Genomic DNA, 144,179 nt, shown 5'->3' with positions numbered 1-144,179 from the left:
ATCCAGGAGCCAACTAGGTACTTGATTTCCTTGATGCTTTGTGCTTCATATGTGCTTAAACATCTTGCTAAAGAGGACTTGCATGCATATTGGGATTCCTGCTTCTCAAAAAGTCATTGGTTTGATGACTTCCACTGCTAGGATCAGGCCCTGAAGAACAAACACTGTATTTCTGTTGTCAGAATTGAGAGCATTCTTATCCATTTTTCTTAATTCTTACAATAGAAATAGAAACACAGGTGTTTAGTGGCAGCAGAGCTGTGAGATATGGTTTTTCAGTTCTTAATGTGGTGTAACTTCTTTATTTATGTGAGAAGCCGAAGTAGTATCTCTTCCCAGCGATTGCTGAGCCACCTGATGGAAGTATAAAACTTCCTCCTGCTCTGCTGCAAAGCCAAAGTGTAGATTTCTGTAGAAACTTGGGTTTGTCTTCATAGTCGAAGATCTATTTTTTTTGAAGACACTAGTTAACATGATTTTTCCTTTGTTGCAAATGGGTTCCTGCTACTATTACGTCGACTTCTAAATATGTACTAAAACAAAATACAGGGGTTTATAACTAGATCTACTTGCTACCCGCATAGTTAGGATTACACATAGGCTGAGATGCTCTGCTGGATCATGGTGGCTGATAATAAATTAAAAATTATATTATTCTGCCCTTTTCCCCAAGTTTCAAGGATATTTGGTCTAGTGTGACACCAAAAGAACTTTCCTGCATGTTTGTGGATGCTTTCCCCATCCCTTCTTTAATAGGTTTGATATGAAACTCATCAGAAAAGTTGTTGGCTTTGGAATACGGTTGCAGCAAGGTGGAAGAGCCTAGTTGTTTGCATACGTTAAGACAATGCAGACTTCTTAGATGTTTTAATCCCAGTGGCACTGACAGCTTGTTTCCTCATTTAATTGGAACATGGTGGTGGGTACTTTTTGTTCCAGACAACTGATAGAGAAGTCTACAGAGACCAAAAAGTCACAGTTGTCATGTTTAAAGATGTACTTGTGTCAACAGTTATCCTCCACTTGGTTCTTGCCTGAAGAAGTCGTGATGTGTTTGGGTTTCTTTCCTCTTCGGCCCCTGTCACTCCTTGATCTACTTCTTATCTTTGTTGTAGCAGGAAAAAATCCCTCAGGAGGTTTGGGTTGCTATGTGATTTCTCCAAAATGACTTGGTGAACCTGATTTTACATGGAGCAGTTCCATGTACACCAGTGCATTTACAGTTAATAAAAAAGCCACTGTTGGGCTTTTTTTAACTCTTATTTTAGCTACTGCTGCAATGGATCAATTGGAACCGAAAGCATCATGTGTGCTTAGGGTAAGAATTTTAGTGTTGACAACTGTCAGAGGATAAGAGGTAAATTTTTAGGCTCAGTTTGAATAGTGTCTCTCTTTTTTAAGGAAGTCTTGTTTTTCAGGAAAAAAAAAAAGGAATTTGCAATATGAGCAGACTTACTGTGCTTAAGTTTGCATGTCAATGTTAATATTTCCATTACTCTGCTTTTAGGGAGAGACACAGAATAGTTGTGCCTTCAGCAGCTGTGATAGAGCTCAGAACGAATGACTTTTGGTATGCACTGTCTGAATGCTGGAAAAGGTTCAGAAAGACCAATTCTTCCTTTCTTTGTCTTTCACAGATAATTTTCTAAGGCACAGTAGCCTACCAAACATGTAAACGTCCATCCAGTGACATACTGAGTACTAAAGGAAGGTAGAGAATCGAATTTGGTTAGTTTTCTGCACATGTACACCAATTTAGTGAATATGAGCAGATATTCTAATTCCAGCATAATTTGTTTCCACTTAAAAATGTGGTTATGTGTTTGTGCACATTGCAAACGTGTCTTTGTAGTTGTATTACAAGTCTAAGCAAAAAAAGAAACCTGACTGAAAAAATCAGCTCTCTCAATAATGTAGATGAAGTGGTAGCAAGGAAGAACAACACTGACTTTTCAAACTACTGTTTGTATATGTTGTTTTGTTTTCATTTCAGCTTGTGCTGAATGGGGAGAAATTTACATTTAAGAAATGAAACAATAACAGAACTAAACCCAGTTGTTTGTTTTCTTGTTGTGCAGAGCCCCCTATCTCCATGTGATACAGCTTTCTCTGTTCTCTCCTAGGTGTAAGAATCACTGTAACTGTCAAACTTAAGTGTGTTCCCTTTTATATCTTCTATGAAGTATAATGACAAGTGAGATAAAGTACTCGTATTTTTGATTATTTTTTTTAACTTGTGGCATTCATGCTGAATGCCCATGCAGTGTAAAGTGTGGGTCGATTAGGAGCTTTATTGCTAGGTATTTTGGTGTAGAATACAACTTAAGGAAAGAACTACCATCTCTTCCTACATGTGAATATTCACATAAACATACAGGATTTCTGTATGGTATTAAAAAGAGCCTAAATATTTGAAGGAGTTGTGTTTGAGTCTGCAAATCAGTATATATGTTGAAAAATATATCTTCACTCACTTAGATTGCTGGAAACTTTTGTATGATTTCCTGCTAGAAAGCTTTTTGTGATTGACCATTCTTAATTTTTTTTTTCCATTCACCAGGCTAATCTGCATACACAGAGCACGCTCTTCTTTTACAGTTAAAGCAGTGAAACTGCAAAATAACAGGCTAAGCACTATCTACTTGTGTCTGGATTATTCTTATCCAAAATGTTCTGGGTGGCTCCAACAGGAAATGGAATGATCCCATGGGAAGTGTTCTTGCAGAAATTGCTACAAGTCAATCTCAATTTTTACAAGTCTTCAGGAAATGAAGTCTGCTATTCTTGCATTAAATAAGGATTTTGAGGGTATGAAGTAATCTGTAGGCTGAAAGTCTTCCAGATAAATGGACTTCTGTGTGATGTTGCATAGAAGTTATCCTAATTCCGCAAAGAAGTTTGGAAGGGAGTGATGAGACTTAAAGGATTTCCTGTGTAGATTTTTATTTTGGAAGACAACACTTTATTTTGATGCCTGTCTGTTATTGAGCCCTTACTGAGGTGTATGTATTGTCAAGTTATTTGATTGCTGCTTTGATAGAATTTTTTCAGCTTTTATGTTATAACTAGAAATCGAAAGCACAGGTTAGGTTGTAATTACTTTGCTCTCCAAAATGGATTTACTGATGCTTCTTTTTGAACTCTGAACAGGCATATAGAACCTTCCTACAGTATTGTCTTTGTCTCATACCCAGCCTTTTTTCTTTAGCATCCAAGTTCTTCTGCAAAGACAACAACATATATGTATATACATGTCTTTTATATGTCTATATTGAGATTGAAGGGATTTGTTAAATTTGCAGGGGAGGCTTTTAAACGGGAAGAAATTTGTCATAACTGTGTGCTTTCTCTCTGTGGCACTGTAGGGAGCTCAGCAGGGGAGTCTGCTGTCACCAAAGCCGAGTCCAACCAGAGTGGGGAGTCCTTGCTACCGGAAACAGCGCAGCTGTTGTCTTCACTCTCTTCGCTTCAGCCCAAGATATTTGCACAACTTCAGGTACGGTCAAGTCATTTACAGAATGTCAGATGTTCTGTGCTGGGAATGCTGAAGGCAAGCTGAGAACAGCAGATTCCCTCCCAGCTAATGATCCCAAACACTGGCTAGGTAACACGGACTTTGAACTAGCTGTCAACTTTTACTTTGGCCTCTCTTACATGCCACGTTTAGCATATAGCTGTGGTGCAGGAGATCCCACTACTATCTTTTGACACTTTGAAGTTAGGGTATTTTGTGAAGGCGAAAACCAAGAAGTTGAAGGTAGCGGGCTTCTTCCTCAAACCAAGCACCTATTCATTTTCCAAGTGGTCCAGGAATTTAATAACGAAAATGTTGCAAAACTGAGGGGAGATAAGTCAGTCTTACTTAATCCTTTTAAATCCTCCTCCAGCCTCTTCAGAAAATATGTTAAAATCCTAAAACTGTTCCCAGCTCAGATCTGTAAATTTCCAGGTTGAAAGGCTGAAGAGTGGGGATGAGAGTGCTATGCTAAAAGAGCTTCTTCTAAAGCTCATCTCCCTTCAGAGCTGGCTCTCTTAGCCTTCTTACCTAGCTACTTATTTGAAAAGCTGCCTTCATACTTCCTGAACCGAAATAAAAATCATGATCCCTTCCCTAGAAATACAGAAATTAGACCTTTATGGTCATTAAGTAGTCTTCTAAATGCTGCTGGATACCATTGTCCTAATTGTTTTCTATACAACTTTAGCCTAGTGTTGCTGGGATTGACTGTTCAAAAGAGATGATGTATAGGAAGTCAGAAGCTATCCAGTTTCCATCATTGCAAAATACGTGCCATTAAATGCAAATTCCTCCTGCTGCAAATACTGGTATGTTAGTACTTGTGCCTTCTCTTTCACAGGGATTACAGCTGCAGTCAACTTTTACCTCCACAAATGGATCAACAGCCCTGATAGCTGTAAATAATCATTCCCCTTCCAGCCCTGCAAGTCTCCTGGATTCCATAGGGAGTGCAATAACCAACCATTCTCTAGCACTCAGTCAGGGGCACAGTCTGCAAGCAGGTGCTGGCCTAACACAGCATAGTGCTGCTGCCTCTGCTTCTGGGACTCCGCCTGGCTCTGATCAGAGTCTGGTCACCATGGGCCAGTTGGTAGCAGTTGGAGGGGTAGATGACTCCAGAAGCCTGGAAGGAGGAGTCCATCAGATTCTCTTGGGAGATGTGCAGGCTATTCCAGTACGGATTGTGGACAACCATCCAGCACTTAGTAAGTTGCAGTCTTCCCAATAATATGTAAATATAGAAAATACAGTGGATTTTGTTCTGTGTCTCTTGAAGAAAGGAGAGAAATGTGTTAATAATGGGGAACTCCAGCATAGGCTTCTTTCACCTGATCCTAATTAGTTTATTAGTTTTTCTGTGAAAACATGCAGACTGTAAAAAACAACGCCCCCAACTTTTTGCTGGAAAAAGATGACTTCTGAGTTAAACTGCTTATCACTTTCTTTGTCTAAATACCAACTTATTTGATGAAAACAACATTTTTGCCAAAAATCCTCATATTTAGCTAAAACTATGATCTTCAAAATAATGTTTTAAAACGAAAAATAAGAATATAAAACAACTGTTATTGAATCTAGTTGGGACTCTTTGGAAAGAAATGTGAGGATTTTTATGACTTCTTTCTTTGCACCATCCCAGCAGATTTTTGGTATTTTTTAATAAACTTCTACTAGGATCGTGTAGTCATCAATGTACTTTAGCAGTGATCAGTTGGAGTTGTATGTAATTGCTTGGAATTTCAAACTTCTGTTTGAAAATACTTTTTAAAAAAATATGCAATAAACACTGTAAATAAATTTATCAAAATAAAAGGCTCCTTAAAACCATTGTTATCAAATACAGATAGAGCCTTTGAATTCTCAACCATGGAACCTGATTGATAATGAAAGCTTGCATTCTCAAAGAATGCTTTCTAATTCTTGGTGAAGAAAACCTGTTAGATATGCGTTGCACTGATTTATACAGGCTCCATCCTTTTGCCTTTCCAGGGAGTCTGAAATGTTACCTGTGCAATACTTTATTACTTCTATATTATCTTCTCTTGTCATCTATGACTTCTAAAAAGATGACTCTTGAGTAGTTTTGCAGGAATGTCCAGGTAAAGATGTGCTAGACCATAACCTACACCTTTGTATTGCCATAGTGATAATTATCTCCAGATATCCTGATGACCTGATGCAGGTCAGCAAAATGTAACTTGTACTAAATTCTATAATATTTTGAAAATGGAATTTAAGACTACACAAAGAAATAAAAAGAAAATAAAGGGTACATGAGGAAATATACTGAAATTCATACATGTTAAAGTAGTATTGGTATATTTTACTGTGGCAGTATTGAAAAGTTAAATTTAAGGGGGTTTCCGCCTGCTGTACTCAAATGTTTGTGTAACTGGTTGTTTTCCCTTTTATAATTGAATTTGACTTATCTCCTGAGAAATTCTGTTTTCATTCAGGGTAAAAGAATTTCAGAGAGGTTATCAAATGCACCTCCTCCATTCAGTTGTTTAACCCATTTTTTCAATCTAGATGTTGATGCCTCTTAAAAAAATTTTTGTAAGTGACAAGTGTTCTAAGTGAATTTTTAAAGAAATACTGTTTTACACAAAAAAAAGAAATGTAGTCAAATGTAAAATTCTGAAATTGCAAGGACTAAATGCACTGTTCCTTTGGGATCTCCTTTTTTTTTTCTGATCAAGGTCTCAGTCTATTATCACCAGCTTCAACTTGAAAATTGTGAGAATGTTGTGGAGGAGTTACCTATAAAACGCACAGATACTTTTTCTTTTTTCAGAGGCAAGTTCTTTATCTGGAAAGGAGGACAAAAACTAATCTAGACTGAAGAGACAATGTTAGAGAGCTTATTGGGAGGAAACACAATATACTTGAACGTAGCAGTTTAGTCAATGTGTATTTCAAGGTATTTTTTTCTCCTGTGTGTGTGTGCATATACTTATTGCACGTGCGTGCTTGGTTAAAATTATCCTGTATGTTCTGGATTTTCTCTTGCCCAAGTGCTAACTTAAGAATAAGCTGTTCCCTGCTGAAAATGTATGTGCAGTCATTGAGAAGTGGCCAGTCATGGCTGAAGTGCAAGTCATTCTCTAAATCAACATGCTTTAGAGATTTTTTTTTTTTTCTCAGCAATAGCACCTCCATTCCTCCTTTTCCCTGGAAAGAAAAAAAAAAAAAAAAAAAGATGGTAGCTTTATTTTTCCATGGGAAAGAGGAAAGACATTTTGTGAGAGTAGTTTTATATCTCCAAACATATTGGGTTTTTTATAAAATATTTTAAATATTCTTACTCAAGAGGGCCCTTACTGCAGTAAATTCATGTCAACTTGCAATGTCTTATAGCACAGTAGATGACAACTGACTGTCAAACTAAACAGCAGTTAACTTCACAAATGCCTTACCTATTAGCTTTAGTTCCTGAAATATTTTTCTTTTAAATGCATACAGTTATTGGGGTGAAGCATTATCAGTGGAGTGTGAATGTCAATGATTGATTTTTGTTTTGTTTTTAAGCTGAAGAAAATACAGAGGGTGTTATCTGTGTGAGCCAGGTTAAACAAGAGCCAAGAGAAAAAGCATTGTCTGTGGAGCCAGATAAAATCAGAGACTGCCACAGTTCCTCACCAATTTAAATCTGTGAAGCCTGGAAAGATTTTACAATCGGCGAACTCTAAATGTCTTGGAAGGAAAGGCAGGTGCTCTCAAAGTTATGCCACTCTTCTGAAGTCGTATTGTGACATTCAGACTAGGCATATTTTATGCTAGTTCTGACAGAGAGCTGTTTTGATATATGACTGATGTGGCTCACTGCCAATTCCAGGTCATTCAGTTGCCCTGTGGAACACCACCTCTCTCTACTGTTTCAAGTTTTGAATAATTTGGATGCTATCCAAATGGCCCATTTTGGTCGACATTTCTGAAGGTCTTCCGCAATTTAATTCCTTAGCTTTAGAATATGGATCACAGTGCTGGGTTTGCTTTTCTCCTTGAGACTCTCGACTGTTACGGCACTACAGAGACCATAGTATCTGCCAGCTCCAAGACCACAGAATCCAAAAGCAAAGTGTATGAATACAGCAGTGGTTTTGTGACTAAACGAAGGTCCAAGATGCTAAATTTCGAAGTGATGAAGGACACGGATGCTTAAGAAAATGCAACTTTGACCTGATCATAATGTTAATGGTGTGAAGATCAAGGAGAGGAGAAAGGTGAGGTTGCCAGGTGAACGTAAGGTTGTATGATGAAGAAAAGTTTGAATTGTAACAGTGAATGTTTTCAACTTTGACATCTTTAAGCTTATGTTCTGGCTTTATAACAAGGTTCACTGCTGCATGCAGCCTTTCCGGTGGTACTGTATTAGCAGTTGGTCATAACAACTAAAAGCAGGAGTCTTGTCTCATGGGAAATGAGTGATGCTGCCATTTCAGCTTATCTACCTTTTGCTTTATGCACTTACGCTATCAGCTCAGATAAATATGATTTAACCTGCTGCTGTTTGTGATGTAGGGCCTTTACATTACGAGCAAAGAGAGGCCCAAGAAAACAAAGCAAGTAATATAAATCCAAGCAATATCTGCAAGTGTGCTGTCACTATAACATTCAGAAAACAAACTCATCTCTCAGTGGTGGCAGCTTCGAGACTGAAGTGGTCCACACTACTTAAAATAGTTAACCAGGAATCTTTAAAAAACTGATAAAATATATGAAAATCTTTTAACAGTATTTAAGCCAAAGCCATAATAAGTGACAAACACTGAGTTGCGTATCTGTGACAGACATGTTTAAGAAAAAAAATACACCTACAAATAATTTGGAATCCCTTGAAAGCAGTAAATGAAATCAAACTGATGCCAATGTAGATATCAAGTTAAACAATGACATTGTTTGCTTCAGATGTTGAATTCTTAGAGCAACATGCAGAGTATTTTGTATAGAGCAATATCTGCAGTTCTGTTATTAGTTGCTACTAAGTGTTTGAGAACTTGCTCATAAAATTAGATATTTTTTCTGCATGCTGTACGAGAATGCAATCTGAGGACTTTCTCTTTTTCAGACTTAAAAAAAAAAAAAAACAAAAAAAAAACCCCCCACAAAAAAAAAACCCAATACCAAAAAGCAAAACAAACAAAAACCCCAAAAAAACCAAAACTGGAAAAAAGATTGGTTCATTTATGTAAAGGAGGAAGTGTTAGGAATATTTATATGAACATAAAGATTAACATTATTAAATTTGTTAGCATGTAATCAAGACATTCACAAACATAATCTAAATAAAAAATCAATTTTTCATTTTCTTTTGAATATTTAAAGCTAAAACTTTCACAAGTCTCACATTGAACTTGGGTTCCTAATACCTTTATATGCAGCATCTTTTAGGTAGGTGCGGTAACTTAGTCTTACCTTAAAATATATTAACTGAGGTTAACTAACACTGTTAATGCTGTTCATTTAAAGCTAATGTTTATGGTTTAGTTTAAATTAGAATTTTCCAACAGGGTCATGCTCTTGTTAAGTAAGAGTCAGTATTTTATCATGCAAGTGCATAGAGAATCTCCGGTTCTTTGGAGTCTCTCATACTTAGTTTTTACACTGACTTGCTTTGTGTTACGGCTTACTCATTTCTGGGTAGATAAAAATCCCACAAGGTTTACCCTTTTGGTTTTTTTTTGTTGTTGTTGTTGTTAATTGTTAAATGGATGTTCTCTGCTGTAGTCCGTTCTGGAGCACAGAGGCAGCAGTCACCTTCTCTTTTCCAATTCAGTAACTGTATACCAGAATGGGTGCCTCCTTCCACTCTGCTGTATTCAGTGATTCCATCATCTTTGGTTTTTCTTGGAGTTTAAACTAATGCATTCCAAATTACATTGCCTTTCTCAATATTACTCATTTTTGAGAGTTGTTCTTAATTTTTGAGAATGCTTATTCTCAAAAGAGTAAGTTACAGCTAAAGATTACTAGCAAGAGGTTATTTCAGTTTTAGTTCTCTTCAAAGCAGACAATATGTTTGTGATTGGAGTAAAAGAGAAGTTACATTTCCACCAGTTTTTGCTTAGTTCCCTCATTAACAGATCTGTTCCTTAACAGTCACTGTTCCCACCATGAGCTACATTCTCATCCTGTGCTGAACAACATTTCTGACGGTACTCTATTTTTGATTTAGTGCTCACAGCTGGAAGAAATACTTTTTTTAGTCTGTCTTGAATTGCAGGCTGTGAAATGAGTTCTATAATCGACCCTGAAAACAATAGAACGAAAAGTTGGGAGAAATTTAAAGAACCAGTAAATATTTAGTTGTTTTTAAAAGCTGGGGATGAGAGTTGCAAGTCTGTTCATTGAAAAAATTTATTTTAAATGCTCCGTCAGCCAATACTCACATTTTTGTTTTCAGGTTCCTTCTTTTTCACAGAATTTCAGCTCTTTGTCTTTCAAATGCATATTCCAGTCTACTACTGTGTTGTGTTTTAATTTAGTGTAACCTTTCCTCTTTAAAGAGTATGTTTACATTTGTTCTGTATATGTTGCTAATGGGGGAACACAAACTCATCACCTATATCCGGTCTCTGTATTCAGCTTAACACCTTAGTTCACTAATTTCCACCTGAATTTTACAAAAAAGGCTCTTTTATGTATATGAAAAAATCACAAGTAAGCAATACCACTTTCAGTGCACTTAAATTTGTTTGCATAGAATCTTCGAGGCTGATTTTTCGGAGAAAGCTATGGTGCAAAGTAGTTGGTTGTTACTTTGTGTTGGAATTGTAGATGTTTTTCTGATGTTTACTTTGTTTTCTTGTAGTTGTTATGTTCAAGCATTTATTTTGCAAGCTAGAAATCCTGAGCTTCCACACAGTACTGTAAATGAACAAATTACTCAACAAATTACTCTCTGATTTATCCTCATTGTTGGTTACCCATAACAGTGATTGCTTGGCTTGACAAGAAGGGCTGTGCTTATGTATGTGCATGCAAAAATAATTTTTTGCTAAAATGCAGAGAAGATATAAAAGGGCACACATCCAAAGCTCTCATTCAAGGCTGGCAACCTCTTGGATGGAAACCAGTAGCGGTAATGAGTCCTTTACATGCTGTTCAAAAATCCAGGTTTGGTCATGTGGTATGAAGATTGTTGCAGTTTGTACAAAATTTAAGAGACAAATGTCTGTATATGTATGTATGTATATATTTATATAGTAACTTAATGTATAATATTACTATTCAAATGTAAACTACTTTTTAAGTAATGGTCTATGTTGTGGTTATGGGGGCTCATGGAAAGAAACACAAAAGCTACTTGAGGGCAGTGGTTTCTGGGGATGAAGGAGAACAAGTAGGACAGCTCCAGGGAGACCAGGAGGAAGAAAGTTCTGAAGGTGTGTGAAAGGCAAGGGTCCTGCAGGGAGGGCTGGAGGGGGCTGCACTGGGGGAAAGTCCTGGGGCCTGGAAATGGATTGTGAGCCCATTGCAAAGGCTCTGTACAGCTCCTGAAACTATGTTAGTAGTGCATAGGGTGAGTTCATGGTAGGAATTTTAAAGTATGGAATAAAAGGAAAGTCTGTCCTGACCTCAAAACCAACAGAGCTGCTTGAGTTTTGGTGAATACCAGAGGAAGCTAAATGATGTCCTGTAGTCCAAGACACCCGTTCATTTCTTCTAAGAGGAGACTCCTCTTAGACCTTCAACCCAGGAGCACAGATGCCTTTCCTTTAAGTGTTACTAAGGAAAATATACCTTTTCTTCCCAACTGAATTAACTTGCTGCTCTCCTCATCCCTCTGACTGCAGCTCTGTCTCCCTCAAGCATGCTCAGTATCTACCCAGGTCTCTCTTCCTTCACACTTATTAGGGCTTCCACTCAAGTTCCATGCTCTCAGGTCCTCCAGTTCTCAATGTTTCACTGTTACACTGTTGAAGCAGCGGTGAGTTCACTGCACAACTAAACACTGATGAGATGTGCTCCTGTCAGTTTTTCTTACTGTCTCCCCAGGATCCTAGTCCGTATGTCCCTTTTAAGTTCATTTTTTTCCATGCTTGCTTTGGGGCTTATCATCCTTACCTGGATGAATATTAGGCAGCTACATTTCACAGGACATTTGTTACATTCACAGCAGCTGAAAGAGTTGAGAAAACAAAGAGAAAAGGATAATTTATACCAGCTGTTAGGGCTTTATGTTGAGAAACTGGCCTCTTTCCTTTCATGCTGCCTGAGTTCCTGATTCTGGTTGTGGAAAGTAGCTGGCTGGTGAATCATCTGTCTGTTGGCAAACTTACAATTTGCTCCCTTAAACCTTATTCAAACAGGTGTATTCTCAAAAGGTTAGGCAGGAAGAATCTGTTCCATGAGGGATAGAAGGTGTGATATAGCTGAAGGATGATACTGTGAGAAGTTACTACTCATCGTGGATCTCTGCTGAGAAAATTCTCCTTGATCCGCCCTTCCCTTCTGAACAAAGCTTTTGTAGAAACTTCAGAGCCTATCCCATCAGTAATGATCATCATCTCCCAGCAACAGTGCACCTCATTAATGAATGAAAAAAGCATTGTGTAAAATGGGCTGTGTTGATTTTTTTAGGTCAGAAGCTATCCAGCAGGTCTATCCAACAAGCATCAACTAAGGTATTTGGGGTCAGAAGGAGGGGAAGGCAAAAATCTTGTCACATGACAGGAGTGTATGTGCATTTGTTTGTTTTTTTTTTTCCAATGTAAACTGTTATGCCTTAGTATCTCACTCTAACGCAAGTGACAAATGTTGTGTTTATTTTCTGAAGCGATTTGATGTGTTTTCTGGAGAGTCTTCAAAGGAGTGATCGTAAACAGTGCTGGTGTATCATAGAAAGTATTATTGGGTGTTTGTCATCTAGGGCCTCATCCTACTCCAGTACAGAAGGGATTTTAAAATCATGGAATGCTTTCTGAGGACAAGTACTGAGTGTCTTTGCCCTAAGGAGTCTTCCCTGAACAGAAAATTAGGAGCATTGGGTGCTGTGAGAGTAATTCTCATCAGTAATCTGTTAGCCTCTGCTAGATAGAAGAAAACTTGCAAAAGGCATGCATATGATAACCTCTTTATGGAAAAAGTTACCTTTGGATGCTTAATAGTTTTAAGTGATACATGCATAAGGAATTGTATGAATTGTATGTATTTTGAAAAAAAAAAAAAGGGGGGGGGAGAAAATGGAGACATGAATATAGGTACAGTTTTAATTACACTTAACTGTGGTTAAATGATGCAGATATTTTAGGGCACACATAATCAGATCTTTTAATGTGGATAATGGGAATTCATGTTTTTACTGCCATCCTTACCTCTTTGCAGTGCAGCTCAGTTGGTCGTTTAGCATGTACTGGGCATCTGCTAATGACAGTCTGCCTGTTTAAACAAGAGCATGCTGTTCTAAGCAAATTAAATTTCATGCTCTTCCTGATCTTTTTCTAATAGGGATTGATAAGGCTCATAGGAGGATGAAAATCTGTTTGTAATATAGTGATTTCATAAGATTTGATTTCTGGGTCCTCGCCATGAAGGAACTAGAGAGCAAAAACTCACATAATATTGGATCAGCCATTTGGCCATTTTTCTAATGTACTTGGGTTTCTACAGCAGGACAATGTCAATACAGCATAAGCTACCACTAAAATATTGTTAAAATTTTAGCTCTATCTTTTGTTAAAACTATCTTAAGTGTTGATAGTTCAGTGGTTCCAGGAAAGATCAGATACTTCCTCTTTGTAGAATAGTCTTTGTCTCTAGATACTATTTAAAATGTAATTAGGTATGGCAATCAAATGGCATGAGAGCCAGAAACAGAGAGGTGCGTGTTGGCAGATCAGTGGGAGAGGGAGGAGTTCAGTCCCAGTGTGCTCAATTCCAGACTAACGTTCTCTGTCTAGTCCTGAATGTACCTCTTGAGAAACAGTGATGATTTGTCTTTGTGTTCTGACATAGCTGTTCTTCCCGCTTGGCCCATTCAAGAAGTTGTACGAGCCTGCAAACGACATGGAGGTCATGAAGAAAGTGTGTAAGATATTATGGGAGGACCTGCAGGAATGGAACGGAGGAGCTTAAAGATTGATGACTTCTACAAAGCCCACATTCTTTGGTGGGAGAAAGAGGATTTTTTTTTTTTTTTTTCAATAGAGAACAACAGTAAATCTTTCTTTTCCAAAGTATTAGAATTACTGTGTCTCCCTGATCTGCTTGACAAAATGCCTAGTATTTGGACAGATCTCAATGTTTTTATGAGTATGTGCCAAAATGTTAGTGAATACTTATCGATGCATTGCTGTCTTTGCATGTCATACCGAAACTGTAGGCCAATGGTGCCCCCCATCTTTATATTGTCTGTGTATGTTTTCTTAAAGTAAATGAAAACTTGTTTTATAAAGAAATAGCAGAGAACTTTTGTCTGAAGTCCTTTTGGATGCATGTTTTTACAGAATAAGCTTTAACTTAAAAGTGGTTAATGTTGTATTTCTACAGAAATTTCTGATGAGGAGATAGTGGATACTTCTAACCCTGTGATTACCTAAAAACAAACAAAGCCTTTCCCAATTTTTTTCTTTTTATCCAGGACAGGAAGCATTCCAAACTGTCCTTCAAAACCACCATGTTCAGTGCCTCAAACGTTTGGCACTTCTGTTCCTGTTTGTAGGTGATCTTCCATCTATACTGCAAGTCACTGCGGTCAGGGTCTTCCACAAAAAAAGAACAGCAATTATAGTACCAAACTCGCACAGATGGGGTGGAGTGGGATGGGAAACAGGAGTGACATCAGAATCCTTACTTACCACCTCTCCCATCACACAAGGGTACTTCCTTTTTGTTTGCATAATCTGACCTGGTCAGTTGACGGCATATAAATAACAATATCTGAAAACCACAGTTTGTAAACATCTGTGTCACATAAGTCTGGATGTGACAAATTTTCTTTGTACTTGGAATTTGTATTGGTTTAGTGAAAACAATGGTGTCATAAACAGTCAAGTCTTAAGAACTGACAGAACCTTTAGATGTGAATTTGGCCTTAATCTGAACTTTAATTGAGCGAGGGAGAAATTCTGAGGCTGCGCCCCTGTGTTCTGCAGTATTTGTTGAACAGAAGAAAAGCCTTCAGTTTCTCCCAAGAGCTGCATTTGTGTTTCTATCTGATGCAGAGCTGCTTTTATTCATCTCCTTGAGGATGGCTCATGGAATTCTGCTTTCCAGTTTAAGGGAAGATAGAGGTCTCCCTGTATGAAAAGTTGATGATCAGTGCACATAGCCCAAGTGAGTTGGGAGCACCTAAAACAGTCACCCTCAAGCATGCTGTAATTTAAGCTGTGTTAGGAATGGGAGCTGGTAGAAGGAATAAGCAACTGAAGAATGAAATGGTAAAATTAGGCATTCTTGCTCTTCACATAGTAGCCTACTCACACAGTACCTTTTCTTAAACATCTTGACAGAAACACTGGTCAGCAGTGGGAGGAAAACAAATCTCAATTTTTCCTCCCCTTTCCCCCCAAACCTACAGTTTAACAGTGGTTTTGATAATAAGCTACAAATTTGGCCTAAGAAAAAGATCTTCTATCCTAGATCTGGGTGTACGGTGTTTAATTCCTAAAGGACCTGGCTAAAAATTCAATTGTCAGGTCACTGTTCTTTTAGACTTAAATGCAACTTTTTTCTCACAGATGTTTCTCTTAAAGCTAAAATTAAATGGGAGAGAGAATTAGAAATTAATTATTTATGTTTCTTACAGATGATACTTCAGCTTTCTGAAGTGTGCAGGTGTTTCCTCTTTGGCTTCTACTTATAGCTCTTCATTCACTATGCGTTGGATGTTTTCTCAGGATCACTTGCCTCTGAGAGTCCTCCAGAAAACCAGCAAGAAACCAGAATGAAGAACAGAAGAGGAAGTGAAGTTTGTAAAACGCTGCTTGCAGGAGATAGAAAGCTCTCAAAGTTACAGCTCAAGATTGCAGTTTCTTCTGGCTGAAGTGGTTCACTTTAAATGGTAAATGTTTTTTAATATACAACTCTTTTTGTTGTTGACTTTGGTGCTATTTATGCTCTGAGCTCATATCTAATAAAAGCTAGAATGGTAATCATGTACATTTGCTTTTATCTTCAGTGCACTAGTTATCTTCTGAATGCAAACTGGTGTAACAGCATGTTCTTCGTGGCTGTTGACAAAGCTGTTACCACATCTGAGGTGTGTTGTACGTGGAAGGAGATGGAGAAAGTGGGAACCTTCTACTGAGAACAGATGATCTGGAAAAGAGATCTGGAAAGAGAGCTTTACCAGTTTTAAATCAGTGTCTTCACAATAATTTGGTGGGTGCATGGGTTTTTCATGTCAGGTTCTAGTGCATGTCTAACTTTGAACACAATACAAGCCATAAAATTACCTCTCCCTGGCTTCCCCAGCTGTTTTTGTTTGGGTTTTTTGGGGGTTTTTTTTGTTTGTTTGTTTGTTTTGGGTTTTTTTTTTGTTTGTTTGTTTGTTTGGGGGTTTTTTTTTGTTTGTTTTGGGTTTTTTTTTTTTGGTTTTGTTTTTGTCTCCTACCACTGTACTCATACTTAGCACTTTTGGGGAGTGAGAGGATTGTTTTAACGCATTCTCATCTACCACTTGTCTGCCTTTCTCCCATTGCCTTTTTCTCCCATCCAGAGGAACACAGAAACAAAAATATCGGTCTGTAGAAAACTCTGTCATCAGTTTCCTGTGCTTGCAGATGAATTTCCACTCTGCCAGCACAACCACAGAACCATGCTGATGAGAGCAGCATCTTGTACTACATGTACCAGATAATTATCAGCACAAATAACTGACCTTCTCCCCCTTATATTGTTTGAATCCAGATCAGTCTTTGGGTCTGGACCATAGTGCACCCCACAAGTGACTCTTTTTGTACAACTTGAAGGGGAGCACAGGACAGGGTCAGGAAGTTCGTAATCTCCAGCTTTTAGGTTATGCTTCTGTATTGGGTGCTGGTGCCCAGTTATGCAGGACACAGCTGGTTGTGGCCAGCTCTGCGATGGACCTGCTACTAGACACAGCTGAGCTCATCGGTGAAGCTGGTGGCACTTCTGTGAAAGCATATTTAAAAAAGGGTGACAGGAGTGAGGAAGAAAGTGAGAGAAACAGTCCCTGAACGCCAAGGTCAGAGAAGGAGAAGGAGGAATTGCTTCAAGTGCTGGAGCAGGTATGTCCCTGCAGCCTATGGAGGACACCATGCTGGAGCAGGTGGAGATTTCCTGAAGGCACTGCAGTCCATGGAGAGGAGCCATGGAGGAGCAGGCTTATGCTGAAGGACTGCAGCCTGTGGAGAGGACGCATGGTGGAAAAGCGTGAGGAAGATGGAGCAATAGAAAGGATTGTTACAGACTGACTGCAGCCTCCCACTCCCCTTTGCCCTGCGCTGCATCGGGTGAGGGGGAGGTAGAGGAATTGCGGTGAAGGTGTGAAGTTGAGCCTGGGGAATGAGGGGAAAGTGACATTTTAATTTGTATATTCTCAGTATTTTAATCTAATTGGCAATAAATTAATTTAATTTTCCTCACGTAGAATCAAGTACTTGAAATTTCTATCTAGACTGAAATCACAGTGGAAAATACTGTTTTCTCTCTGATCACTGCCAGCCATTATTGCCTTTAATTTTTTAAGTAGGACACCTAATGGATCAAATTTTAATTTTGAACAAGTCATTCTTGTTTGAGTCAGTAGTTGCATTTTTGGATGCATTCTGTTTTGGCCTTTCAAGTTCTGCTTATTAACCTTTTCACTACAGTCAATCTTAGCTGCAGAGTCAACTCAGGGACAGGTCTAATCCATTTCATTTCTGCTGGAGAAGAATACCAGTCGTATTTTTACAGATATGAGTATGGGAGCATCCATTGTGGTGGAAGGATGCTGCAGCAGTAGATCCTACTTTGGTAGTGTTGTTCTTACAGATGTTAAGGATACACCATCTTCACGTGCTTCAGAAGGGGGCAAAGTTTGGGGTGAGTGGCATCTTTGGCGAAAGTACTATTAATCTTGGGAAAAGAAATAAGCAGAGTTTGGGAATGAGATTTATATTCCTGTGCTTTCCAGAGATTATTTTCCTGAATGAGAAGGGAGCTTCCTTAAAAGGTAAGTTTTGTATGTGAGTTCTTACACAACCTACCAGAAGTATCTGACACTGGCCACCCAGGGTATCTAGACAAGATACTAGGTGACATTACACACTTAAGGGTTTCTAGTAGGGGCACTGTTTGGAATACAGAATTGGTGGATAGCTTCCTAGCATTAGCTAAATTAATCTTTAATTTCTTCCCCTCTCAGCACATCTCTCTATGAAAGGAAGATCCTCTGTTAGAAGGAATATGGTGAATTGTTAGTTGTCTGTGTGGAGGACACAAAGCTATTTGTGGTGACTAAAGATGACTACTTTGATAACAGATGAGCTTAAGAAAGGATTGCACCATTGTTATAATTTCATCAAGTAATTTCTTCTAATGATATCCCTCACTTTTGGTTATTGTCTTACTGTTTACTTACTGTATAATCTATTCCATAAGCTTCCCTGGCTATGTCAAGGCCATAGAAGAAATGCATATAACAATTCTCTTTTCTCTTGAAGTTCTATGATGTCATGGTTTCGGCTGAATTTACCAAAACCGGACCGACAGATGGCCCTTTTCCCCCCTTCTCCCCCCCCAAAAAGAGGAGAGAGGAGGAGAAAGAGATAAAGGAGATTCAGAAGGGAAAGAATTGCCCATTTTGCAGCTCTCGGGGACAGCCATGCTTGCTTAGCTACCAGCTGCTCTGGAAGAATACATGAGTATCCATGTTCCCTAGCTACCAAAAAATCTTGAATCAGGCAAAGTGAATTTGGCATCTAAAAAGTCAGGCAAACTATTCTGGAACCAAATTTTGCATCTTCAGGAGCTGCGGCCTAGGGTTTATCAGTTGCAATTTTAAAAAGATCAGTGTTTTCATAGTGAAACATATTTTTATTCAGCCAGTTCAAGCTATGAAAAAATGTCTCCATTCCTTTTATTTCAGATTTGTGGACTTCTTTGCAAAATGATCTGAGAGATCACTAGTGAGATTAGCTAATAACTGCAAAATGGAAAAGTTTCACTGTGGACAGGTGGTAACAAAAGGTCCCATAAAGTGAGCCAGCATAATTATCATTAGTAAGGTAAGATCTTTCAGACATTGGTAAGGTAAGACATTTCAGACACAGGTTTGGTGGTATGCTGACATTTATTCTGATCTTGCAAACAAAAATAGTGATTGTGAGCCATTGCAGAAAGAACTGGGAAATAAAGCACTTTGTAAAAGACCAGTCTGTGGTGGTTTTGGTTTCTGTTGGCTTTGTCATGCTTTTACTTAGTGTTCAGCTCCTTTGCGTACTCTGTGTAGGATCTGTTTTATCAGATCTCTTATGTAGAGGAAGTTAAGTTAATAGTTAACACAGAGCTTAATACAAATACACAAGTTCTTCATGGCAAGATACATGATATTTCATATATTTTCTAACAGAAATAGTTTAAGTGTTTGAGTATTATTGGTAATTATCAGAAGACATTTGAGAGAAACTTCACGTGCTCTATATTCACTGTTTTATCTGTATTTTGATTTTGGAACTGATGAATTCCCATTTCTTTGAGAGCAGTTATTAGCAATGAAGTGACTATTTTCAAATGAGCTATAGGTTCCAGCAGAAATGGCTTCAGGTAGGGAAACTGGAACCATATTTAGTTTTGAGTGGCCAAATTTTCTGAAGAGTCCTGTACCGCTGCTACCTCTGCACTTAGAAAAACATTACCTTTTGGGCATAATATTGTAAAGATCAATAAGGCTTCCAGAGAGGTTTGACTGGCATCATACACAGATACAGTATGCTGTGAGGCAGCAATGCTTCCTTTTTTGTTATAAGATGCCTAAAATACCTTGTGTCTGTTATTTTGTGTCTTGCTGCTGACATACCAGCAGAATGATACAGAGAAGAGAGTCCACAATAAATGTTTTGTTTAAACTCAGAGGCAACAGCTGGCATATTTTAATTTTTTCCATGGAATATTTGAGATATTTGAAGGAGTAAAAAACTGGAGTGTCTTTTTTTGTTTCGTTTTCTCTATACCATTGTCTGGTGACAAAAGATAGTATGTTAAGTTTATTTGGAGGGTTTTTTAGGATCCAGGATCAGGTAGTGCTGATAATATTACAGATTGTTAATACTGCCATTTGGGTTTGTTTTTTTTTTTTTCAGATTTGCAGTTGCCATAACTTAATTTCTTCAGGGGAGTTTCGTCCATACATTCCAGTGGTCATGCTGCCTCTGGGATGTGAAGTATTGTAGCTTTGTTTACTAATTTAGTCAGAAAATATTTGTATACCCTTGCTTAAATGATTTACAGAAAGGTTAGTACAGTTGGTTGTCTAGATAAAAACTAGTTTTCCAGAGATGGAACTATTTTAAGGCTGCTGAAAAGGCAACGCTGGCTTAAGATGGTGAGTGAGTACTGACATGTTGAGGAATCACAGGGGAACAATTTTTTGATGTTGTTATTGTTGAATTGTAGCATTCACTATTCAACTTACTTTGCACAGGTCAACAAGTGTTTATCATCTTTGCCCACAGAATAATAAGTGAACTAGCATTATTGGCTACTTGACCAGCACTTACTTGGATTCCTTCTTGCTTTTTTAGAATGAATTGTTTAACTTTTGGCTACATGAGAAGTGAAATTTCCCAACCAAATATTTTGGCGGTTGTCTTGGTGATGATAATGAGCTGTGTCAGAGATCTGTAGAAGAGCAGCAGTGGAAAATATTGAAGACAACCTAACAAAGTCTGTACCACAAAGAAAATTTGCACCAAAAGTAACTCTTGCTTTTGAAAAGCCCATAGAACATGTTCTTAAATCCTAGAGCAAGATCCAAGCTGGCAGTGTGGAGCTGGGTACACTATCACAAATTTCCAAAACCATCTCAGCAACATTCACAGAAGTTTATTCCCCTGCTCACCCTGAGCAAGGAAAGGAGCCTCTAGTTAAGCTGCATACTGAGTTAAAAGTTAATTTGTAGTGTTATTTTAACGTATCCAAGTTCAAATGAGTTGCTTGAGAAAGCAGTTTAAAAGCACTGATGCAGTCAAAAATTGAAACTCCATTTAAAAAAGTATAAGTTGGAGAAATAAATCTGTGTTCAAATTTGTAGTTCACCCTGTTTTGCATCAGAAGAGAGACAGAGGGGAAGTAATATTTTCTTGACTATTGCTACTTTCTTATGCCTGTCATCCATCCAGGACTGCTGCTGTGAACTTGGGCGTAAATACTGGGTTTTTTCCAGTGGTAATGTATTTTTCATTATGATGAGGAAATGTGTCTATGTCCTCACCAATTTTTACCTGTGTTTTCTTCTGTGGAATACACCTTTCAGATGAAATATTGAGAGTCTTTTTAAGATTCCAAGGTACTTTCATGTTTGTATATCCGCTGAATACAACTAGGAGTAAAACTGAATAAAACTCTTGTCCCTCTTTCAGTTCAGGTAATAAGTTGTATGATGTAATTACTATGGTATTTAAAGTATGTTGATTGATTACAGCTGTAATAAATGTTGTAATCTTTATACAACTTACACTTCTGTGTATTTGGGAGATTGATACTACTGAAATGCGGTAATCGGAATCATAGCACTGTGTTCTGAACATTGCCGGGGTAAGCTGATTAAAGTTTTCGGTGAAACATGAAATAGGGAGTAGGCATTTCTGGCAAGGTCTTGATTGGTCTCAAGGGTTATTTTTGTAGCATTGAACTTAAAGGTGAGTAGTCAAACCATAAATACATGCTCTTCCACAACATGAAATCTCTTGAGAAATTTTGAGACCTACTTACACTTGCAAGTTTACTTTACACAGTTTATGCTAGAGAAATGTCTGTCTAGTACCTTAGTGGTGTTCCAGAAGCATAATGATCCTCTAAAAGTGGTCATATGAAAAGGAAGATAGCTTGAAAGAGATGATTAGTGGAGATTTTCCTGGACTACATGTCTGTGTAAACTACTTGTGGAGAAGTCTTATGCATGAAGAATACAGGGCTGGAATTTTCCAATGCTTAGATGGGAGTCTGTTCATGGCCTTAGCTGAGATTGGACCACTTGACCTGTGAAGGCCCCATCCAGTGTAAGTGACTCTATTCAGTCAGTCTGTGTTAGCAAGAGCTTATAGACAATCATCTGTATGTGTATAGAGTGCACTGGCAAGATGGACTCAGTAACTATACCTTCTGATAATTCCACATCTTTATCTTCCCGTTAATGCAAAATTCATTTATTGCAGAGTATAAATTGCAAGGAGTGTGCTGTATTGTGCAGGATACCTTGATGCAGGCTTTAGGGTTTTCCATTTTATTTGACCCAATTCTGTGCTTGAGCAATTAACACACTTCTAATATGCTGCTGTTTGAGGAGAAAAAACATATCCTGAGAGATGTCTATTTAAATGTACCCAGAGAGATGCTGAAGTCTCTTACCTAGTATCTTGAAAGAAAAATGAGGTGATGCACTTTAAGTGTCTGGAACGTATAAATTGATATGAGATTCAGCAAGAAATTGGGGACCTAATTATTCACAAATGCTAGGCATTTGTAATGTAGGTGCTTAAAGCAGCAAAAGCACTAATCTGACCTGTTTTCATCTCTTGTGAATTTAAGTTCTGCTGTAATAGGTGAATTTGACAATTTCCATTCTACAATACTTCTCCTTTGACAGAAGAATATTCTATTAATTTCTCAATAGATGCTTAGCATGTCTAGATGTAGGCCAGGTTATTGCTTCAAATGTAAACCAAACTGGTAATGATCTAGCGATTTGTTTACCCCTGTGATGACAGAACCTAGTTGTAGGTTGGTGCCCTGAAGTAGTAATGCCTGAGAGCAAAACCTAGCGTTAACTGATACATCCTTCTTGAAAGTTTCACTTCTAAAGAAAACTTCCTGAATTGCTTTAAAGCATGCTAATAGGAAATGTGAGGAAGTTTTTCTTGCTGCATTCATTCTCAGGATGATAAACGTACACACAACAGTGTGTGTGCTACAAAGAAGACAAATTAATAGTTCCTCTGTTCCTTTTGAAAAAGGGACTTTCAATAAAAAAATTAAAACAATGATTTAAAGTGGAGAAAAAAAAGTGATTCTTTCCAAATACATTGTTAATCTTCAAAGGATGTGTCCACAAAGTATTATTGAGGTCAAACATTATTTAGAATGATAATTTAGAATATCCATAGTTAGGTTACTGGTTTTATGTTGAAGCTATCTAAACCTTTAGCATAGAAAGTACAAGCTAACCATGAACTGATGAGGATAAAGAATAACAGGATATTCTTTGGGGATCTAGGGAGGGCAACATCCCTTGCACTTCATGCTGAAATAATCCTGTACTGGCAACTTTCAGTGACAGTTTATTTGACTAAATGGGCCAGCAGTCTGATTCATTTGTGCCAGAAAGGGGTGTTAACATTGACTTAAAGCACTGGGACAAAATGTACCATTGTTTTTGGTTTTTATAATTTTCTATCTGTATCTATATTTACTTGACTTGGTGATTTAATATATTGTATGAGGAAAGCAGGCAGTGTTTTGATTTTTGGATGGTGGGTTCTCATTGCTAATTGCTAATCTTGAAGTTCTAATCCTCATTTATGATATTATCACTTATACAGGGACAAGCACTGTCAGACAGGATTAGGGAATTAGTACAGAGTGAGGCATCCAAAACCATTTCTGCTATCTTTTATTAGATTTTTGTTTGTTTTGAGTGGCAGTAGATAAGTGACTTAATAATAATTACAGGGTCTTTAAGACCCCACTCTTTCCTTGGAAGGTCTGTGCCCTACTGAAAATTTTTTGTCATTTACAGGGTCAAGCAGTAGAGACAGGCTGAAGGTGCTGCTGTTTGGAAAACAACAGCTACAGAGATACTGAGTGTTGTCAGGGGATGCAGCCATCATCCCTATATACAGCAAATAAGAGAACAAGGAAGGAAATAGAAGATGGATGCGAGCCCTGTTTTTCTTCTGGCTGTACCCATAATAGATCAAAAGACTTCTAGAAGAATTAGTGAGCAATGCTGCAAGAGAAAGCAGAGGTGGGAGCTCGATGATGGCAGCTGGTTGAAGTCCTTTAACTCCTCCAGCTTTTTCTCTGTCATTTGGAGTGAGAAGGTACTTTCCCAGTTACTTCTTCAGGCTGTTTGGAAGGGACTATATTTTATCCCAGACTATCCATTCTCTAGTTCTTGGCTTCAGACAGGGGAGAAGAGAGCCTCTTAGGCCAACAGGTTAATAAAGGAGGTGGCTGTTGGACAAGTGCTCTCTGCTCAGACAACATTAGTAGCGGTTCTTCTAAGTGTTTTTGTTTTTTTTTGCAGCAGGTTGTTCTGTATGCATCGAGACACAGCAAATTTAGGAAGTAGATCTACTTCTGGAGGCTACAAAAACCCTGAAAATTGTGTGTGTATATATAGCCTCAAACAACACACACACACACATATAATGATAATTTTTTTTATCAGATTCAGTCATTTGTTGATAGTAACTTGCTATAAACAACTGTTGGCATGAAGCCATTTTCAGTCATCCTATAAAAAGCAAATAGCTTGTTTTCATGTGACAGCTCAATGAGACAAGAACCTTAGAAACTGTTTATAGTAGATACAGCTGTTTTACAAAGGCAGTCATTTAAGATACATATTTCCTGAAGTGTTAGCTAACTTGTGTGTTGAAAGAACTTTTAGCATGGCTGTTACCTTGTGTTGCTGCTTCTGTGCTGAGCAGTCAGGCATTGAAATCTACATTGTAAATTGGTCACATACTCAGCAATTTTTTTGAGTAGAGAATATAGAATCCAAGCTGGTTTCAATGTGACATGCGTTATAGAATAAATAGAGGTTTTGTTCTAGTTAAATATTTAAATTTAAGAAACGTTAATAAAATCAGTAACGGCTGTGGTCAGTGACAGTCTTATTTTTACTTCGGTGAACATAAAGTCAGACCCAGGAAAGGGTCTGAATGGTATTTGAACCATTAGTGACTCTGCTACTTTCTCCAGCAAACATCAAAAGGACTTTTTCAGCTTGTATCGGCTGGTATCCAGGCATTGTAATTTTGCCTTATAATTCTTAAGGTGACAGTGCTTAGCTGTGTGCACACAACTAATTCCAATGATTTTATTTATTTATTTATTTATTTATCAAAAATTAAGAAAAGGGGTGGAATTTCCTCATCTTACTGATATTTCCTTACAACATTTTCTCTCTGTTCCTTTAGGATGGCAAGGTACCAAGTGCATTAATTCTTTTTGATACTAGAGGGAGCTCGTGGCTTGAGCAGCCAGAGTGAAATATGATATCTTGGACAATTCTTGAAGAAACACAGATGGAAGTAAAGTGGCATTGATGACTATAATGCATCTTTTTCCATCACTGGCAAAACTAGAAGGGCTGAATTTATCTGCTTAGGAAATTACACATGGCTTTCAGAGACACTCAGATAATGAAATGCTGTAGCTGCAATTTCTTTTATATCTGAGCACCTCTCTGCCATGGCTGGATTTATCTTCACAACTTCCTCTGAGGAAATAAGCCCTCTTGTATCCCTGTTAATACATGGGGGACTGTAACACAGGGAGCACTCATGGTAGTGCAGCTTTCAGACTGTACCTGCCATGGCGACTTCAGTCAGGCATCAGTCCTGTACATAGGCAGGAAAGCACTACATAAACGTTCTTGAGAAGTCCTGATGTGCTGCATTTCTGTGCTCAGCCAGTTCATTAGGCATACATGCAGACCTGTCACAATACCTTCTTGCCCATCCTAGCGAGACTTCAGTTGGGAGAGGCTGCTGGGTGGACAAAGCTAAGAGACGTGCTGCTTAAGCCTCTCTGTGCTGTACTCTCTCCCCAGCTCTGGCTCAGCCAGCAAGAGTCATGGGGCTGGAGAAGAGGCCACAGGGCTGAGCTGTGAGTGCACATTGTCTCAGGGGAGGCAGGAGCTGACAGAAGGCATCTCATGTGCATTCTCATGAGATACCGTTCAGCAAACAACTGTGTGGTGGATTTGAGGCAGTGAAAGGCAAATACATCTTGAACTTGTTAAGGTCTTCTCTGAGACAATGAAGGTTGTGTCAACCTGGTGGACCTAAGGGCATCCCAGAAGCATGTAAAGAAGGCTGTTTCTCACTGGCTGGAGGTGAGGAACAGCTCATCAGGTGTCCACAGAGTGCATTAGCCAGAGCAAAAGATTGGGAAAGGAAGCTGGCAGGATTTGTACCTTGGAGGAGCCCTACTATGAGAAGGAAGTGTAGAAAGAGCATAAGCAGCATGACAGTATTTCTGTGTGCAGGGCTGGATGATCAGAGAAGAGACTACATGCACATGTGAACAGGTGTATGCAAACACACTGTGTGTATATATGCATATATGCACAAAGAAGTATTCCAAGGGGAATTTTCCAAAGCACTCAGGAGGAGACTTGAAAGCACAAGATAACATCCTGAGATGTGTTTGCTGACTCTTTCCACCTCCCTGTTCTTCTGCAAGGTAACAGGGCAGTTGTGAGCAGATTAGTCACCAGAAGCTGGATTCTTTGGATACTGAAACGCAGCCAAACTTGAAATGGGCTAGCTTAAATATCGAAGTTAAGATAAGTTTGCATAATCAGAGCAAATTTAATTTACATTACAGCCATTTAATCACTCGGAGTTCTCAACATGTGGACTTCTAATTGTAGGGAGCACTACCTCTATCCTGTCCAATTATATTTCAACAAATCCTTATTCCTTTAGAAGTAGCTCAGCTGTCACTGTGATACTCAGTGAAGTTGCTGAAAGTGTCAGGGCAACAGTAAGTGGACAATCATGTTCCTTCAATGCCTGAGGCAAAGCAAAATTAATTGCTCTGCTGAGCTTTGGCAACCAGGGCGCTGTGTTTGTGCAAGGGGCAGATCTGCCCGGGAGAGGGCAGTGATGCACAGACGCACACTCTGGTAAGGGGTGCGGGTGGCTTGCATAAACACAGATCTTTAATAGCCATCTCCTGCACAAACAGCTGAACTGTTCTTCTTCTACCTTAGTTTATTCTACATGTGAAGTGTTTAGTGCTAGATAAACAAGTGCAATACCAGTGGATGGAAGTGTGAGGCTTCTTTGGCCCTTTCCAGTTCAGGGGTGAGAAGTGTTCAGTGTCATGATTTTTCTATTCTACATCAGGAAGGAGGGCGCAGTGCCCTTCTGAGGGGCTTTTGGGTGCTGTCAGGCCAGCATCAACGTAATTGGGAGCCTTCAGCCTGCTCTTCACCATAATAGCCATGGTGATACATAGTATATCAGATAGGAAGGACCACACAGACAAGTAGCTATTAGATATGACACAGAATAATCACTCAAATGCAAGTCACAGAAGGGAGAGTTCAGTGGAATGTTGCAGCCAGAAACGTGCTCTTCTGCTGGAAGAGATGCTGTTCAAGAAGCCATGCAAGTGGGCTCTTGCAAAGGGCTGAAGATGGGAGGGCATTACAACATCTTAACTTCAAAGATACCTGGGCTTAAGTACTATGCTTTTCCCAACATTAAGTGCTGATGATTACTATGATTAATAGCTCAGTCTAGTTTGTGGAATAGAAGATTCCACCCAAGATATACCTGGGTGCCGAGGGCTAAAGTTTTTCTCCTATCTTGTAACACGATTGCATAAAGCTAGATTGCTTGGGCTTCTACCCAAAAGAACCAAAAAGTACCAAAAGATGCTGTTACTTGCTCTCTTATAGCTGACACTAGAGAATCCTCTGGCCAAGGCAGCCATGTTCTTTTATCACATAAGCCTGTCATCTCCATGAACACCAATGGCATCATTTTTATTTAGCTTGATTCCATGTAAATTCTGTCAGCTTTTTTTTTTCTTCTTTCTATTTGTGCCCTAACAATAGAAGTTGAAATGAAAAAGGCTGAGACTATTATAGCATATATTATTCAAGATTTACAAAATGGTCGATCATGTTCTTGGATGTACTCTGAACATAAGTACAATGATGGATATATGGACTAAAGAGGATTTTAGCTCTTGGGACAGTATTTGTATAGGAGTTGCAAGTTATGGGGAAAGTATACCTGTGGGTCACATTTATGCCCTTGCTCCTCATACTGTAGAGAAAAAGCCTTGAGGCTGCTCTAACTTGTATCTGCAGCTGCATCTGAATGACTAAAACATCAGCCAGAGATCTCAGGAATGCAGCAGCAACTCAATCATGCATCTTTCCCCCCTATGCTACTTGCTAATTAAATAGGCATTAAGATGAACAATCACTGTAGAGGAGTGCAGAAGCAGACAGTTCTCTTCTGAGGAGAAAACGAGCAATTTTCTAGCAGCAACTACTAGCAATAGCCATTTGTTAGAGACCTTTTTTAAAGTAGAGCTAGCAGATTGCATTTTTGAAAGCTCTGGTATCTCAGACAACTTCTAGATAGGGTCAGTTTCAGATCTCTCTATCCAAACCTTTCCAGGGGAGTTGGGGCTGGAAGTCATTGCTGTATAGTATCTGTTCACTGATCTCACTCCAGCTTCAGTGTTTTCTTCCTGCAGTATTTGCTGCCCAGCAAGGAGCTCACATAGGCTGTATCTACACTGCATGCAAGCTGTGCCTTGTGAGAGATCCCTGAATTGGCTGGAGGCTCCACGCAGTTGTGCTGCTATGCAGAGGGACTGGCCTAGGCTGTGGGTGCAGGATGGCCTGTAGCACCATGCCACGGGTAGGTGACTTCAGTCCTGCAGAGCAGAGGTGTCAGTAATACTCCCCATCCCAAAGCTGGCAGGATTGGCACTGGTTAGGGGATCTCTGCACTGAGCTGCCTCTCCGACTGTCGATATTGCTCTTGTCTGCTGTATTAAAGGCTTCACAAGGAGAGTGAGCAGTGTCCTGGGACCAGAATCAGGTCAATGCCTGTGACTGATAAGCTGTAGAAACCATGGACTGCACTAAAACAGGCCACAAAATGCTAAGAAACCAGGAGAAGGAGAAGGATGGGCCTGGAGCAAAGGCAGGTAGGGAGAGTTTGTAGACAGGGAGAGCAGAGCAAAGACATGTCAGGAAATGACAGTACTGAACATTCAGCTGCATCTCTTAAGTCTGCCTATACCCCCATAACATGGGGAGGCTAAACAGAGTGCCCTGATGATCCCAGTCCTTGGATTGTTGGATACAGATGCCACATCAGACTGGTCAGGAGGCGAGTTCATGAACAATTTCATTTCTCAGTCCCTATCAGTGTAGAGTTTAAATGTTCTCAAACATACCCGCATAGCAGCATTCCCCTTTCTGAAGAGGGAGATGGAGATGTAGAGACGAGCAGCTTGCCTAAACTCGCACAGGAAGCCCATGGCATGCCCAAGGAGTAAAGGCAGAGAGTCACCACCCTAATCTGGCATTGCTGCCTTTAAATCTTTCCAAATAGGGCTGCGTGAACAGGCAGAAAATGTCACACAATTGCTGCTGTCCTCCCTGTTCCTTTGGGGCCTTGGTCTACTTGGCTGCTCAGCGGGGGAGTTCTCCTTCTATGACAAAGTGACTCACTTGCTGGATGAAGGAAAGGCTGTGGATGTTGTTTACCTGGACTTTAGCAAGGCCTTTGATACAGTCTCCCACAGTATCCTCCTGGAGAAACTGGCTGCCCATGGCTTAGATGGGTATACTCTCCGCTGGGTTAAAAACTGGCTGGAGGGCCGGGCCCAGAGAGTTGTGGTGAATGGGGTGAAGTCCAGTTGGCGACCAGTCACGAGTGGTGTCCCACAGGGCTCGGTACTGGGGCCGGTTCTCTTCAACATCTTTATCAATGATCTGGATGAGGGGATTGAATGCACCCTCAGCAAATTTGCAGATGACACTAAGTTGGGTGGCAGTGTTGATCTGCTGGAGGGTAGAGAGGCTTTGCAGAGGGATCTGGGCAGGCTGGATGGATGGGCTGAGACCAACGGGATGAGGTTCAACAAGGCCAAGTGCCGGGTCCTGCACTTGGGTCACAACAACCCCAGGCAGCGCTACAGGCTTGGGGCAGAGTGGCCGGAGAGCTGCCTGGCAGAAAAGGACCTGGGGGTGTTGGTCGACTGTCGGCTGAACATGAGCCAGCAGTGTGCCCAGGTGGCCAAAAAGGCCAACAGCATCCTGGCCTGTATCAGGAATAGCGTGGTGAGTAGGACCCGAGAAGTGATTGTCCCCCTGTACTCGGCACTGGTGAGACCCCACCTCGAGTACTGTGTCCAGTTTTGGGCCCCCTACCACAAGAAGGACATTGAGGTGCTGGAGCAGGTCCAGAGAAGGGCAACGAAGCTGGTGAGGGGTCTGGAGAATAAGTCTTACGAGGAGAGGCTGAGGGAGCTGGGGTTGTTCAGTCTGGGGAAGAGGAGACTGAGGGGAGACCTTATCGCTCTCTACAAGTACCTGAAAGGAGGCTGTAGAGAGGCGGGGGTCGGTCTCTTCTCCCAAGTTACAGATGATAGGACAAGGGGCAATGGCTTCAAGTTACGCCAGGGGAGGTTCAGGTTAGATATTAGGAAATATTTCTTTACTGAAAGGGTTGTCAGACATTGGAATGGGCTGCCCAGGAAAGTGGTTGAGGCACCATCCCTGGAGGTATTCAAGAGAGGAGTTGACATGGTGCTCAGGGATATGGATTAGTGTTGGGTGGTGTTTTGTGTGTGTTTTTTTGTTTGGTTTTTTTTGTTGGGTTTGGTGGTTAGTGTTTTTTTTTTTGTGTGTGTGTTTTTTTTGTTTTTGTTTTTGGTTTTTTTTGTTTGTTTAATCGGTTGGACTAGATGATCTTAAAAGGTCCCTTCCAACCTAGGTGATTCTGTGATTCTTCCCTGTACCGCTCTCGGCAGGAGAATGGCCAGCAGGAATGAAGAGCAGAGGGCAGGTGCAGCAAGCGCCAGCTGAGGGCATTAGAGGAAAAGGGTTTTGCAAAGCTGGCAAAGCAAGACCTGTTTTGTAGAGAAAGAAGAGCTGAAAGGATATGAAGACAAAGCAGGGAAGTTACATTGAACTAAACCGGAATGTGCTTGCAAAGATTAATAGCTGCTTCCTGTCCCACTGTTCAATATGTCTTCTGCTTGCAGTAGTTCGCAAACATACACAAATGATTTTCTGGAAAGGCATCTTTTGCTCCTCATTACTTCTGTTCATTTTCCCTTGGGTTTCAAGGCACAGGGGCAATTCTAAAAATGGCTCTAATCTACCTTAATGAGCTCAAACACAGTTCAGGGCACAATCCAAAACTGCACAGCCAATGAAGACCTTGTTCATTGTTTAAGTGGGATTCAGATCAGATCTTGGTTAGGTAGTTTAATTAAAGTGTGACAGGCTAACAGCAGTAAAGCGAAGTAGAGCAACCTGGAAGGAATCCACTTACATTCATTGTCTGGTTGTCTCAAATGCTAGCAGAATTAATGCAAAAAAAAAGAAGGGAAAACTGGGGAGAAAATTTCCCAGTACTAGACTATAGGTGTTCAGAGCCAATATAAATAGAACTGGCTTGACAAGGCCCAATGTAGTTATTCCCTGTGCCCTGCAGAAACTGTACCTGAAGGAGAATAAATTGGACTTGTCCACAAGATGATGGCTCTCAGACTGAAGCTTTTGTTTCAAAACCTTACTCATTGTGTTCCCATCTCTTTCATACTAGATGCCTCACCTTCAACTGTACTATTCTGGCTGATGCTCCAGGAAACAGACCCACCAGCCTCTCATCGCCCATCCTATCTCTGTCACTGCTGTGAACTCTCCCCCCTTCTACTACAGGACCATCTCATTTCAGCCTGCCATGCATAAGCTACTCACTGAGTTTTTCTTCACACAGGGTCTCAAAACTCCCATTTCTTATGACAAATCTCTTTGTCTACCTTGGGCGTCCCTCCTTTCCCAAGCTGCAGTTGCTTTTTCTGTGGTAAGAAAAGTCATAAGCCAACTTCGTTGGGTTTTTTTGGGTTGTTTTTGGCATTGTTGGTTTTTTACCTCTCCATTCAAGTCCCCTTGCAATGAGATCTCAATTACTCCTTGAGTTGCTATTTTGTTTTTTATCAAATATTGTCTTTGTTTGCAACAAGACTGACTGTATTATCTACTAGTGGCAAAGAAGGGTAACATTTAATGACACTTATAAAGTAAAACCCACCCACACCAATCAAAGGCCAAGTAGTGTGCTCCTAGTAACCCACTGGTTTATATATCTGTTTTAGCTACATCATTTAGATTGCTAAATCCGTAGGCAAAGAACTGTGTATGTTTAATGATTATTCTTCTAAAAATGAAAAGAGAATATGAACAGAAACTGTGATTAACATGAAGAATGGAGTGCTGAAAATAGGGCTTTCTGTTTCAGGAATGTGATCCTCTAGTCATTTCAAAAGAGGGAGAAGGAATATCACTGATCTTAGAACACTTCAGTAAGACTCTGGAGAAAGAACTGTATCCACTTCCTAGCTCTTCCATGGCAAGAATGACCTCAGGTATTGTTATTTAATTTCACTGTAACTTAGCTCTCTGTGTAAAGGATGATGGCTCTCTCTTGACTTGCAAGGTTGTTCTGAGATGTTTTGATCCTATAGAGATGAGTCAGAGGAGCACCTGTGAAAAATTTCTTTTGTTACAAGAGATGCAGTTACTGGTGAAATATTTAAAGGAAAAGGCCAAAATCATGAAAATTTCTAAACGACCAAGCCCTCAGGAAACAAGGGTGAAATCCTGTGTGGTGTCTTGTTTCTTCAAACCAGAGTCTTGTGGTTTAAGCAGTGAGGAGTTCCCACATATCTTTCTTCTGCTTGTGATAAACCTTTAGCGCTGGAACATTTGCCCAAGTGGAGAGGACTGGGTGCGTGTCTCTACAGATAAGTTTGTCGTTCCATACTTCAGCTGAATAAAACCATTTCTCATAACAAAAGAGGCAGCACTGATATTGCGTGGCCCTCAAGTGCAGTTCCTGAGAATGTTGACATGCACATGTACAGGTACAAAGAAGGCTCTGCTTTGTCTTTGCAGTCCATGGGCCGGTTGTACAGTGCAACCATCCATTAGGGGCGCATCACTGGAAAGTGAGATAGAATAGCATGATGTTCAGGGCCTGGCTTCAGTAAAAGACCTGCACAAACTTGGGAGAATCGTTCCCTTTTATTGTTCCTTAGTTTCCTCATGGCTAAAAATGGATCTAGCAGTTCTCAACCTTGTATGCACAACATGTAGTTGAGAAAGGCTGTATCGTTCGTTATTCATATATACGTGTATCATTACAGTTCACTGTTTGAATGCTGTCTTTTGCAGAGACCTCCTGACACCTCTCATCCACATTTCACTGTTCAAGTAACCAGCGTGTATCTGAACCTGTAATACTGCAAACTGCCTCAGAAGTTGGCCCCTTACAACTGGTGTTTGAAGATGGGGACAGTCTGGGAGCCCTCAGAAGAATTTTAGCTGCATGCTCCTGAGAGTGGCTCTGAAGGATCTCAGGATGGAGGTTCATGCCAGCTTTTGCCTCAGTTCATTTCTCCATCACCAGAAAAGCACCCGCAGATAGAAGGTAGGAGCCATTGGGCTGTGCTAGATCCCAGCCTGCCCCCTCCAGCGGTGTGGGGAGGGGAAGCTGCTCCGGTCCTGCCTTCCCAGCAGCATCTCCCAGTCACAGCTGCTGGATAACGGACAGCAGCCCCAGGTTTTGCTGCGAGAACTTAATCTGCACTGTCGTCCCTCATTACTGCCACTCAGTGCCGTCGTGTCCAGCCATGAAGGGTCACAAGATGACATGAGAGAGGTCGGGCAGGGGGTGTATAAAAGGGCCTGGCAAGCACCGGGAAATATGGAAAGGCTAAAAAGAGAACAGCTACCCAAACGATGCTCCCAGCGGCTCGGTGGGGATGGGGCTGAAAGCGGCTGGGTTCACACTAAGTTTTCCCGAAGGTCACTCTGCAATATGGTAACTCCCAGCTCGGCTGTCAGTGCCCATAAAGGCAGCTCTCCTCACAGCGCGGGGGTGGGGAAGGGAAGGAGGTTTGTTTAGAAGCATTAGCGTGCCCCTCCCCCGGCCCCATTAGTGGCCCTTATTAAACCAACACAGACAAAGAGCAAAGATGCCCTCGTTAATGGAGAGTCTCCGATAATTACTCTGCTCTGCCGCTTCTTTTGGGGCCTGAATGGCCTTTGAATAATGTTTCTCTTGCTGTGGTTGCAGACAATACCCTCGCAGACTGCTTTAAGCGGTGCCAATCCCATTAGCAGAAGAATAGCAGAGCTTTCTGGTTGTGTGGGTGTGTGTGCTCACGGGGAGGACAAGCGGGCTCGCAGTGGGAACCGGGCTACGCTGCCCACTGCTGCTTCGCTCGCCTCTCTTGCCCTCCACGGCCCAAGAAAGCAAAGCAGGGAAGTGCTGGGTGAAACTCCATCTCGGAAACAATCTCCCTGTTCAAGCAGCGCCCGAACCAGGGGGCTTGTGAGAGTCCTCGCTGCAGGAGCGCAGGGACGGGACGGGCATGTCTGCTCACCAAAAGGGAAGAGCTGGGAGGCAGAAGCCCTGTAGGACCTAAGAAGAGGAGTGCCTCCAGCCTTCCCTCATGTTCCCCTGGCACAGCTGTCCTCTCACTCACACAAGACACGAAGGGGAACAGAGGCCCAAAGAGTCTCTGAAATCAGAATCAGGCTGTGCTGCTGAGACTTAGAGTACGTTACTGCCGCTTTACCGTACAGAGAAAATGAGGTGGTAGTCATCCCTCTGCATCCAGTTGTTTGCAGAGCATGAAAATGGCTATACCACCCAATTTCGGGAGGGTTAATTTTGTGCTGCACACCCCAAGCAGGGAGCTAATTAGTGTGTTCAATAGGTAGCTATCAACCAAACTTGGAGGACTTGGAACAACTCTACCTGGGCCTTTCTCTTTGATCTCCTCTTCTGCATGATAAGTGAAAATAGTGTATAGCTGGGCTGGCTGCGGTGTTTAATTTAATCATCTGATGATATTTATTTTCACAAACATGAACTCAGGGAACAATTATCAGAAAGGTTTCATCTTGTGCTGAACGTGCCAGTTAACGGCCTTTCTGTGAGGTAATAGCTTCTATGTAGGGAGTCAGTAATTAAAATGTGTGAAAAAAAGGCCCCTTCTTCAGAGGCAGCGGGGAAAGACAGTGGGTCTAATGCTCAGCCGGTGTGAACTGGCAAGTCTGTCAGTGGCCACAATAAATGAGCCCTGCTCCTTCTACATTATGCCAATGAAGGACATGGCCAAAGGGTTCTTGAGAATTTCCCAGTTTGAGAAAGATGTTTGGATTCTTATCAACAGAAGCCAAACTCGGTAATACATGGTGCAATGGTCTGGTCTTTGGAAGATGATTCTGCAGTGCTTATGGGAGATGTTCAGATCTAAAGAAGAGCACTCAGTCCTGCGAACTCTCCCACAAGGAAAGCAGCTAAGTTTCTGGTGTTAACAGATAGAGCCATTTTCTCCCGCTTTCAGTGTTAACTCCCAAGACTTCCAGAACCTCAATCAAAAAGCTAAGAAAAAGCTGACATTTGGGACATTCCAAGCAGAAGGGAGATGAGTTTATTTATGTCCTCATCGTGTGGACATATAGGACACAATTTGTTTGCTCGTACAGTTAACCACCAGGTGGCTCTGTGCACTCTGTTCGGTTTTGGGCTGTATGTTGATGGTTGACGAGCAAGGGGGACAAGGCTGGAAGTCAAGCTGTGTGTAAGGTTCTGTTGGATAGCCACCACCATCTCTTTAACCAGTATATTCTGCTTGAAACCACTCGTGATATTGTGTTGGAGGATGGTGATATGCTTAAACAGTAAGTTGCAAACTCTGGAACTTATATTCTTAAATAGATATAAAACAACATATAAAACAACAACAAAAAAATCCAAGGTTCATACTTCTTCAGAATTAGAGTGTGTTTTCCTGCAGCTTTGAAGGGTAAGATTGGTCATTTATTCTTTTCCATTGGCACACAGACTGCAGGAAGAGAAATCTCTATCAGACTAAAGGAAGAAAACATGGAGTCATCTGATCTCAGAAAGGTTCAGTTGTTTCAGGCTGTAGTAGAGGGACATGTGATAGATCATAGATATAAAAATGACACTTGGAAAGGGGATGGAATCTCCTCCTCCTTGGTGACAATTGTTTATAAAGTGCTTCTTAGACAGAATGGAAAATTAAAAACTTGAACCCAAACAGTTCCTTAACAGTCAGTGTAGGACAGGTACGCATTAATTGCATTTTGCCTAGGAAGTGGAAATCGCGTTACCCATCCCAGTCCTTGCAAAGGGTTTCCAGCAGATAAGAATAGAGATAGGAATATCTAGAGCTGGGAAAATTGCTCTTTAGAGAGCTGAGAAGAATGAAATTAAGAGAGCAGTATCAGCCTATTTTACCATGTGTTTCCCCTCTTTCTTGGGGGAACACGGTGTTTCTTACAGACCCCCGCTGTGCAGAAGGCAATGCTGCAAGAATGGGTGGGGGGAGGCACTGGGAACTGTCTGGCAGGGCATGGAACCCTGCAGGAGGTGTTCCCATCTCCTGCCCGTCTGGGGATTGCACAATGCAAATCAATGTAATGCCTGGATGTATGTGGCAAATGGGGTCCCAAAGAGCCCCGTGGGACATGCTTGGGCTGTAGGAAAGAGAGGGGGGCAGGAATAGTGCCTGACTGCACTGAATGTGTGGCACTTGGCTGCTAAGACAGCTGGGATTGTTTTGTGTTCATGGCATGTGGTTACTGTCCTTCCACATTTGTGTCCTCCAAGTGTCTCTGGGAGTCTGTTTTTGAGTAGAAGGGTGACTCTTCTTGAACAAGGCCTCTTTGCTGTCCTACCATAAAAAGAAATTACATCTATGCCCTTCTGCAGCCTGAAATCACTTTTCCACTACAGGTGGAAAATGATACACGGGCCACTTCCCAGAAAACTTATCTAAGCATGAGTGTAATGTTGAACACAGGCAATTTATTTTCAACACAGCAGTGAAATCAGAACCGGGGGAGGGATGGATTTTTGCACTTCTTTTTGAAATGCCTACCTGCTCTCCTCCCCTGACATTCGTGTCCCCACACGCGATGGACCAGTGTGCCCTGTGCTTCCCATGCAAGTATGCTGGGCCTGGAAGGGGAGCTCATAGTTCATAGTCAGCAGAGAGGTGAAGTCCTGAAGCATCGTCAGACCCAGGAGTCCTAGAAAGCCTCTTTCCTTCTGAGGAGCCCAAGAGATAAATGTCTCAGCACCATCTGAGAAAAGGCTGGATGGCGATAAATCACATGGCAAGTGGGGATGCTGCCTCGTCCTTTGAGGGATCACGGTGCATACAGTGGAATCAGAATAAAAAGATCAGTCTTTGTAACCCGGTGAAAAAGCCATCCATCTCTAGGAGCTGGACTTGAAGTGCATAGTGCTCTAGTAATATATTATATGTAAAGGCCAAGATTAATTAATCAGTCAGATAAACTGTTATTTTGTTGTGCCAAAGGTGCTCATTCCTCGTTGCTGTCACTGAAATGAGATAACCCATACGAACACAACTTTGTTAATTGTGCCAGTAGCGTTTTGCAGTATATACTAAATGGTGTGAGAAGAAAATACTAAATGGGAAGACTAAATACCGAATGAGAAGAAAAACTTCTGATGGAAGCTAACCTAACACCTGCCTTTTGTTGTGGATCGTGAATCCTCTTTATGGACTCGGTTCAGCGCTGCATTTTTGTGCCGTTGCGACTCAGGACCGACCTCATCTCTGCTGCTCAGCGCAGCACCGCTGACTCCCCTGGGACCCAGTCTGTGGAGCAGCACAGCGCCCGGGATTTTGAATGCGTACGCGGTGCTGCTCAGAACTGGTCTGCATGCACCGGACATCAAAATTGAGGTACACTCCTAATCTGCACATGGGCATTTCTCGCCATGAGGGTATTTTTACAGGACATGTGTCGTTGGGTGGGGTGCCACGCTACGTACCAATGAAATAAGCCATTTGTAATTGTCTGCTAACTTTTTGTTTTCTTTGGGTAACAGGTTGTGCCAGAGAGCTCTTTGCTGCCCTGGGGCGATATGAGGTCACACAGGGTGCTGCTCCCTGCAGCCTTTGTGCCTCGGTAAGTGTGCAGTGTGCTTGCACTTGGGATTTTTAAAAACCCGTGCAGTATTTTGCCTTTTCCTTCTCTCCTGAAGTCAAGTAGCAGCTCCCTGAGAACCTCAGCAGCTTTATGGGTAGGAAGGTGCGACTTTACCCTTTTATACAGCAAAACGTAAGGGTTTTTCTGGTTGGTGTTTTTTGTTTTTTTGTTTTTTTTTTTAAGGGGAAAATGAGAAGCCGTTGAGTTCCTGGGACACTCGGTGACCGCCGAGCCGCTCCCCCGCCCTTACCATCGCCGGCGCAAGGCCGGCGGGACACCCGCGGCTGCCGCGCCGCCCGGGCACAGCTGCCGGCGCCTCCCCGAGCCCCGGGGCTGCCGGCTTGGGCGGGCGGCGGCGGCGGCAGGAACCTTGGTGCCGCGGAGCCGTTTCCCGCGGCGGCCGGGACGGCTTTGCGGCAGGACGCGTCCCCGCCGCCCGGCAGCAGCGCGGCGGCGAGGAGGGGCCGGGCCGTGCCGTGCCTGCGCGCCGGCGGCTCCGCTCCGGGCCGGGCCGGGCCCTGGGGAAGCCCTCCTCGGAGCACAGGCAGAGCGCGGCCTCCGGGCGGCAGGTAAATACTCCCTTTGGTCGGTGCGGGTCTGCGAGCTTCCCCGTCCCCGCCGGGGCGGGCAGGCTGGGCGGGTTTCCCCGCAGGCTTCGCCGTGCTGCCCGCCGGGCGCGGATGCGGGCTGTGTGCGAGGAGCGGGCGCGGCTGTGTTTGCATTTATAGCACACACACACGCGTCTGGAGTCATGTGCCCATCCGGAGAGACACGTTCCCGTGTGCCTGGAAAGGCCCTGTCCTTTAGTTTTTCCCCACCCATCTCCGCTGACGGTCTCAGCAGGAATTCGGGCTGCTCCCCCTCGGTAGAGTCAAATTCCGGTGCGTGTAGGCACAGCGGGAAGTCATCGCTCTCGATTTTAGTAGCCCAGGGTATGACATAACGCCTTGGTCTTCTTACATTGCAGTAAAATTGCTTCTTTGACGGAGCAAGCACCCAAACACAGCCGGTGGAATTACACCTTCTGGGATCAAATAGGCCCAACAGGAGGGTATCTGTTTGGTGGGAATGTGTGCTAGCTGGAGTATCAGCAGAAGTGCTAGGGTCACTGGTGTTGCAAGGTAAGATAAGGGAAGAAAATCAAGATTAGGTTTCTCTAAGGAGTCATGACTTGCTCATGAACTGTTTTTGTTCTGCAAATATGTACTTATGGCCCTGATCCTGCAAAAATTTACAGGCAAATCTAATTTTAGGCACTGCATAATCCCACTAAGTGGCTACAAAAAGTCACAGTACGTAAGAATAAGAAAGCATCTGAATCTTAGTAGGACCAATGCCCATATACTTTAAGCAACAGCAGTTTTCATCTTCCCACTTTCAAGGCTTGTTTATCCAAAATTAGTGAATTAAATTTGGGATTTAAAAAAAATCAGAAATCTAAAAGGTGAAACAGGGCACTACATAGACTGGTGAGATCCTTCATTCCGCTATAGTAACTAGATATACCATTCCTGCAGAACCTTATCAGACTGAAGTCACATTATGTGTTAACATTTCAGGTTCCTCAGATGTTTTGAGGTTTCTGTTGGGCTTCTGCTAAGATCTTCAGTAGTAAAGTTGTGTTTCAGTTTAGAAAGCAGCAAACGTTTGTGCTGAGTAGTCACACAACTCTGTAGTGGTCCCTGTGGTTACAGCCAGCCTGCAGGGTTAGCTGTTGTGGCAGAGCTGCCAGGACCTGAGGGTTGGGGTTGCTGTGGTAGTTAGCCGAACTTCAGCAGTATTTGGATCGTTGCTTCCTTTCCTTCTTCCCCTGCCACTCTTCCCCTGATAATTAATGTGCCAAACCACGGTCGTCCTGGCTGTTTGAAAGAGGAGGGCTTAGTCTGAGGTTTGAAATGAGTTTGTTATTAAACACTGCATTTCCATCAGTGTCAGCATTTGACCACAAATGGTTATGGGAAGTCCAGGTCTCTGTACAAAGGCTTGTACTGTCCCAGCTGAGCTCCTTGGGTACCACGGTTAGAGAAAGGAGTTGGCTACAGTTGCAGATCAGGGCTACTCAGAAATCTGTATGCTGGACAGACTGGGATGTCAAGTATATTTTCTTACGTCCGTGCCAGGATTTCAGGGAAGAAATGTCTCCTGTGTTCTTGTGGAAGATGCTGTGTTTCTTACCCTCCTTTTGGCCTCTGAGTCAATGGTAGCTGTGGGGTTATACTGGGCTGTGCTGGATCCTGATGATTGCTTCCTGCTTGGTGTGTCTCAAAGAAACTACCCTGAAGAGCTAAGTAAAAATTAGTTGTGTAGTCTGGCATAGATGGTAAAGGATTCAGTTATTATATTGCTATTTATACTAGCTAGTTCTTCATCTAGAAAGGTCCCAAAGCATCTTACGTAGTCTCTGAGTCCTACTTATAAGGAGATCAATGTCTTCATCTGGCAGTCCCCCTCTGTATGTCCTTCATTGCTTAAATGCAGCCACCTCTGGGTGCAGCAGGACATTGCTGCACACACCAGCTGAAAGCTCAGCAGCCTGATTTCCAGCAGTCTCTATAAATGTGTCCTTGAGGAGCAACATCCCCAAGAACGAAATGTGGCTTTTATTTCTGTTCAGAACTCTGAGGGACAAACTGAAAATGTCTTAATTTCTGATCTCTTAAAAAAAAAAAAAAAAAAAAGGCAAGCTTTTAAGGACTGTCTGTCTTTTCCCTTCAGTGTAGCTCTAGAAAGTGTGGAGTGGGAAGGTACTTGTAAAATTTCAGTTTGCATCGACCAGAAGTGTTTATTAAAAAAAAAAAAGTTTTTTTTTTCTCACCTGGCATGTACAAAGTTCCCCTGCATCCTAGCAGGAGATGAGCTGGTGTGTTGTGGCAGATACAATTAGAAACATTAGACTGAGTCATGTTGTTTGTTGTTTCTTGAATGTCCAGTTCAATCATGTTTCCTCTTGTACTGGAGGAGGTTTGTATTGCCCCTCTTGGATACCCTGTTCTCTGACTCTCTTCTCTTTGTGCTGAGCTCAGGAGGTATCAGGCTGTTTTGTGGTGTCTCTGCCTGGCAGAACAGGCCAGAGTTCTTGTAGTCAAGGGCAGCATGTAACATTCAAGTTGTACAACTTTAGACAAACCTGTAAACACAAAGCAAATGAACCCAAACATAGAAATCATTCACCCTCCCTTGGATTGGTATTTGGGACTACAGGTATGTTTAAGACCACACATCCATGCCTCAGACCAAATCATGGCACTGCTTCATTGTTTGTCCATGTGGATTTTGTGCCTGTAGTGTGGGTTTTGCAGTGTTTGCATCCAGATCCACAGGGGCAGTGCTAGGACTCAGGAGAGCCTCTGTTGCCCTACACCTCACATCCTTCCCTGCGAGGTCAGCCAGCCAACAGGCCGCATGCACAAGAGGGTAGTCTGGATTTTAGTCTGATGTAACCTAGAAAGATGCCCACATGTTGATGGGTTTGGCTGGGCTAGAGCCTGGGTTGTGGGTCGCCATCAGCTAACTCTCCTCCGGTCAGTCTGCTTTGCTTTCTGTTTCTTTCCTTGCCAAGGGTTGTTCATTCTTTCCAGATTCCCAGTCCATCTACTGGGATTTCAAGCAGTTGCTCATCCACAGGAAGTGATACAGCCCCTCATTACAGTAGGGCTCCCCAGCCAGAAGGGATGTGTGTCAGATGGCTGCAAGGCAAAGGAGTCAGTGATGAAGATCTCAGGACAGCTGTACAGCAGTTCTCCTGAAAAGAAAACCTTTCTGTGGTCCGTCTTCCTCCGCTGCTGAGTCCTCCTCAGCCTCTGGAGCCACTTCGACCTGGTGCAGCAGGCTGTTGTGTGCTTTTCAGCTTGGATTTTCTTGTGTTTTAATTACTACTTCTAAAGTGCAGTTAAAATTAAAGCTAATGTATACTATAAGCACTGTTTATTATTCATTACTATGTGCTCATCACTGGATGCGCTGTTCTGTAGCAGCGATGTGTTAGCTTCCCATGCAGGGAGGCTGCCTGGGGAGCTTCCTTGTTGAAGGCACTGGGTCACATCAGCAGCTGGGGAATATCTGTGCTTTCACAGAGTGAGACTCATGTATCCTCGCTAAGGGTCTGCTTTCCCTCACAGAATATGGCATTCTGCTGCCTCCCTGGTTTCAACCCTTTCTTCATTTCATCTTTTCTCAATTGTTTTTTGTTTTGTTTTGTTTTCTGTAGTGTGGAAGAGATCACTGCTGTCTTTTAGCTTGACTGAGATTAGGCACAGAGTTAATTGCAGCTGTTCCTGCTCTTTGCCTATCCTTGCTAGGAGCGTAAGTGTTTTGAACCAGGACTGCTCTTTGGTTACATACGGATGACACACAGTACAGTGGATCTGACTGGGGCTGTTGTATGCTGAGGCTTCAAGCACAGCAGCTGTAATACTATGCTTCCCGTGCAGCTAAGGGAGAGAGGGCTTCTGGCTGGGAGAGAGACCTAGATGCCGTCATGCTTTGAAAGAACTTCTTTCAGAAGTCAGGACGAGATGGACAATGTTTGCTGAGTAGGCCTTGCTATACTGTAAATAAATAAAGGATCATCTGCCATCTAGTTACAGCAGGGGGATGCTGGAAAGCGGGCACTCCACAATACCTTGCACTGTGCTGCCACTGTCAGTTCTTCAATCTTTTCTGCAAGCATTCTGTGCCAGCGATGTATAGAAGTGCACAGACAGTGGTAAACACTTTGTGTGTGACAGTCAGCCATCTGTGCATCCTCCTCCTCTCTTGAACCCATTTGGGTGTGCCCACCGGACAAAACCAGCTCAGCTTCCTAACTAAGAGGTAGCACCTAAGTCTTCATAGCTTTTTTTCAGGGATTCCGCACAGCAGTGCCTAATTTTCAGGGACAGTCATTGACCGAAGTGTGTCCCATTTAGATTCTGGACAATACTTGGCTAGTGGGACCCACAGATCTAGTCAGAAATCCTTGAAGCAGCAAAACCCACATGCTGTGATTGTTCAAGGTGCCACCCCAAAGACATTCAGGTCACAGGCTGAGGTTGCTCAGACCTGCAGGCAGAAAAGCTCATTAGGTACTAGCTGCTCCAGCCCCAGTGGATTGTATTCAAAGAGGCTGTACATCCATCTTCAGATGATCTGTTATTCAGCCCAGACTTGTCACAGCTCATAAACTGGACTGTAGTGGTCAAGGCCTGCAACATACCAGAAATAAATGTACCTGAGGCTGCTTGAATTTGCTCTGCTACCAAATTGTGACCGGATCGAAAGAACATCTCTTTCTGTTTTCCTTGTTTGCGTTGGAGTTTCAGCCCACAGTTGCAGTGCAGGGTCACATAAGCAGAGCTGGTTCCCACAGCAGGTTTCAGGGTGCTGAGAAGGGGATGGAGCAAGCTCTCTAGTGGCTGAGGCACTCATGCTCTCTGTTTGCATACAGGTAACTTGTAAAACTCCTCTTGTACTCTTGAGATAAAATTCTCGGAAAAACCCAAGTCTTTGCCAGGAAATTTAGCCTAAGAGTCATTAGGAGTCAATGAGACTTGGGGGACTTATAAAAGATAGCCTTTTGCTATCTTTTGCTGGCTGAGAGCAACTCTCATTTATGGATTTCCTCCTGAACACATTGCTTGTGAACATCATTGATTATTCCTTTCTAATTCTCTCTCCCAATACAAGAGAAAAGGGGAAGTCCGTATTTATCCATTGTGTATCATTCAATGTTTTATACATCTCTGTTACCTCTTCACTGAAGAGGAGGTCCTGTGAGCACCAAAACTGACAAGACTACTTTTCAAGTTGTATGATACCTCCTTCCTGCTTTCCCCTCTGCTTCCTGGTGTTTTCAGATCCATGTGACACTAACTGCTTGTGCTGTGGCTAGTTTGAAGAGATCCAGGTGGTGACACTGGCCTTCTGGAACAGATACGGTACAGAGTTTTGCCTGCTTCTCCCTTAGCAGGAGGGTGAGTTTGGACCTGTTTCCTGTCCAGTGTTGAACAACAGTTCAAGAACTGCATCTTTAAGGACAGTACTGCTCTGTCACACCTAGTTGAAATTACCTGTACAGTTCAAAAGAAAGGGCGAGAAGAATAACTAGCACGTAGGTGGGATGGTGGTGCAAACCCTGTTTCCTTAGGAAACTAAACTGAAAGGTGCTTCTTTTATATATACTTTCTGTATGGATTGGTGAGCTAAATTAATCCTTTCAGTCACTGGTTCCTAAACACATGCTGGCTCTGGCTTTCTCTCCTGCCTGAGCTAGAATGAACCATCCTGTACATAATGTATAAGCTGGGGGTACACAGCAAGTGTCTGTTGTGGTGGCCTGTGTCACCCGCAAGATTGCTTTCTACCCTTTCCTTTTCCATGCTTTTTAATTTTTGCCATGTGATGCCTGGGTATTTTCCCTGGCCCATGGGCATCCAGAAGAGAAGATTGTGAAGTTAAATGATCTGTTCCAGTGTATGTTCCTTGGCATTTATTGTCCATGATTTTTGTCTGCTGTCAGACTGTGCTGTCACCTAGGTTAAGTCCTTGTGGCTTCTCTAAGGGAAGTAATCTTGATTAAACAGAGCTGTGTCTCACACGGCGTGACCAGCAATCCTTCCTGTTTACCTCAGCCATATGAGTAATGTAGCCACTATAAACTTGTGGTAGTAAAGACTTTGCTGATGTTCTAAGTACATGTTAAGTATATGACTGTTACACATTCATGGATGAAAGCTGTATCTGCACTAGACAGACATACAGAAAAGCATGTTTTTCAGCTGCTGCAATCCCTGTGTCCATCATTCCTTCATTTTTTATTTTTTTTGTCCATGTTCCTTCATTTTTATTTTTTTTTTTTTTTCAGTAAGACTAGTTCCCAGGGGCCTGGATGAACTGTTAAGTTTCTGCTTCCCGTAACAAATCCCTGCTTACAGTTGCCTATAGCTTTGGCAGTCTTTAATCGTTTGGGATGATGCTTCTCTTCCTGACCTTTCTACTCCCTTAGTCTGAATGTCTTTGGAAAAATTAAGGTGTTTCTAAGGAACAATACATAAGGTAATATATTTTATAGTCATTTAAAAAGAGTTCATCTTATCCTATTCTTTGCCTTTTTTTTCCCTTCATGTGAAGGAAGAGATTTTCCCTGTTTTCCCTCCTGGAGGAGATTCTGATGGAGCTGTTTACTGCCATATCAAATTTTGCTTTCATTTGGCAGCACCAAATGCAGGCAGAAGTCTGAATTAAAATTTTGTTGAGTGCCACTGTCAGAAGATGCCAAATTGTGTTTAGGGAGGAGATGTGATTGCAGAATCCCAGTGCTAGTGGGAATTACTGTCACAACTCTTTCTTTGATCTAAGGAGGTTCTTGGTGGTGTAGGGAAGGGGTGAGCCTGCCACCATTGAGGTCACCTTTCACATCTTTATTGAGCAGGGCAAACAGACTAGTTTGCAAGGTATGAGTGCTGCAATTTGTGAACCGTGTGATGCAGAAGCCTGTGATCTTCTCATCACCTTGTGATTTAGCATCTTACTGGATATGAGGTCAGTTTGTAGTTCAGCATCACCACGCTTGGCTGCATGACACTGACTCCAGTCTCACAGGATCCAGAGAAATGTGCAGCCACATGAAGCCTCCAGTATTTAAAAATGAACCTGTTAAACGTAAGTGTCAATTTTTTCCCCTTGCTTTCCACCTTTCCTAATGATTTAAAATAAAGAGCAGAGTAGCATTGCAGCTGCTACCACTGAAATGCTTCAGTGGCCTGTCGCAAGCCTTTCTGGAGTGATTGCTGCTTTAGTTCCTTGAGTGAGAGCAAGGCTGTATTCTCTGCTATATTCACCCCTGTGATGCAGCATCTTTGTATGGGCCAGCTTGTAGTTTTCACTGTAGGTGTAGGATTATTTTAGGGCTGATTTTGTTCAAGTGAATGCCTGTTGCAGTTTTGCAACTTCAAAGTATTATATTTGTTTTAAAGACATACCATAGGAGGATGTAGAATAAGTGGACAGGTTGCACGACATCATGTCCCTTAGCCTATTCCTGGAGCTCCCAAGCTCTAAGGTGCCGGGGAGCAGAACCCTGTTCTGGGCTTGCCGGCAGGAATGAACTTCAAGAGTGAACTCTGTTCTGCGTTAAGCTGACAGTGCAGTTGTGCCCAGGATGACTTTTTTTTTCCCATTGCCATCAACTGGTGGGAAAGAGTCTGTTCCCATACTGTTCTGATTTGAAACCACTCCAGATGTGTTTTCTTCAGCCTTCTGGTTGCAGTTCAGGCTCTACCTTCAGTGTCTTACTGTGCATTTACTTGTCGAAGCTGATCCTAGTCCTGGTTCACTATGAGGCTAGCGAAGTGAATCCTTGCAAAGAGGTAAGAGGAGAAAGATACCAATGTAAAGGCTTGAAGTTTCCAGAATTATGTATGTGATTGTTTATTGCTTTTGAAAATTATTTACTTGGAGTGTGTTTGCAGAGATCTGGGCCTGAACTGCTGATCTGTTAGGAGGGAGGGTGAGCTGCTGCTTTCAAACACAACTGGCTTGTCACAACTGAAGCAGGGATGGGAGGAAGCCAGTGGGTGATCGTGGAGGGAGTTGGTTTGTGCTATAGGATTCTGTGCCCCCTTCTGGGGGGGCAGCTTGCTTTCCTCCCTCTGGCTTACTGTAGGAGAGGGTGCCTATTTAAACAACTTTGCTAATAGAAGCTAGGCAAATAGACTGTTCTGGATTAAAAAAAGAACCTTAAATAGAAGTATTATCTGTGTTTGATGCTGTTTAATAGATGTTTTTTCCTGCTAGGTGTAAATCTTCATGGGTCCTGGTAGCACTTCAGCATTCACAAGCTAATGAGCTGCTAATTATCAGCCCTGCCCAGGCTAATTAGTTCTGTTAAGAGTGTATTAATCTAGGCAGAGCTCTGAGCTAATGCAGCTTTGCTGCTTCTAGGACTTGAGCTGGTGCGGTCAAAACTGGGATGTAGATCTCTGACTTCGGGCTGTTCTTCATGTAGAGGCTCTAGGTACTGTGATTTCTCATAGCAGCCATGAGAGCTGTTCTCCCGCTAGCACAAATGCCAGTCTCCAGGTCCCAAGAACTCACACACATTTGACTAATTTCCCCAATTTAAACATACCTACCGTGCACTTCCCTCGAGCATGGCAGCACTGTGGGTGGTACTTCAAGAGGGAGAGGTTAGAAGGCAGCAGGCTTGGTGTGGCAGAAGGCAGCAATGGGACACCCCGTTATTGCACTAGAGGGAATAGAAACCCCCCTTCCTTTGAGCTCACAGGCTTGAGCTCATGTGGGTCAATACAGCTTGTCAGTAGTTCTACACTTAAAGCCCTTCTCTATTCTTATGTTTTGCCCAGTGAGTCAGCTGCTTGGAAATAAAGATCTGCAGATTTGTGATGGTGCAGGATATGGTATATTTTGTTTTGCTGGTAGGTTGCTTTGTCTTTCTGGAGCTTAGGTTGCCACATGGTTTCACTTAGATTCCCAGTTATATTCCAGAGAGAAACTCTACGTGCGGTACTCTGCAGCAGCCTAATAGCATTGATTTATTAGGCAAATATCATAGTTCTGTTTATGCAGACAAGTAGGCAAAGCAGCTACTGTAAAACTCATGTTGATTGCCTAAAATTGGGAGTGCAAGCCATCTGGGAGAAAAGGGAGAAAAAGGCAAACTATTTGAGGCTGCTTGGCCTATTTTAATAACCCTTCATTTCTCAACTTTTTCTTCCAGCCCCATGGGAACCTGTACTAAGCATTCCCGAGGTAGCTGCATTTGTGATGTTAGTCAGTACCGCCTCTCAGTGCAGCTTTCTAAAGCTTGGTTAATAGATGGCATCACTTTGGTTCCCCTTTATCTGGTGCTTCATCCTGCTCTCCGCAGGTTCCAGTTCAAGAAGTGATAATACACAGAGTTCACACACAGTGAACAACAGAAACCCCAAAGGGATAGTTCATACACAATAATGTTGGTGCTAAATGAAGGAGAAAGCATAATCAAGGGGACTGTGACTGTGAAAGGAGTGATGTGATTAAAATCTGTGAAAAGGCTCTTCCTGACATGGTGTTTTGCTTTGCTTTACAGGTACTCTCCATCACTATGAGCTTATTCCATAGAGGGACTGTAGCCCACTTGACCAGTGGATGTTAAGTCTCCCATCTGAAGGCAGGTTGACTTGGTTCCTTTCTACCACTAAGGATTGTTGTTGATGAATGTATTTGACCCACCATCTCTAAGTTAATGGTGTGCCAAGGACAGATGTGAAGCAGCTCTTTCCCTGGATATTGATGTGGTGTCTTCTTAAAGTGTCATGACACCTTGAGCCCACTGGCAGCAGAGGATATGGAGGCTCTTGAAGTTGATGACATTAGCCCTGCCTTGGAAGTGACTGAAGACTTTTTCAATAGTTTTGATACTAAGCTTGAAAAGATTGTGCAGCCCTCTGAGGTGTACGGTGTACAGGAGGTGCCCGAACTGGTTGGGCATGAGGTATTTGATCAGATAACAGAGAGCAGGAATCTGAGGAACGTCGCCTCCTTAGCCAAAAGTAGCCTCATCTGGGATCACTGCAAAAATGGCCTCTTGGAAACCAAAGCTCAGACAGCATTCCCTGCCAAAGACCAGCGCATGGTGCAGAGGGGAACAGCTGCTGACAACCTTGCTTGGGCAGGGGAAGGGGAGACCACAGCTTTTAACATCTTCAATATCTGCCAGCGGAGGAGAGACAGGCCTCGCTCGGTGAACGACATCCTGGTGCAGAATGAGGAAGCCTCCACATTCAAGCCAGGACACAACAGGTCACGCTCCGATATCAGCCATGTAAACTGGGGAGTGGTCTTCACGGGCACCTCCTTGCAGCAGCCACCTGCGCCTGGTCAGGACAATAACTGTGCTTTGCTCTCTTACCTGGCATTAACCAAGGGAGAGGACATCCAAGGAAACACAGGTTTGTGCTGATGCTTTATTGTTTCTGTTGATATGAGGACTTTCCTATTTGTTCTTAATATTTGTCTTGAAAAAGGAGCTGTGTGTTTAAAAAAAAACAACAACAAAGCCTCCTAAAAACAACTGTGAGGTCGCTCTTAAGATGGTAGAAATCAGCATGGCTCTGTTATCTTTGATATAGCTCTGTTTGCCTGCCTAAGGATGAGTTTTTAAACCAATCTTGACTTCTCTTCCTTTCATCATTTGAAAAACTAAGCTTGCTTTACTTTTTGCTTTATTTTGTTCAGTTTGACTCAGGAAAAAGTAACTTATTTGTTACATATTTCTGATCATTTCCTTACCTGATTTTCCCGAACTAAAAAACCTTCAAATGCTAAAGCTATTGGGAGAATGGCAAATCCAAACAAAGGCAGTTTTCATAAAAGTTAAAGAGCAGCCGTTAAAAAGAGGGCATACAAAGCTTTACTGTAAGGCCTGAGATCTCTGCTCTATTTCCTTAAGAAATGCTGGCTATTCAGTCCATAAACAATTAACAAAAACTCAAGCATGCAGTTTGTGTTTGTCAATATTAAGGCATCTCTGCCAGCTTTGTATGGGGTACAGCAAGCCTTGTTATCAGATTGAGGTAGGCATCTCCAGTGAGCCATATGGAGCGATATTTCAGCAAGTGATCCTTTTTCCTTTTTCTTTCTTGAGCAATGCACTGGAAGAAGTTGTGCTCAGGGCTTCGGAAACACTGAACCAGTGTCTGCATCTCCATGATTTATTTTGTAGATGCCAGAAGTGGACTGGGCACTTACGGAGAAGAAAAGCAGTTAGTGCCACGAAGGTTTTATAATCAAAATAAAGACAGGACTTAACAAAGGAATTTAAAAATTCAAGGGTTGTGAAAGCATGCGTGTATATGTATGGTGGGATGGCTCCAGTTATGAATAGGTCGCCTATTTAGGAGTAAAACAAGCCTTCTGGCTTAGGTTTTCCAGATAATTCAGCTATTTCGGAGCATGAAAAGCAGGTGCCCAAATGGTTGTGGTTTGTGGATGTGTGCACATATAAATATATATAATATGTAGGTAGGTATGTGTGTGTGTGTGTGTATATATATATACATACACCAACCTGGAGGTTATTGTGTTATATTGTGGTACAGTTGCTGTATCCCAAAGAAGGGTGCTCTTGGTTTACAAAGGCTGTTATTTATTTGTGCTGTTATTTTCCTTTAGGGAGATACATTGTTTCCTGCAGAGTGGGGTCTCTGGTCTGTGTCCTTCCTGTGGAAGGGATGTGGAACAGGAACGCACCCAGAAGCCTGGAGACAGAGCTCTCAGTTTCTGTTAGCTGTATCCTGGTCATGTCATGGGTTTGACTTAGCACGTAACATCTTTATATGCCCACAGAATCACCATTAAAATCTAGCCATTATAGGTCAATACATGTCCCTGATAGTGTTTTAAGCTTAATCTCTTCAGTGCAATTTCCCCATGCAGCCCTCAGAAAAAGAAAGGGGTTCTGCTACATATACTGTTTATAATAAGAAATACCTAAGTCATTCTGCGTTTAAAGACTTGTTCGTGTACTTATTCAGTGAGAGAGATTTCAAGCTGCCACTGGATCCCTGAGCTGCAAGAAGCAAGCCACCAATCCAGCAGGTGCTGAGCAGCAGAGTCCGAGGCAGGTCTCCTTTCTGTCAGTCCAGGGCTTAGGCAACTGCAGGGTTGAGGTACACCCTAATTCATTGCACCTCTGTCTGGGGTGAAGCAAACTACATTCCCTTACACACAAATGGAAGACAGTGTGATGCAGCTTTTCATAAAGGGAAGCAAATTTGAAACAATGATATAGGTTTTTCTTCCCCTTCTGGCAAACAAATCTTATAGGAAAGTGCGATGCTGGGACACCATTGCTTCCGAAGTCAGGAACCGCATATTGCAGTCTCTCACCCCTCCCTGGGGTCTATCACCTCTAAGCAAAGTAGACTGGAACAGGTGAAGCTTCTGAAAGTGCTGAGAGTCTCATGCAGGAGGGTGAGATAACCGTGACATAACCATGAGAGGAGAGAAAAGACAAGAGACACACTCAGTGTACAGCTGGATCTAACAGTGGGATGGATTCCTTAAGCTAGGTTGTGTCCAGGATTCCGTCATGCTGTCACAGTGTGTACCCACAGCGTGCCACTTCAGTAGTAGCAGTGGAGTTCAGTGGTACTTTTTCCAGCCCCTCAACAGGCACTTGTACTGTTTAAATGCAGTTAATGCAATGAAGTTTTTCTCTATACAGAAAAAATGAACAAACCATGTTAGTGTGATATACTCTTTATCATTACGATTTCCTGTTAAACAGTTTGTAGTTATGAGTTATAACTGTGAAGACTTCGCATCTGTAAAGTAGTTTTGTGAAGTGTAGCAATATTTGCACTCTTAAGAAGAACAGACATTGACAGATTTCCATTAAGAAAACCCTTGGTTTTATATTATCTGCAATAGCGCCAGGTATCTTATCACCCATCCATTCCTCGCTTGCTCCATCGCACCAGGAACAAGTCCCATTGCTATGCTCAGTGCTGCCAGAAATGTAAAGCTCTTCAAAATGGCTTTTTACAGAAGAGACTCAGCATGGTCAAGTTCTCGGATTTTGGAGGTGAACCGAGCAAGGGAAGGAAATGGATTAGTAAGAGTGGCCGAAGAACTTCTCCCAGTACTCACCTGCAACCCAGCAGCACCTCTGAGGTGCTCAGCCCACGCTTTTCCTATTGCTTTTTTGCAAAGGTGCAAGGCATTTGTCAGTGCTTGCTGTGTGCCCTCCAAGAGCCTTTCTGCATGGGATGTTTGAAGGCAGTGGTACCTGCTTTGAGGAAGGAGAACTTCTGTGCTCTGAAAATGCACTCTTTTTAACCTGTTCCCTTAACCTGTTCTGTTCAGCTGCTGTTCAGGTTTTAGAAGGTAACCATGGTATTTCTTCCCTCTGTGTTCACAAGAGAGGCTGCCATAGAGTTTGCTGCTGCTGTGAGGTGAGGTGAGCTGAAAAGAGAGAAGCAAAGCAAGAAAGTAGATGTTGCAGGTATATGTATCTGGGACTGGTAATTATTCTCCATAAGAGACCAAAAAATGTAATTTAAGGTTGGATAAAAGCTGCTGCAGTGGTTGAAGGAGTCATAGTGGCCACAGCCTGTGGAGACGTCCCTTCCCAAGGCTTGAATACAGATTAAATGAATGCATATGAGATACCAAGAGCAACTTCAACTACTCCTATCAGTCCTCATGGCGGTAAAGGACTTCCCTCTGGAGCCTGCAGAGGTCTCCCAGTCCTCTGAGGCTGGCCGAGTTGCTGCATAGATCAACGCTTCACAATTTTTTTTTCCTTATCTTCATAGTATATTTATTACTATGAGCTTATCTGTTCCTGCTGCTTGCTTTTTTATAATACAAATAAAATGAAACTGGATCCTTTCCATGTGTTGTGAAAGAAAAGGATCTGAGAAGAAGCTGTGCCTTTTGGGGCAGTATCTCCTTAAGCCTGCTGGCAAAACAGGTAGTGTACTAGAAGTGAGCACTGTTTGAGCAGTGTCAAGCTATAAACGGAGCTAGCAAAGAAGGAAGTTGTAAGCAAATTCAAGGCAGGCTTTTGTATTTCTGGGCATGTGGCCTGGCGAACAAAGGGAGAATGCTGCTTCTGTAGTATTCAGCGAAAGCTTGCTTAGATCATTAAAACACAGTGTGTGAGCAGTTATCTTTGATAGTCATGTGGATGTTTTCATTCAAACACAGGCACTCCCAAGAGCGTGGGTGCTATAGTACTTTTCCTGGGTAGCTGTTTTGTTTCCCTGCCATACCTGTGGGCTTGGGGAACTCCAGAGCTGTCAGTGCACTGCACACCTGCATGCTGACAAACCGTCCTTACTGCAGAAGGCTGACTCCTTGAGCCCGTCTCCAACAAGCAGCAATGGAGGTGCTCAGCCAGCCCCATTCATTTTGGTAGTATGCTCTGTCAGGAAGCTGAGCCTATGGGGTGTTTGCAGCACTGTGGCATGGCAAAATACCAGAGAAAGGTGACTGTCTTAAAACTGGCCAGCAGGCCCAAATTCTGCTGTGTCTGATCGAGGCCAGGATTTCACCTCATTCCTTCAAAAAAGGTGATTTTAAATAATAGCTTTTTTTTTCTCTCACCCCCACCCCTTCACAACTTTTTATCTGGCTGGCAGCCTAGCCCCCCAAAGTTTGGGACACTTTGAAGGTATGATCTTGTACTCAGAGTTTGTGCAGGGGATATTTCAAGAGAGCTTTGGGTCCCTCTTCGTATAACTCTTGCACATATTACATACTTTTCTAGTGTGTTTTTGTGGAGGTGAGACATCTAAATCTGTATTCATGAGCAACACACCTCTGATTCACAGGTTGGGCAGTAGGGGTGATCCTTGAGTTCTGAGTAATCATTTTACAGTGCAACTTTCTCTTATTCTGGCGACCACACAGACTTTATGTTAGGGTGTTGTCTTTGTTTGCCAGATATCCTCACCTTTGGCAGCAGTAGTGGTGGCGGATGTTAGCTCTGTCCCTGTGACACTGACTCATGCAGCATTTAGTGGTACGTATCAGTGTGTTGAGCCGCTTTGTGGCGGTGGGTCACAGCAGCAGACAGCGGTGCCATCAATTGCCGCTGTTGTTCTGCTCGGGGAGGGGCTACAAAGACAGCTAGCTGAAAAAAGGCAATGTGGCAGGTGAAGGAGCTGCTGCAGATGTGGAGGTGGCTAGAGCTCCTGAGAGGTGTGAAACACTGAAGGCGTGACATGCAGCCTTTCTGCTTCCCCTCCAATGATGGCCAGGTACAGCCTAGCTCTTGACCCATCTTCCAGGGAGGTTTCTGAAGCCCAATTGCCATTTGTGATTTTGCAAAAATACCCCTGTAGCACTGTCTCTTGTCTGTGTTATGTAGATAGAAGCTACACAGCCAGGGCAGACCAACAGGCTGTTAAGTGCCAGTGGGATGGCAGAACATTATAGATCTGTGGTGTTGTGCAGAAGATGGTGCTGCCATCCAAGAGGCAGATGTGCGGAAACAACACTTGTGCACCTTCCTCTCTGGAGAGCAGGAAGCCTCAAACCACTTGGAAATAATCCCAGAGGTATTAAGCCAGTTGGAGAACCAATGCCCCTCCCGTGGCCAATTTATTTTCAACTTTAAAAGGTAGTCAAGGAAAAGGTAGCTGTACTGCAGAGATTTGAGGCCTTTCAAGACTTAACGAGGCAAAAATGTTATTTAAAACCCAATGTGAGTTGGATACCCTCCACTGCAGGGGTCCTTAAGTGCCAGGGACTATCTGTGCATCTGGCAAGAAATAGCCCCTTCTCCTAGGAGGTTACTGCTGAAGTACACCACATAGTGAGAATAGGGAGGGTGAGTAGGGACAGAGGAGAGGCGCTTTGCCCAAGATCAAATGGGAGTATAATTTGGATCACCTGGCTTCAACTCATCTGCTGGATGATACTTCCCCTCTGTATCCCCTGGCTAATTTGAGGACTGCTGCAGCCTCATTCCTGATTGCCCCTTGGACCTGGGCACCCTCTGAGCTGGAAGGGCCGTGGGGGGCTGGCAGAGAGCAGCAGCAGCGGAGGGTGCAAGGTTAGGCAGCTGCCTCGGGTGGAGGGAAACGTGACCTACTCCACTCCTTTCCCTGGGAGGGTACAGAGTGATGGAGAGGGGAGTGCAGTGGGGGGCAATGGGAGGGTCTCACATACAGGGGATAAATTCATGGTCCAGGAGGATTACAGTAAGCAGCACTGATGAGTTTGGTTGTGAAGCTGTTCTGGTTGGGAGGGTTATTCTTTATGGAGATTCTTGCTCTGGAGTAACAACACTCCATAAAGCTAATGAACAGAGTTTTCATCTCCTGGGGCAGTGTGCTCATTGCTTCCAGTGATGTTGTGATGACTTTCATAACTGAATTTTCAGGTTAGTTGCTATTATTCCCTTAGTGGTGTCAGCTAACTCTCCTAACGTGAACTGACCCTGTTTACCTAGCTTCAACAGTCACCTCATACCCTTTCTTCCTTCTTTTTCAAGTCTGAATTGAGTGAATTTATTAAAAAAAATCAACAAATCCGTCTTTATTTGATATTCTCGCTTCTTTTGCAAGTGCTGCTGTTTTATGCATCTCCTGGCCATCTCTTTCAACTCGTTACACTTCTGTCTCTTCCTGAGTTGAGTCCTGTTCTGGGTTGGTCTTGCACTTTGACTGAATCCAGCTTCCTCCACTGCCCCCTTGGCACAGACACTGTGTCGGTATGCACAGGATGCTGGTGGTGGTCTGCTCAGCAAACACTAGACAAGTGTTCGACTTGCTGCAGAGGAGCAAAAAGGATTGGATGGAGTGACTGGGCAGCCAGGATCCTGTAGACTTAAGCAGAGTTTCTCATACGTTTCTCATACAATGCCACACCAGCATTGAAAGGAAAGACATAAAGAATAATTTGTTCAGGTTTTTTATCCATTGGTTTAGGCAGCTCATTCAGTGAGGAGCTTACTTTTGGTGAATGGCTAAGCCAGCCTCACTAGCAATGCATAAATTTAAAATTAAGAGTTTGCAAGTTCAACATCTTCAGATCAGGTTTCGCTTTGCCTAAGCCTAAGGAGGATGAAAAAGAGCGAATGCCCTTCTGGTAGGAAGAGATGCTGTTTCTTTATATAAATTACTGCAAACTGCTACCTAGTTAGAAATCCCATTGCTGTAGTGGTCCTTTGAAAAGAGGTGGCACTGGGAGAAGAGACCAGATTTGGCTCCAGGACAGCCATCTGCTGGGAGTTTGTGGCTAAATATCAATGCCATTATTTCAGTACCAAGTGGAATCAGATATACTTACCCGAAAGAGATATACCTGCAAACCCAGATGGGAAAACAGCTGGCAAAAAAAAAGACTGTATATTTAAGTAGGAGGGAAGTGGACATTGTGGATCTGAGTCACACTGGCTGAGGCACTATTCATCCGTGATCCAGCAAACCCCATCAAGCAGGGGACTGGCCCAACCCAATTTGAGAGCATCTTAAGTCCTAAAGGTGTCTGCTAAGTTCGGTGGAAATCAGAGAGGAGCGCTATTGGCAAAAACTCTATAAGTTACACTCATCTCTTACTAAGCAGTAGAGAACCCAGAGAGGAGTGCCACCCCTCAGAAGCTAGGCATCTCTGCTTCTGCTCTTTTCCAAGTTACTTGGTATTACTGTCATCAGAAATGCTTCAGTGGTGGAAAACAGGGCAAGTTTTTCTGCCATACCAACAGGGACAGTCAGTTGTTCAGGAGCATATATCTTCTGGACATGCTGAGACGACACTGGGGCTCCCGCTCCCACGGTGTTCGTTGCACGAATTGCCCCCAAGCATGTAGAGGGGTAGGTGTGTGCTTGGTGCAGGGTTCCTGTCAGGGACAAGTGGATAATTCCCAAAGGAGGGGAGAGATGCTGAGGAAGATGTTGCCCTGTCCCCAGCTGCTGAGTCTCTCTTTGTTTTCCTCTGCCTCCTTCCCTCTCTTCCCTTGAAATTGTAACTCCAAATGGGTCAGGCATGGGCCATTTACTGTGATTATTTCCCCTCTTTCACTCTTCCTCAATTTACTCTCCCTGTCTCTGTAGGAAGCAAAGAAGGTGTGGTTTCTGTTTGGAAGGTGGATGGAGAGATGGTAGCATTTGCTCTCTGAGTGGAAAGGTATTATCTGGCACACTGCACATTGAGGAGATAAAGGAGCAGCGGGTTGTAAAGCGTGTGTGTGTAGCATATGGATTCAGCCTGTCTCTGCCAGCATCTACTGCCCTGACCTAAACAATCCGAGGCGTTTGCATTTTAATTCAGTTGGCTGCTGGTTCTGTCCCAGTTAGAGTGAGAGTCAGTGGAGCCGATTCATGGGAGCTTGAAGGGAAGGAGTGGGGTGAAGCAGGGAGAGGGGGTGCCTCTATGAAAGCCAGGCAGAGATAGCCTTTCTCTAACTCAACAAAAGACAAGCAAACCTGTGTGCAGATGAAGGGGGGGTGGCTGGGGGAAGGTTATGAGTTGTCTTATTATGGAGAAGCTTGAACTGTCATCTGTACTTGATGGAAGTGAGAGAGATTGCAGTTGGAGCTGCAGAAGCGCTGCCTCCCTGATTGGATTAATAGAAAGGGAAGATGACTCTAGAATGCCTGCCCATTATCTGCACTACAAAGGGATTAGTGTGGGTTTCAGAGAAATTAATGGCTTTTGAGTTAGCGCAGAAATACTAATGAATGTCAGGGCCAGAGATGTACGGTGAGCAAAATTGGTTCTCTTTTAGTGTGTATGTGTGTGTGCATGTATCTATCCATTTGGGATACGAAAATGTGCTTTTTCTCTACCATTTTGAGCTTTAGATTAGGCTTTCAGTGTTCATATTTAGCTGAACTACTCTCGAGTAGCTTATTTGTTGGCAAAGTATAGTTATATTGATTTCTTTTCCACCTTTTAAGACCTAGTGCCAAAGTAGCAATTTTTTAATTGTTGTTTTCATTTTAGACATATATGCGGGAAATCTTTGTAGGTAAAGCGTAGAGCACTTTGAACATGGTGTTGAATGCAAGCTCTGTTCTGAGTAAGTGGGTGATGTGGGGAGGCTGAGGCTGAGCTGGCAAGGCAAAACTGAAACACATCCTTTTTTGTTAGTGTAGATAAGAGGTAGAATCCTTTTCCCACTTTTTAACCCCCATGAGGTTTGCATACTCACATTAAGTATAGCAAACAATTAATTTTCATGTATGTTTAACGTGAAAGTTTAACTGAAACTTGTCTACTTATTCCTTATAAATCCTTAAAGTTGGTCTTTGCTGAAGAGCTAGCCAAAGCTTTTACACTTCTGCTGTCCTGAATTCTTCACCTGCCCACATGTAACTCTCACAACCAACTACAGCAGTGCTTTCAGCCAAGGACAGGAGCGTCTCCTTAGACTGTAGGTTCCAGTCCAAGTTCTGCTTTATTACCAGTTGGTGTCAGAAGCCTCTTGGACTGTGACGAAGTCCAAGTACTCATAGTAACGACCTTCCTTGTGCCCCTGGGAGGATAGACAGACTCACTCATTAGCCAGCAGTGGTGAGAGCAGCTTGGCCAGCAGTCCTGGTCATATTAGCTGGGAAGCGCAGTGCAGATGGAGATGTGGCAAATTCTATACAGGCTCATCTTTGGCTTTTTGTTTCCAAGCTTCATCAAGCCCAGATGCTTCTGTCTCTTAGCTCTGTGTTAAAGACTTCCTATGTATACTTGGAGGTGATCATGTCTAAAACTTGTTAGAGCATGGCCTGTTAATGTGAGTGGTAACTGGTTGAGCTGAGACGGTGAAAATATTTCGCACCTTCATCTGTCTACCCTATCCTTCTTTCAAAGGCTGTCAGCCTGAGGGCAGAAATCACAGCTTCTGTATTGCTGCAGTTTGTAACACTGTGTGTTAACGGTCAATAGATGCTGATTGTATTTTGACCTAATTGTGCCGGACAGTGGATGAGGCGCTGATCCCAGGTGGCTGCCTTGTTCCTGCATCGGGAACAGCAGTCCCCAAAGGAGATGGACAGCCACAGGCAGAAACCTCTTCACTTGTGTCTGTTAATTCTGCTACTGTTTGTAAGTCAAGACCCATCACAGGTACCCTTATGTTATGCGACAGGCATGAAGAAAATTCCCCTCAACTTTGTGTTGGGCCAAGGTTTATGAAGGGGTCTGCTCCGAAGCACCTGAAGTGCTAAGGCACTTATATAATGTGTTCGAGTCTGGGCAGGCTCTTACTTTTCAATTTTGGTTGTGTCTGCTGGTCCTGAGCCTGATTCTCATAAATCAGCAAAGCTCTTCTCTAGTAAATGGAGCTGTGCAAAATGTTCTGGTCCTGGGCTGTGCTGAAATGTGGTAAGAAACTGCTGTTGCTGGGCAGAATTCTCCATTCCCTGTGTCCTGGGTAAGTCTGGGTGCCAGGTGCGGTGCCTGGCTGCTGGCAGTGGGGCTGTTCTGGCCTGTTTCAGCACTGTGCCCCTCAGCCACAGGTGGGACCTCTCCATCAGAGCATGTTTCACAAGGGACAAAGCACTGCATGGCAGTTTGAGGAGTGAGGAGCAGCCCAGGGTCAGAGGAGGAGAAGGTGCTGCAGGCACCTGGGCACGGAATTCACCTGCAGACCCTGGGGAAGACCAAGTATCTCCCTGCAGCCCCATGCAGAGCCTCGTGCTGGAGAAGCTGGAGGTTTCCTGAAGGAACTGTAGCCATGGAGAGCTCACACAGGAGCAGGTTCATCCTGAATGACTACAGCCCCTGGAGAGGAGCCACACTGGAGCAGGAGAAAAGTGTGAGGAGGAAGGAGCAGCAGAGAGGAACAGATCACAATCCCTTGTTCCTCATCCCCCTGTGCTGCTCAGGACAGGGGGAAGGTAGAGAGGTCGTCTGCGAAAGCATGAAGTTAAGCTTGGGAAAGAGGGGGGCAGGAGGGGAAGATGGTGTTTAAATTTCTATTTGTATATCTGTCAAAATCTATTTTAATTGGCAGTAGGCTGCTTGATAGTATTGTACTCTTCTGGACTAGGTTCTGGGAGACTTGCAGTGTTCTGTTGCTCTGTCGCTATTCTCCTGGATAATGTCAGGAAAATTGCTTTGTTTATCTGTCCCTCTATTTCCCTGTCCCTTTTTTGTAAAGTATTTTGGTACCTCTTGGTGAAGTAGTGCTATATTCTCGTTGGCTCAGATGTAGAGTCAGTGCTTGTGTTTGATAATTGTACCCTTTGGGGTGAAGGCTATTTCTATGACCCTATCCTCCAGATATATCATGTGTGGGTGGGAGAGATGTATAAGGCAGAATGATGTAGCAACTTGAGATGACTATTTAAAAATAATTAATGGTAACATTCTCATTTTGTTTCCTCCAGAACACAAGCCAATGTTCCCAAATATTCTGAAGAAGGGATACTTAGAAATTAGAAGAGACAATGACAGCTACTGGCAAACCTGTTACGCTGAGCTCTCCCCGTACAAACTATACCTGTATTGCTTGGACAGCAGTGGCAACCAGACTCTTCCCACCGTGTATCCCCTCATGCATTTTCAAAGGGTCACTGTTACTGGTTGCATTGAAACCAAGGTGGTGGACACTGTACTGTCAGACAACTCGCAGCTACAGCTGAAGGCGGAGTCCTCATGGGAGGCTTTGGACTGGGGACAGAAACTCTGGGAAGCGGTGCGTGCTTCTGTGCCTGCTTTCACAAGACAGCAGGAGAAACTGGAGAATGTGCCAAAGCCTGAAAATAACAGTGACCTTTCTCAAACCAATGGATTGTTAGAGAAGCCTGTGGAGCTCTTGCTATCCATGAATTTGACTGGAAACACTAAAGAGTACCAAAATATTATCAAATCAGGGACTCTTTATAGGTTAACTGTCCAGAATAACTGGAAGGCATTTACTTTTGTCTTGAACAGGTCTTATCTCATGGCATTCCAACCGGGTAGGCTTGATGAAGATCCTCTACTGAGCTACAATGTCGATGTCTGCTTGTCAGTCCAAACAGATACTCAGGATGGCTGTGACTCTTGCTTTCAGGTAATTTTTCCTCAAGATGTCCTCCGCCTGCGTGCAGAGACCCGTCAGAGGGCCCAGGAGTGGATGGAGGCGCTGAGAGCAGCAGCCAATGCTACTAGAAGTTTAACTCAGAACCCACAGGTCACACTAAGGAACAAACCTGGACATCAGCCCTTTGGAAATGATCTTAGAAAGAGCAAGCGCCAGTCTGTGACGACCAGCTTCCTGAGCATCCTGACCACGCTGTCCCTAGAGAGAGGGCTCACAGTTCAGAGTTTCAAGTGTGCAGGTAAGCAACCAGACTGTGCCATCTGCACCCACTCCTCTTCTGCAGGAAAAAAAAAAAAATCACATGGAAGAGCATGTATGTGTTTTAGCAGCACAAAGCTGTTCCCTGCCTCCCACTATGGCCATAGACACTTCGGTGTGTTAGCCTTTCTTTGCTCTCTGTAAAATGTGGAGAAAAGCCTATGGGATATTTAGGGATTCACCTGCATTTCATAAGCAATACTGAAACACGAGATCGTGCATGTGTAACATACAGCACTACATGGGCTAGGGCTGCCTTAACAAGATGGCTAAGCTATTTTCTTGCTTCAGGAGAGTGGAAAAAGGTGGTCCAGAATCAAAGGGATATGAATTCTGGATATGATGCAACTTTCTGACTTCTAGCAATTTTGTTTCCTTTTATTACTATGTCTCATTTTTGGAGCTCAGTTTTAGCTCTGTGTCTTCTAGGGAGACTCCTCAAAGCATATGCTTTCCTGAAACACCGTTTTTCAGCGATGTGCGTTCTAGTACTGAAGTTCAGGCATGAGCTTATTTGTTCGGTTCTTAAGGTGGGGGTGAAAACATGACCTTAAGTCTCTGCATCTAATTGTAAATCTTAGCTCATTTGACTGCTGACTCTACTCTGAGGCAAGAGCATAATTTTATCCGTTTTGGGAATGAAGTGGAAATAGAACCCGTGTGAATGCAGTTCTTTGTCTTTTACTTCAGCAGAGGCACCTTTCTGGAACAGATTTGGAAACTTTGTGCTTAAATTGTATTCTGTGGCTGGCTTTAGTTATGTTCACTTAGAGTTTGTCAGCTGTATCAGAAACAGCTTTTCTGGAGAGTTTTCCTCTCATTATGGGAGCTATGAGGGTCCTGCCTCCTCCCCACTCTGCTCTGGGATAGAGGAGCTGTCTGATGTGGGGGCCTCCTGTTGCTCTGGAACTAAACGTGGCTTGGGGGGGGTGCTCTGTGCAGGCCCAGGACCTGCTGGCTAGCCTGAATCCCTTCCAGGGAAGCCCTGAGACCAAGAAGTACTGGATTGCCCTGAGAACTGGCTGTGGGTGCAGCTGGGTTTGTCCCATTCTATAGTCACCTGCAGGTGGTGTTCCTGCTCACCTCTCCACAGTGCATTACACCCACCTTGTAGCTGGAGCATCTTGAAGGTTGGCCTCACTGCAGTTGGTGATGTGGTCACAATATGGGGGCTTCAGTTCTGTTCTTGGACACAAACTCTGTGTGACTTCATATCCATTTTTCCTGGGGGTAGTTATGTGCCAAACTACTGCTAAACTGAAGGTGCCTGGGTCTGTGATAACTCTGATTGCCTGAAGACTACTGGGCAATGGTCATGTCTTACCTTTAAGGGTAATTGTGAGAGTGAAAGCTGCAGGGAGACTCTGGGAACGGGTCAAATAAGTATCTCCAAGATGGATCCAGCCCATTGTGTTACCCAGTAGACAGCCTTGTGAAACTCAAGACAGCAGAACTGACAGTCTCATTTTAAGATAATGTCCCAGATGACATTAAAACTTTATTCCTTTCTCCTCATTTCTTTTAATTCAAAGATCAGTAGAGGAAGATTTTGTAATTTTGCTTCATCTTCTGACTGAGGTCCAGGAGAGTTTCAAGTGAGCATTTCCAGTGACCTCGTCAAAAATAGGATCAGGCCCTTGGATGGCAACAGAAAGCATGTCTCCAATGTGAAATAGATTTTAGTCTTGCATTATATAGTATGGGAGCAGATTTTTCTGTGGGAAAGGATGGATTTCCTCTCCCGAACATGGTGCAATTCATCTGCACTCACTTACGTGTTCCCAATAGAAATAAGGTGCTCTGACCATGTCAGGGTTGCATGGGGTCTTTTCCTAATATACAGACATTCTTAGTGCTCTTCTGATCTCCTTTCAGTCTGCAAAACTGAACAAACACTCTTGTGCAGAGAAATGTGGGTTGTGGAGAGTCTGTGAGAAGCCAGCCACTGGGATTCCCGGTCCCTGAGGATGGGGGTACATGGCACTTATGGCAGAAGAGGACCCTTTGCCTTCTGCCTGAGACCCTTGGAGTTGGTCTTTGAGAGTCGGCTGGAACTTCTAGCTGTTACTGTGGTGCAAAGAAGTGTATAATTGTAATTATAACTGGGAGAAACTGGGGAAACTTGTCTGGCTCAGAAGAGTTTGTGCTGAGGAGGCTTTAGAGGCACACCAGCAAGCTGAGGCTCACTCCTGGTACCTTGCTCCCTGCAGGCAGTTTGTGCTGTTCCCTGGCATGGGCTGCTGTTTAACCTAAGGGGCCTGCTGTTGGTAATTACAACTTGCAGGCATTGAGAGCAGTTTTCCCCAGGGCTGGTGGGAGGGGTAAGCTTGGAAAAGGGTGAGGAGGGGGGAGGAAGAAAAAGTTTTGCTGTGAATTCTTCAGCCATTTAGTGCAAATTCCTGTAATTACCGTCTTTGTGTCCTGTCCCAATGGCACATAATACAGCAGAAGCCTTTCCTAATTGAGACCTTACAGGAGGTACAAATCCCTCCTTTGTTCGGCCTGACAAATTAGTGCCAGAAAGTGGCAAGGTCCGAGTGGGAATCAAAGGCAAGCAACACAAAGATGGAACTTAAGGCTACAGTAATAACCCTCTCTAGTCCTGCAGGGGTGGGAGGGAAGGAAAAGTAATGACCAATGGAAAATGAAGGGTTTTTTTGTTATAAATTCCCTTGACATGACAGCACCTCAGGGCTGCTTTATTTATTTAGGAAAAGTGATTAAATAGTAATACAACAGGACAGACCATTGTCTCTCAAGCTGCCCCCCTTCCTACAAACCCCTGCTGTCTTGGTTAATTGATTGACAATGAACCTCTGATAAAGAAGGTTGTTGGGAGGACCTGATGGGACAGGGTTTTGGTTTTGTTTTTTTATTCATTTTCTCTTTGCAGTCTTTGTGGGGTTCCCCTCCCCAATGTTTTTTTTCTGTTTGAAATGCCCTCTGCATCCCCCTTTCCTTTTCTCCCTTAGTAAAAGCTTTTCAAGGGACTGCTCCCAGACAAACAGCTGACACAAACAGGTAGGGAAGAATACGAGTGTCTGTGCCTTGCTATTGACAAGTTTATCTTGGAGTCTGACTAGCACTTTTCAACGCCTGATATAAGCCAGGGCAGTGGTGTCAGATGTAGTCATGGGGCAGGGGGGACAAACTGTTGATACACTGGAGTCAGAAGGGCAGCTCAAAAAAAGTTTTCTTTTGCTTGATGAGCAGATACAAAAGCTTTTCCCCACATTTCGAACTCTTTGTCTTACTGCAGAGAACAGGTCATTATTTCTCATAATTTCTGAAAATGAACGAATAGGCCACTGATTAACACTTGGAGAGGCATGTTTTTTATAAACGCTTTTACCTTTGCTGCCATTATTTATATTTTTGGCTTGGAACTGCAATACATTTTGGAACGTGGGGTTAACTAGAAACTGCTGGCACTGGAATGGCAGCCTCTTCTGTCTTTTGCATGTTCATATAACTGCAGGCTTGATCTTGCCCTCTTGCTGGGGTACAGCAATGTTCCCGTGGGAAGTGTTTGGGGCTCTGAGCAAGAGTGGCATTTGTGAGTGTCGATCGGCTCAGGTGAGACTTTGGAGGGACCTATCCCTTGTCTTTAAACAGGTATGAAATGAAAGTTGCTTTTAAGTCCAAGCTGGTAAATATCAGGTTTTATGATTTGTTCTTTAATATGTAGGAAATGAGAGATATGCATTGTGTTAGGATGATCTCTTGGCGGGGGGATATGTTGTTATTTTTTATGTCTTTACTTCACCTAGATTCAAGAGAAATCCCCAAACTGTTCACGTTACAAAATTGGGATGAGGTGGCTTCTATCAAAACATGTGCTTAGCAAGTGCAGCATCTTGCAAACATGGTAGCTGGATGTGAATACTCCAATGGCTGTCCTTTCTCCCTGTTGGGCCGTCTGTGGGCTCCTGGGGAAAGGCAGGTGTTTCTCCTGGAGCAACTCTCCTGGAGGTCTGTAAGAAGCAAATGTCCTCAGCTGCCCTTCGCTATTGCTATTCCCCTTGGCACATGCCTTCACGTTTCCATAGATGGGGAAGACAAACAGCTTCTGCCCTTGCCTCCTGTTTTTGCATTGCTCCTGTTCTTTTGATGTCTCTCTTCCTTTTCACCTTTTATTTTTTCTCTCCCTGTCCTCTGTTAAATCAAGCATTTTTCCAGAGAAGGCAGTTGTGTCTGCCAGGAACTCTTGTTGCTTAGACAGCAAGTCCTAATGGATGTGGGAGTTTCTGCCTTCTGCAAAATGTGCTCTACACCCTTTTATTTCTCTGTGTGGCTTTCCTTGCTCCTCTTCTGGGGTGCCTTCTGTCTTCTCCTCCCTGCTTTCTCCATGTCTTGCCAAAAGGATAAATAATGCTATTAGGGCTCCACTGACTTGGCTGGCTGAACTGAACACTAGGTGCAGAGAAGCCAAGGTTAGTAAATGGTCTATTTCCTGAGCTTGCAGTCCTGTCAAATCAAGCAGCAGGTGGAAGACTGTTGACTTTCAAGGAGTCGTTCTGCCTCTAGTGCTGTGATCATGTGTGTAGATGGGGGCCAGTCCACTGCAACATGACCAGCCTCTGCTCTAGCTCACTGCAGTGGTCTGAAACTAGCCCCCGCTGAGGTAAAAGTAAAGTTCCTTTTTTTTTTCCCTCCCCCTCAAAGGAAAGAAAGTATTTTGCTAATAGCTTGCAAGTCAGCAAGGGTGATGGAAAAAAAAAAAAAGTAAAAAAAGCATTAGCCAGGTTTGATGTTGACTTTGTTCAACTTCTCAAAAAGCGATATAGTTGACACTGCTCAAATCCAGGTAGCTGAAAAGCATGGGTGCTCCTTCCTTGAATTTAGCAAATACTTTGTTAACTGTCATCACACCCAGCACCTATTTGTAGCATGTCACTGAAATAAAAATACTAGGGGACAAATCTTGGCAGACGTAGTACAATAATAAAATACCCGAAGGTCCTTTGGAAGTTTATAAGCACATTTTTAGTCTGAAATAACAATTGTTCTCACCTGTCCAGGGCTTTAAGGACTGTGCTTTCTAAGTGCTGTGTATATTTTGTGCTTGGTTTCATCTCAATTGTTCTCTTTGTTCCAAGACTTCAGCAGCTTTTTGCCTTCCCTGTATTTGAGAATCTCTAAAATCCCTTGAGAATGTGTTTTGCACTGTAAAGTTTTTATTGTTTAAGTGTCTTCACTTTAGACCACAGTCTTCCAGTCTTGTATGTGACTTTCAGGCTCTGCTTCTATTGATTCAAAAGCAAAACCTACACTGCTAACAGTGGTATTTCTAAACTCTTACTCTTTGCTAGCCAAAACCAACTGAGCAGAAACATCATCACCCATGTCTAAATTAGTATTTGGAAAATACACCATGTCTGAGGAAGGCCACTGACTTGTTGGAAGGAGTGGGGGGAAGGTTTCCAGACAAGCGTGACTTGAATTTGTGTAGCAAGGAGTACTTAATTTGCAGTGGACCTACATGTTTCAAAACACAAGGTTGCTGGTCCACAGTGCCTTGCCATGTGACAGCTCTTGTTTAGGGAAAGATCAGAAGATACCGCATGGTATCTCATTTACTTGCTTGAGTTGATTAAACCTGTTATCAGGGATCAGTTATGATCACAGAAACCATTTAATCTTCAGTGGTAAGGTTTTCATTCTGGTTTTAAGACGGCTTGACTAGGGGAAATGGCAGTGAAAACTATTAGCTTTGTCTAAGCTGGTAGAATGTTAGGTCCTTCACCTTCCTGGATTTGGCTGGCACCTTCGCAGAGTGGGGTTTTCCCCTTCATAGGATTTGGTTTGGAGTTGGCCTGCTGCCGCCCAGAAGGGTAGTTTAGATGCATACTTGGCCAGTTCAGTGCCTGTCCTGCACCCTGCTGTGCACTTTGCAACCCTCAGCTGGTGTTTTACTGAAGTATTTGCCTCAGCCCTGCAGGCAGAACAGCTGATACAAATGTCTTGGCTGATGAACCTACATATTCCTCCTGGCAGGTTTAAAGGGCACCTGTGCTGCCTGTATGGGGGTAGGTGACCCCATTGCTCTAATCTGCCTCTGTGAACAACTCTGCAGATTTTCAGTAGGTTCTTTTTTTTTTTTTCTTTTTTTTCCATTAGAAATAAAATATTTGTGCTTATTTATTTTACTGTTATGAGCTCAGTTCTGCTGTGTGTGAGCATGTCTCTACTCACAGTGTAGGCTCTGTGTTTGTCCTTCACTGTGCCTTGTTTCTTCCTGGCTTGCGGGTGCTAGGTATTAGCTCCACTGCCCCCAAAGAACTCTTAGTTGCTTGGGAACTTTTTGGTCCATTTATTGTGTGAAGCCGGTCTTGATGAATCTTTTGGCATAAAGTTTAAAGAAGAGGATGCCAAAACCAGGGAGTCTAAATACTCAAGTCTCACCTTTGTTGGAATGGAAAAAGCTACATCTGGACAAAAGGAAGTGTTTTCAGACCTGAAAACTCTAACACACCCCCACACATTTCTTCTTTGGAAAACTTAGAGGCTCCTCATGACTTGTGTTACAAGAGACAGCTTTATCTGTTGGGCTAGCATCTTTTAAATCAGTCAAGCCAGCTTTTGCTAATAAAGGCCTTGCCTTCACAGAAGGATACAGGAAGGGTATATCTGCACAATGCTTTTTCTGCAGTTGCTGTTTATACCAGGTCCCTGAGCTGGTTTGGGATACGACGGTTAATTCAGTTTCCTAAGAAAATATAATGCTGTTTGCTCATAGTTTTACCCCTGGCCCATAAGATTTGAATCTACCTGACTGTTTTAACAAAATTTGAGAGGGGAGAGGAGGTGGCAAAGATGTGGGAATCTTGGAGGTTTCACAGAGCTGGCATCATAGGGAAACCCTATTAATGCTGCTCTGGAAAAATTTGTGATGTGCACTGTGCATTTGCTCAGCATCAGAGCATCCACACAGGTGTGCAGCCTTGAGGGACAAATACGGAAGGCAAATGGCTGCTTTAGGTCCACTACCACAAAACCAGGGTGTTTGTGTGTGTGTTGGCAGGGCTCCCCTGGAGTTCTGTCACGTGCCAAACCAGTGTGTTATTGACAAAACTGTAACACGTGGATCAGGTCAGGGGCAACGTAAAAGAAGTTACAGAACAAACCACAGGCCAACTGGTGGGAAGGTTTCAGGTTCTGAGTCTGGCCTTCTGCAATGTCAATAGACTCTGACACGTACCCGTGCTGCATAAATCTCAGTAGTGCACATGCCCAAGGTAGTGATGCGCGACCAAGAAGAAATTCAGCCAAATAGCATTGGCATAAATATATAAACACACTTACTGTGCGGTTGTTCCTCATGTTAAAAGGAGATACAAAACCAGCCGTGTATTCAAACAGAAACAGAGCTGATTATTTCTCGGTATGTTAATAGCTGCTGTATCAAATAAATGAAACTTAGCAAACCAGGTAGCCTTCAGTGTAAGTAAATGAGTGATCAGGGCAGGGGTAAGTGGTCTTCAAACTAACTGTGGAGCAGAAACGAAAACTGAGTTAAATAGAGACCCTTTTTGCAAAATGATCTGGCCACAACCCAGGACACAGACACCAGTGTTTGCTCTGATCGCACAAACGGCCAGCCTGTTCTTTTCTCTGTTCTCTTGTCTACCTTCTCAGTGTATAAAACCAAGCATGAGTGTAATCAACTGCAGGAATGGGCATATCATTATTAACTATGCTCAGATTATCTACTTACTCCTAGCTGGCAGACTTCAAGGGCTGGCCCAGAAAGTCCGTTCAGTTCCCATCCCTGATTAAAGAGCTGGTGAATTACTGAATCCTGCCAATAGGTCATTTCACGGGAGCTCCGGTTCCCTTCTGTCAGAGAGCACTTCAGAATCTCAGCAAAGTGCCAGATACTGCACAGAAAAATCCTATAAGGGCATGGGGGAAAGAATAGCAAATTAGCTTGAGGTATATGGTGTTCTTTCTTAGCGCTGTTGTCTTGGGAATGGGGAGAAAGGAGTTGAAAGGATGCACTAGGTGAATGCAAACTGGCCATGCATTAAAGGATTTACAAACTGTAACTGTGTGTGAAGTGTGTCTTCATAGCTGTAATTAGCTTGGAGCAAGTTCTCTGGGAAGAATGGTGTCTCAGTCCTTCTCAGCATTTGACACTAAAGGTAAAAGAACCTGAATTTCTGGTGAAATTCAAGTGGGGAAATCCAAGCAAATAAAAAACTAGTTTCCAAAAGTGTAGATTCATGCAGCCATTTGACACACAGCTAGTTTCTTTTAGGTCCTGATTTATTGATGAAATGTTGTTCTTGACTTACATTTGCGAAGTGAAAGCTTACACTTTGACATTTATGTTGTTTCAGTGCTACGTTTGCAGGCTTAACTACTGTTAGTTTATTGGGAAGGCAGAATTTTGCTGTGTAGCCTGCAGCATGTTTGTATGCTCTCTTCTACAAAGGATAATACAAACATGCAGAATGTTGCATATGCACATATATGTGCTGTCACCTGGCTTGTTTTCACCAGTGATTTTTTTTTACTTGATTGTTCATCTTCTTGCAGAGGGCCACAGCTCTGTGTGTTCAGCATGACTGACGCTAAAGGGTGTTGTTTACTTCGCCTACCCTGGCAGTCTAAATATTGGATGTCTACGCTAATCCAATCTTCACTGATTGGAAGAAAGCCTGGCTGCCTAGGGGATGATTCATCTCATCTGCCTTGGAGAGACGCTCTGCGGCAGTGAGCCTGTGAGACATCACTAGTACAATGGGGTGGGTCGCTCTCTGGAGTGGCCTGTCTCCCCATCCCAGGCTGGATCCTGTAGCTAGCAAGCCTAGACTGGGTAGGCAAAGTTAGCTGAGCTGGATTGTGTGAGACAGGAAAGACGGGGCTACACATTGTATCTTTAAATGGCACTAACGAAGATGGGAAGGGTGTTAATAGGGCTTAGTCCTGAGCTCCAGCTAATAGTCAAGGTTTCCATTGACTCAGAATGGTTGCTTCATCCTTTGGAGTCTTTTTAAAAAAACAAAAAGAGTCTGGGAGTTGGGAACTAGTGAAGCCTTCCTTATTTCTGGAGAAGCTGGTCTAGATTATAATAAAAGTAGGATTTGTACGTTGCTGATATAAATAGTGTGGGATTTATATGTTGCTTAGATAATTATTACTGGATAGGGTCAAACCCACATGGCTTCAACACGGAAAATTTTCTGCCTTTAATCTGCTAAGGTTTTGCTGTGGGTTTTTTTGAATTCCATAAGAAGCTCACAAAAAAGTAGGCAAGGTGAGTAAAGTATCAGACTTTGCTTGGAGGTTTGTGAGATTTTCATTATTTCTTTAGAAAGACAATTGCTTTGGAAAAAAAGTGATGCTGGGAAAAGAACAAAGTGTAATGCAAATTCAAACCTGGGTAGACGTGAGGGAGAACTGAGCTGGATTGTTAGTTTGTCTTCCTCGTGAGTTTGAGTTTTCCCATCGAGGAGTGAATTGGAATAGATGCACAGGAACACAAGGCCAGCAACTGAAGTAATTCTCACCTTCTCTTTCTGTTTGTGCTGAGCAGCTAGAGCAATGTTGTATGTCTGATCTAACACCCTGAAAATTTGTTGCTCTGCTCCTTCTGCTTAGTCTGCTTTATGGCTTTATCAAGCTGAAAGCTTTTTGAAGTCTGTGGGTCATTTTCTTTTCTTGATATTGTATGTTGTTTTTAAATGAATTAGCTTCTAAGCTAATCTGTCACAGATTTAATTACAGTACACAATCAGGAGGGAGTTGCTTTTTCCTGATACTGAGCAAGGAACTTTATTGAATAAGGAAAACAGTTGTGTACTTAATTCTAGTTCCGCTTTCTCTGTTTCGCTGTGGAGCTACTCCAATCTTTTCTTGCTAAAAGATTAAAGAAAAAGGTATGTGGATAAAAAGAATAGTTGTGTGTGCCTTCCTTGACTGTAAGAGTATGCAACAGCCTGAAAATGACAGAAATGGTGTTTTCCTCACTTTGCAGAAGAGGAATTGTATTTAAGTGTCTTGGATTCCTCCTCCCTACTGTCCTCACCAACACCTGAAGTCAAGGTGAGAGACTTTTTAACCTCATCTTCCTGTACTTCTTTCTTCCTGAAGTCTTAGCACTTGGAGATGAGCCTCTTGATGTTGATATTCCTGCTCTGCTCACAGACATGTTGTTGAGAGAGGTTCATCTGTGCCCAGCAGCACTTTCTTGCTGCTATTTTTTTCTAACCCCTATTTTCTTTGCTTGATTCCAAGGCTGTTTTGTTATATTTTCTGTGATGAAAGGTTTGGGATTACTTCTTCCCTCACTTTGCTAACAGTATACCTACAGCTACACTTCTTCTCTCTGTAGCTTGCTCTATAACATCTTTTAGGTTGGGGTGATTTGGGGTAATAGTAAATTTCACGGTCTTCTCCTTGCTCTAGGCTTAGAGTTTGCCAGACCTTTTTACAGATGTTGTATGGATAATATTCTGTATGAACATTAGAAATAGGTGAGAGAGGCTTAGTGAAAGTTGTGCTGCTTTTTCCCCCCATCCCGTGGAAGGTGCTTTCTCTAGCTATAGGCAAGTAAGGGTTTTCTCTGCAAACATGAAATGATCCCTTCCGCCACCCCAAACTATTTGTTGAGTTGTATTATAGATCTCTGAGGTGGTCAGCTATGTCTGACTATCTTGCTGGGAGGGGTGCTCAAGAGTTTAAAGCCAGGAATCAGTATTAGCTTTGCTTCTGGTAAACATGACGGCAAGTTTACGTACTTGAATGTCTAGGTGCAGACCAAAGGCATTAAGCCACAAGCTATTCCTTCCTCCTGTTCTTTTTCTCTCTCTCACTCTTGCTCTATTTTTTCCATCTTATAAAAACAAAGTAGCATAAGTGGTCTATGCCACAGAAATATGTTTGTCACACTACAGCACTTTGAACTGCATAACATCAAAGAAAATCAGTGCTTTGATAACTTGATTTGAAAGGATTGTAGAAATACCCATCATTATGATTCACAACAGAAAGGAATGGAAAAGATGGTGATTTTCAAACAGAAAAGCTTGTAAGGTAAGGGAAAATGTAAGGTAGGTGCCAGTGCCACATTCTCATCTAAAATACCCCAGCCTTACAACTGTTATGTGTCTTTGCAGAATATGATTTACTTGAGGATATGAGGAGGAATGAGAAATACACTGTGTAAAAATGAGTTTCTGAGGAACAAGGAAACAAACGAGGGCTCAGAGAAGGACTGGAATAAGGGAGAAAGCATGCTGTTTGAATAGGAACTTCTTCCACTTTCTCCGCTTTATAAAATCACCCTTTCTGAAGGGAAAGGCATCCAAGATTGCTTGCTGAGACCTTCCTTGCCCCAGAGACCTTCAGTTTTATGGGCTGGACATAGGGAGGAGCAGTGAAGCCCCCCAGCACTTCTGTGCTTGTCATTCCTCTCCTGAGGAAACTCTCTCTGTGGAGTAGAATGAGTTTCTGGCTCTAGGAGGTTGCAAGAAATTAGGCCTTAAAATGGCGAGTTCTCAACTGCAAACGTTTTATTTTAGGGTGATGGCAATTCAAATTGGAGTTTAGCTTATTCTTGCCTTCAGTCTAACAGATAGAAGTTAGGGCACTAAGACAAACTAGCAGCCTGTGGAGTGGCGGGGATTGCACAGTGGCAGTTAGGTGAAATCAGTGTGTCCAGTCACGTCTTCATCCCCCACATGAGTAAGTGTTGGCTAGTGGAGAACGTTTATAAAGGTTTCCAGGGCGTTGAGTTTGGAGACTTCTGTCTCATTCAGACACAGCTTTACCACTAGTACTTCCTCTGCTGGTCCAAACACATTGAGCTAGAAAACACTATATGTCATTTAGCGGTGTGTTTTATTGAGTATGAGGGGATAAATGCTGAAGTTGGAACCAGTTGAGGTATAAAGACGGATGCTTCAGTGCTCTTCAGTGATAGGACATTCAGAGGCAACTAGTGAGAAAGACCTCAGACCCTTCACTTCTTTTAGCAAGGCTGGCACAGAAGAATGTGCTGTACTGAGGTATTGCTAACACAAACATCCTCTCTGAGGGCTTGTTCCCATTAGCTTGGGAAAGGGGAATGCTCTCTTCCGTAGATTCTTTCATCTTTCTCCATGAGGGGAGGAGTGGGCATACTTCTCTGTTTCCTTTAGAGAGGGGCAAGGTTTACCTCTGTTTTGCTTTTAAAAACATGGCCTCCATAGCAACAGTGATAGTAGCTTCTGCAAGCAACTTCCAGGGCTACTAGTCGGACAAATGCCATGTCAGAGGAGCAGGACTGGTACTTCATGTCTCATCAGCTGTTCAAAACCTTCACCTTTATGTATGAATGCATTTTAAAAATGGGAAGAATATGTGTGCTACAGAGCAATGATACTGAGCTTGCTACCAGGCGTGCCTGCTGACTTCACCCATAACAGCATAGTGGAGCAGGACTGCATGGAAACTCTTTTAACTGACTAGTCAGGAAACTGTTTTTTTTTAAAAAAGAAAAGAATGGGAAAGGAAAGATGGGAAAATGTGTGCTTCGCACTGAGGGAAATATGAAGCTTTTGGCTTCTAAGTTCTGATTCTAAGCCACAGTCATAGGTCATCTTTTTTCTAACACACTGCTGAATTACCTGAATTGACTTTGCCTTTATAAAAGGCATACCTGCATTCTTTCTGCCCTAAAAATACTGCTTTTGCAAAAAGTTCTGCTAGTATTTACTATACAAAAATTATTTCTACAATGATAATAGTTTGCAGTTTGGGTTTTCTGTTTGATTATTAAGATGAGATCATATTTTTGCATTATGTATGTTGAGTTATACCATTAGAGATAGATGTTTATACTCATGCTCTGATCTTATGAATGGTAAAGGAGGAGACATTAATGTAAGCATCTCTTTCATCAGCTGACCTGTTTATATATTTGTGTTTTTCAAGGAACTGCATATCCTCACTTCAATAACAAAAAAGGGAAGGGGGACAGAGAGATGGAGACAGAACATGTCCCACTACTGATTCACTTGATAGTGTGCATTGCAGAGAATCAATGACCAAATGGCGCTGGAGTGTGGAACAGGAGGAAGTGAACTAATTGTGTTGGTCAGGTTATTCTAATTATTTTGATTAGAGCAGAGGAGACACGGTAGCATCAGCTAATGGGGAGAAGGAGGACTTTGATTTATGCCTAGAGCTGCAACCTCTCCTCAAATCAAGATAACATACTAGGGGAAAAAAGATACCTTCAGTGGGAGAAGTTACATAATTACACTAAACAAAATCAGTTATACTGACAAAATCAGTCAGTTGTTGACTTCTGCCTGAAAAACTCTGTTTAACCAATATTTTTGCCATAAAAGTGATGTACAAGGTTTCTGCTGATCAGTGTTACTAACCAGCTCCAGTCTGAGCATACAGTGCATGCCGGAGTGGGGCTTTGGTGCTAATTGTGTCTGTAGCTGTAAATGTCATACAGGGACACTAGCATTTGAAGGAAAAGCAGAAATACCATCATGTGTGCTGTGTCAGAGGTGTTAATAACAACCACAGACATCTCATTGTATCATATCCAAACATTTTTAGCCTTGCTTCCTGAGGAGGTTGTGTAATGACACTGTGCAGTCTGTCTTCCAACCCTCCACTCTAATATTATTTGAACCTCTTGGCTTGTTTTAGCTACAGTTGAGGGAAAGGCAAAGGCGTTAAATACACTTAGTTTCTATGTGTTTTGGGAAAATAGGTGGTCAGATGGAGGAGAGTTCTGCGTTAGTTCTTTCCAACTAAAGCAGCAGCTTTTCAGTACATTATTTTACCCCAGGGACTCCATGCAAAAGGGCATGGAAAGAGGCAAGGGATCCAGCTGAGAAAGAAGTGTCAGGCAGACCTCAGACCATGTAAGATACAGGGTAATCCAATCATAAGGGAAAAAAAAAAACATCCACAGGAAACTGAGCTGCGTCACTACTGCTAGTCAAGGACTACTCCGTCTCAGTGTGACTGCTGCTCACAGTTATTATTCGTAGTCTGACTGTGGCTTGCCTTGTCTGTGCTAATTCTGTGGCCGAATCCTACCTGCCGAGTCAGCATCCCTTCTGGCTGTCAGCAGGAGCTGGCTTGTGCTCCTCCAGGCTGCCAATGCTGGCCTACTCTGTTGTGGGGAAAACAGGAGCTGTCTGGAGCAAGTGCGCAGTACTACTGTGGTCTGATGTTTTCTGTCTAAGCTTCAGGTCATGGTTTCCAGGTGGCCATGGCTTTTAAATGTCCAGTGTCTCAAAGTTGGTATTCTGCCTTTGGTTTTTCAGAAGTGCTAAGTATCCTTTGACTGTTCTCTAAACTCTTTGTGAAAGATGCCCAAATTAGTGTGTACTTGTTCAGCACTAGTCCAAGAATACCGATATTTATCCCTTTAATTTTAGGGAATGAGAAATGGCTCATTGGTAAAGCAAATAAATAAAATTTAAAAAGGGTTTCAGAAGGGGGAATAATTACTTTTCTTACTGCATCCTGAGTTTGTACCTGTGGCATGATGTACAGATGCAGAGTTTTTCCTCTCTCTTTTCTCCAGGCTGTCAGCGCTCCATAGGCTTGTCCAATGGGAAAGCCAAGGTTTGCAGCTACAGTGGATGGTATTACTGCAGCACCTGCCACGTGGATGACAGCTTCCTTATCCCTGCACGGCTGGTTCATAACTGGGACACTTCCAAATACAAGGTAATCTCCCTGCAGGTTGGCTTGCTAGTAAGTGACCTGAATCGCTCTTTAGATAGAAACGCAGACATCACAACAGGTTGAGGGTTACAGGCATTGACTGCTAGTACTGTCTTCTTTGTCCTTCTTGCCAGAATGAGCCACACTCTCTCAACGAGACAGATGTTTTTGTCACAGTTTCTTTAGCCAGGCCTAAGGCGTTCCTCTGCAGGAGCAGCCACGCTCCTCTTTCTTGGTGGCATCTTTTCCGTGATTGCTTATCTGGTTGTTCAAGAGCTCAGAGAGCATATGCTGAAACAATAACAAATTGATAAGGAATCCAGACCATGCTAGAGCTTCAGACCTAGCAGCCACTGTTAGGGAGAGAGGCTGTTTGATGTTTTGTGTCTGCGAATATTATTATGGGCTATTTGAAAAGGAAAAAAAATAACCAGTAAATGCCCTATTAGAGGAAAATCAGCTCTCTTGAAGAAGAAAATTTGCCAGATGGGAGATTATTAAAAGGTAGCCAGAGCCTGCCATCAGGAAAATGACAGTCTTGCACCATAAAATGCAAGATTCTTCAGAGTTATAAAGCTCCTATATGTGGAGGCAAAACCCCCTCCCTTTCCTAGAAGCTAGGAATAAATATTTAAGAGTTCTTTCTTTGTATGCTTTTACCAAGGTCTAAACTTGCTAGCCTGCTGTAGTATCGGTAGCCCTGATATGTTGCAAGTGGATGGTAAGGCAGAGACGTCATATCAAGCTGTCAGTAATATTGCCAAGAAAATAAACTGTTTTGTTTTCTAAACCTGCAGGTTAAAAACTGTGCTCCATTTCCTGTGGTCTTGGTGTGGGCAGCTGAGGCACAAAAGGAAGTGGGACTTTCAAGCTTAAGCATTCATTGAAAACTTCATCTACTGTAATCTCACTATAATAATGAGAAGTTACCAATTTGCACTTTTTTTAGACAGGCAGAACAGCTATGAGGTGGCTTGGGAGCACAAGCAAATTCTGTACAGACAATTTACTAGTCTCTGTACCAAAGCCTCAGAGAGAGGGATTTAAGAAAGGAACAGCATCCCTTAGGTAGGAAAACCCTTCAGCATCCTTAACTACTAGAGTGGAAACTAAGGCAGGGAGGGAAGGTGAAGGGGACATCATGTGACAGCTGAGCTGAGATCACTGGCTGGATCTCCTCAACTCCCTCCCATCCATGCATAGCATAAAAAAACCAAGTAGTTCTTGTTACTTTTGTGAAATCTTTGGGGTTTTCACGTTTCTGTTCAATCCTGCATACATATGCTTTTATTTCTGTCCCTGCTATACCTCCATGGGAACTAAGCAGTATTTTTCTGAGGTAGAGCACATATTGTCTGCACTTTTATATCCACATCTCCTTTCTCCATTCTGAGATAAGGTCTGATGTTTATTTCTTCTGTATGTATGGTCTAAAGGGCAACTTAGTGCTGGCTGCTGCACTCAATAGTTACAGTCAAACTGCACGATTCCTTAGCAGTGTCTTGATTAAACGTGCTGATTTGGCAAAGACAGATACCGTGTCCCACTTCCTCGAAGTGATCTTGGTAGTAATAATTTTCTTTGTGCTCATTTTTAAAGGAAGATCACTTGATTTGTCAGCATTTCACCTCCCATCACTGGCCAGTGTGCCTGCACAAAGCTGTCCAGCAACATCCCAAAATGAAGCTAAACAACAGAGCTTCTCCTAAATGCACAGCCCTGCCCCTCACAGGTCACACAACAATGCCTGAAAGGGGAAATTCTGCGGTGGGTAACTTGCTCCTATCCGGAGTCATAGCGTACCACAGAGAGGCCCTGGAGAAAAATAAGCACATACCACGTTTGGTGGTCAGAACTGACACAGGGCTTCAGTCTTCAAAAGCTTCTGTGTTCTACACAGTCTGATGTGCGCCTGTCAGTCCACCAAACGGAAGCAAAGGGAGTGAAGAGTTTGAAAACCTGCACTCCTTCCCACTGCCGCCTTTTCCCTGTCTCTGTGGGGGCTGCTGGGGTCTGTCTGATCTGTCTCTGGCAAAGCAAGCACCAACAGGTACTCTAGGACCTGAGCTTTTATGATGATACAGTGTAATTGGGCATGTTTCTCTTTTATGTTTCATGGGCTCCTAGACATCTGAGCAGCAGCTGTGAACTGTTGCATCAGTTAAGTAGGTTTTGCAAATGGAGAGGTTCTTGTCTGCTGTTGGCAAGACAGGTCATGAAAAAACAGAAGTGCTAGAAATCTGTAGAGTTGTGTCTTCCCATACACAGGATCTTGGAAAAACAACAACGCACTAAACACCTGAAAGCACATGGGTAGGAAAAGAAAAATCCCCTTGACTGCAATGAAAGCTCTTTGAAAGGACTTGGCAGTGAGGCGTTTCTTCTGTCATAACCAAAGCAGCAGTTCAGTCCCCAGGCTCACTTTTTTTTTTCCCCTGTCTCCCTACTGTTTTAATATTTGTGTTTTTCATTTGTTTGTGTGAAGGGAAGAGTAAAGAGGCAACCTTGTGAACATCCTTTCTTCCTTTTGCTTAGGCCAACTGTTTTCCCCATTTGCACACAAAAACCAGTAAGTATTGCAGTTTGGTTCAGGTGGCTTCCAGCCTGCGCAAAATGCCAGACAAACACAGGCAGGAAATGAACTCCCTGTGCCAGAAGGCTTCAAGAGAGACTGACTTCTGGTAAACTGAATTCTGAACTGTAAGTTTGCAGCCTCTAGAAAAGAAAGGTTTGGAAATGTTAGCATCCATCCTTGTTTGACATTTAAAGCTAAAACCCTGTTGCACTCTTCATTGTCTCACTCCTTCTGATTTATTTAACAGGATTGTCTAGTCTGCCCAGAAAAAATGGGGGACTATGAGTATGTTAACACGTACTAGAACATCAGCTGGTAGCAAGCTGAATTACTATGACTGCCTGACCCTTCCCATTAAAAGACTGCATTTCAGCTTCTTGTAACTTTGCTATGGTTGGCAATGTGAGTTAATGTTTTACATGACCTGTGTGCCTGTGTCAGCCATGCAGAGTGAACCAACACCCACACGTCAGCCAGTGATGCTGGGCAAAGCTACTTTTCCAGCAACCAACACTGCGCAAGTACATTGTATTGGCAGGGAGAGAGAAAGGTTTGCTTTGCTCATCTCCTCTGCATTCAGACCCTGCAGTACCAGAGCCACACAATAACACCTTGTCATCATAGCGCACCATGCGTTGCAGGGTCATTCAGGTGGCCTCAGTTCTGGCGTTCTTTTGTTGTTTCTGTACTCTTAACGTTGCAGCCTCAGAAGGGTTGCCCCATACAGAGTACAAGTTTGCACAGCTGTGGGTATAGTACTTCAGCAGTAATCGCCCTGTGGTTCCCCAGACAGCAGGGCAGGAGGATGAGGAGCCCATTACTTCAGCAGGGGTTTAAAGCAAGGAAGTAAAACTACAAAGACATGACTGGGCACCAGGTCCTCCTGGTGGGAGGTGCTGGTCACTGTACCAAGCCTTCATGTGCCTTCTAGGGAATCACTGAATATGTGGCTTAATTTGCCCATTGGTGGAAGGTGAATAATATTTACTATAGATACAGCAGTTGTCAGGGGATTGCTGAGATATTACAGTTTAATGATTGTAAAAGCAGGTTGTTCAGCTGCAGTCTCTTTTGTGCACTGCAGTTAAGCATGTTTAATAAAACATCAACATTGATAGTGTTAGAAAACTTGACATATTTGGAGTTTGTAGAGTTTTGTTCAGCAAAATCCAAGTTGCCTGTGTTTCTTCTTACACAGCATGTTACCTGTGCTTTGTGCTTCCATTCAGACAGTACAATTCTTTGTACCAAAAAAAAAAAAAAAAAAAGGAAAAAAAGGAAAGAGAAAGAAATGAGTGGGATGTTTAATACAAGTAAGTGAGATGTTTAGTACAGCTTCAGTATAGTCTGCTGTATTTAAAATTACACATTGTATTATCTGTGTAGTTATTGGTGGGAAGGCTGGCCTTGGCATTATTTCTTATATTTTTATTATGCATCGTGAAATGGTTACATTTGTTGCTAGCTTTCCCTGTAAGTAGTTAGTGACTCCTGTAGCTAGTAACTTGTGTTGCTTTTGGAAATGGTGCGATTTATAAGGATGTATATTGCTTTTCCCTACTTCCTACCTTACAGCCTTTTTGCACTAGAAGGGAAATAACATCTTAAATCTCAAGAGTGGTGTGCCTTTTCTGCTTTTGTTAGCCTAATTCATCCCTCCTGCGACTCAGTGTAAACACTGATTTAAAGATCCAGGAGGACTAATTGAATTGTGTAACTTATTTCTGTAGCACAGTTTCAAGTGATTTTTAGCTCATTTCATGTAACTCCATCTTCTCTTTTCCAGCTGTGATAAAATGCAGAAACAAGGAATGAGAGGGAATTTGGACTTCTCACCGAAGAAACAGGAGTATCTTTTCTAGTGGGAAAAAAAGTCCCATTAATTTATCAAGCTTACAGTAGCTCTTTGCAGGTGGAGATAGAACAGAGCACTATCATGAAAAAAGCATAAGAAAAATTTCTTGCAGATGAAACATTGGGAGTGAGTAGTACCAGTAAAATTCAACTTTATCTGTATTTTAAAAAAACAGAACAACTTGATAGCGGTGCTTCTGGTTATTTTCTTTTTACATAATTTTAACCATACTTGGCTGAGTGTGAAACAAATGGGAGTAATACTTTACACTGGAATTCTATACCCTGCGATAGTACAATGTGATTGGATTTGCAGTGTGTATGTTTCTTTTTCTGATGTTGTGCTTTGGCGCTTACCAAATCACTTGCTTCTTGCCAAAAAGAAAACAGCAAACAAACAGAAAAATATTATCAGGGAAGAAACTTGGTGATCAGTTTTTAGAGTTGAAAAACATCTAATAAGCTATGTTAGCCTACAGTGAAAACATGCATGGCTGCAGATATCATTGTACATTGGGTAAGTAAGCAGTTATCTCATACTCAGCTTTGATGGGCTTGATGAAGTTTGACTCAGCTGTAAGCAGAGACAGTTGGATCTCTCTCAGCTCTGTCTTCATCTATAATTGGTACCAGAGTAAGTTTTCAGATGCAGAGAATACCTGACATCACAGAGGGGAAGAGCTGCTTAAAAAGAGTTGGGAGGAAAGCCTATCTAAACTGCTTTATTTTTCAGGTATCAAAGCAAGCCAAAGAGTTCCTGGAATACGTCTATGAGGAGCCATTGATTGATATCCAGCAGGAAAATCCCATGTTGTACAAGCATGTTGAATCTCTGGCAACTGTCGTCCGCCTGAGACAGCAGCTAAAATCTCTCCGAGCCTATTTGTTCAGCTGCAGAGCAGCAGTGGCTGAAGATCTGCGTAGAAGGTAAGAACTACAACACACAGCACAAGGATGTAGTTTCCTTGTCATGTTGTTCTTCTTTTTTTTCCCCCCTCACAATCTAGTTCTGAAGGTGTTACCTGTTTAGAAAGATGTGCTTGTATCTCACTTCCCTGGGCAGCTGGGTTATCTACTGCTAAAGAAAATGGTTTTATAGGGTCTGAATATCTGAAGTTGTTCTTGACAGCTATTAGCCCAGGGGTCACACGTTGTCATGAGCATCTTTTACTCCTCCTCAGGCTTCCTGGCTGTGCATGAGTATTTTCAGTCAGGTGTGATACCTCATGCTTCCTGCCGTGGCATTGCAGTGTGTGGTAGCCAGTGTTGGGACCTTTGCAACACCTCGCAGTATGGCAAAGCATGAGAGAGGCCAGAGTCAACCACCTGTCTGGCATTTCTGCCCTCTTCTGTGATACAATCTCGCACAAAGGGAGAAGCCAGATGCAGTCCCCCAGCACGTAACCCAGCATGTGATTTATGTGACACCAAAGCAGTTGTGCTCTTCTTCAGCTACTATCTTTTCCATCCATGATGTGGCTGTGCTGAGTGTTTTGTTTGTTGCAAAACACATGGTCACAGCACAGGAAAAAGTATTTCATATTGAGATTTCTGTGGTGGAAACAGTAGTTTTCTAAAAAGTGAACTTCATTTTAGAAATGCTGTGTCTTAGTCCATTCAGCTAGTGCTGCGTTTTTCTAACAAGCTAAAAATGAACAATCTTCTTAATACCATCAAGCCACAGTTGCGACCTTAAAAAAGCCAAGTTACTTTTGTTGTGGATCTCTAAAAGAGGTGGGGACATGTTTCTGTGCATGACGTACTGTGAGATGAGTGGCTCCAGGCACATGCGGCTGACCTGATGGTAAATGCATCTGTAAGCATTTGTATACCACAAGTTTGTAAGTGAGACAAGACTGAAAATAGGAAAGCCACTGCTTTGAAATTATGAGCTGCCAAAGAGCAAGAAAGCAAGTGACGTAAGCGACTGTATTTTGAGCACAGTGTGTTAGGAATGGGGGATCTGAATTCTCTGGGAGGGAGAGGAGGCTGCAGTAGTGCCTTTATCCCAGGTAAGGAGTGAAGCGGTCTGCTATTTGGTACATAACCTATGTCATTGTTTTGATGAACTGCCTAGAACAACTAAGAGAAAGATACAGCAAGAGGTTTCTGGAGGGTACGACGGAGTTCTTATGTCATACCCAGTGTGTGTTAATATGTGTTTGTGTCTTATTGCTCAATTCCTATTATGTCATGGGGCGGCTTACAGCATTTTAAAAATTAGGATGATTTTTCTTTTATTATAGAGGATGGTATTATCTTGCAGAGCTGTTTTGCTATTCAGCTATAATAACTTTCCTATGCCATCCTCTTCAGCTGCAATAAAACTAAAAGGAGAATAAGGTTTGTGAAGGCTACTGTTCAGAAATAGTGGCAGAAAAGAAATTATGCTTTCTGATTAATGCTGAAGGAAAGAATGCCTTGATTAAAATAGACAGGAGGAGGCACGAGACTGAATGGACTTGGGTAAGAGAGTGAAAGAAGAGAGATCAAAGGAGGCCTGAGCAGAGAAATCAATGGACTACAGACAAAGGGATGAGGGAAAGCCAGGAGAAGGAGGAGATTCAAAGAGGGAAGGGATCTCAGGAAATTAAGTGTTAATGAGGAAACCAGGGCAAAGGGAGAGCCCCAAAATCTGCCTCCAAAAAGGTGAGATGACAAGTGCTGAGGAAATGGAGAGAAGAGAGAATGGACAAAAATTAGCCCAGAAGTGTGTGCATGGTCTTTTCTTGGGGCTGGGAGGAGAGAGGAAAAACTCCCTATATCAAAATGGGAGTTTTATAAACTCCCTGTATCAAAATCAAAATACCCAGAATGGCAGAAGGGGAAACTGGGAAATACTTCAAGTACTCCCTTTTCTATCTAAGGGTTCCTTCACACTGTCTTCAATTAAAGCTCTCTGTGGTGGAGAGAAGGATCCCAGCCCAAGTAGGGTTTGCTTTTGTACTAGGGAAGCATCTCCAGTTTGGTAGGACTTGTTAAAAGTGCTATAAAAGCCACTGAAGGAATGTACAAAACGCACCTTAGAGTCCAGCTCCTTGTTGGTCTGTGAAGCCTCTGTCATGGTGGGTTTGGTGCTCATTTAGTCCCTCAGATCTCCCCAAAGAGGTTTGCCGAGGTGGAAAGGAGTAAAGATTCTTTTCCCAGAAGGAGTTATTCCTTGCTCAAAAACGGTCCCAATGGCTTTTCTTTCTGCATCTAGTATTCCAGTGTGCAGGCATTCACTATCAATGTGATAGCTTTATAGAGCACAGCTGAAAAGTAAACACAGAAAATAATGTGATTTAAACTTCCATTTGGCTCATCACATGGGCAAGTTGCAAGGAAAGGAGGAGTTTAAACAATGCGATGAGACAGCATTCCTATACTTAGTGCTGTTTCCTAGTTAGAAATGAAAGACTGGGGGAGAGAATCCAGTTATCTGTCCTGTGCTAAAAACATTCTTTTTCTGCATGGTCTTCACCTTAGTATGTGAATGACTATTAATCACAAGAAAGTGAACACAGCATCTTGAAGACCTGTCAGACTCATATAAACAGACTGAAACAAACTGTTAATATTGCTGTCTAGGGAGAACTAAAAACAGACTGATTAATTGTATTGGCACCTTGCTGCTTTTGGGACACTGATAGAACCTGCCTTATTAGGGAAAAAGCAGATCACTCTGGGCTTTCTTTTATTAATACTATTTGCATTATCTTCTTCTTTAAATCTATACCTTGCTCTTGAACTCAGATTGCAAAATGAAGATGGCAATGAAGCTGGAAACTCTTGGTGTCCTCTGGGAAGACAAAACTGTTTACAGTGCTTACAAGTCACTTTTTCTGAAGAATTCCAGATGGCTATAAACCAGGTTAGCTCAGGATCCAGTTGGCTTAAATGTGGAAATGTTATTTATAATGCTTGGTGTGCATAGATAGGTACTTTGGGAACTTTGAAACTTGGCATCTAGCAGAGAACTCAGGGCTGAACCACATTGTGAACTTTGAAGGAGCAAGTGACTAAGTAGAAAGATAGAAAGGAAGAAAAAAAGGAAGGAAGAAATGAAAAGAAGCAGATGAAATCCTAAAAGTAGCTAGAAGGCTCACAATAAAAGTGGTCTTCATCAGTTATAATGATTTATTCTCACCTATTGCTCTACCGGATTCTAAGCTCTTTTATATTTGCAAGGGAATAAAATAAGGAACTCAGACTTGGTGGGAGGAGAAGTAAGGCCCTCCACCGGTGCATATCAGCAGCGTTCCTCTGAGATTAGCCAGCTGAGGCTCTGAGCCTGTTGCTGAGCTCCCTGTTTTACAAGGGACGTTGTTATGCCTAGTTTGCTGTGGCTGTCACCTCAGTATTGCAACAGACATAATTTGCCTCAAATGTCTTTACTCAACAAGTTCTCGCTTGTTTTGGTTGCCTTGCTTGTGTGGATGCTGTTCAGGCAGAAACATACAAGACCAAAACCTAGAGCCAGCATAGAATTAGGACAAGTGGAGCTGTACAGATCCCACCACCACCTGCAGGTTGTGGGATGATGAGTGAATGGCACAGGCAAACAAGATGGAGTCAATAAAATTGATATCTGGGAAAAAGTGAGAATCTCTGAGTCCGTTAGATAATGAGGTTATTCTGTGAACCGTGCTGAATGATGCAAGTTTTATTCTGGTTTGGCTTCCTTCCTCTTATCTCTAAACGTAAGACACGCTAACGGTGTGTCCATCTGCCATAGCCTCTTCTCCTCTGTTCTTGTCATGGTTGAAGGCTCTTCAGGTCAAGGAACTGTCAGAATGATTTTTTGAGAACTCTTCAGGCACCTCCACATCTACTGAAGGGTAGGCTAACCCAGGTCAACGTTGGAGCTCTCTCTGGGCTCTCTGCTCTCTCAGCTACACACCTAAACTTGCAGTTCAGGTGTTTCTAGCCCAGGTATTTCAGACAGATGGCAGTGACACAAGGTAAATGTTCTGCAGCACATTCCCCTATACATTAGTGCTTGTTGCAGTGCCCTTGGTCTGTAAGTAAATCTTCTCAGTGGTGGTGAGAAACTATATGGAAAAATTTCTCCTTTGTTACTCATCTCTGTCTGATACCATTTGTCTATCAGCTCCAGAACAGCAATACATCAGTTTTTCCCTAGCAAAACTCCAGTGCTGGATTACACTACTTAGCATTTTACAGGAAGACCAAGTTAGAGCTTGCTGTTGCAGCTGGAGGTTAAAGGTACACCTCCAGTGCTGCAGACGTGTGGTCCTGGCTGAGCCTGCCGGTCTGTCAGCACGATGCGAAACAAGCCCAAATTCAGTTATGCTGAACAATAGAGTCCTGTCACTTCCTACAGTGAGGCCTTAGACATATCACTTCTGACACAGGAGTAGATTACTTTCAAAATATTTGTGTGGCAATTGGGGAACCTGTCTAAACACATCCCAGGAATCCTGATTGATCTTATGCAATCACTATACCACCAAATACCTCATGTATGTGAAGCTGGGGCTATGTCATCTTTCAGACCAAGGACAACAGAAGGTCATTAAGTCACGTCCAGACTGTCAAAGGAGACCGTTTTCTCCATTTTCTTTGCAATGGTTAGGCCATTTGGAGAATGGAAAATCCCAAATCAGGAGAACAAAGATGCAACTTGTAAAAGCAGTAGATTGCAAAAAGAAAGTTTGATCAGGAAAGGAACAGAAGGACATGGTTTCATAGCACTCAGGGCTCTGAGTTAATGGCAAGACTAACAGAAGAAGAAGATTTGTTGCATGGGTGATTGGAAAGAGGGCAAGAGGAAAATTCATTCAAAGGGGATATCTGGATATCCTGCGAGGATCCGGTCTTAAGACCAAACAGTACCCCCAAAGCGAGGAAAGGGGAGCAAAGAAATGCAAAGAAGTGTGCACAAGCCATTTGCTGTATATAGAGTGCAGTCATTGCAGTAGCTGAAATAAAGCATGCCTGTTGATGGAGCTCTTACAAACAGGCTGCCTCTTTGCTTCAACTGTGCATGCAGGGTCCTTGCAAGTTAACATCTTAAAAAGCACTTGGCTAAAACTGTAGGGGATGGAGTTAAGGTAGACTTCGACCTTTCATTTCAGCTAGGGGTAGCAAACAGAGCTGGAGCACTAAGATGTGTGCCAGAGCAGCCAGGACGGAGGCAGTATTACTGTCTGTTCAAGCCAAGGGAAGGTTAAAAGCACAAGCCAGTGCTCTACCATGGTAGGTCTCCAGTTGAGGAGCGTGCCATGGTATATATGATAAGTTTTCCAGAGGACAGGTGGGTCTTTCAGTTCATGTTAGCATTTTCTGGTCTAGGGGCATACCTGCCTTTCCTTGTCAGATAGATCAGTAATATTAGACATCTTTCAAAATTATAGTTTCCATTCACCTTTTGAAACTACATTGCTTTAAAAAACCCCATAATTATTTAAAAAGAAATTCCTATTAGATGTGGACACCATGTTAAATATGACTTGTGCCAATTTTGTGTCTGTGTTTTTATATCAGAACTTCCAGCAGCAAACTGGAAGGGTTCAGGAGTGCCTGACAAAAACAGAGAGCATTTTCTTATTCTTCATTTCAAGTTAATTGGAGGATCTAAGCTGTTTTGATTTAACAATGAAACCGTGTGCCTCTAATTCTCCACATCTTGCTTTCAGTAACAGTGGTACTTAATTCCTGAATTTGAGCTGTAGTAATTCTTGTCTTTCACGATGTTGCCATAACCTTGCTCAAGTAACCACAGAGGAGTGAGAGTAAGTGTACTGTGTTGTAGTTGAAAGTTTATATACTGGTTCAGGATTGGTGATGGATGAGAAGAGTAACTGTTTTAACATAGGGGTGCTCATGGGAAATTTCATAACAACGTGAAACAATACCTTACCTGGACATGCTCGCTGCGCTAATCTAGCACTTAGTGTGGGCTGAAGGTACTTAGGAATGGCTGCTCCCAGAACATAACCAGAAGAGTGTACATACCTCACGAATGTGAAGTGGTTCACAAACGCTTTTTTAGCCAAACCATAGAATTAGGAAAAAAATCATTAATCTGGTGTAATACACAAGAATTAAATAAATAAGTAGTGTATTGTTTTGTTTTAAAGTCATTCATTTATTACTACCTTTTGTCTTTCAAATCAGCGGGTTTCCCAAGTAACCTTTTTTTTGGCTGGAAAGTTGGGGTTCTCCTCTCCCAACATACTTCTGGGAGCTGAAAATTTCTGAGGAAATACAAAATCAAAAGCCTGAATAAAACTATAAGAATTACCAACACTGGAAAAAACCCCTATCTTTTCCCCTCACCTTTGATGCTGTTCTCTACCTTAAATTCACAGACTCCATGTCAAATGAATTGCAAGAGAAAACCTAGCAAGAAATGTTCTTTACCCTGCCACATATATTTGGGGTAACTGGCAATTCACTGATATCCCCCTGTACTTTTTAAATCAAATAGTAACTCTGAAAAATTTGAGCTCCTGTCAATGAGATTGGAGCGCCTGTGTGTACTACGCAGACAGCCACAGCTGTTGGTGGTGCACCCTCCATGGACGTCAGAGGTCCTCTTGCCCCTGGTCTAGGGGACAGAAAAACCATGAGGACAGTGGTAATCAGCATGTGCTCGCCTGTCAGCCACTTTAGTGCATGGTGCAGTAGCTTAGAAGTAAATTGGTGGTGGTGCAAGCTGCAGCGCCAGGGTATGAGCTGTGCTGGCTGAGGAAGTGGACTTGGTCCCTGGGGAGCTGTGCCAGCTGTGGGTGTAGCAGCTTCCTGCAGAGGGGTGGAGAGGACGTCTGAGTGTGGCAGCCTGCTGGGCTGGTGCATCTGCGTCTCCCGTGAGTCACAGCTCGCTCGCTTCCCAACCTGGTCAAACAAGACACTCCTGGCTGGCACATGATATCCTGGTGCCAGCTTTCCCTCCCTTCCTAGGTTTCAATAGGCTTTTTGGTACAAAAGAGACTTGGTTGTGCCCACCTGCCAGCTAACTTGATTTCTTTTGATTGCGCTGTAAAGAGAAGAGTTCTCTCTGCTTATCACGTTTGTACTTTGGTTATAGTGTCAGGCTTGGGCAGATTAATTGGTTGTAGCTTTAGCAGAGCTGTCAGGGTATTTAACCCATTGGAGAAAAATTACCTAAGCTGATGATAAACAGGCTTTAAATGCAGAGCAATTACTTAGTGCTAACAAAGCACCGTGACTACACACTTTGTCCAAATGCAAAAAGCAAAGTCTTATCAGTAGTTCTGTTTGCAGGAGGACACTAAAAGATAACCTTTGTTTGTGCAAATACTTGCCTGATAAGATCATCCTAAAGGGAACGGATGAAATTTCTGGTTCTATCTTGCCTGAAGGTTATGCTTCAGATTACAAAGTATTGAACAAAAAAGAGTAATATCCACTAACTGAGAATGCTCAATTCTCTTTTTTTAGTTGGACTGAAAGTCTCTGATGGTGGGTTTCTTTCCTGCTTGCATTGATTGCTTTTATTTCTAGCACGTAACAATAAAGCAATTTAGAGACCTTTAACCAACAGGACTTTGGATTTCATTGTTCACAGGAACTGGCAAAGCTAGAGGGCTGGTTAGCATTGAACTTGGTTTGTTCACTGCAGGCTTAACCCTGACTGGTAGCCAGGGTTTACAGCACAGCAATCCTGTGACTCACAACTGTTCTGTTTTGCATGGATGGTGAAACTGGTCCGGGAGTTTCCAAACTGTGAAAACTTAAGAGGTGCTTTTAGTGGGACGTGCACTCAATACCATTTGCCTTTCAGGGGTCACAGGTCACATTCTGAAGCAGCAGAGGTTTGAGTTTTTATTGTGATGAGTCTTAACATCTTGCGTTTGACCTCTGTCTAGCTCACTCCAGTGTTTTTCTGTGTTAAGATTGGACTGAAAGGATGCTGTTTATTTAATGCTTTTAATTGACCAACTTTAAAAAAAGAAAATCTAGTTCGTTATAGCACATCAATCAAAAGATTTACAAAACTGACATCTTTTATTTTGCTTTCAAATAACTTATCAGAGATTTCCCATTTGGTGTTTGTAAAGGACCTTTATATCGGGGAAAAAATAAAATGCAAGCACATGTTTTGGTCTTTTTGGATCAAGGCCTTATATTAACCCAAGCATGCTCAAAGCTCCATCTCATGCAGAAAGTAATACCTATTTTCCAATGAAATGTTTCTAAGCATAGTATCTTAGCCTGCTCCGTGTCAGATTTTTAGATGTGAATGTGATTTTAGGTTGATTTGGATGTCATGTAGTACTTTGGACAATAGTGGTGTTTGTGTGAGCCCCATCTTGCCTGCTGTACTCTGCTGACTTTGGCTTCTTTTGGCCAATTTCAGTTGCAGAGGGATGGAGATGGCTAAGGCATTATGTTCTGCTAGTTACATGAGTGGAAGTGTCTGGGTTGAGAAGCTGGAGGCGCTCTGAATTAGACCTGTGTGCCCCCTACTGAAAAATACTTCATATAAGCCCTCACTCATTAGGCTCAGAGAACCTGCAGACAAGCAAGCTGTTGGAAACCAGCCGTCACTCGTTTTCTTGCTCACTGGCCTACTTAGTCTGCGTGGATTTCCTGCCCCAACTGATTTGCTTGCATTTTATGATGAGGTTTTTTGAAATTGTGTTTCAGTTTGATATGCTGGTGCCCCTTATGCTCTTGTTCCCCACCCACTAGAGGCTGACAAAACTGGCAATAAACAGACATTTTTGCGTACAGAAGTTATGTTCAGGTAGCTTTTGAGTTTCAATTTTTCTTTCAGAATGGGACCAATAGAAATTTTCTGGAGGAGATTTTAATTGCAGACGTGCAGCACGGCAGGATGTGTTTTTGAAGCAGCCGCTCAGCTCACCACAGGTGTGGTGAGGACATGTCATTTATATTTTAAATGATCAGGGACTGAGCTGCCTACTTTTAGGTGATTTCAGTGGTTTCACACTTACGGAGCTGTGTGCTCTCCACCTTTGGTGACGTGGGCAGGTGTAGAGGGAGTGTTTTGCACCTCTGCATGTGTTGGGAACCATACGGGAACTGGTCCGGTTGCTTTGTAAGAAATTTTGTAAATGCTGTTGTACGTGTGAGCTCTGGCTGCTCAGCTGTTCTTCTGTGGCCCACCACAACCAAATGTGATTTTCCGAGTCAATAGAAGGACTGCAAATCTGGAGCTGGACCAGCCTTACTTACTGAGGGTTTTTTAATGCCTCAGTTTCCATAGCAATGGAAATAAGCACTCCTCTCACTTGAGTGCCGGGTATGTGCTTGTGTATTATGTGTCTTGCATAAGACTGGGAGGGCAGTGCCTACTTCTTTTCCTGGAAATAGATTTGGAAGGGAGGAGGAGTGATGGATGCTAGCTCTGCAGAGCTGCTGCTGCAAACTAACAAGTCTCAGGGAGGGGGACAGATATAGGGAGAGTGTGAGTGTCACCAGGGCCTGTGCTGGCTGAGACCCCCCTTGACAACGGAAGTCCCTTGGTCATGAGTGTGCTTTTCATCTGCGCACTTTTTATTAGGAGTTAGAACTTGCAGGAAATAAAATTCAGTCCTTGAAGGCAGGAGAATGTGATGTTAGTCACCGATATTAGTCATTGACAGTTTCTGCCTTATGGGCTGTTCAGGCTACTTCCTGAAAAAGGAAATCTTTCATTAGCTAATTATTTTCCTTAGCAGTGCTGTAAGGGCATCAGCAAATAATACAGTTCCTGGCAAAGCTACCGCACTGTTCAGTGTCTGCCTGTGCGATCAGGGGAGAACGATGGGGAATTTTTAATGAAAGAAATTCTATCAGAGCTGAAAAATAGTAATGGCTTCAAAATGATGTTCGGAGATGACTCCTTAGCAATCAATTTTAATGAATCTTCTATGTGCAAATGAGGAATCAGAATGTCATGTCATCTGATATCTGGATTTTGACTGTTTTCTAGTGGTCTTTGACATTGTGCCAAGTGTATTATGAAGGTGTGATGCAGCAGAGCCACTGAAACGCATTCATCTCTAATAGGAGCAATGGTGTAGCCTACAGAACTGAAAGGGGAAAATGCAGTATCCCAGTGAGACTGCAGCTGAGAATTAGGTGGGTAGAGGCGCAACATGCTTGGTGAGTCAGAAGGAGCAAGGGCACAGTCCGGCTCCAGAAGAGTGCTGTAAGATTGGCAGTGCCCAGTTGCCAGTGCCTTGCTTGCAGGACTCGAAGCTTACCTTTTTTTCAAAAGTACAAAAGGAGTATGAGACTTTGTACCACTCACCTTAGCAGCGGTGAAAAGTCCTAGTCTCTCCAAGACAGCTGTGAAAGCATCAGTTTAAGACAGTTGCTTAAGCCAACTAATGGAGTAGAATAAACCTTTATTTCTTAGAGTCAGTGTTCTGTCAAAGATTGTGGTTGGTACTGTTCTCCTTGCTGATCTGTGCTTTAGCTACTTATGTTGTCGCAGCTTCTAAAATCTCATTATCATGATCATGTTAGTTCATATCGGTCTTGCAGTAGTACCTTTGGTTTTTTGAACATGTCCGGTGGTCTTTCTGTTCACTGCCATTTCAGTTCTACCATTACAAACCAATCTTTGCCAGAGCTTTGTTCATGCATTTAATAATACTGAGAATTTTGTTTCTGTACTGCCTTAAAACTAAATGATTGTAACATAGGAACTGAGTTGACAATTTCTTCTCTAAGCAACATGAAGTGTAAAATAGTTATGTCTCTTGAGATATTTGGTTGCTTTTTTTGCAAGAGTGATGTGATTCTCCATTCCCCATGATGCCTTAGCATGGTGTTATATTTGTTCTGTGTGGGTGGAAAATAAAGCTGGTTGGCTGCTTGTTTCTCTGTGTGTGCACACAAAGATAGACATTCTAATTAGATGCACTTTATCTCTTCCTGACATCTTTATGGCAGATACATAGGTTTTCATGAACTTTTCTTGCTAATATCCACTTACCTTTAAAAGGTCCATTTTTCTCTGTAATGTTACTTTAACCCAGTTTTTTTATTTTACTGCAAGTCACACTAATTAGGGCATCTCTTCTCTGTTCAGGTTTCGGTAATTTAGCTTTACTGAACAGGTCTGTCAGTGGATAATCAATGGTCTTGCCTGAAACCTTGGTTTATGTAAGGAAAATACGCCTTTCTCAAATAAGTCATTATAAAGTCTATACCAATGTGTATATTTCTGTATGGAAAAGGGAATTTATATCAATCAACTTGATGTTGGAAGGACAGTATCTGCGTGACATTTTTCCCAATATAGTTATTTCAGTTACAAAACCATAAATCACATACAAAATTAACTGTTACAGCTTTCCAGCAGACTAGGAATCTTGTACTAAACCCCATAAGAAATACTTTTAATGTGTAGTTTGAGTTATTTGTTTTTATTACTAGGTTAATTGTTTAAAGAAACACCTTCTGTGCTCAGGGTGAGCTTTCAATAGTTGTAAATGTTGCGGTACAGGCTTACCTGACAGCTGGAGTATGACACTGGCGTAGCATTCATTCTTGCTGTGGAATTGTTGCGCCCATGAGGAATGCTGTAAAAGTAGCTGTTGCTTACAGGGTGATATACTTCCAGTTTCTGACAAGCTCTCTTTCTAGCATCACTGGTATGCAGTCTTTTAATGGGGAGAGGAAATCTTTGAGTTTCCCAGTCAAAAAGGTGTGACACACATCCATTTTTCTCTTTTCCAGGATCTTTCCCAGAGAGTATCTTCTCCAGCAAATCCATCTTTATTCTCTTGCAGACCTTCAGCAGGTAAGTTTCTTCAACTAATTCTACCTGTTACACATCAAGCTTGTTCTCATCTCCAATGCTAATTGTGCATTCTCCCTTCTAGCTAATCATAGCATAGCTTTGCTTCTAAGCCATCTCTGTGGTTTATAGTTTAATATAAAAATAAAAACCAGGGGCATTCGTTAGGGAGGAGGGAGAGAAAGCCTAGAGCATCAGTGTTGAAATGGGGCTGGAAAGAGGCTGCAAAGGAAAATGGTAGTCTGCAAAGAGAACTTTGCTGTGAGAAATTTTTCATCTGATCAATGAAGGCTCATCTAAGACTCAGCCTACATGTGACAAGTAGTGTTTATTTCTTTGCTTGAAAAAATAGTTATTCAGCAATTTATGAGTTTGTACAGACCCTAGTGCAACATGCTTATTTACAAAGTCTACTAGGCATTACCACAAGAAGGAAAAAATAATAATAAAAAGAACCCAACACGACAAAAACCTTAGCAAGCCTGCTACACAAAGTTAAGCCCTGCAGTGTTACTGTGACAGACGTGACCACAGAAGAGGTAATGTGCCAGCAAAACGTGTCTTTACATTGATATTGATTGAACTAAGCAAGCACCTTGCAGTACATCTGCCTGAACAGCAGAATTTTATTACGTACCAGATTAAACAAGAAGAATTTGGCAAAAAGAGCTTAAAGGAGAGGATAGGGAATCTAAGGTGAATGTGCTGCAGCTCTCAGATGCAAAATGGAGGAAGCAATGAGGTAAGATGCGCTAGCTGACCTGGGCACATCTGCGTTCATACTCTAATGCCATTGCCAGTGATATGTAAAACACATTATTTTAAGCTTCTTCAACTGATGTTTCCCTTATCTAGTGGTGCCTTTTCTGCAGAATGATGGGTAGCATAGTCAGTTCTGGATGTTCAGTTGACACATTTAAGTTGAGGTAGTTCAGATGCCCCTCAGAGTTGGAGACTACAGAACTGCAGGAAACATGGCTTTTGGTGGCTGGTGAAGTCATAGGGTAGAAATGATTCCATATATAAAATAAAAGAGCCAGTCATCTGAGGTCTAAAACTGTTTCCACATCTTTTCAGCATGTTCTGCTATCTCATCTTTAATAATCAAGCCATGAAAAAGCAAGCTACTTAACTCCAGAGCTGCAGTCTCCCTGGTGGGCCTGTCTATTAGCCCCTAGTGCTTTGTAAGCTGCTTAATCAGTTCCTAACATTGGTAGTGGATGTTTTAGAAGCAATCAGCAGCTTATCAAGCACCCTGTGGGAGGGAGGGAGGGTAGAAGTCACAATTCATCCATTGATTTAGCAGTTCCCTTTAGCATGTTTCTTTGTGTTTGTGTTTGCAAGACACCTTCTCTTCCCCTGAGGGCCCCAGCCCCAAACTTATCATATTTAGAGGCAATATAATTCGATTACCATTTCTGCTGGGGTGGGTTAAATTGCATTTACCTTTTAATCTAGCTATATCCTTGTTGTCAGCCTGGAGAGGGTTTTCCACATTTCAGAGGCTCCAGGTTTGAAATCAGATTGCCTGTTTTTGTCAAAGTAGAACCAAAGTGGAAGAGGGAGGAGGGCCCCATTGAGAAAATGAATCCAGCAGCCAGAGAAACACTAATGCCTTTACAGTCCCTGCCTGCTCTCTGATTTGCCTCTTACCACTGCTTTCTCCCAGTTGCTCGTCATTTTCTACTAACCTGCAGTTTGGGTGTTTTTTAATCCTAAAAGTTTCCTCTCATTTTGATTCCTCTACTGCCTGTTTCCTCATATCCATCGACTGCTTTTGCACTATATCCTGCTGTCATGTAGATTGCGTATGTTTGGGGAATTAACTAAAAAGGTTTATTAAAGATTAATGGAAAGATAAGGCATGGTGAGTGAATTAGAAAAGCAGAGAGGGGTAATCTGCAGATATAAGCAACCTTTACCCTGGTTAGTTCCAGCTCAATTCTGATTTGTTTCCTAGCCAAGTTCTCTTTAAAGATGCTAGAAAACATGGGTTGTTTCCTACCAAGCAGCTGAGTTTCAAAAATGTGGTATGAGGGTCTGTTCTTAGGTGCAAAAAAGTTGAAGTGCCTGTTTGCCAGTAGATGAAGTAGCATATAATGCTATTCTAAAATGAAATCTAATTTAAATCTCTTTCTAAGCTTAACAGAGCTCCATGCCTAGGTCTTACGGATGTGACAGAGTACATACCTGAGCTATCTGATGGTCTGAGGATGGTTGTCACTTGGATCCATATGGACAGGGCTCTTCTGGGGAAGACCTTAACTGTGAGGTTAAAAGCAGAGTGGAAAAAATTGAAACAAAATGTCCTTAATTTTTGGAAGCTCACTAAATCTTAGGGAAGTAGTGGTTTTGCTAGTACCTTATGCATTCACAATTGCTTGCAGTCCAGATGTGAGTAGTCTTGACCTTTAACCAAAGAGGCAGCAAGTAATGGTCTTTATTTGTACGTGCATGTATATTTAAAATAAACGCAAATGCACACGTGTACCCCAGCAAGGTTTCACTGCAGACCAGGGCCCCAGGGACCACACTGAAGTTTACAGAAAGTCTATCTATGGGCATTCCCATGGGATACATATTCTTAGAATCTTCTTGTCATTGTTGTCGTTGGAGGTGTTAGCAGACAAGATAACTGATTACATGCAGATTTAACAAGCAGAAACACGAAGTGTGACAGCTTGCCTGTTCTGCCCCATTGGCTACACTTGCTTTCCTTTTCAGCCCTCCTTGGCGTCGTCTGCGCAGAGTAATCTGCCCTGTGTCACACAGCACTGCTGCAATCTCGCGTTACCTCGTTTCTCCAGGGCTATTCCAATCAATTAAAGCTTTAAAGAGGGAGACCTCCGGTTGTTGGGAAGCAAGTATTCACTCTTGAAATTGCTGAGTTTAGCAGACACAGTACACTGGAAAAATGGATTACTCTTATGTACAGTACAGTCTCTGATGGTACAGTCACAGTTCAGGATAACTTCACCCTAAACCTACTGGAGGTAGGAGGTTTCTACCTAGGAGAACCTACTGATCTATGCTGACATTACTAATGGAGGTATTGCTGTATTTGTGGACACCTGGACACAGCTCATGCAAGCTGGAGTTAAAAACTGTCCATTCATTTTGTGTGACTATGGGGCTGCTTTTGGTGAGACTAACAGTTTTTACGCTGTTAAACATTGATTTAGACAGAAGCTGACTCAGACAAGACAGATTTCTTAGGAAAAGTAGTTCTTGCTACTTACACTAGATGCTATATTAACCGAAGCTTTTAAAGTAAAAGACTTGAAGTGGCTGTTGTGACGAGTTCAAAATGCAGGTGCTTAATCCACATAGAGAGTTAACTAATGTCTTGCCTGGTTTTTATGATAAATAGCAAGATATACAAGTGTACAGAGCTTATTGTAGTCATGGTCTTTACTGTAGAAACACTCTTAATCATGGCAACTATTTCATCCTAATTATACTGTTCCCCAAAAGATGGTAAAATAAAAAAGATCCATGTAACGGCAAAAATGACTAGATGTTAAGGATGGAAATTGTGAGACAGGAGGCTTGAAAAGACAATGATTTGAAGACTTGTTTACACAGAAACACTCAGGGAAAAAAATTGAAGTGACAAAATATGGGAATTTAAAATGATGAGTTGAATTATATTGAATCACTGTGTAAATACTGTTATTCAAAATATAAGTGGCTTTCATTTGGTTTATCTCCATTTACTTTGGAAGCAAAGTGAGCTAAATTGTATTAAGGCCATTTTCATTCTGAATGTGTATGTCCATACAGGGATTTAATGTAGTATAATTTATCCATTTTAGCATTGTAGATAAACTAATCCGTTAAAATTTAATTAAAACATCCATTTACTTCAGATCAACTTTCCTGACTATCTACCTGTAGATGAACCTATAAACAATGTGAAGAACAGTGGAGAGAAAGGATGAACAGGAGAGTCCTATTCTTACAATTATACAGCACAGGTCATACAGTGAATATGAGATACACATAAAAATCCTTAATGGAAATACTTCTTTGCAGAACACACAGCAAGCACGAGGAACTTAATGCCACAGTAATATTACTGAAGCCAGAAGTTTATCATCTTTGAGAGGATTAAGTGTCCATAATGAGAATGTCCACAGTTACACTACGTAAGATAAAGAGATTATAAGGTTTCAGAATAGACATATTATTTACTGAGAGGATTAGGAAGATGTCTTCCCTATTGACAGACGGATCAATGATTTCATCTTCCTCTGACGTATATAGTACTGATTACAGGGTCTGATAAGGTTTGGACTAGGTGAACAATTGGTCTAACAGAAGCATTTCCAATATGAGAATCTTAATGTTTCTGTTCAAGGTTTTGTGCATATGAGGTTCCCTAACAAAAATGTGGGGAATAAATATGAACTTCAACGAAACATAAGTTCCATCTAATTTGAGCCTAATGTATTTTTAGATCAGGATTAGGAAGCTTTAGAAGAACAAAGAAGTTGTTATATCTTGTTTACTTTTCCAGGCTTTTAACCCATGCTGTATTTTCATCGCACCTTCTTTTCTAGTGTCAAATTTGGGTCCTCCCTGTGTTTTCCTAGACTGAGATGGAGGAGGAGATTGGGGATGCTCTTTCTAGCATTTTTGCTCGTGCAAAACTTTAGACAAGTTGTTTCATGAGTCCTAACAATAACAAAGACCACAAGATGTGGACATTTTTTTGTTCTTTACTTGCTAGTTTTTTTCAGAAGTAAAACTTCTTTTCTGATCACTCAGTCCTCATACAATAACTGAGAAATGCTCAGTTTAGATTTATAACATACAGCCTGACGACTTCCAAGCCCATCAGTGGTGGTGTCCTTGCCCAGCAGTTTTTTTTTTATTCATGCACAAAAAGTATGGGATGTGGTGTCTGACCCACATGCCTGTGCTAGTGAAAGCCAGTAGTGTGCATGTGGCTATACTGATTGACAAAATGGGCTTTGGCTAACATACTTTGGGCTTGCTCTAGTTTTGGAGGTGTTACTGGAATAGGTGCATGACAAACATCCCCCAACCCCGCACTCTTAATAGATATAGCCATACCTGTAAAAGCATTAGTGCAAACTCAGTTATATCAATGAGAAAGTCTTTTGCTGTCATTTGTTTCATTCAGTGATTCAATATAAACTCTATCAGCTTAAACTTTTATTTACTGAAGAGGTTTACCCATGTAGCTGTACCAGCAGACCCTTTTAAGTTTAGGCAAGCCCTTTTTTTTGCTTGAGGGGCAGGAGGTGGCAAACGAGGAGGAGAATTAGGTTTGTGGCAGGCCTGGCTATGCTGAGATTGCTGAAGATTTGCCTGTTGCAGTTATTTGCAGGATTTCACTGTGCTCAACAAGGGCTGCAAAATGCCAGGTGCATCTGTGCTGTAGCTGCCACAGTTTGAAGTTCATTGCTGTAGTGAAAACTTTAATTTACATCCCCAGCCTCCCAAGCAAGGGTTGACACAGCACTTGTGACAGAGATGCAAGCCCTGCAGTGCGCTACTACTGGTATTCAGCTGGCCACAGGTTGGAAGACGTTGCTCAGAGTAGAGCTGGTTTAAAACAGTGGTGGGTTTTAACTTGCACGTCAGGTACAGCCCCTGCTCTTAAATATTTGATATGAGGTAGGCAGCAACAAACGGTTGCGTGGGGAGGTGAGGCGTCACACTGTTCAATTGTATGGTGGTCCAGTTCTCATCCTAAGGCATGTGAGGTCTGGACTCTTTTCCCAGCTCTGCTACAGGCATTTTCTGACACGCAGGACAAGTAATTTCTAATGGAATTAAGGTAAAACGGGTCCCACTTTACTATGTGTATGTTTAAAATAGGCATCCTAAGCACATTTAATTTCAAAAGATGGAAACCAGCACTTTGGAGGGATAGTCCATCTGACCTATTTTAACTAAGTTGTACAATTTAAATACATGAAGATTTTGAAACACTTAGATAATTCTGAACTTGTACTATTTAAACATACATCTTGGACCACAATGACGTAATGCTAATAGCCACCTTTATGTTCTTCCTTTATGACCTGTGCCTGTATGGCTGTGGTAACTGTATTAACACGAGAATATGAAAATAGTCCTAGGATGGGAAAAACACACAATATACATTTCCATGTATTTTTCCATTTTCCATATATTTCCATGTATTCAAATATTAAAAGGTCTGACAGCAAAATACCAGTTAAACAGCTTGTATACTTTCCTGTGGCTATCACTCCTTTATCACTCATTTCTGTCACTCCCTGGAGTTTGCTAGCACTGAGTTGCCTTTCAGCAGAACAGGACACTTCAGGTTAGCTGATATTCCAGGTGTGTGTATGTAATTCCCCAAAGTGCTGACAGCTCTGCTTACAATTAGTGGTAATGGTGATGATCTTACTGGGGTTTGCTTTTTACCGCAGCTCTGCTGGGGAAGAGAGTTGCTGTCATTCAGAATGGCTCGTGCTCAGGCGGAGAACAGGGCAGAACTGGCCAGGCTCGTGGGGGAAGATCTGGTCAGGAGCATTTTGGAAAGTGGCAGCCAGGAAGACAAGCTCGTCTGAGTTAGGTGTGTTAAAGTCTCGGAGGCAAAGTGTGCAGATACAGTAAGAATTGTTAATAGATATTTTTAATAGCAGAACTGGTTTTTGCACTGCTTGAAACCAGAGTTTTCAACAGGGCTTATTAAATACATGTGGTGCTTTTCCACGTGAATATGTAATCTAGGCCACTTGGGGTAAGTGTGGCTTTTTAGAATGAAACTGTTTAAAACAACCCAGCAGTGGTGCCAGTGGCTTGCAGGAGCTTCTGAGTTGAGATGTTCAGAGATATTTTAATTTTTTCAGCCCCTGGAAGAGGCAGTAGCAATATAAGCTACCCCTTTTCTAGTGCTTTGTGCTAACCAGGTTTCTTCCATTCTTTTTTTGCTGTGCAGAATGAAAGGCCCAACACTGGAGATCAGGGTTAGCAGTGTGAAAGATTGGGCTCTAACCTCATTGCTGTACTTCACATAAAATGTCTATTCAGGAGAGGCAGCTGGACATATCTCAAGGAATAACATCCCAAGAAACCAAATTTCTGAAGGCAAAAAAATACTGTCTCAGGGCTACCTGCTTGGATGAGAGAAGAAATTTTTTAATGTAATTTTTTGTTTAAAATGTACTTTGTGCTCACAGAGTTTTTTTTCAGAGTAACCCTAGCCGTTTTCTTGGTATGTTGCTTTCTTGTTCTAAAATCCTTCAGAGGACTCCTACTTAAAGTGCCCTGATCCAGTCCTGTGCAAGGCAGGAAAGTTTCTAATTTTGTGGTGTCACTCATGAAATAACGTCTTACCCAGTGGGCATGTAGAGTCAGTTAATATCTCTGCATGCAATTGCCTGCTTAATCTTAAAAAAAAAAAAAAGGCAAAAGGCACAAAAAGGCACATATATACTCTCTGCCTGAATGCATATTTGCTTGTGTGTGTATTTAGAGTCACGTATGTTTTTAAGCAGAGGAAAGTGCTTTCTGTTCTCTACCAGGCAAATTCCTGGTACTCTTTCAACCTTGTTTGATTAAAACAGCCTTTAACCTTTGCTTGAATACCTGTTTCTTAAAACAACCTATAATTCATCCTTGCAACAAGATTAGGAGAACTTGGGGTGTGACAAAATTGACATGTAGCTGCCTGGAAACCTTGGGGGAAGGAGAAAGAAGGAAAGACGACTGAAACACAGTGAGGGCAAAGGCAAAAGCTGCAGGGCTGGAGTCTTGTTGCAGGGCTGGCTGGGGAGCTGGCAAAAGTGATTTCCAGGCGTGTTGTTTATACTGAGACAATTCCATCTCTTTCTCACTTGTGTCGGCTTGCACAAAGAGACCTGCTGAAATTTCAGGCTTTTCTTCCCTAACATGAGAGGAGTTGTGGAGGACTTCGAGGGACCTTGTCATGCCTGTGCCTCCTGCTATAAATTCACTTGGACTGTCACCAGTTTGTTCCTCTTCCCCAACCAATGTAAAAATCCATTTTCACCTCGCTCCCTGCCTATATCTGCTTGTCACAGATTAGCAGCATTTGCTCTTGACCTTGTTTTGTTTTCCTCTTCCCAGTGCCTATTATAGTTAGTGGCTAATTTGTGGAATATCACTTTAATAGCAAATTAAAAGTGCAACATATTGGATTATCTGGTTTGGAAGGGCCATGAAAAGCAAATGGCTCTGCCGTCATTGTGGACCACCTGGTGCAAAGAAGCCAAAGGGAGGTTGTGATTTCTGTTTATTCCACTTCTCACTTGTTTCTGCTTTAGTTTGATTTATTTGGTCATTGGTTTTGTGGGGGTTTTTTTGGTTTTGTTTTGTTTTGGTTTTTTTTTTTTGTTCTTCGCAGTGTTTATTGCCAGGTTTCCTTTCGGGATGTTCTCTGCCCTGTGATGAGTTAGCACAGCACGGTGTGCGGCTGCATGATGTTGCTTTGTCTGTGTCAAGGCCAGCGATGGCAAAATGGTGTCATGTGTGTCAGAGCCAGCACTTTCTGCTGGTGTCAGCAGCGGATGGCCTCACTCACTCCCATCCACCCTGCTGCCACCTGTACCACAAGCTGAACAGGCCCTTGGGACAGCCAGGGACCTGCAAAAGCTGTAAGGGAAGAGGAGAGAGAGGATGGGGTGGTATCACATGCTCTGCAACTGTCAGGAGCCGGGATTGTGGCCCATAGCATGGTTGTAGCAACAAAAGATGAGTCTCTCCTGAAGTTACTGCTGTGGGTTTTTTTTTAAATTTGTTTTACAGCAATGCGTGGTGACTGCACACAAATACTAAGAAATCATTCTTCCCTTAAGTCACTTGCAATTTAAATAAACAAGGCAGGCAATCTGAAAGAGATGACTGGGAGTCAAAATGGAGCAAGGAAAGCTGACCAGACCAGTATATTGCACAAAAGATGGGGCAGAGCTGAGATCTGATATCGGCCTCCCCGGGGCTTTTTTACCTCATGATCATCCTTCCTCCTTCCATTTCCCTTTCCTCTGAACTAAAGATTAATTATGCATTGAAATCGTAACAAGAATTTGCGGTGTTAAGAATCTGGCAAACGGAAGGGAAAAAATCCTCAAGGAAATTAGCAGTCCGAGACCATTGTCTGTTCACTAGATATAAATGACTAGGAACTTCCCAGCCAGGGAATATGTTTTCCCTTTCTTTTTCTGCAGCCTGCATTATCCTTAGCTAAGCATATTGTAGCATGCTTGTCTCCAAGTCCATGTTTTCATCGCAGAAATCCCAACCCTGCAGAAGTCTGTTGCGGGACAGAAGTTCCGTTTTACCCTTTGTGCTTTAATGCCCAATCTCCACACATAATGAATGCTGAAAATACATGCTTGTTCTGCAGTTAGCAAAGAGATAAGGCAACCGTTGTCACTTTCCTGCACCCTGGTCTACTCTTGCTCTTGCTTGCAACAGGGATCACATGTGACAGAGAAGAGAATGCGTCAGAAAATGCTTTCTGAAACAGATTGTGCAATGTAAAGATAGGAGGTAGAGTGTGAAACAGTCAATTGCAGCAAAAGGGATGGCATTAGGAAAAACTTCCCAGCTGTTTTGGGCACTGGAGAGTTGTGGAATCTCTGTGGTGAGAAGTTTTTAAACAAGTCAGTCATCTGTCAGTTTGTAGTGCCACAGGGTAGGGAATAAACTGGAGGTTTCTAGAGGTGTTTTTTCTAGAACTATTTTCTTATGTCATTGGTAGTTCTTTCAAAAGCATATTTCTTGTCTGTCCTGGAAGTGAAGAAAGATTGCTTGGTGTTTAGTCCTCCTCCACAAAGCTTCCACCAGTGGAATGTGGATGGTACTGAGCACAGTGATGAACTAAACCGATCTGTTCAGAAGGAGATTTTATTTTCCCTTTCATTCAGTCCAGGAAGCACCATTCTCTGTGTTACTCTGAAGTCTAGACAAAGCTGGAGCTTACCTCTGAGCTTGTTAGCAAAAGACTTGATTTAGACTAGCTGTTTCTGGAGACGTAGAAAAAAAACAACCAAGAAGAGGCAGAACCCTTGGCTTTGGAGGATGGTGGGAAGCTGTGCACAATTGTTGACTGCTCCTTCAGATAGCTTCCTTCTGCCAGGCTTGCTTATGACAGTAATCCCAATAATTAAAGGACTTTCTATTCCTTCAATGTATATAATTGGGAATGGTGAATGAGCTTCATGTCTACCACCCCTTCTATTTTCTCAGTGCCTCTTGGCCTTTTCATGTCTCTTCTGCATTGCGTCAGTGCCTCCTGGCAAATTGTGTCTGTGTCTGTCTCTCAGATAGAGCCGTGTGTGTGTCTGGCCTTGAGAAATAATCATAAATTTTGTTCTGTCAAGAGGAGAGGCTGGGACAATCCAGTTGAGATTTGAACCTGTAGTTCAAGGTGTTTTAGGGATTTCATATCACTTAACCCATCCCCTCCAGGCATCACTTGTGTCTGACATGTAAATCAGGCTGGAGGAAGAAGTGGAACAGATTGTTCCATGCTTCAGAAGAAGGTTATGAGGCAAACCTGTGTCTTTAAAGAGAGTGCCTTCTAATAAATGTTATCTGCAGAGAAATGCACAAGCCCCTACATAAGTAGTTAATGTTACTGCTTCAGTGTTGGCTTATAAAACAACTTTATCACCTCTATGACAATAATGATTAACAAGCTGATTTACAAGGGTGGGGTCATAAAGCCATTTGGCAAATTTAGCTTGTCTCACAGTGGCAGTGATACTGTACCTAAGTTTTTACAGTATTTTCACCACTTTACTTGGAATATTAAACCCTTGTGGTGGGGCTCTTAAGCAGAGCATTAGCAACAGATACTCCTCTATGAGGGTAATAACCAGGGTTTTCTCCTGTGCTTTCTGTACATGAGGAAATTACAGGTCCAGGTGTGAGAGTTTGGGAGTTGGAGACATTTCTATCTCCCTTCACAGTGTTTATTCCCTGATCACTTAGCCACAATGAAGTGACAGTTTTCCTAGATGCGCTGGTACATGATGCCTGTGGTTGTTGGCTATCCCTTACGTCAGACTGGCAGAATATACAGATGTGGGTAGATTTCTCTTCCTTCTCTTGGATTCTGGATAGCTTGTGTTAAAATATCCTTCATCTGTGGATTCTCCATTATCTTGTATCTTAATATAAGAAAAAAAAAACCCAAACTACTACTGATTTTACTTTCATTATCATATGTTGGAAATTACTCAGACTAGAAAATTCAATCTAACAATTATTTTAATCCAGAAACCCTTGATGTGGTTTAACATACCATGACACTTTTCAGAATTTGGACTTCTTAACCTTGGCAGTTCCTCACATGGAGCAGAACAGTGTATCAGAAAGCTCAGCAAGCTGCATCCCCTTTACTGCCTGTCTTGACAATCCTCATGTAGGTGATCAAAGGTATTTGTGATCTCCATGCTATGTAAACATCTGCTGCACTTTTAGAAGTTGGTAAAAATGCACAGACAGAGTAGGGTATTTGATGACCCTCACTCAGATTCACAACGTAGACTCCTGCAGGGACAGAGGTCTTAACTCCTTACCTTTTACTTCTTAGCTAGCATGGCTGACAGGACCCCTGCCCTTAAAACAAACACTCACTGCCCTGAGAAATATCTGAAAACTGTACTGGTTTTTTGTCTCCTGTCCAGAAAGCTCATCATGTCTGATAGATTTTAGTGTTGATTTATGTGGCATGATGCAAAGGTTGGGTATTTCTGTGGACCTGGGCTAATTCATGGATGGAAAGCTATGGAGGCGTTACTTGAAGCAATACTAGATAACAGCTGACTCATTTCTCCTTCTGTTTCCGCACACGCCCCCTCTAGTTCCCCCTAACGCTCTTGTAATATTACTTCTTTGGAGTGACACAGTCTGAGTTTGGAGGGGACTTCCATGCTTAGCTTGTCTCAACAATATTTGATTGCTTTTCAGTGACACCCAGGCAGAGGCTTCTATTATGTCTTTTCTAGTTTGAACAACTGTCAGGGACTGGAACAAACTCTAATTTTGTATTAGTTTTTTTTCATGCATTTTTTTTGGTTTTGATCTGTTTAGTTATTACAAGCCATGAGTCTAGGTTACCGTCTCTCTGGGTCAGAACTCTCACCACAGAAGTTCTGCCGCTGTTACCTTGGGCACTTTTCTAGTTTGTTTTTTAATATGAAAACGTATATTGCAAGGCTGTGCTCACTATATTGCTCTCCAGTGGGACTAGTTTGTGCAACCCTCTTTCATGCTGGTAAGTATGTTCTCATACAAGGAATCTTTGTTGACTGAAAAGTGACTTGGCTCCTCTCTGCTGTGTGTAATGGGCTGGGGTTTTGGACCCCCTATACTGTGCTGCACGGGAGGTTTAGGGGCAAGGCTAGGGCTGGGGCGTGGGGTCCTTCAGAGGTGGACTTCTACCAGCATTGTGCTCGGCCTGGAGAGCTTGGATGAGGGATGGGGTCAGGACAGAGCTGTAGCTCAGTGTGTGTTGGAGGTGAGGGGACTGCCTCTCCTCCTCTGCAGGGCAGCGTCTGGGCTCAGAAATGTGTCGTGGAGATAGGGCACAGGGATACCAGTGACGGTCCCCTGGGCAACACGTGCTGCTCTTGGAAGTTGTCTGTGGGCAGCGGCCCTGTTGTGCGCATAGTGGGCCACCAAGGAGGATTTTTCTGCCTGCGGAGGATGCTGTGGTCTATGGCCTTTCCAGTTCTTACTCTCCGGAGCCAGCTGGCTGCCCACTTGTTTCTGAAAACATCACCTTGATAGAGGATGGAACTATGAGTAACTTCCAGGCTTTGGATAGAAGGATCAGGAAACCTTTGGGGACCAGCAGCCCTCCTGACAATGAGTTAAACTTTGATCACACTTTGCCCTCATGATCATATCAATGTGATGTATCCAAAGGGTTTTCAACTTGTACCACAGCCCCTTCTGCCTGTCATCTTCTCTGTCTTCCTACTGAATCAGGAAAAACTTAACCCAGTGCATGTCCATCGTGTCTTCCCACCGCCCAGGGCTCTCACAGCTGCTGCCAGCATTGGCTTGTCTGCTGGCATTCAGCAGTCCCCATATTTCCCGTGACCTCACTTATACGGGGCGTAATTCTTTCTTTGGATTTATACTGCTACCCAGCTGACCAGTAGCACAAAGATATACGGAGGTTTACCTTTATTCATAACTTTGACTTGTATGAAAAGCCTCTGTTCTAGAAATCATCTAAAATACTTGTCCCAACTCCCCTTTGGCATGTTTTCGGATACTGTGTACCCCTTGAGTTTCTCCCACTGCTGCAGACAAGTCTCTGCCTTCCCCTCCTGCTTGCCAGTGCCACCTCATTTCCCGAGCCGGGTGCAGGAGGCTGGGCAGCGGGGCGGGTTGCTGCTCCCGCTGCTTCTCCTGGCTTCTCCTCTCCCTGGAAGCCCCGGCACCTGCAGCCTTGCTCTGGCCAGAGGGATGCTCTCAGCAGCGTGGACAGGGAGGCAGCTCCAAAACACAGTTTGGAGTCTCATTTAGGGTGAGAGACATGTGGCAGTTAGTGTAAAAAGCAGTGTTTGTTTTGTTGGCTTAAACTGTAAGTGCTTTGAGGGCAGGGCCTGTATTTTATGTGTGTACATGTGGGTGTGTATTTTTATACAGTTCCTAATGTTCCTTCCTGCAGTTAGGAGCTGCAGTACGTAAAGCCACAGCTTTCTGACCTGTGGTAGCTTAGAGAAGTGTTTTTCCAGATCCACAGAGGTGGACAGTGATTCTGATCTGAACACTGGGGCTATTCAGAGACACAACTTGCTTTGGGCCTCCAAACACAAGTACTCTCCTCCCTTTGTCACCAAGCAGTGTACCCTAATACATTCCAGGTGCAGCAGTGGTAAGCTAACTGTAAGAGCATGGCCCCATATCCAGAATCCTTGTGGGATGGGTTCCTTGACCAGTTTAGGAAGAGAAAGCTGCATTGCACCCTCCATCAGTTGATGACCAGGGTGCCCTCATCAGTCACCTTTCACTCTTAATTTTGGACAATGAAACAATTGCTCGCACTACAAAGAATTTGGATTGGAAAACATACCTTGCGCTTCATGTATGCAGTAGGTAGAAGACAATCTGAACTCAGTAAAATTTTAATTTGTTCTAAGCTTGATGCTCTTTTGTTTTTTGAGAGGCAGGAATATATTTTTAAGTCTTTACAGATGCATGTTGAGACTGTATTATGTTATAGGGATAAGCCAATGGTGACATTTTTTGTTTCTGATCCTTTGGCATACTCTTAACTTAGTTTTCTGCTAAATTTCTACATTTCTTATGAAATGTGATGGACTGTTCTGCAGCTTGTAGTGTGATTTCACAGTTTCTCTATTTTGTAAACTGAAATGTCCTTAGAAAAAGGTTCGGGTCAAAGCTTAGGAGTGACTCCAGCAGTGAGAATATATGTGTGCCGGCTTAGACTGCATGGGGGCTGTGGAGTCTCCATCTCTGAAAGGCTTTAGTAACAGCTTAACAGCTGTAAAGAATGACATAGATGTTACTGTCTCTGCCAAGATGACCTCTTGAGGTCTTCCTCCCCGTCCCCCACCCCCCCAATTTCCCTGATATCTGGATAATGCATTGCACTTGTTTAACATGCTTCTATTCTTTAATCGCTTGTGTTTCCTTGAAACTCAAGATCAGACTCCAGCATCAACTAGGAGAACATCCTGTGACTCTGCCTTTGTGGTTCTGGGTTGTCTAAATGGACCGACCCTGGGCCTCCAGCGGTAACAAGAAGGTCCTTAGTTGCGGGAGAAGTTTTGACACCTGCATGTCCTACACTCCTTTTCCTAAGCCATAAAGCACTCACTAGTGTTACCACAAAGTGTTACCATAAACTCCTCTTGGGGACAGCAAGTAGAAATCTTCCTTTTTGCTTGCCAGGGTAAATGGAGATGAGGATTTTATTCTTATTAGCTACAAACACGAATGACAGAGGGCTGCAAGGAAAAGTCATATCCTGTGCACAACCCTGAGGTCTCTGATGAAACAAAATTACACAAAATTTACAGATGCTAAAAATAGTGATAACATCAGTTTGATGTTGCATTTTGTCTTCCTCCTATAATACAGTAAAATGGCCTGTAATTCACATTGCAAAATTGGCATGCATGGCTCTTTGAAGATATCACCTTCATTGTATGTCTGCAGTGGCCAGAGTTACAAGCAAACCCTCTACAGTGCTACAACGAGCCATACAAATAAATAAATAAACAGGGACAAATAACACTAGCTCCTTGGGGGCAGCTGCCCACTCTCAATCTGTCTTGCTTAGGTTGCGAGCTCTTCAGCATAGGAAACCTTTTGTGTCTTGTATAGACTTAAATTCACCCCTGGTGCTTAGGAAGGTAATAGGTTATGTTAATTTTGTTTATGACATTATATAAGATATGATCAATTCAGAGATTTAGCTCTTAAGCCCTTGCTGACAGTGACATTAGCACAGCCTTAGAGAGTTTGTTTGCAGCTCTGTCTTCAGCCTGGCATTTTAAGCTGAGCTTTTGTGGCCTGTGAGAGATGGTTGCTGTAGCATAAAAAAGGTTTGGAAAATGTGTATGTGTTGTGGTTTATTTATTGTCTTTGTATGCATATTTCATCTGTTAGTGCTAAATGGCTTTTTGGAGGGTGATTGTAGCCATGTCACTAGCTGGGTGGCTTCACTGTTTCTCTCCTCCTGTTTGTTGAATGCTAATCAGCTTCCGTGTCTTTCCCCGACCCCCAACTTGTTTGGCTTTCAGACCCTCTGTAACTCTAGAGTCTGCAAGCAAAAAAAAAATCTTCCTTTAAAATGAAAAACAAAACCCAGCCTAAGGGAGCTAAACTAACTTCTGACCATCTGTTAGAAGGTTAGTAATATCGGTACCTTGGTCTATGGCTTCATTTTCGGATTTCATGCAGCAGCTTCTCTGCATTGTTTATATTCTGGTTGAAGGGGATCTTCCTATACCAGGATGCAATAGGAACGTCATTTTTCCTCTAACATGAGCAGATGTCCTATCTGCAGTACTAGCAATAACATTGCCGCTTCCTGTTGTTGCAGATGTTGTTAGCAGGCGAGAGCTGAAAGCAAAGAGGGGGCACATCTCAGCCTGTGCCATTCAGTGACATCAGCATCAGTGCTACCTACGCACCTTCTTTTCCATATGTACTCTTTAGTAGTGGCTATCTCGGCTAGTGGGCAGGAAGTTGCCTGGAAGACAAATTTATTTCCTTTCTACTTTACATAGGGAAGGCGTGCTTCCAGAATCTCTCTTGTTCTTCTCTGCCTTCACCTTTGCTTTCTCTAGATTCATTTACACTACACCCAAATTAGAAGTGGCGTGTTACCGTATTTAGGGAAGGGATGCCTGAACTGAATTTGGCACACATTTAAGTGTAAATCTCCCCACTCAAGTTTCAGGACACAGCCTTGTACAAGCCTTCAATCAGCAATTATTGCATTCTTTTTCCTTTTTATAGGAGGTCACTATCAAATCCTGTGACACATTTCTATCACTAATCTGGCAGGCTGCCATTCAGACCACAGGAAGCCCAGGAGAGAAGAATATACACTTAGGGCCTTATTCCATCTTCATTATTGCCTACACCAGCAGAATTCCTTAAAGTCTCTGGAAGTTTGATCTGAATGGAAAGTATTTTGCCTGAATAGCACCCCTTATTGAGGCATTGTCACCAAGTCACAAATTTAGATGAGTGTTGTGGCTAGCAGTTTAATCTATACTGCATGGCTGTTTTTTCACACCAACACAGGGAGTGCTAATCACTTCTAATGGTCTAGCAGGATTGTCTGGCAGTGAGGGACTTCTTGATTTGAGAGCTGGACACTGAAGGAGAAAAACACAGTTCCTATTCAAGAGTTTGTCTGAGAATTTATTCATTTTGGCAATGAGGGGAGTATTGTATTTTAATGGTTTTCAATGAAACACAACTTTACTAAAGGAGGAAAGCCAGGGTTCCGTTCACAAAAAATATGCAAAAACCCCCTTGTGCGTTGGAGGAACAGGAACAAAGACAAAACTGCAATTTGTGCATAAAAATTAAAAAGAAATGAAAATCATAAATGTAAGGCAGTATCCATAGCTGTCAGTCAGATGATAATATGGAAGCCTTAACCTCTTTTCCTGTCTACTTTTTTGTGCCTTGGTATATGAATGCATTGTTTTACATAAAATGGCTAATAATTTTGTGTGTTACTGCCATACAGAGAGACAGTAACTTTGGTTTTACTTTTGGATCATTGCCAGTTCATTGGCCACTGTTGTCACCTGTGATTTCATGGAGCTATAATTGTTGGGAAGTAACTTTACTGTTGTTTTAACCAGCAGCACTTAGCTGCATGTCTGTATTAATAAATACTGTCTCAGTTCTTCAGGGAGTTCTAGTCATTTTTCTGGGGGTTCATTCAATGTTGTCTTCTACTCATTTCAGGTTATTGAAGGAAAGCTGGCTCCTTTCTTGGGGAAGGTGATCAAGTTTGCCACCTCTCATGTGTACAGCTGCAGCCTTTGTAGTCAAAAGGGTTTCATCTGTGAGATTTGCAACAATGGAGAAATCCTTTACCCCTTTGAGGACATTTCTACAAGCAGGTACTGTAATGTCAGTCATACATTTGACTCACGTATCATATCCTTGTGAATTCTCAGTCTTGTGACCTCTAATTTAAATAACTAGGGACTGGATCCCACTAATGCACATATCTGGGCAGCTTCACTATATTACTGGTCTGAGGAGGCCACTATGCACAGACTTGGAAATAGATGGGAAGAACTACTTCCCAAAGCCCTTTTAAAGTCTCAGAACAGCCGTTCCAAAAAGAAAAAGTCTCCAGTAGCACCACACAGGGTGATCACAGCCAGATCAGGGACAGGAGTTGCATGGAAAACCTAGAAGCAAAACGGAGGAAACCAGAGCAGACTTGGTAACGCAGCAACGTTACTACTCTTTTTCAAAAATATCTTGGGATTTTGAATAAAGGAGATTTTTTTTTTTTTTTTTTTTTTTTTAAACTCAACAGAAAGACAGTATATCTGACAGCACAGCATTCCTCCATAGATAAGTACTTTTCTGGCTGTTTCAAATACAGTCATTTTAATTTGTTCTCCACAGTGTTCCACTGAAGGGAAAAAAAAATAATGAAGCGCCACCTTTGGAAACAATCAGGACCAGCCTGTTAAAAGGGCTTCATTATGAATATGATTCCCCTGTGTGCACAAAGATGTTAAATTACAAGTAACCAAGGACTACTCTTCAGGGATTTTCAGCCTGACCTGACTTTCAAAGACTGTTTGCACATTCTTTTCTAGACTCTTATTCTAAAAAATGCACTGACAAAGCAGTGGACATAAGCTAAACAAGGTGTGCAGCTGAGCTCTGTAAATGGTTTTCAAGAAAGAATGTATCTAGGGTGCATGGTGAGATAGGCAGAGTTAAAAAGAGAGAGACTAAGATGACATAAAACATAAGATGTCTATTGAGACTGTATAAAAGGCAATTGAAGATATTCCCGAAAGATTGATGAGAACATGTAAGAACATCTGGGAAGACAGGCTTACTTGAAATGTCTGTGCATTTGATTTGTCTGGGGAATTTTTGGTCACAAAAACATTGTTGAGTGTATATTGTTCCCCCGCCCTTCAGCTGAGATCAGACATACCTTGCAATTACAGAGTTTTAAACCTTCCGGAATCAAATAGTATTTGTCAGCAGTTCAGTGAAAGCCAAAGGAAGCTGCTCTAGCTCCTGGTTTTATGTGAATTAGAAGCCAGAAAGGACTTTTGTTCATGTTTCACAAATGTGAAGTCGTGGTTGATGTCATGCCAAAGACAGCAGTCTTTGTTAATGATTTTAATTAAAACACAATCAGCATGAAAAGTTCTCCAGTATTTCTCTTTCTTATTTTGTCAGAGGTCATTCTCCTTACTCCTTTTGTACTCCTTATCACTAAACCTTGCTTTTATCCCCAGCATTTTCCATTTCCCTTCCTAGTTAGTTTTCTCATTACTGCTCACGTGTGCACGTGCACCTCTGTGAAACTAGCCACGTTATTTCAGTTACGGTTTTTTTGCTCTTTTCCACCTTCAGGCTGGAGGCAAGTCATGTCAGCAAAAGGAGCTTGTGTGTTTTACTGTTCCATCAGCTGCAAAGCAGTGAGGGAGGAGGCCAGGTAGAGGGGGCTTGTGTTTGCTTCCATCTCTTACAGATGAGAGAGATTTCGGAGTTAGGTGTGCTGACCGCTGCAATGACAGGTGTAAGGTGAGGAGGCTAGTTAGCAATAAGTAGATGTACAGAATAACCTGTGGCAGATGGAACGGCAAGTCACAAAAAGTTCACGTGAAGGCTTGGGATTATACCTGACATTTCTGATGGCATGTCTTCAGCTTCCCATTAGTTGTGTCATACAGAGCTCTGAGTAAACAGATCAGACTTCTGATTTAGTTCCAAAATTCTGAGTCCACAACGTGCAGTGAGAATTGACTACGATTCCCTTTCTCCATCCTGGTTTTCTGGAATGGCTGTCTACAGCATAGTATTCACGTTTTGTTCTCAGTACTAGACTGCCAAGTACCCTGGCTGTAGCTGCTGAGTTAAGAAGAGCAGCAGACCTCTGAAGACCATGTTTTTCCTTCTTGCTTTTGAATGTTGCTCATTCACTTTTGAGCATGCTACTAATTCTACCAGCAAACTGGGCTGTGAGGTTAAAAATACTTGAAGGTGGGTGCATGACAGCTTTTGCAAACTTCACCTCCCTGTTGAATGTTTGAAAAGTGAAGTCTGTTTGGTGTGTGTTGTGTGTGTCGGTGTTGAGAAGGCATTTGTTTTTCTGGCTACCCCCCTGACCTTTCTCGCTCTTTAGAGAGAAGAATGACAGCTGTCAGAGAGGCCATTACGATTCCAAGGTGGGTGTCAGCTGGCTGTTGCCTTTCCATCTTCGTGGTCTCTTAGGTCAGCTTTGAGGTGGAGGGAGTGTTTCTCTCCAAAATATTCTCAGCAGTTTCTGGAGCAGTCTTCAGTAGGAATTTATGAAGGATGGGTCTTCTTTAGACAGATACAGCTAAGAGAAAAGGAGGGCCCCTCTTGAGGGCTGGAGTTTTCTCTTTGGTCAGGTTATTTGCTTGAGAGTCATTTTTGTCAGTCCTTGAGCAAACAGAGTGAATAACTGGGTTATGCACTCCTCAGGGTTTGAATACACATATATTACATACCCTTCTCTCACTAATCAGCACGACACATTCCTTTGTTGGCAAACGGTTCCAAAACAAACACAATCAGTTCAGTTAATTAGCGGGTCTGTGGGCTGTGCTTGGCAGGCTCTTTACATCCTGCTCAACAATACAGCGCAACAGTTTGCTGCCTTGAATGTAAGGGTGGGCTCACAAAGTCATAAGCTTTCTAATGATACTTCCTTTCTGTGGCTTTTCTTGGGAGGTGGCCATTCTCCACAGAGCTTAATGAAAGCTGTGATTCAGTAGTTAAACAATTTCTTAAAAATTGTCCCATCCTTTTGGATGCCTCTTCCAGTCAGTTTGATTCCTCTGTCCCTCTCATTTTCTTCTTTTCTGTCTTACCCATATTTATGTAACAGTTCGTCAGGGTTCTTTCTAAATTTCACAATTTCAGCATCTTTTTGAGGGCCTTTAAATCATGAGAACTATATTTAAAACCTCCTGAGTTAATTGCACATTTCTTGGAGCAAATTGCCAGCTAATGTAAACTCTCACAGCTCTGCTTTTGCTGGAGCTGTGGCAACTTAAGCAACCTGAGCATCTACCTCCTGTTTTATTTCTTGGACTAAATTTGCCCTGGGCTTAAATTTCGCAGATAAAAGTATAAAATTGTCCTATTATATCACTAATTTCATTTTAGAAGTGTTGTGAAATGAGTTTAAATATCCCTGGTTATAAATTGGTTTGTTTGAGCTATCCTTGCCCATTTGTAGCAGCCAGGCACTGCCCCTCAATTTCTTCTAATACCCCTTGTTCTTCATTAACTTGGTGAAAAGTTTTTGTTTCTTTCCCCTAAAATAAAAAAAAATAAATTAAAAAGCAGAAGTGAAAAGAAGATGCCTATATAATGGTACTGTTGTCTATAATACGTGGCCATATTTGTTTTATAACCAAGAATAATTTTTAACAAGTTTTAAATCTTAAGGAATACTGAGAAAAATACCATTGGAATGGGAATAGAATTATTCATTAAAAAGAATTTTCTGTCCAATTAGATAATTAAGTAATTATAGTTATGGTTAAGATTATTGTATGCTACCCAGTTAATAAAGTTTTGGTCTTGCCTGTGTGTCAGCATCCTACTGACTACTTTCACAGGCAATTTGTTGTGTTTAGCTAGTAAAGCTACTTGCTTGGTTAAGAACTATTTAGTCAATTCCTTGCCTTTTATGTGGTTTCTCTAGATGTATGCGAGCCATGGAGAGTTGCTCTTTTGTGTTCGTATTCATTTATCAAGGCTAAACTGTTTTACTTTGCGAAGTTAATTTGTTCTGCAGATCAGTTAAGACATGTAGAGACCTTTTAAGATACAAACCAGAAGACCCAAGTTTAAAATAGACGTGCCACGGAACAGGCTTGACTATATCAGCCAGCTTGGATGCCTCTATAATCTTTGGCCACCATCCTGATAAGACCTATGAATGTACTTAACTTTACACGTAGTGAGAAGTCTTACCAAAGGCTCTGAGGCTGTGCTTAACTTCATGTGCATGCCTAAGTCTTTGCAAGGTTACAGATCACCGTGTTATGGATGGTTTTGTCACCGGACAAAAACAGCTTTAAGCATTTGGGAGAACGTTAAAGATAGATATTAGGTGGACAGACTGAAATACGTAGTATAGAGCATTTCCAGGAAATACCTTGGCACAGGTCAAAGGCATCACTCAAAGTACATAATTTTCCCTCTTGCTTTGATTAGTTTGTTTTATGCTAGACAGCCTTTCCCCAAGCCCGGTTCCCCTGAGCTGTGTTAGTAGTTTAGTACCTAATTTTTGAAAGAGCTTAGCTTATCGGATGTTGATAGTTGATTCAAAGCACCATGAAGTGATATGCTCAGCACTTTCTTTAAAGAAACTTAGGCACTTAAGTAGATGCTAAGTTCTCTTGATAATTTAATTTCAACTGAATCTGTCAAAACTGGTCAAAATCTTCTGGCCTAGGTCTTCTGGTTTTTATCTGTGCAGAGTTGTGCAGTAATGTTATCTAGAACACATAAAAAGAAAGAGATAAAATATACTGGGTTTTTTTCATCAAGCACTGTATTTTGGAGCTGAGTTAGCCTTAGAGGTCGGTTTTACCTGCCTCATGTCAGAGTGTTTTTAACTAGAATGTTCAGTGTAAAGGCAGATGTTTATTTCAAGTAGGAAGGTCTCTGCAGTGCTGCCTTGTGCTCTTCCCCAATGGCCGAACGTCAGCCATTTCTCTTCCACTTCTTATTTTGCAGCTTGCCTCCTGTGCCGTCTTCCTCACTCTAGATATTTCCAAGTTGCCAATCAAGACCTTTTAATTCTTCCTTCTCCTTCCTCATGCAAATTCCCTTTTTAAGACAGACTTCTTCATCTCACAGATACAGTTCCTTGTAGATCAGACAAGAGCTTGTCAGTTGCATTTTAGCCCATGAAAGCCAACACTGCCAACTCTTAAGTGCTCAGAAATTCTAAGGTTACCTTAATAATTTTGTTGTTTATATACTTACTTTATTTTTTTAAATGTTAAGTTCCTTTTTTCTATCTTGTGTCCAGATAGGCATGTCTTCAGCATTATGGTAGAGCTACGAAGTCCAGGTGACTTTGCCTTTCTCTTTTATTGAAAGCATAAATCCTGGCTTAATCACAGGATTTCCAGACTTAGAGAAAAAAGCAAAATAGTAGAATCATGCAGTCAAATTATAACAGTTGAGGACAGTATGTTAATATTACTGTTACTAGTATTGCCCTGACTCTTTGCTTCTAGGTCTTCAACCACCACTTTGTGAATACAGTTCATTAATAATAGGGGAGGTAAAGGGGCTAGGTCCAGTTCATGGCATGGCAGCTAGCAGAGGCAGAGGATATATCTGTAAGCGATGTAAACACTTTAATCTCTGTGGCATCTCAGTCTCTCTAGTGGTTTGCAGGTAGTGGATCTACTGTATGTAGGGCTTTTCCCCATTTCCAAAGTAATTTGGCTCCACTGACTAAAGTGTAATCATGTGAGTTTCAGGTTAAATGTTTTAATCCTGATTTTAGTGTCCCTTCAGTGATTTCTTATGAACTGCTGTATACAGGCCATGTTACTTGGCTTGGCATCTCTGAACTTAGACAACTTGCGGAGCGCAGTACTGAGGTCAGCAGTCAGTCCTTAGTTCTCCTGCTGGATGCAAGTATGGAAGTATATGTAGGTAAGCGTAGCGTAAATCCCTGCAGCCACAGCTGGGGGGAAACTGAGGGCACGATTCCCTCCTTAATCAGGAGCGTCAGAGGTCTGCAAAGAGGGGTCTAGGAGCTGCATGATCCCTTTGCTCCTGCTTGACCCTGCTGCCATGCTCCAGTGCGGCAACTCAGCCTGTGTACACAACTATCCCGGGAGGATAGCAGGTGATTAAGTCAAGCTCTGCTTCTTGTTCAGCCCCAGCCTGTAACAATTTTTTCCATGAGCATCCAAAATGAAGGCCCATTCTGCAATTTCTCTGGGCTTAGCAGTGGAGGAATTGATGCTGAGGCTTCTCCCCACCAGTAGAGCACGGGTGGTTTTCTCTCCCCTCCAATGAGCTGCCCACTTTTCCCCTCATTTGTGAGGTTTAATATCTCTGACCACTTTGCACACTTGTTGGATGCAGTTGACCTTGGCAGCGGGTGCCGGCATGACAGGACAAAGGGCAAGAGGCAGCACAGACAAGGAGGCACCCCAGGGGCAAGCCCTGGGCAGCAGAGCCAGGGCAGGGTCTTATTCATTCATGTTCTTCCCCTGCCCGAACTGCTTCTCCAGCAGCTCAGTCTAACCCATGCTGGGTACAAGGGAGCAGATCCTGGCTGGCAGTTTTCATGCAGGGACACTGCATAGCTTGTCATTTGGCCATCCTGGGGTGGCATTACTAGAGCAACAGTGGTGGTCTTGGTCACAGATGCTGCATCAGGCTGTGTTTCGGCTGGTCCCTGCAGCTGTTCCAGAGGTGCAAACCACAGGCGCTTTACTTGGTGAGTCCCACCAGTGCAGGCTGTTGGTCGCTGTACACCCCTTGCTAGCTGCTGCCTGTAACCCCCTTGGCATCAGTTCCCCCAGCACACAAGGTGGGCCGATGGTTGACATTTGCAGTTATTTCCGCTGTTCCTGTGCCCTCCAGCACCAGCCGAGGACCCGGCCATGCCATTATAAATGAGGAGTGTCTTCAAGCTCTGCTCCATATCAAGGGTAACCCCCGTCTGATGAGCAGGTATATGGAAAGGAAAACTAAGATTATGCTTTGAATCACCGCTGGCTCCCTGAACACTGAATTAATCATTTAGAGGGAATTTCAGACATTTGTAACAATTTGAGGGGCTGGATAGTGGGGTCTGTTCTGGTTTTGTTTGGACTTTTTTTTTTTCTTCTTGAGAGGCAAATTTTTCAAAAGCTAGTCTGAAGTAATAACAGTTTTTAGAAAAAAAAACAAAACCCTGTGTTTAGTAAAGACTGTGTGTCATATAAGGCATTATCCTAACAAGCTCCTTACAGGGACAAATCAATGTCATGTTAGTGCCAACTTTCTTCCATTCATTTACTACATGGGCGTCCCTCCCTAGGCAGGCTCCTGTGTTGGTTCCTAGGCAACTGTAATAATATTGCTGCACGTGTGTGTCAGGCATTGATTGCCTTTGGGGCTTTTTTTGTGTTGTAAGTGAACACAGGCTAGTCCATTTTCTTTTTCTTTGTGTTCAGCTAAAGTCTCTGAGAGTTTCGAAGGGCGCGTCTGTGATATTCACAGCTGAGCAATTCAGAAGTACTTGCAGACAGGCACACGTGCATAGCGTGGGACAGTGATCATGCTGGCATCTCTAGGCAAGGCTTACTTCAGCTACTGTGGTTTGCTCTTGGGGCATTTTTATTAGCCAAGTTACAGGTGGCTTAGTATTTTGGATGCTTGATGAACGTATAGCATCATCTAAAGAAAACGTAATGAACAACCCTGTTTTATCTTGGTTTTACTCTGCATGAAGGGAAAGAAAAAAACATGAAGAGTGCTAGTCAATGAAGGGTTCAAATCCTTACTGAAATTCCTTTTAAGGGATTACTCACTTGAGCAAATGTGTGCAAGGTCTGGTACAGAGGAAGTGGGTTTTTTAAATGAAAAAATGAAAGTTAACATTAAATAAATTACAAGAGGAGGGACGGTGGGTGAATACAGGACTGCAGTGAGACTGGGGAGCTCTTTGCCCTTCTCAGCTCTTCCAAGACCTCCTGGCTGACCTTGAGCATGCCAGTTCACCTCTTGTTTCCCAGTTGTGAGGTGGGAATGGCTGTATGTCTGTCATCTGCTGTTTGTTCATTTCAGGGATGAACAGCATAACCATAAGCTGCTTTGATTCCCCACTTGGTGTTTGGAAGGCAGACGGGTGCAATGCACATGCATGGTACTGAAGCTGTCCTAATAAACCTCGCTAGTTCCAGCAGCTTCATCCCAACATGGTCTTGACAGTCTGTCAACCTGTAAGGTTTCTAGGAGACAAATAAAACTGTCTTTCAGATGACATCCTGGGCCACCAGTTGATCATCCCTGGTTTATTTTGTCTGCTTAAGGTGGAAGGTCTTTGAGGCCTCTCTGTGTTGCACTGCCTTCTTTGGGCGTCTGATTTTATCCATGAGCACCTAAATGGTGGTGCAGCACAGAGAGGAAATATGAGTATAATCAATTGATTGTGCGGAATCTAGAATTAATTAAGCTGTAAGCCCATGAAATACATGTGGGAAGCATGAAAACAACTTGCCAGAATTTACAGTTTACCAAATATTGATATGCAGATGTTTTAAATGCCCAGACTTAATGGGATATACTAACATTGTCATTTCATCAGCATACAAGGAAGGATTTTATGCTTTTAATGTAGAAAGGCATTTATTTTGTAACTAGTTATGATAATAATAGGAGTATTATAGTGCATGTCTGGCTGTGGAGAGCTTTGCCCTTTCTCTTGTACACTTTTCAGTGCAATTGAAAATATTTAGAGGATTGAATAATTCTCTGTATTTTTGTTACTCTGGTGTTCAAACAAGTAAAACATTGTAAAAATTAAAACATCCTCTGTAGTCTCAACAGAAATTGAGTCAGTTAAGAGAGGAAAAAAAGAGAGAAAACAAATAGAGAGGAAGCTATCTCAGATGGCTTCTTAGAAGGCTGAAAGTCTGTATGAAAACAACATGCAATGTTCACCAATTCTTTAAATAATGTTTGAAAAATAGCAAGAGGCTGTTAATGTGCAGTATCGCAATATCATTCTTTAAAGAAGGAAACACGAAAGACCTGAATGGCTTTACAGGCTCATCGGCGTATTATCCATGGTGTATGGAGTCTCACAAAAGATGCAGGGATTTTTTGGCCTCTAGCCAAAGAGGTCAGGATTCAGAAATAGTACCTGAACTGTGAATTACCTATGACAACAACAAGGTTTAAGGAAGAGATATCTAAGTGTAGCGAACTATTAAGTGAGCCTTTTATAGACTACAAAAACATGTTTCCCCAAAGGCAGGCCAAGAACAGCATTGCCCCCTCTTTCCTGGTGACTGAGTGTCTTTAGCAATGAGGGATACCAGCATGCAGTGAAGGCTGACCCAGGTATCCTCTCTACCTGTCCCCGCGGAGAGCAAGAAGCAGCTTTGTTCTCCAACTCAGAGTGCTGTTCTTCTAGGCTGCTGTTTTGTTGTCATCTGCACCCCACAGTTGGGGCTAGGAGTGCATCAGCCTTCACCAGAGAAAGTAGAAAATTGGTCTTCAGAGAAGCAGTCGGGTGGATCGATGGTGGCCACTACCAGAATGGGCCAGTGATGGTCATGATGGCTGCTGGTGCAGTGGACTTGGAGATGCGGGGCTGTCTTTTTGCACTGCCTCTGGTTAGAGCCTGACAGTGTGGGAGCCTAGTCAGAGCTTCAGCTATTGTGCCAGCTCTGATAAATAACAGTGCAGGCATTTCTTCTCTCTTGGTTCTGAGCGACATGAGAGAAGTTTGTTAATTTTTTCCAACGAGCTTATTTCTGAAAAATGAATTCATATTAATTTAAACACCATCAATCTTTGTTTCCTCTGCTGATGGCCTTTGACTGGGGAGAGCAGATGTGCTGGCTCCTCTCTCATCCCGCTCCATCCATTTCAGCAGCAATTTTTTTATAAGTTTTGTCACCTCCATGCATACTGTGGAGAAATACTGAGCGAGCATAGGGAGTGGCAATGTGAGAGCGCAAAATTACACTCCTCATCAATCATTACCCTCTAGCAACTTCCAGGGCACTGTAAATTGCTGACTAACAAGGGAGAATTAGCTTGATAAAATCACCATTAGTGTCAGTTGAGAATGATGTAAAGTTTTAAAGACACTGCTGTCCTTTCTGTCTCTCCCTCATCCATTAGCGTGTCTGTTCGTGGAGCTCCCAATCCAGCGGAGCATGTAAGCACATGCCTAATTGTAGGCAGATCAGTAATCCCAAGGAAATCACTGGGATATGAGTCCTAAGCATGTGTTTATGTGCTTCACTGGATCAGGGCCATAACACACACTCTCTGAGCACAGAAATGATATATATCTCTGTGTGAACCAGTTTCTTGATTTAAAACAAGATTTAGACTCAGCAGCTGGACTTAGAAATATGACAGTCAAGTTTTACTGCAAGAGAGCATATTAGTTAGTAGATATGCAACATTATACTTAGCTTCTTTAACTTTCCTTTTCTTACTTGTTATTTGAGTTTTATCAGTTTGTGCTAGCTAGCAATGTGCCTCTGTAAGCCTCTGCACAGTCTTCTCAAAGCTTTGCAGTTACTAAAATTTAGACCATGTTTGGACCCACGCATAAAACTTAAAGTGCGGCCAAATCAGGAACAGTTTTTTAAAACTTACAGGTGAGATGCAGATGCAGGTAATGTAGCTATCAGGTTGTGTTAGCTCATGGACTTCTCTCAGTACTACAGTTTGGCTTGTGGCTTCTCTGTGCTTGGGGTTTGTTTCTTCATGTTTTCGATTTTTCTTCACAGACTTGAAGACAAGACCCTTATTTCTAAGGGAAAAAAAAAACAAACCCAAACAAAACCAACACAACAAAAAAAGCTCAAAGCAAACAAACAGAAACCCCACTAAAGATGTAACAATGGACACTTGGATCTCATACAGTCATTTGACTATAATAGCTGTGAGAAAGGAAAAGTGTGAGGCATTTCAAGACTTCCCACAGAATCACCAGGGTGACCAGCGCCCCTCGTATTTCAAAATTGCTCTGAAGTTTGGTGTTTTGTTGATTTCATGATTTGATTATCTAACTGGAATCTAAGACTTTGTACCTCTGATACTGTCATCCCTTTATTTTGTCATTTGGTTACAAAGCTGTGGTGACTTATCACTACAGATAGTTATTTGCATTGAAAGGCTGACAATGTCCAGCTGTTTAGTTGTAGATCTCCGTGATCACCATGTTTCAGTGCTCCACAGCCATCTGGAACTGGGGCTTGATCTACTGTGATGTTGCATCTATTGCCTCAGAGTGCCCCAAAAGTAGTCCAGTCATCTTGTTTGAGCAGTTTGTTTGAACTCATAATATCACATTTGAGAACGGCATAGCACAGCTTTGAATGCCAGAAGTGATAATTTTGGTGATCTAGTCTGATCTTCCACAGGACACAGAACAGAAAATATTACCTACTTCTGTTTCATTTTTTACTTTGTGGAACAACTTCTCCTGCTGTTGAAGTGGAATGTACTTTACTCCTTCCATAACAAGCTGACCACTGGAACTTCAGTGAGGAACACGTTGTATCTTGACTGCTGCAAATGCTGAAATGTATCTTAATGGAAATGAATGTTGTTACTCTTACTTTACAAACCAAAGCAGCAAACTTTTCTTTCATAAAACAAAATCGATGTCTATTCTGTGATAGACTTGAATACTAGTTAATAAGAAGATAAGTATTAATCCTTCTAAAAATTTATGTCTGTGAAGCAGAAGTGCTGGGACAGATTCTCAGCAACTGCAAGTGAATGCAAGTCAGTTTTAGTGGTCCTGAGGAGCTTTACACCAGCAGAGGTGTTGGCAACCCAGTGTCTTTTACAGCTCCGCTCTTTTGAAACATAGCACTCTTTGAGTTACCAGAACTGTTTGAAGGAATATCTACTGCTCACAATCCATGTAAAGTCCATTGCACACTCTTGTCCTATTTTGTCATTCTATTTTGACACTAATTTGTCTTTGCAGGTGTGAAAGCTGTGGTGCTGTCTTCCACTCGGAGTGCAAAGAGAAGGCTGTACCGTGCCCCAGGTGTGTGCGTAAAGAATTGCAGAAGAAGCAGAAATCCTTCTGGAGGCGACTGAATATGGACGAAAACTTCGAAGAGTCTTGCAACATGTTTGAGTTGTCGTATCAGAACACATGAGTTCTGTAAGGTGGTGGCCAGCCTGAAGAGAATCCCTTTCCCAGCTGCCAGCTCAAGCGACTTCTCAGCTTAGCCAGGCAGAAATCTTGCAAAATAATATCTGACCTTCTTCATCTGTGAATAGCAGCTGCCAAAGTGGCCGTAAAGCCTTGTTGGCTTTAAAATACCAATGGCTAAACTGCATTTTGCATTGGAAGTCCAGCCGCTAGCTCTCATACAAAATGTGGTTTACTTGAAATGCTTTAGGTCTAGCTAATTAAGCACCCAACTTTTTCTTTTCCACCTCTGGAGAAGACTTTTTGCTTAAGGCAGAAAATATTTGCTGCCATGACCACATTATTTTTTATGTTGTTCATTTAGAATCGATGAATCATCTACTTATTTATGTGTATCGTTTATTTATTATTAGCCTTGGGAGAGGTTCTGGTGAGGTGTTTCACAGAACACAATAGGGCGGGAATGATTTTAAACCCACCTGCTCCTTCTGATACGGACACGTGGTTCCATTTTCTCATGTTTCCAGAGAGCTATTTTTAAAGGATTGGTGCATTTACATGTCATTCCTCCCTGAGGAAAGAAAAGTATCTCCCATCAAACATTATTGAGGGTGCTTGCAAACGTAAGAAGCAGGATAATTCCTTCAGCTATGTTTATATATTTATAACCACCCCAGTGAACTATTCCATATGCAGATAAGCAGGGGACTTGCTACTGTTTTTGTTCAGGCTGGGTATATCGGTCAAGCTCTGTCACCTAAGCTCATTGAGTTTTACTCTGGTTATTCCTGATCTGTGTAAGGCCACATCCTCATCTCCAGTAACATGATGTTGGTTCTGACCTCCTGCTAGTCTTACTTTTAAAGGCATTTTAAGTGGTTTTGTTTTTATTTTGTGAAGTTTACTTTAAGTGTTTCTCTAACCTGGACCTGTTAGACTGATAGTCAGGAAAGTGGTCTTGCCCACATTAGTTAGAAATCACCTCCAAAATTGTGAAAAGCCAGTTTGCTGTGCTCGTGTGCAATTTGTGTCCTGCGTTCTCTGCGAGCTCTAAGGGATTTCAGTGGTGGACAGTGAAGTTCCTTGAGGTATGGTTCTGCCCCACACACCTGGAAGACAGGGAAGTATTAAACATGTTAAATTACATATATTATGAAAGGGGAGTATGTGATAGATGTAACTGGGGAGATATGTGTCATCACTGGCAGTATGTTTAACTCATTTTGGCTTCACCTCCGGTGAGCACTTAGAGATCCTCTTCCCTCCAATCCACATTCTTAACTCTTTCTCCAGACCCTGCAGTAATGTGTGTATTACATACCTACGAAAGCATTCACGTGTATGTACACATCTATATACAGAAAGCAAATATGGTTTCAGAAGAAAAAAGCCAGTCACATGCATGTGTATTTTTTCCTCCCTTCTCACATAGGTTTGTGAAAATGCAGAATACTGATCTTTGCTTCCTATATAATCTGCAGGCTGTTGTATTCAAGGCAGAAAGCACTCTTGATCGTTGAAGCACCTTGAAGTATTTTAAATAAAAGAACAGGGCACATCATGCTTACATACAAAGGTAGAATGCTACAATGAATTGCCTTATCCTGGAGCGTAAGTGGTTACCTTTTCCAGCCTCCACTCAAAGAAAGTAGCTGAATCTGAGCTTTCTCAAATTTGAGTGCAACTACTATATATATAGAAGCATGTTTATATCTGTATACATTAGACAACCAGTGCCTTTCTCTTCCAGAAGTTCTTCTCGCAGTGGGATTCTTTGGAAGGAAGTGAGGGTTTTTCCATGTTCTTGGCAAAGTAGTATAGGGATTCCCATATTTAATAAACCTGGTGAATCATGCACCTTTGTCACTAAAATTAATACTTCCTCTACACAGGGATGTCTCTGTCTCAGCGCACTGTTCCTCATGTGAAATGAGTTGCTTTTGGCTATCATCCTTAAAGATACAATGTTCCTTGCAAGTCCATTCCCAGGTGAAGAATTCCCTGCGTGTTCACAAATGCAAACACTGGGGAAGTATTGTGGAATTAGTCATGCAAACAGGAACTGCTGTGGTGCTGGCTGAATAAACAGTACGCTCCTGTGTTTTTCAGCATGTGTCACTACAACTAGTCCTGTGGCAAAGCCAGTAGCTCTGAAACTGTCAGAATCTGGCAGGTAGTTTTTTGAATTAGCTCTAGACGTAATGGTGAGTCATTAAAGAAAAAAAAGGTGGTGTTTTTCGTGTCATCATGCTCTGGTATTTAAGATACTTTACAGCACTGGTTCGTGTCCTGCTTGGTTTAGAGAAGGCTGCTTGTGTGCAGTGTCAAAAACCCTATGGAGTCAAGGAATCAAGGTTCAGACATTGCAAACTATTAGTTACTTTGACGGACGTCTCCAAAGTACCAGTCATGTGGGTGCACAGATATTCTAGTTGAATTCTGGAATAACAACATAGGCAGCATTAGAGTAACTCTGGATTTGTACAAGTATTACAGATGGTTTCTTTGCTAACTGAGATTTACAGGAAAAGAGTATGGTGTCGGCAGAACTGTTGGGATTAGTCATGGGTCCGGAACCACTGCCATTACTAACGGCAAAGAGCAAAAGCGTATTGTTATGATATGCTGGCAGTGCCCAAAGCTTTATGTTAAAGGATACTGTACAGTACGTATCAAATTCATTTCTTTAAAATCCATTGTTGTTGTAAACAAGCCAGTTTCTAAAATGGATACATATTCCTTTCTACTTTGGAAAAGTAATATAGCTTCTCGCAGTAGCTATAGGAGCAGAACGTAATGTGGAAAATGCTTTCTTCTCAGGGTTGCCTAGCTCCTATCCAAAAAAAGTTATTCCATATGAACAGATAAAATAAAGTCTTCTATTACTGCCTTTCATAAGCATAATGAAAGGCTTGATCCTGCCCTCAGAAGGTGCCGATGCAGTAGGAACAAGCCGTATTCTTTTTTCAGGACTGCAAGGCAAAAGAATAAACTGAAAGTACTGCTCACATTGCTAACTCTCAAAAGACCCAACTCAGTTTCCCTGCAAGAGCCATCTGCTAGCAGGAGACTCAGCCTGGGGTTCTGTAGGTAGTTTGGGTTCCAGACAGCGCTGTACCCCTTGCATGGTTGTCTCTGCTGTGCTGACAGTGCTACGTGCTGGTCCCCACTGCTGCTCTTTCCCCATTCTGTAGCCCGCAGCCTCCATGGGCCTCTGCTCTGCAGGCTTCTGGGTGGGCATCAGCTGGAAAAGTACCTGGGGTCTTTCCAGATTCCACAACTCTCTCCCCCCACATGCACAGGTGAAATGACATGTTAGTACTTCTAGTCTCGTCCCACCCATGCATGAAATAAATTTGAACCATAGCATTTCATTGTGAATCAAGAATAAAACATGCTGTTTGTCTCCTTCACAGAGAAGATGCTTTCATAGCTGATGGAGGAGGAATTGATCTGTAGATCCAGTTACTGCTTTTGCTTGTACAGAACTTGTAATCATCATAGAAATAGGCTGCTTCCCTGCAGTGGGCTATAGCCTGATCCTCTACGACTACTTAGAAACGTCTCATCTCAGTTTAGTTAGTCTGAGATTATTTTAATCTAGGACACTGTAGAGATCCTTATTCAAGTCTCTTTTCCTATTAACCCTGACCCTCTAGCTTTTCTTTAATGAGGAGAAGGACCTACCTAGGGGATGCAAACCACAGCTTTTTTTTTTTTTTTTTTTTTTTTAATATTATCAACCTGTAAAAAGAGACATTTGGATCTTTTGTGTAGAAATCTTTCTCTTGCTTTTCTTTGTCTGTCTTAGGTGATGAAAAATGATGGTTTTGTGATGTGACACAATATCCTGCCTGGCACATACCGATATGAGCTCGTTGCTGGGATGATAGGAATTGGCAGTTGTGAGGATTTCCTATATAAGTGAGGGAAGGTACTTGTTGGTGAGGAGCTTGAGTTTCTCACAATGCTCCACGGGCTCTGATGGCCCTGCTAGGAGTGAGTCATCAAGGTACCTCTAAACCTCTTCTTGTCAAGGTTTCTCTTAGTATCAGGATACTGTGTGTATTATAATGGATTGATGATAATGTCCTGAAAGACTCTTTTTTTAAAAAAAAAAAAAAAAAAGCAGAGGATGTCTGTTTACAATGAAATGGGGAAGGTGCACTGTTGTATTTTGCTTTTTCCCTGCAGCAACAGAAGCCACCGAGTTTCCTGGGCTTCCCCAGGTCACAGCCTGGATTGCAGCCGACTGTTGATCTGTATAAAAGACATGTAACTGAATAATCATCATAATCTCCTCTCCTTTTCTTTCTGCTGCTCAGCTGCAAGCCAGTCCCCTCTGCCTCTCGCTGTCTCTGTCCCTGTCTTTGCTCACAGTGCTGAGCCTACAGCGAGACTTTGAGCTTCGTAGCTCATTCAGTTGCTTTTGAACCAGTCATGTCTGATCATTCTCTCCTTCGTAATTCGCCTTCCAATTTTCCCTTCCTAGTAGGAGTGCCTTACAGTACTGTATATTAGCGTCTATCTTCCTGTTTTGGATTTCCTGGTTGAATCTGCTGTTCGATTAACTTGTAGGCTCAAACTCCCGTGGCTGCGCATGCTCTTTTGCAGGGGCAGCTGAGTAAATCACTTTGCTTGTTCTGCCCTCATGAAGTGAGCTTTACAGGCTGCATATGCCAGCTCTGAAGACACCAAGCTGCATGGAAACCCCTCACTTTTGCTCAATTTGGTGCCTTAAATTTTCAAAAGCGAAGAATTTTGTCAGGAATGCTCTGCCGTGATGCAGTGTGTTTGGCACTGGAGCTCGAAACCCTTGCTCATGGCAGTTTCCATCTTGCTAGGAGTGTGCCCATAAAATTTGTTTACTATCTGTGCTTTGAGAGGGAAATAGGAGAAAGGACAGCATGGAGATAGCATTGTTTTTTCTTACCTATATTTTGGAGACTAGCTGGGCTTCTTTTCAGCCAGGAATGTGGTTGTGCTTATGTGAGACCTTCAGGAGCTGTACATATATAATAATGGCAAGTACTGGGCATTAAAACAGGATCAGGTCTCGTGCCTCCTGGAGCCACTGGCCAGCCCGTGCTGCGTGGCAAGGGACTCCCATATGGCACTCCCTACCTGCCTGGCACAGCCAGGCCCAGGGCTATGGGAGTGAAGGCATTTCCTCAAGGCTAATTTTATCGCAGCCTGGTTCCCTGAAGGCTGACCTGGTGAGGGTTTGGTCAGCATTACCTTAGAGAGAGGGTTAACCTGCTTCAATTTTAGCATTATTTGCTGAAGTACGTGGCTAGCTCTTCCAGCATGTGTTAGCCCTGGGCAAGTGTCCGTACTGACTGTGATCTTTTAAGTCCATGTTTGACAGTAGCAGTGCTGTCGCTGCATTTTAGCAGTGTAGTGAGGAGACAGCCCAGATGATAATGTGCAAAGTCCTTCTTTACTTGAAAGCCTTGGTGTGCACGACCTGGCTTGGGTCATATCTTAAAATGCCAGTTTTGTCCAAATTCCTTAGGGTGGCCACTAATCCAAATCACAGAGATGCCACTTGTGGGCAAAAGTGTCAGTGGCTCAATTATTTATTTATTCACGTGTAATCCACATGTTAAACCAATATAAATCCTTGAGTACACAGTTTTGTTTTGGTGGAAAAAGGATTTGTTTCAGTTTTGCTTATGTGCTTGTCTACAAAGTCAATCTTGCTTAAACTAAAGTGTGTTTTCAGGCTGATATTTAATGGCATTGATGCCTGTGATATCAGGTTAGCTTATGCCAGTCCCTTCTATACTTGAGCTAAGTAAAAGTAAGAATTCATGAGCAAAACATGCGTTTGAAGGGTTTTAAGCGATAAAGGCGGCTTCCAAATCAACTGGGGCAGCTGGAGGCTGGGGGAAGCCGGGTGTGAGCAGCAGGGTGCAGCAGCTGGTTCTGTCCCTGGCAGCCCCCGCTTCCCTTCCCAATGGAGCACCAGCTCACCCGCAGCACTTCCAATGGGTTTTAGCACCACTGGCAGTGCACCCTGAGTTTTTGGAAAACCATTACCTGTGTGTGCTACTCTGTTAACTTATTGGCAGCAACACTACGTGTGTTTCTTTGTTCTTGTGTTTGTTTTGGGTTTTTTTTTTACTTTTGACAAGGATTTTTTTAAATTATCTGCAACTACTAGGCAATAGACTTAATTTATTATTGATGTGTAATAATGTTATAATTTAAATTCAGTGAGTTGAATTGCTTGTTGACACTTGAGCAGGGTTTATTTGGGTTCACTTGTGACAGCATCAGAGCACCAGTCCCTCGTGTATAAAGGCAATTCTCAATAAACACTAAAAAAAAAAGTTACTCATTCTTTTTAATTTGCTTTCTGGTGGGTACTGCACTGTGGGTAGGAAAAATGCTCATTTGCTGGTGAAAATCTTCCAAATCTAAGCAAATTATGATATTTACTGTTCCTGGGTCTGAGCCGGGAGGTCTCTGGAAATACTGGCATTGACTGCACCAGGCTTTGTGGGTTTGGATTCTCAGTAAAATCTCTTAAGTGTTTTTTGAAAGCCACAAATGCTTGACCACCAGCAGCTCCCAGGGGGCTTATTGGGAGCTGTTGTTGTTGGGCATTTTTGGCTAAGGAGCTCTTGGAAGGCACAGGGAGGCAGCTCCCCACTGCGTGGCTGTCACATGGAGGTGCCAGAGGGGTCCAGGCTAAGGGCCTTGAATCCTAAGTAAGGGAGACATCTCCCAGCTGGACTGAAGGGACCACTGTAGGGCTGGGAGGACTGGATTTTCCCACGTTGTAAGGGCTCTTCAACCAGTGGATGTAGGAGCAGGCATGATTCCTGCTCTTCTGGGCTGCTTCTTCCGGTGCACCAGCTGAGGAGCTTCTGTGGCTCTCTGGAGCCATGGGATTTGGTGAGTAAGCATTGCAGCACTGACCTATGGTAGAGCTAATGGGCCTAAAACCCCTGCCTGAGGGTCCCCAGAGAAATCCACATCTAGCCCCATGCTCTCATGGCCTTCGAAGAGAAGGATATATCCCCTCCCTCACTGTCCTCCTGCCCCTTCTCAGAAAGACCAGAAGTCCACCAGGAATGTCAATCCTCTGTACTGCAGGAACCTTTGGACTTCATGCCTGTGATGAAATCAGCTACAAGCAAGGAGTTAATGTTTGACCCGGGACCACACAAGCTGCACAAAAAAATCCATGTGCAAGACCTTCTCTTCCTCCTTGTTTGCTTTACAAGGTGAGCAAATTCCGTTACGACATCTCCTTCCCCTTTCACTGCCACCTCCCCTTCTCACTGCACCCTGTAAGAGACGGTGGGGAAAAAACATCAACACAAAGCAAAGACCATGGGGTCTAGGGAGCCCTGGGAGGAGCACTTTGGTTGGTTTCTTTATTTTCTGTCCTCCTGTGGCTGTACTTACATGGCTTCTTCTCCTCCTCCCAGCCTCTCTGTTGCACTCCGTTACAGCCTATGTACTGTCACTGAAATGAGCTGCTGAAGGGACAGGCTCCAGTAGCTGTCATGGGCAACTTCGGGCTGGAGTTTCAAGCAACATTTCTTTTGGTTTCAGTCAGGAGCTAAAGCGGTGGGATTTTTCTCCCTTTTGTGCATTGTCATTACGTGAAAGCTGTGTCCTCCAGTGAAACGTAACTCTCCCAGTGAAACCTGACATTGGCAGCCCTGCTCTTAACTCCTGCACGTGCACCTTCAAAAGAATGGCTTTTGGGGTTGTTCTGTTAACCATTTGTGTTAATTTATCAGATAGCCTTTAACACAGCAGGCCACAGAAAATACCGGTCAGACCGTGAATTGCGGCCTGCCCTCCAGGTCCCTCGGGAAACAGTAGCAAAGCGGCATTTCTCTCTGATGGAGAGCAAGAGGGACAGACTGGCACCCATGGAGTATGCACGCACCTTGCTCGCTTCATGGTTGATACTCCTCAAGCCAGTGTCTCATAACCATGTAAGCTTACGTGTTTGGGAATATTAGATCATGGGCAAATCTTATAACCCCTTAAGTCCAACAGCCAGTCTTTTGGATTTTGTTCTTTCATGTTCTCGTTCCATGTTAAATGCTTTACCATAGGTTAAGCCAGGAGAGTTGATCGTCTCCTGTGGCCAAGTCCCATGAGTCGTATTATGGTTCATATCACCTGAGCACGCCAAGCCAAGCTCCAAAGGTCAGGACAGTTCATTTTTTAAAAAGTTACTTTTCTATCTCTTAGACCAAAGTGAAGACTATTTGGTTTAATATGGGAAGTTGACTGGTTTTCTAAAAGGTGGCAGAACTGAAATGCAGCTCTTCTAGGAATTAAGTGATGGTGTCCACAAGTTTATGAAGTCCTGAGGACACTGTCTAAAATAAATCAAATGGTACAAGCTCCTTGTCCAGAACTGTTTCCAGGCTAAAGGAAACAAAAGGGGTTTTTTTTCTTTCAACTTTTCTGTAACGTGTATGATACAATCCCGATGACAGTATAGTAAAAGATTAACCCAAATGGAGCTACCTTCCTCCTTCTTTCATTAGGAACAGAGAGGGACCTTCCAGGTCTGAGGCTTACCATACCTTTTCAGTGAAAGGCACACTGAGGGCAAACAAAAATACTCTGGGAGTGTGTGTACATAGCTCTGGACTGTCTTTTTAAAATAGTTCTTGTTTAACTAAATACTCTCCAAAATAGTGGTCCCATCTAGAGGCCTGAGTGCTACCGCTGTGAGAGGGTGGTGAAAAGCATCTCAGATAATCAGCTGTCACAAGTAAAACCAGACAAAGTCTCCAAGGCAAGCAGAAGTAAATTCCAACCATTTTAAGTGTAGACAAATATAAAACTTGGCATTGAGGCTGTAAACATGCTAAAAAGTCAGTCTGCTGTTTATACTAAGTGACTTTTGATTTTCTATAATTGAGTTTGAGGCATTAGTCTCAGATATTAAAAATGAAGTTGTGAGGCTCATCTGGAAAGGAAGAGAAGTCAGATAAGAGCTTGTGTTAAGGGCTGAACTTTCATTGACTTGAAAGTTCCCAGGTGTTTATCATATAGGTACAAGATGATGTATTTAGATGTGAATAAGAAGGAATTGTTAGTAAAGTTGAGTATTGTTTAAAAATAAGAAAGTGCAAGTTACTGAATCTGTGTAAGAAAGTAATAGAATGCAATCAGTGTGCATGGAGCAGTTCAGTACAAAGTGCTTTCACAGCACTAAAGGTTATAAATTAATCTCATTGTGACTGACGCTGCAGGCAGGTACCTAAAGCTGACAGCGACTAAGTCATAGAACCTGGTGAGTGTCTCCCCACTGAATTGTGCCTTTCCCTGCAAGCAGTCCCACTGATTTCTGAGAGCAGGGGGTACAGACTCCTGCGGGAGCAAGGTCGGGGTGGAAGAACTGAAACCCCAGCACGCACTATTCTGTCATCAGACATCGGCACGCAATTGCTTGTGACACTGGTGGATGTTGTTTGTTGTGTACATATTGCAAAATGTCCTGTTCTGACTTGGTCTCTGCACTTCTGGAGAGCACTCGTCTCTGATTTAACAGCGTGATCGATCCTTTAAGCAGATACAGGCTCTGCTGACTCCAATGAAAGCTGCCGTTAGTGAAATAACCAGAGCTGGGCTCTCGGTGTTTAGAGACATGAGCTATGGCAGTATACAAAATCGGCAGATTGCTTGTAAAATGCATGTGCACCTAGCACAGAGTTAACCCTGGGTGATAGCAGGTAAAAGAGGGCGAAAGTATAAAAAAATATGGGTCTCTACTGTAGGTATTTACACAGTATTGACATTGTTAGCTGTGCTTAGAGATTTATGTCAAGTGTTATCATGCTGTCATAAAACAATAAAGTACTTCTGTGAAGGGCTTAGGGCAAAGGGGAGGCAGAGAAGTCTCACTATATAAGGCCCTCCTCCAGCACCCATGGTAATCCATGGGAATGTTTCCATAGCTGTCGGCAGGAGCCATGTGGAGGCCTGCTAGGGGAGGGCGCGCAGAAGTGGCACGTTTACTGTGTTTAGAGCGGGTAACTAGTGATTTTGTCTCGGGGAGGATATTGCCATCACCAAATTGTAGGAGCCTAACACAGCTGACAACTCCACCTTGCAATCACTGGAGAGAGATGAGGGTTCCTCCCGGGAGCAGGGACATATCCAAACTGAATTGTCCTCTGGTGTTTCATAAACACGCTGACAAGGACCCTTAAAACCCGAGAGGTGATACTAAGAAAAATACTGTGCTTAGGGTGCCCATGAGGTGAAAAGGGCAAGAGTCCAGTGTCTCAGGGTTTCTGCACAGCGTACCCTGGACTTGGCACACTTTCAGCTCTAGGCTGTTGCAGCTCCACTTCTCACATTGGGCTCACAGTAGGCTTCCCCTCAACATTTTGGCTGCAGGACCAGACTTTGCAGCTGAACTCAGTGTTTATATGTAGTGGACCAAACTGAAATGCCAGTCCCAATCAGTCAGAGCACCAGGGAGTGTAGATCCAGGCACAGGGCCTGCCTGTCCCTGGGTCTGCAGTTCCAGTTTGTCCTCCCTGCTCATTGTCTCTGCTCTTTATGAGGTTATGGCAATATTTCTTCTTCATGCCATGCTGGTAGATGAGACCTGTTAGTTGTGCTGCAGAAAAGTATTGCTCTTCCACTAGAGGTGGTTCCTATGTAGTTGTTCCCCGGTCAGATGCCACTGCATGGGAAGGTGTTTTCCTGCTTCTTTCCAGATGCAGGAGGTAATTCTTTTCCATCAAAGCGTTTAGCAGAAGTGTTCCCCCGCTACAGCAGTCCCACAGCTGCCCTGCGAGGGGTGGGAGAGTTAACTGCTTCCCTGACCCTGTTCTGCTCAACACTTCTCAAAAATCAGCCAGCTTGAAAAAAGAGAAGCACGTCTGTTGAGAAGGGACATTTTTGAGCCCTTCGTAAACCTGAGTGTTACTGCCAGCCCAGCTTGCCTTGCTTTCCCTGTCAGGAACCAGAGTGCTCCACACCTGCTGGTCTTCACTGTTCTCTGATACAGGTAATACGGGCTGTTTGGAAAACAGGTGGTAGGTGTTGAGCACTTCAGCATGTGATGCCGCATCTCTCAGCTGTCTAAATTAATTTTGAGCCCAGGCAACTAGATGAGCCTTCCATACTTCTTGCTCAGAAGCATTGCTCGTGCCATCTCCTATCCCAGCTTTTACCTTAAAAGCTAATAAGTAGAGCTGAAGTCTGTCCCTCACTGGATGGATACATCAGCCTCCAAACTCCAGGGCTGACTTCACATTGGGGGACAGCTCTCAGAGTCCATGGGCTCATTCCAGCTGGATCTCAGTGTGGGACTGGGTTGGTCCTTCCCTCTGAGTCCGGGGAGATGTCACAGTTACATTAAACAGCTTCAGTCCCGCGGCACCTGATGTCCCTTTCATTCCTCCAGTTCTCAACTCAGCTGGTGCTGAAGATGTGGCCCAGGTTTGTTCCCCTACTCCCAACAGCACCACAAGGCTCCTACTCCACAGAACCACCGCCTACCCCAGCAGAGCACTGTAGGACACCCTGTCCTTGCACCCCACTGTCCTTCTCCAAAAAACAGTGGATTTTAAGCTCAGTTCAGTCAGAAGGGAGCACTCTCTCACATGTGTACCCCGAGCAGAGCGCTGTGGCACCAGCATCCCCTTGGCTTTGTGTGTGATCTTTTCCCATGAATATCTCAGTGGTGTCCTCATCACATGAGCTCTTCAGCCTCTGGGGTGGTGAGACAGCCTGGGACATCGAGATGACCCTTTTAGTTTGCACATCTCTTGCTCTGCATAGCCACCGTTAAAATTACTCGCTTTACCCTTCCCTGTAGGAATTTGGGGGGGACTCAGGAGCAAACTGCGTGGGACTGGCAGGGGAGACGCCGAGCAGAGCGTGTCTCACTCCTCACACTCCTTCTCTTCTTTTTATTGACCTGCCTCACTGATTGGAAAAGACCCATGCGTCCGTCCTCCCCCCCCCGGCCCCCTCTTCCTCCCCGGCCGCACAATTGTCGCCGCCAATTAGTGCATTGTTAGGGCACACAATGGCGCTGTGGCCACTGGAATGGGCCGCTTTTGTGCGTCTCCAGTCGGCCGTAGGGGCAGTCAAGATTCATTTAGGGCCTTACACAACATAGACAGAAAATACTATCAGAAAAGCAAAAGGGGGAAAAGAAAAAGGGAGAGAGAGAGAGGTAGCAAGGCGGGGGGGGGGGAAGGAGAGGGGGGAGAATTCTGCTATTCAGGGGTGAGCCCAGCCGCATGAAAGGCCCAAGAAGCAGTGCCACATTGAAGACGCCCCTTGGAACACAAAAAGCAACCAGGGCTTAATAGTAATTAGTGGGCAAACCGCAAAGAGCGCCGTGGCTCTCCAGTGAATTGTTCCTGCACTTACTGCCACGGCTGCCCCTTCCCCCTTCCCTCGGGATCCGGCCGGGAGGGGAGCAGCTCGGGGATGGGAATTGGCAGCCCTCCCTTACCCACCACGCTCGGGGGAGGCCTCGTCTGGCTCCTTTTTTGTGGCAGGTAAATTGGATTTCGTTCTCTAAAGCTGGTAGCCCATTACAGGAGGTAGTCTGCAGCCAGACGCAGGGCACGGGGCCATGGGTTTGGGATCAGGACCTTTAAACCAGCCCCGTCCCTCTCTGCAGCCTGGCACCACACTCCTTGCGGCTGGGCTGTGTTTGTCCCTGGCCTGTCCCTCTTCCCACAGCAGAGCCTTGGAGGTCACTGCTGTTGTTCTCCTCTGCTTCTGTTGTTTCCCTCTTTGCTCATAAAATCATCACCTGCACAGGTTTTCACGATCTGTTTAGGAAAATGCCCCACAGCAACTCCATCACCTTAGCAGCGGGGAGGAATCTGCTCAGGCTGAAGACCAGACCTTGCCCTCCCTTCTCCGCGGAATTCTGCACAGTGCAAACACCACTTGCATCCACCTCTTTCCCCTCCCTCCTGTGCCAGCTCTCAGTCACGCTAAGGCCTTCACTGGTACCTACAGAATTTCTTAAAGCACATTTTGGCCCAGCACAGCTTGGGCTTGTCTTGGGTCTCTGCGTTAGGGTGCAGCTGAATATGTTTAATCTCTATTTCCGTGGAGATCACCTTGTTGCTGTTACCAGCCTCAGCTCCTGAACTGCTCATACTAGGTTTAGTCAGAAGCTTCTGTGCCCAACAGAGTTAGCTGTGTCTCGGGAATATGCCAGGTTAAAAGATCCGTAAGGCAGGTCTGACCTTACAGAAATGTGCTTAAGTATTGAGGAGCAGTTCAGGGCATCTTAGCATTGAGGAGAAATTCAGGGCATCTTGGCCGAAATAGAAAGTACACAGAGACACAAAATTATGAATCGTTCCTTCTGTGTTGTCAGGGAATCGAAATAAAATCTTTGGAAGAAAGTTGCAGGGCCTGGTGGTTAGTCTGCTGGCTCTTCTCAGATAATGGGTGAGTGTTTTGGCTCTCCTGCTGGAATGGGTCCTGATCTCAACCATAACCACACACAATCCCACAAACTTAAACTGGGCTCTTGCAGATTCAGCTCAGTATAGATTAGACCAGACGCTAACTGACCAAATTTAGTAGTATCTGCTGGAAACCTTTCCAAACTGCTGTGCATGGAAGTGATACACCCACACATACATGTGTACAGCTCTAGACTGCTGTCTATCTTCTGGTAGAGACTGAAAATACCTGCTAGCTACAGGTACAGCACTATCCTCTCTCTAAGACACCCAAGCAAGCTTAGGAAATGCAGTTGCTGCTCCAGCTACCAGTCTTTTTCCATGACCTGGAAGCCACAGCCACTTTCTATGTCTATGCAAAATGGGTTTAATTGCATTAGAACAGCGAAAATAAGATTCACGACCAAGACTTTTGGTCTGTCCAAAATCCCATCACGGGTTTCACACGAGGCTGAAGGCAGCACAGCGGGCATCAAGGACTCAGCTGGTGTTGCTGGGATGGCTCCCGCAATGCAAACACGATCAGGGAGCTGACAGTGTACGTGTCTCACAGATAGAGCTGGTTGAAGGCACTGTCTCGCAACACAGAACGTGTCTGTCTCTCACCAGCCACAACACGTCCTCTCTCTGCTAATTAGCAGCATCCCTGGCGGAGTCTTAGCTGAAAGGATTACGTCGTATTCTCACCTTGCCCTCTCTCTTCCTCTCCCAAAGAGGGATGTCTAGTCCTGTTGGGATGCAGCCTGGCTGGCCCAGGTAAGGAATCAGCCTCCTTCCCCTCCAGACTGTCCCTCTACCAGAAAGCGATTTTTGTCTCCAGGACAATCAGCCCAGCCCTGGCTGAACAGAGGCGCAGCCTCGCATCCCTGCAGCGTAGCACCGGAGGTTGTCAGCCTGATGTGCTCTAGTGGAACAGAAACAGAGAGCAGCGTCTGCAGCAGGAGCCAGAATGGTCTTTTTCCAGCTCATGACTGAAGGGTTGATTTCCCAGCTCTCTGTGGCCATAAGGGCAAATCACAGACCTTTTCTATCTGCAAAAGCAGGGAGAATTACCTGTCCTTTCTCCTGTGTTTTGTGTTCCTTGGCTGCTCAGCCTGAGAGCTGTTTGTACTGCAGGTACCTTTGGCACCTAGCACAGTGAGGGGCAAATAATGAAGCTGCATGGTGGAAGCTTGCACAGTAATTTCTCTGAGTGCAGCCGGTGGGGTCCTGTCTGCCTCATGACGGTGTATCTGCTGGGGGGCTGGCAGTGCCAGCCTGCAGGAGGCATGGAGAAGGGCTTTGCTGCTCCCTCGTCCCAAATTGTGGAACAGTTAATTTCACCAGCATAAGGGAAATACATACAGAGAGTGAAACCTGCTGCAGTGGGACAGACTTCTCTGAGCAAAAAGCTCAACCAAGCTACTCCACTGTTTTGATGCCATAAGGGAGGTGCTGGCCTGCGTGAACCCCACCTTTGTAGATACCTTTTTGTGTCAGTTGTGCTACTTTTTTTGTCAGCTTCTTGCTTATATGAAATCGGTTTGATTGTATCAGTTTGGTAAAAAGAGCTTGTGAGAGGACTGCACGACCTGGTCATCAAAGATTTCTGGCAACCCTGTGCTAGCACTTGTGGAAGGATTGAAAATATTTTGGGGCACTTTCTTGCATCACCAGGACACCATCCCAAGGAGGGTAACATCATTGTGTGCTTGATGGTGCTGCACATGGCAGTGAGGTGCAGCATTTAGAGAATTGATTCCTTCTTTTGCCCAGCAAATCTCTTGATCTGCTCCAATTCTGTAACAGTAGTGCCTGATAAAGCTGCTGCTGTTTAAGATTGAGCTCTGTGGATCACTTGCACGTGTTAATTCTTCACATCTAACTAATGCCTCAAAGTGAAGGTTGTGAGTAACATGCTTTCCAAAATCACTTTGACCTGAGTATTATATTATCCCGTGAATGACGTGCAGAAGGAAGTAATCAAAACGTGTATAGTTCCAGCTAGTGCTAATTGCCTTTTCATCTGTTTCTGTCTCTTTTTACTTATGTCCAATAAATGTTGATTGTGCAGGGATTTAAAACTGTATTTCAACATAATTTGGTTCATTTGATGTGAATGACATGACTCACTAAGCCTTAGCTCCGAATATTCCTCCAGCCCTGTGTCAAGCACTTCAGGGATGTCAAAAGCAGATATGGAGAATCTGAAGTGCCTGGTCTTAGCAAGAATGCTTGAAAGGTCGGGGAGAGGACATTGTTTCGGGCCTTGACACTTACTGGTTCATGAAAACCTGAAAACAGCACGTGTGTGTGGCATGTGAACCTTCTCCTTCCACGGTACTATAGATGAGGACACATGCAGGATAAAGCTTTCAACTGCTGTGTGGTTTTTGATTAGCTCTGGTCTTGACTTGGCAATGGTGGCATGTTGTAAAGGAGTCCAATTTCCAGAGGACAGGTCTGTAACAATTTCTGGAAATAAAGATCCCTTAAGGTTGCCTCAAGAGGGTCCAGAATCGCTGCATCTGGAAAATCTTGATCATAGCATCTTGAGAGGTTAGTGAAGAAATAGAGTCAAAGCAGCTTATGGGTTTGAAACCTACTTTGATTGCATGAAACTTTGTATTTTCAGGAAAGGCCAGACTGAACTTGAACTATTCTGAACAGAAACTAAAGTCACTCATAACAGCAACAGTTGTTATCATATGTTTTTCACCAATTCATAGAATTTTAAGGCCAGGAGAGACCACCCATCACCGCAGATGTTCATACCGATAGCGGTTTCTTTGTAAAGTGCCAGTTCAGCACAGAGAGAAAGTTTCTTGGAAACATTTTTGTTTTGATTGACCGGCTTTCTCTGAGAGCCAGGCACGACCGAAGGGACAAGTGCTCACCGGGCTGTATCCTGGCTGAATTCATGGTTTCCCAGCAAGGTACTGGCACCCCAGGATTTCCGTGTCCCCCGTCCCAGGACCTCCCCCATCCTGTGCTCCCAAGGCCTCCCTGGGCAGGAGGCTTCTAGGACTTCTCCACGGTGCGACAGGAAACCTCCTAGCTTTTCCTGATGCTGCAGGACTTCTCAGAAGTGCGGGCAGCTTGCCCTGTTTGGCAAACTGGTGTGTTTTACGTTGTTTTTTTAATGTTGGAATTTTTCACAAAACAGAAATTGCAAGTTTCAGCCAGCTTCAGTCCGGGCTGCTTGAGTGTTTTCTCCAGAGGACTTTGCACATTGGCCACTACGAACTTGCATCCTAACTCCAAAGTATTTGCTACAACATTTTCAGCCAGAGGTTCCTCTAACCTCTCTCTCTCTTTGCTGGATTACAAAACTGCTTAGTACTTTTGTCCCTGGAAGTAAAGTACAGCAACAGATACTATTTTAATTTCAGTGTAAAACAAGCAAATAGAAACAAGATTCCAAAGGCTGTGACCTGAGGCAGGTCAGGGAAAACATTGTGCCAAAGCTGAACTTCTTTGAGCGGTTTCACCCTGAAAGTCTCACAGCAAAGGAGAGGGCAGAAAAAAGAAATACCTATTTAGAGATGGCATTGATCCAAACAGCATTGGTCTGAAGATAACGTAAGCAGTAACTAGATTATATTATTTCATAGAGGCATTTGATAGCTCTCATATATAAGTTGGGGTATGGTTTTACTCGTGTCATCGGAGTCAAAGCTGGTGTAAGCCAGCACTGATCTTTGCTGGGCAGTGAAGCCATGCTCCTTCACGCCTGCTGAGGAGCCTGGCCAGGGGTTAGGCTTCTCAAATCTGCACCAGTGGTCAGAAGGCAACACTTGTATTTTTGCATGCCAGCCCCCCAGTAGGTTACAGGGAAGCAGTGATGGTCCCACCTCACATGCACATAGAGGGTGAGATGTGCCATGGTGGAAACCACAGCTTCATGGCTGTTAAGGTTGTCTTTGCTGGACATTCAGATCAGACTCAGGTGGTTTGTGGGAAATGCCCTGTGCTCTCAGCTGGGAAATGGCCTGAGCTGCTCAGACCACTGGAGTGGTGAGCACTGGCCCCTTGGTCAAGAAAAAAAATCTCAGATTTCATGCTTCAAGGCTGCTCATTTGGCAGCTTTCTTGAGAGTGCAATTCACTTACCTATAAGCATACAAATGTATGTGCGGTACAAGCACCTGGCTTGGAAATCCCAGAGGAGCAAAGTATTTAACTCTGCAAAATACTTGGAGTAACTTCTTTGCAATGTATAGAGCAGCAAGCATTTCAGAAACGACCTAACTGTGTATTTAAACAGTCATTACTGCCTTCTGGGTAAATAACACATGTTTTAAAAATGGTCTTTATACACAATAGATGCTAACACAATAAATCCTAATTGCTCTGAAGGACCCATTAGGCTCTATCAGGTCTGACTGGAGGTTTTTTGAAAGTCACTCACTCTGTTGTTACATAAGCCACAATTTGAAAGTCCATAAATAAGTATTTGCCCAATGAAGAGCGAGGGCTTTGCCAGGGCCATACTAATTTATCATGTCAACTTCACTATGGGGACTGTTTTCTTTTCAAGGGCTCATTTGAAAAAAAAAAAAAAGAAAAAAAAGCACAACGTGTTGTGTTTCAAAAACTACATATCTGAAAAGTTTCAGGCTGCAGTATGCCCTCCCCCCCAAGAAAATAAAATGAAAGGTTCACTGCCTCCTCCTTATCTCAGCACTGTGAGAATTGCAGCAAGGAGATTTGAAAATCAGCCGTGGCTTTGGAGCCGGTGGCCAGGCTGGGACATGGCAGGGACCCTTCCTCATGCCCACTGACCTTCCTGCACCAGGGCCCTGATCCTGCCTCTGCCTTCTGTGCGCTGTGGTGGTGGCACCTCGGGACAGGAACCCCTCTTTGGTGTGCCAACCCTGCCTCGCAGAAAGGGGTCCCAGTCCCCAGGGAGACCAGTGGAAACCAATTATGTACCTTTTATCTGCACTTATATCTGCAAATATTGTTAAGTAATAATTGATGAATCTGGCAAGATGAGGTTCAAATGCAGCCCCTCTTCCTGATTTTACTTTAGTCTTATTTATCTGAACTTCCGGTCGCGCTTTACAACTGCGGCCCTTGTGTCAGGTGTTGTTAAAGTCTGTGTCATTGTTAGAAATCAAGTTTTGCATTAATTCACTCAGAAGTTGTCTAGTTCCATGTAGCTTTTGGAATATGACTACAGTTTGACACGGTTTTGTTTCCCTGCAATATGTTCAGGTGCGTAACTGTAAAAGTGTATATAAAACCAAACAGCATTGATGTAGGTTGGGATTTTCAAGGAAATTTCAAGAAAACGTCCACAGTGAAAAACGTTTGAGTGATTTAAATCTGAATTCCTTTCCCCAGCCCATGACTTTTAACTCATTCGGGCACATGACGAAATGTTTGCCCCGTGCTCTGGTAGGATTCGGGTGCCAGGGTCCCTCTGCAAATGCCGGCGGTGATTCTCATTCTGCTCTGCCTGCTCGCAAAGGGCTCAGAGCTGCCCTGCCTCCCCGCCTGCCAGGTCCCTCTGGCCTGTGGGACTTTGGTCTCTTATTTAGAAACCCCCCTCCGGGTCCAGTTATGGAAGGTGGGTCTTGGTGCTGGGGTTTGCAGTGCTGGCAGCCCGCAGCCGTGTCACTCTCAGGTGGTGACACAAACCCTTGCCAGGGGTGGAAGCAGAAGCACCCCTGCCTCGGTGCAGCGTGCAACCGTGTCCTGCGTGGAGGAGAAGCATCGATCTCCTTTTGAACGAGTACGCGGAGCCAGCGTAGTGTGCTGGAGCCAGCTGGGGACTGCATTATGATGCCAGACGTGACGGCTGTCCGTCCCTGCAGCCCGCGGCCGGCAGTGAAGCACAGCCCTTGCCATTCTCGCGCTGCTGCAAACCACCCTGTGGTCCCCAGCACCCCCTCACCCAAGCAGTTCATTATCAGGGGTCACTGCTAATTCGAACAGTGCCTGAGCTAGCTCAACCTCGCACAGCCCCTCCAGCTGGGGTGACTGGCAGGCTGCCCACTGGCACCAGGAGCCTGCACTGGGCCTCCACCACTCCTTCCCTGGGAGCTGGAGACTCGTCAGCATTGTGGACAAAACCGGGATTTGCTGCTCCAAGCAAGAAGGGTCGAGGGCCCGGGATGGCGTGCCGGTCCTACAACAAGAGGGGCAGGAGGTTCCTGCCCCGCTTTGGTACAGGCAAAGCCAAGAGGGAGATCAGTGCTCCCCGGCTTTGTCCCTGCCCAGAGCCTGGGCTGAAAAGCTCTTTGCAAAATCTGCTGAGTTCTCTAACAAGAGCCAGGGCAATAGCCAGGCTTCACAAAGGCAGCTCACTTAGTCCTTTTCTAAAGTCTTTTAAAAGTCACAGTATCCTTCACAAAGGCAGTTTGTCCAGGTAAACAGTGTAGGTGGACAATACGGCAGTGCAAGAACCAAATACAGAAACTTTTACCACTTTTTTACTTTCTGCTTCTACCAGGAACCGCTGCATCCCAGCCGAAGATGCCTCAGTGGGTGGAAGGTATGTCCGTGAGGACACATATATTGTCAGCCCATGTCTGTATCCTCTGGGCAGGAGCCACAAGCAGGAACAAGCTGGACTCCCAAGCCGACCCGTCTAGCGTGGTAGAGCTTCACGAATACCTCTGCACATGGATTAAAGGTAAAGCGATTTCCTAATAATTTGTAGAGTTTTTTTAACAACAGCGAGTTCTTAGGGGCGGGAAACACTTTCTCTTTTGTCTCCAGGGTTTGGCACGGTAGGCTTTGTACAGGCCCAGCTTCCGTCACTAATGGTGGTGGGTGCACATAAAGCACTGTACTCTCATACTGTACTGTAGAGATGAATAACAAGCCTATCAACTGTACTTGCACTTACACCATATTTAATCCTGTTCTGTTTGCTCTGCTACGTATTCATAAAAAACAAAAAGGAAACAGAAGCACAGAGCAAGCCAACAGATGTCTACCTGGCTCTTAATTGGATTTTATGTGTCCCCAGTGTAGCAAATACAGCATTATTTACAGCCAGGCTCTAAGAATTAGATACATCTGGAGGAGTGGCGAAACCTGAACCAGGCTACAAGGGTAGATAGATTAACTGCAATGAAGAGCTGCCCCATTTCCCCCTTCTTTTCTTCTCCCTTCCCTCCTATGTACCTGTTCCCCATTGCGTGTCGAATCAAACCAAGATACTGCCCCAGGGAACGCTTATAAAAATGAAAAATACCAGCAAAAAAGAGAATTTCTGCTTTTGTGGAGCTTCATCAGCATTTTCTAATTGTGCAGCAATGATGATAATAAAAAGGCTGCCCTCTGCTCACAGCTATAATTTGGATAATCAACTGAAAGCCATAATGAAACTGCCTGTGATTGCTTTCTGCTGAGCTGCTCGTTCACAGAAACTCATTGTTGGGGAGAATTAAAAGTTATGACTCCTGCTACAGGGGTATGCCACTGTGTTCCAAAGGAACACGTGACTTGTAATTCTCTTCCATATAGCTTTATTACAGGCAAAACTTCCAGCGTAAAGCGAAGGGAGGCATGGGGACTTGGGCTTTTTTTTTTTTTTTTAAAAGAGAAGTTGTTAAGTTTGATTAGCACTTGGTAAGGTTGACAGTGCCAAATGATACGCACGCCTAAGCTGGGTAGACTTGTAGACACAGAGGATTTTGGAGGTGGCAATGAGGGTGTCTGGTCCCTCAGGATCCCTGAGGACTTTGGGGTGTGGTAGCAGCAGTCAGCGCTCCGCACAAGAGCCACTGGCCAGAGCGATGGGCAAGCCAGATTTTACCTCTGGGAGGAAGGCAGGAGCTAAGTCATGCTTTGAGTCTTCGCTTTCTGGGCTCTGGATGCAGCTGGGGGTATTTTGGGTGCGTGAGATTTTGGGTACTGTCCTGAATGTGAGCTGTGCCTGTCTGTGCTGCGCTGTGGGTATGCCCTGACTAGCAGATCTACTGCTTGGCGGGAGTACTTTGGTCCAGATTGCCCTTCCATCCACATCCACTGAGGAGGAGTCAGATGCTCCTCTGCAAGGGCTTGGGAGCTGCCTTCCTCCTTGGCCAGAATAAGGGCGCTGCCATTGCGGGTGCAGCCTGGGATCCCCAAATCTGGCTTCTGAAGCAGGTCTGTTCCCCTGCGTGCCCTGGATGTGTGGTGGGCTTCAGGAGCAGTGGAAGCTACTGCAGACCGGGATGGTAGATTAGGTGTTTGCCAGTGCACAGATTGAAATTCCTGATGTCAGGCAGCTGAGCAGGGCCACCGCCGTAGCTCTGGCCGGAGCCCCGTTTCCCACAGCGCTGGGGAAGGGACCTCCACCCCGGGAAGAGGGTCTCGAAAGCGCCGGCTTCGTTCCCAGGCTTGCTGCCTCCGGGAGGAGGACAGCCGCTCGTGAAGCACCTCCGGCGGCCGGGAGGGAGGCGGAGCGGCGAGCCTGCCGGCAGCCCGGTGCCGGGAACACGGTAGCGCAGCTGCCTGCGCCCGGCCGCCGGGGCCGGTTTCCCTTCCCCGCCGAGGCGCGGCTTTCCGGGAGGCGGGAGCGCTGCCCTCCTGGGCAGCCGGGGAGCGGGGGGCGGCAGGAGGTGCCGCCGTGACCCTCGTACCCGGGCTGATGTACGACTGCCGGAGCACGGCAAACACAGGGCAGGGCCCCCGCACGCCTTCCCCCCTCGGGTTTCTCCCCCATCCCGTTACGGCGGGGTGAGGCCCCGGCCCCTTCCTCGGGAGAGGGGCTGAAGGGCCCGAGGAGGAGGAAGCGAAGCGGCAGCAGCACCGCAGAGGCTGCCCCCCGCCGTCCCGCTTGGCCCTTCACGCCGACGAGGGGAAGCCGGGACGGGGCGGGCGGCGTCCACGGTTCCCG

General features: G+C 43.2%; 2 protein-coding genes across 2 annotated transcripts in view; both read left to right on the top strand.

The window, feature by feature from the left end:
• The window catches only part of CARF (calcium responsive transcription factor), a 25,495-nt gene extending 17,752 nt beyond the window's left edge, over nucleotides 1-7,743 (top strand). The window contains exons 12-14 of the mRNA XM_074145321.1: nucleotides 3,366-3,496; nucleotides 4,359-4,725; nucleotides 7,049-7,743. Coding sequence (XP_074001422.1) covers nucleotides 3,366-3,496; nucleotides 4,359-4,725; nucleotides 7,049-7,167 — 617 coding nt within the window. The 3' untranslated portion in view covers nucleotides 7,168-7,743. The remainder of the gene's footprint in view (nucleotides 1-3,365; nucleotides 3,497-4,358; nucleotides 4,726-7,048) is intronic.
• Nucleotides 7,744-47,963: 40,220 nt separating this feature from the next.
• On the top strand, nucleotides 47,964-121,921 carry PLEKHM3 (pleckstrin homology domain containing M3). The gene is made up of 7 exons (XM_074145675.1): nucleotides 47,964-48,622; nucleotides 59,513-60,448; nucleotides 75,014-75,159; nucleotides 80,319-80,512; nucleotides 92,252-92,315; nucleotides 109,761-109,918; nucleotides 121,744-121,921. Exons 1-7 carry the CDS (start codon nucleotides 48,019-48,021, stop codon nucleotides 121,919-121,921), a joined length of 2,280 nt encoding a protein of 759 aa, XP_074001776.1. The 5' UTR covers nucleotides 47,964-48,018.
• Nucleotides 121,922-144,179: the final 22,258 nt, after the last annotated feature.

Source organism: Numenius arquata, chromosome 3 (genome assembly GCF_964106895.1).
Source record: "Numenius arquata chromosome 3, bNumArq3.hap1.1, whole genome shotgun sequence".
Lineage (NCBI taxonomy): Eukaryota > Metazoa > Chordata > Aves > Charadriiformes > Scolopacidae > Numenius > Numenius arquata.
This window is presented reverse-complemented; position numbering and strand designations above follow the sequence as displayed.

What these genes read in the sequence shown, in the direction of transcription:
- PLEKHM3 (XM_074145675.1), top strand. Translation starts at nt 48,019, where the DNA reads ATGGAGGCTCTTGAAGTTGATGACATTAGCCCTGCCTTGGAAGTGACT. An exon ending in GGGACACTTCCAAATACAAG is followed by an intron (nt 75,160 to 80,318) that starts GTAATCTCCCTG and finishes TTTATTTTTCAG; the next exon opens with GTATCAAAGCAAGCCAAAGA. An exon ending in CTCTTGCAGACCTTCAGCAG is followed by an intron (nt 92,316 to 109,760) that starts GTAAGTTTCTTC and finishes TACTCATTTCAG; the next exon opens with GTTATTGAAGGAAAGCTGGC.